The sequence below is a fragment of the Choloepus didactylus genome, chromosome 2, assembly GCF_015220235.1.
Source record: "Choloepus didactylus isolate mChoDid1 chromosome 2, mChoDid1.pri, whole genome shotgun sequence".
In the NCBI taxonomy this organism is placed as follows: domain Eukaryota; kingdom Metazoa; phylum Chordata; class Mammalia; order Pilosa; family Megalonychidae; genus Choloepus; species Choloepus didactylus.
Genome location: NC_051308.1, coordinates 57,716,198 through 57,822,141, shown reverse-complemented (window position 1 = coordinate 57,822,141; position 105,944 = coordinate 57,716,198). Strand labels below are relative to the sequence as shown.

At 41.8% G+C, this 105,944-nt stretch overlaps 4 protein-coding genes and 2 pseudogenes across 5 annotated transcripts; 1 reads left to right on the top strand and 5 right to left on the bottom strand.

Annotated features, from left to right (window-relative positions):
• Positions 1–22,323: 22,323 nt before the first annotated feature.
• Positions 22,324–29,974, bottom strand: LOC119526134 (tubulin alpha-8 chain). 2 transcript variants are annotated; one of them, XM_037825029.1, is made up of 5 exons: positions 29,878–29,974; positions 28,053–28,275; positions 27,035–27,183; positions 25,093–25,773; positions 22,324–22,710 (listed from the first exon to the last, which is right to left on the bottom strand). In XM_037825029.1, exons 1-5 carry the CDS (start codon positions 29,878–29,880, stop codon positions 22,417–22,419), a joined length of 1,350 nt encoding a protein of 449 aa, XP_037680957.1. In that variant the 5' UTR covers positions 29,881–29,974; the 3' UTR covers positions 22,324–22,416. The 2 variants fall into 2 exon arrangements, with proteins under 2 accessions (XP_037680957.1, XP_037680958.1); XM_037825030.1 differs by lacking the exon at positions 29,878–29,974 and adding an exon at positions 29,262–29,486.
• A 3,032-nt stretch (positions 29,975–33,006) lies between these two features.
• On the bottom strand, positions 33,007–33,323 carry LOC119515901 (annotated as a pseudogene).
• A 7,596-nt stretch (positions 33,324–40,919) lies between these two features.
• On the bottom strand, positions 40,920–52,964 carry RABIF (RAB interacting factor). The gene is made up of 2 exons (XM_037825028.1): positions 52,777–52,964; positions 40,920–42,950 (listed from the first exon to the last, which is right to left on the bottom strand). The coding sequence occupies exons 1-2, from the start codon at positions 52,900–52,902 to the stop codon at positions 42,705–42,707; spliced, it is 372 nt and encodes a 123-aa protein (XP_037680956.1). The 5' UTR covers positions 52,903–52,964; the 3' UTR covers positions 40,920–42,704.
• A 2,262-nt stretch (positions 52,965–55,226) lies between these two features.
• On the bottom strand, positions 55,227–104,371 carry KLHL12 (kelch like family member 12). Its single transcript, XM_037806203.1, is given in 17 exon segments — positions 55,227–56,752; positions 56,937–56,990; positions 56,993–57,053; positions 57,055–57,112; positions 57,901–57,994; positions 58,278–58,355; positions 58,358–58,432; positions 58,885–58,934; positions 58,936–59,053; positions 59,056–59,074; positions 59,880–59,986; positions 79,352–79,466; positions 85,965–86,114; positions 94,942–95,159; positions 96,223–96,376; positions 102,275–102,514; positions 104,210–104,371. Coding segments are annotated over 16 exon segments (1,674 nt in total). The 5' UTR covers positions 102,470–102,514; positions 104,210–104,371; the 3' UTR covers positions 55,227–56,624.
• On the top strand, positions 86,388–86,896 carry LOC119526132 (annotated as a pseudogene).
• On the bottom strand, positions 88,510–91,708 carry LOC119526131 (mitochondrial carrier homolog 1-like). Its single transcript, XM_037825027.1, has one exon. The coding sequence runs from the start codon at positions 90,923–90,925 to the stop codon at positions 89,924–89,926; it is 1,002 nt and encodes a 333-aa protein (XP_037680955.1). The 5' UTR covers positions 90,926–91,708; the 3' UTR covers positions 88,510–89,923.
• Positions 104,372–105,944: the final 1,573 nt, after the last annotated feature.

The window sequence follows — 105,944 nt, the reverse complement described above, 5'->3', positions numbered from 1 at the left end:
GGCAGGGCCTGCTTGGGGTGAGGGGTGGGGAAGAAAGTGCTTAAGCTTGGTTTCTGAAACCCACAGTCTCTGGCTCAGACAGGGTCCACTGAGAATTAAATACATTTCACCTCTTTATGCTGGTGGGGAGCTACAGGATGACAAGAGCCATCTGCTGGACAGGATAGGAAAAGCACAGAGTCTAGAGGCCTCACAGGAAAGCCTGACAACATGATGAATCTCACCCTCAGGGAATCCTGATACTGAATACAACCTCCTCCTGAGACCTGGGCCTGTCTGGTCTGGGAAAATCTGACTGGGGTAATCAAGAAAACCAGATACCTAGACAACAGAAAATTATAGATCACATTAGAAAGAGTGAAGACATGGCCTGGTCAAAGGAACAAACTTGCACTTCAACTGAGATACAGGAATTGAAACAGCTGATTATTAAACAAATCAATTCAAAAATCAAATCAATGAGTTGAAGGAAGATATGGAAAAAGAGATGAAGGATATAAAGAAGACATTGGGCAAACAGAAGGAAGAACTCTAAAGTTTGAAAAAACAATTGGCAGAATTATGGGAATGAAAGGCCCAATAGAAGAGACGAAAAACACAATGGAGACATACAGCAGTGGATTTGAAGAGGCAGAAGAAAGTATCATGAACTGGAGAACAGGACATCTGAAATCCTACACACAAAAGAACAGATAGGGAAAAGAACAGAAAAATATGAGCAGGGTCTCAGGGAACTGAATGACAACATGAAGTGCATAAATGTACGTGTCATGTGTGTCCCAGAAGGAGAAGAGAAGGGAAAAGGGGCAGAAGCAATAATAGAGGAAATAATCAATGAAAATTTCCCATCTGTTATGAAAGACATGAAATTACAGATCCAAGAAGTGCAGCATACCTGAGATGACTGACCCCAAGACACTTAACAATCAGATTATCAAATGTTAAAGACAAAGAGAGAATTCTGAAAGCACCAAGAGTAAAGCAATCCATCACATACAAGGGAAGCTCAATAAGACTATGTGCGGATTTCTCAGTAGAAACCATGGAGGTGAGAAAGCAGTGGTATGGTATATTTAAGATACTGAAAGAGAAAAACTGTGAACCAAGAATTCTATATCCAGCAAATCGGTCCTTCAAAAATGAGGGAGGGAGGCAGGGCAAGATGGTGGCATAGAAAGGAGTGGAAGCTAAGTAGTCCCCCTGGAACAACTACAAAAAACCAGAAACAACTAGTAAATAATCCAGAATAACTGTGGGGGGACAAACGAGACCATCCACTCATCATACACCAACCTGAATTGGGAGGAATGCCTGAGAACACAGCATAAAATCTGTAAGTAAAACCTGCGGATTCAAGTCGCAAGACCCCCTCCCCCATAGCCCAAGCTGCAAAGCCTCATGGTGCCAGAGAGAAGCTCTCTCCCAGCAAGCAAATATAGCTCAGCGGAGCTCCAACTGGGGTTTTAAGTAGCGAGTGTGAACTGCTCACTACAGGTACGCATCCCCCAAAAACAGACAGAGGCTTTGGGTGACGACTGACCTTGGAGAGCCAGAGGGTCACCTTGGACTGGGTCTGAAGGGGACTATCTGTTTCTTTTTCGGCTCAGTGGAGAAAGCCCCAGTCATTTTCAGTTTCCAGGGCTGTGACTCGGGGAAGGGTGGAGACAGCACAAGCAGAGAGACAGACCATTGAAATGCTAATGACCTCCACCTGGGGGGTCTGTCTTCTCTAGGAGGAAAGGGGTGGGGCCCTTTCCATTCAGAACCAGACCCCAGAGCCTGGGGGAACACAGCCACACCTCCTCACACCAGTCAAGAATTATAGGCTAACAGGCGTCACCTGCTGGGCAGAAAAGCACAGTGACTTGAGGCATCACAGGGTGGAGCAATTTTCCAAGAACACACCCTCAGGGAAACCAGATACTGAATATTTCTTCCCTCTGGGACCTGAGCCTGTTCTGGTCTGGGAAAACCTGATTTGGATAAACAAGGAAACCATGCCTACACAACAGAAAGTTACAACCTACACTAAGAAAAACAAAGTTATGGCCCAGTCAAAGGAACAAACGTACACTTCAACTGAGATACAGGAATTTAAACAACTAATGCTAAATCAAATCAAAAAGTTTAGAAAAGATATTGCAAAAGAGATAGAGGCTGTAAAGGAAGCACTGGGCATATATATGGCAGAAATCAAAAGTTCAAAAAAACAACTAGTAGAATCTATGGAAATGAAGGGCACAACACAGGAAATGAAAGACACAATGGAAACATACAACAGCAGATCTCAAGAGGCAGAAGAAAACACTCAGGAACTGGAGAACAAAACACCTGAAAGCCTACACGCAAAGGAGCAGATGGAGAAAAGAATGAAAAAATATGAGCAACGTCTCCGGGAACTCAAGGATGAAACAAAGTACAATGATGTACGTATCATTGGTGTCCCAGAAGGAGAAGAGAAGGGAAAGGGGGCAGAAGCAATAATGGAGGAAATAATTAATGAAAATTTCCCATCTCTTAAGAAAGACATAAAATTACAGATCCAAGAAGCGCAGCGTATTCCAAACAGAAGAGATATGAATAGGCCTACGCCAAGACACTTAATAATCAGATTATCAAATGTCAAAGACAAAGAGAGAATCCTGAAAGCAGCAAGAGAAAAGCAATCCATTACATACAAAGGAAGCTTAATAAGACTGTGTGCGGATCTCTCAGCAGAAACCATGGAGGCAAGAAGGAAGTGGTGTGATATATTTAAGATACTGAAAGAGAAAAACTGCCAACCAAGAATCCTATATCCAGCAAAGCTGTCCTTCAAATATGAGGGAGAGCTCAAAATATTTTATGACAAACAGACAATGAGAGACTTTGTGAACAAGACACCTGCCCTACAGGAAATACTAAAGGGAGCACTACAGGGTGATAGAAGACAGGAGTGCATGGTTTGGAACACAATTTTGGGAGATGGTAGCACAACAATGTAAGTACACTGAACAAAGGTAACTATGAATATGGTTGAGAGAGGAAGGTGGGGAGCATGTGAGACACCACAAGAAAGGAGGAAAGATAAAGACTGGGACTGTGCAACTTGGTGAAATCTAGTGTATTCAACAATTGTGATAAAATGTACAAATATGTTCTTCTATGAGGGAAAACAAGCAAATGTCAACCTTGCAAGGTGTTAAAAATGAGGAGGCATTGGGGGAGGGATGCAATCAGCATAAACTAGAGACTGTAACTAATAGAATCATTGTATTATGCTTCCTTTAATGTAACAAAGGTGATATACCAAGGTAAATGCAGATAAGAGTGGGGGATAGGGGAGGCATGTTGGACATTTGACATTGGTGGTATTGTCTGATTCTTTATTCTACTTTGATTTAAGGTTATTTTTCCTTTGCTGCTTCCTAGCTGTCATTTTTTTTTCCCTCTTTCTTTTGCCTCTCTACCTTCTTTGACTCTCCCTCCTGCCTTGTGGAAGAAACGTAGATGCCCTTATATAGATAGTGGTGAAGGTGGTGAACATATAAATGTATGACCATGCAGAGAACCATTGATTATTTACTTGGGATGGAATGTATGGTGAGTGAACAAAACCATATTAAAAAAAAATGGGTTGATGACAAAACCTCGAGGGCAATATACTGAGTGAAATAAGCCAGACACAGAAGGACAATTATTGCAGGGTCTCACTGATAGGAACTAATTATAATATGTAAACTCATAGACATGAAATATAAGGTACCAAGATATAGGACGAGGCTTAGGAATGGGGAGTGGTTGCTTAGTATGAGCAGAATGTTCAATTAGGATGAACTTTAATGTTTGGAAATGAACAGGGGTGTTGGTAGCAAGACGTGAGAATAACTAACAGTGCCGAATGGTGTGTGAATGAGGTGGAAACGGGAAGCTCAGAGTCATATATGTCACCAGAAGGAAAGTTGGAGGTCAAAAGATGGGAATGTATAAAACTGAATCCTATGGTGGGCAATGTCCATGATCAACTGTACAAATACTAGAAATAGCTTCCAGGAACCAGAACAAATGTATGACAATACAATTAGAAGTTAATAATAGAGGGGCTTATAGGGAAGGACTATATATGCTACAGTTAGTAGTATTTCAACATTTTTTCATAAACAGTAACAAATGTACTATATCAATACTATGAGTCAACAATTGAGGAGGGTTGGTTAGGGATGGGGAGGATTAAAGTTTCTTTTCTTTTTTCATCTTTCACTTTATTTCTTGTCTGGAGTAATGAAAAGTTTCTAAAAATTGAACAAAAATTAAGTGTGATGGATGCACAGCTGTATGAGGGTACCCAGGGGCAAGTGATTATACACTTTGGATCTTTGGATAATTGAATGTTATCTGAACAATCTCAATAAAAATGAAAAAAAAAAATGAGGGAGAGTTTAAAATATTTTCAGACAAACAGACACAGAGAGTTTGCAAACAAGATACCTGCTCTACAAGAAATCTAAAGGGAGCACTGCAGGCAGACAGGAAAAGACAGGAGAGAGAGGTTTGGAGAAGAGTGTAGAAATGAAGTCTATCAGTAAGGGTAAAAAGAGAGAGAGAGGAAAAATTAAAAATAAGATGTGACATATAAAATCCAAAAGACAAAGTGGTAGACAGTAGACATGTTGAGTGAAATTAGCCAGAAACAAAAGGACGGATACTGTATGGTCTCACTAATGTGGACTAACATTGCTGAGTGAAATTTGAGTGTTGAGAACACAGGTTATCAGGAGATAGAAAGAGGTTAGAGATTGGGCATTTGCTACTGAAGGAGTACAGAAAGTTCAACAAGATTGTATAGATCCAGAAATGGAATGGATGGCATAATAGTGTGTGATGGTAACACAATATTATAAGTACTCTGAACAAAGATGAGTGTGAGTATGGTTGAAAAAGTAAGGCTAAGGGCAGGTATAACACCAGAAGGAAAAATAGAAGATAAAGACTGGGATGGTATAATTTAGTGAAGACTAAAGTGGTCAATGATGATGATTAGATGTACAGATGTAAGAATATTTTTAAAATGAGGAAGAACAAATGAACATTTGTTTCAACATTGCAAGGTGTTGAAAATTGGATGGTATAGGGGAAAAAATACAATCAATGCAAACTAGAGTCTATAGTTAACAATAACATTGTAATATGCTTCCATTAATTGTAACAAAGGCAATATACCAAAGCTAAATGTCTGTAAGAGGGAGATATAAGGGAGTGATGTGGGATTCTCAGTGGTGGTGATGTTGTCTGACCTTTTCATTGTATTTTCTTTTTCTCCTATCTTTTGTATTTTTATTTACTTTTTTCTCCTTTCCCTCTTTCTTTGGGGAAGAGATGGCAATGTCCTCATATAGATAGTGGAGGTGAATGCATAACCATATGATTATATAGGGAACCATTGTCTACTTAGGAAGGAATGTATGGTGTGTGAATAAAACCATCTAAATAATAAACAGAGGGATACAAATGCTGGAGAAAATGTGGAGAGAGGGATGTACCTATTCCCTGTTGGTAAGGAAGTAGAATGGTGCAGCTCAGCTGGAGGGCAGTGTGGTGGTTCTGTAGGAAGCTAACTATGGGGTTGCCATATTGTTCTGTAATCCCATTATTGGGTATATACTTGGAAGAACTGAGAGCAGGGACATGAATGGACATTGCACATTGGTGTTTATGGCAGCCATATTCATGATTCACAACAGATGGCTCTGGCCTAAGGGTACATCGACTGATAAATGGAATGGTGAACTGTGGTGCATACATATAATGGAATACCAAGTGGCAGCAAGAAGAAATGAAGTTGTGAGGTATGCACCTAGGTGAATGGACCTTGAGGACGGTATGTTGAGTGAAATAAGCCAGAATCAAAAAGACAAACATTATAACGCCTCACTAATATGGACGAACTTTAATACGCAAACTCTGAGAATTAAATCTGAGAGCATAGGTTATCAGGGGAAGTCTTCTGGTAAAGGTTCCTAAATTGTAAGCTCTTACAGTAGTCACATCTATTCATGAGTTGTAATGGTTATCTCTAAATTCTGAGATGCTGAGCTGTTTGTGTATAACCTGATCAGTCCCTGTAACTTTGGGTATCTGTGTGACACCTGAGACTCAGAGCCAGGGTTAAGCAGCTATGAATGTCAGCATTACTCCATACAGCAAATGTTAAAAAAGCTGAAAAAGAGATCAGACTTCAATTAGAGATACGAATGAAATGGACTTGATTAGAACTAAGGTAAACCAGACTAAAGGGAAAGGATGATATTGACTGTATTTTAAAACCTCAACTTGTGTGTGAGATCAAAGGAAGATGTTTATTTGGTGCAAAATCTATACTTTCTGTAGCATGCTATATAATTTAACTTGAGTGGTCAGTTTATTCAAACACCGTAATTACATGGAACTTTGAATAGGGCGCAAGAGCTGGTTGGTTTGTACAGGTTAGCGTGAAACCCCAATACATACCAGAGTAATTTGGGCAGAGAGTGAGGAGTATTGGCACAGCCCCCTTGAGGGCCTGGGGAAAAATGTGGAAACATTAAACTTCCCCACCTGGGGAATTACTGATATTTCACAAGCATTGGGGACTACCGTTGTAGTAGGCCAAGTCCTCGATCTTGGGGCTTGCCCTTATGAAGCTTGTTACTACAAAGCAGAGGCTAAGCCTACTTATAATGGTGCCTAAGTCACCCCCAGAGAGCCTTTGTTGCTCAGATGTGGCCTCTCTCTCTAAGCCACCTCAGCAGGTGATCTCACTGCCCTCCCCCTACATGGGAGCTGACTCCCAGGGGTGTAAATCTCCCTGGCAACGTGGGACATGACTTGCGGGGATGAGCCTGGACCTGGCATCGTGGGATTGAGAAAGCCTTCTGGACTAAAAGGAGGAAGAGAAATTAAATAAAATAAAGTTTCAGTGGCTGAGCAACTTGGGAACTTACTTCAAGCCCTGGACCTCAGTTTTCTCATCAGGCATTCCCCTCAATGTCATGGCTCCCTGATACCTCCATGCATTGCCACACACTCTTGGCCCTGCCTCCAACCTCCCCACTCCTTTTCTACTGATCAATCCTTGCCACTTCAGATCCAGGTCAGCGGCCCCTCCTCTGAGCTCCCAGGGAACTTTAAATTGGATTTGCCTGGAGAGAGTTCCATTTTACCTCCGAAACTCATTGCCCAGTGGATGTTTGTTGAATGACTGAATAACCTCTGGCTTTTGTATATCACTTTGGTTCATAAGGTTCACAGGAATTCACTTTCTGATTTAATGCTCAGAAGCACACTGCAAAGGAGATCGCTGTTTTAGAGATTAAAAAAGAAAAAAACAAAAAAAAATCTGAAAGCGTGCTCACATGGAGCCTGCACAGTCACACAGGATGGCCACAACCTGGGTGCTGCCTGACACCAGGCTCCCGTGGGCATTGCGGGAAGGTTCCTGCCACTACTGTGAGGCTTCTGAGAAACCTTGCTGAGTTACCGTGAAGCTGTCAGCAGCACCCACCACTGCTAGATCATCCTTCTCATCAGTCCCAGCCCTCTAGACCCACTGAACTAGAGACCCACTAACCCAGCAAGTCCCCAGACCTACCCTTCTGAGGATGTGGCTTCCCTTCACTCAGGGGAAGATGTTTCCAGGTCTCAGCTGGTGCGAGGGTTGTTGTCCTTCCTTGACCTTGGTCAGTCGGTGGGGACACAGTTGGGAGGGCAGTGAGGGGAAGTGGCAGGCAACGTGGGTGCCATGGGAGCACCTGCCCCCATCCCACCTCCCTTCCGCAGTCCCCAGGCCGCTATCTTCCTCACTCACTTCTTTTCCTCACTCTAGGCCTGCCACATCATTCCTATAAAGCAGTACTTTCTGTTCTCCTGAATTGCCTTTTGGAGGCATTTGTGTCTCTCAGTAGCCGGGTTCCTGCTGAGGATGGTATTGGCCAGGTGGGACAAGTTCTGGCTGCCTGGGGAGTGGAGGGGAAGCCCACACTGCTGATGGGCACTTGTTCCGGTTTGCTAATGCTGCCTGAATGCAAAACACCACAAAAGGATTGGTTTTTATAAAAGGGGGTTTATTTGGCTACACAGTTACAGTCTTCAGGCCATAAAGTGTCCAAGGTAACACATCAACCATCGGGTACCTTCATTGGAGGATGGCCGATGGCGTCCGGAAAACCTGTTAGCTGGCTGGCATCTACTCCGGAGTTCTGATTTCACACTGGCTTTCTCCCAGGATGTTCCTCTCTAGGCATCAGCTCCTCAAAAATGTCACTCTCAGTTGCTCTTGGGGCATTTGTCTTCTCTTAGCTTCTCTGGAGCAAAAGTCTGCTTTCAAAGGCCGTCTCCAAAATGTCTGTGTAAACTGCAGTTCCTCTCCCAGCTCCAGTGCATTCTTCAAAATGTCCCTCTTGGTTGTAGCAAGCTTGCTCCTTCTGTCTGAGCTTATATTGTGCTCTAGTAAACTAATCAAGGCCCATGCTGAATGGGTGGGGCCACACCTCCATGGAAATTATCCAATGAAAGATCTCACCCACAGTTGAGTGATCACATATCCAATCAAAAGTCTCCAACCCAATCAACACCAATATGTTTCCTGCCCACACAAGACTGCATCAAAGATAATGGCATTTTGGGGGACATAATAACATCCAAACCAAAACAGCACTACAATTAAGATGCACTCTCTCCGCCTCCTCTCCCTCTGAACCATGACCCTGCACTGCATCAATCTTTTTTTTTTCCCCAGGCTTTTCATTCATTCAAACCTCAGAGTTCCTACTTGAGTGCTAAGAGCTGTCAGATGAGGGTCTCAGTGTAAATGTCACCTCCTCCATGATGCCCTTGAGGCTCTCCCCAGGAGTAAGTAAACCTGAATTCCATTAGGGTAGAACTGTTACCAGGTTTGAATATCAGCTTTTACTAAGCTGACAGACCTTGAAATGTTATTTAACATCTCTGAGCCAGTTTCCCCAGCTGTAAACAGGGATTCCATTTACCACCAAGGACTGGCATGAGAGTTAAATGAAATCATGGCATAAAGCAGATGGTAGATACTCAGGGTATATCCGCTCACCTCTCCTCTTCTCTCCAGGAGATGGAGGTGCCTAGCATTCAGTTTTTGTCCTGCATGGTACCCCCACCTCCACCCCAGATGACCCCAGGCTTCAGCCCATTCCAAGGTCCCCTGTTCCTTTGAAAATGTGTCTGAGGTTGCTTCCTGCTAACACACCCTCAGGGGCTCCAGGGCAACTGCACTCAGGGCTTTGGGCTGCCCCAGGAGCCCTATCCACAGGGTCTGGGCTCCTTCCCTCCTTCCTTGGGAGCTTCAGGCAGGCCGAGGCAGGTTAAGACATTACCATAGTGTTGCCAGCCCTGCCCCAGGAGGGTGCGAAGGGGCAGATTTTCCCACTGCAAGGCTTCAGGATATGATTCTCCCCTTTCAGGTTGGGTTGCTTTAGGAGCCCTGGGCATCCAAGGAGCAATACTGTCATTAAGAAGGCTATGAGACAGGACAGAGAGAAAAACTGAGGCTCCCTACCCTTCATGCAGGCATCATCCTCACCTCTGCCTCAGTTCACTCGGGCATGGGTGGCAGCTAGGTTGTACGGGAGGAGCTAGGGGTGGGCACGGATATGGGCTAGACATGTAAACTCATGATCTCTGTGATTCCAAGTGTTCTCATTTCTAAAGTGAAGATAATGTCTTCACAGGGTTGCTATGGGAATCAAATGAAATCAATGTGTGAATGCTCAGAACTGTACAACAAGGAATATGTCATATTGGTTCTTGTCATTACCTAGTTCAAGGTCCTTTGATGGCTTTCCTGTAGCTCTTGAGGTAAAAAGCCAACATTTTGAACACAGCCTACTAGCCACCTCACCAACCCTATACCCACCATCTTAGCCACATGTTTTGTGTTGCTCTGTCAGGGGACCTGGGCTCATCCTTAACCTGGGACTTTTGCACGTGCTGTTTCCTGGCCTGGACCATTCTCTGCTCCTGTCCTCTTCCATCTTGCTAACTACTCCTTCTGTGCCAAGGAAATTTCTTCAGAGAAGCCAGCCCTGACCACCCACACAAAGCCTCCTGTTACTTGCTCCTTTTTGCACAACTCTCACTAGAGTTTACCTAACTTTAAGATCTGTAAACCCCTCCGGAATGTACACTTCTTGGGAATAAGAAACTGTGCATGCCTATTTTGTTCGCCAGTGTATCCCCAAGGCCTAGTAGAGTACACTAGGCGTTTTATTACTTGGTGAAAGAAAAAACAACTGGGTCAGAGGCAGCTTCACCCCTAGTCTCATCAACTCTCCCCGAGACTGAAGTCTGCAGCAACTACCATGATCCTCTCTCCCAAGCCAAAAATACCAGTTCAGCTCTAGTCTTGGAGGCATCTACCAGAACAAGAGGGCTGTTCTGACTTTCCCCCTACTCCTCCCTGTCAAAACTTGAAATTCCAGTTACTTGCGTCTTCCTTCTGAACTCCCTTTTATAATGCCAAAACCCGACCTGTTTGGCATGTCACCTCAGCTTCAGGCTTAGGGCTCTTGTGTAGATTATCCACCTGTCAGCAGGCCTCAGGGACTGCCCCCATCCTCCCTGTTAACCAAGGAGCAAACTGTCATGGCAAACTGGCTCGAGGTCAGTTCCACCTGTGCCCTGTCCTAGCTGTTAGACCTCGGACGATCAATTTCTGCACCAGCTTCACCTGTAAAACAGGGATACTATTTCACAAAATGGTTGATATCGTGAGGTGCACAAACTACTCGGTGCCAGACCCTGTGCCAAGCACTTCACCTATCTTAATCCATACAGCTCAATGAGACAGACTCTATGTATCACATTTTACATTTGAGGTAACTGAAGCAGAGGTTAAGCACATGGCCCTCACACCACTAAGCTGTTTGAGGGTAATCTCCCTCCAGTGCCCCTGGTAACTTAATGTCAGCTGCAGAAGAGGTGCTAAGTGCAGGTTATTTAGATTCAAATTTAAGTTATTGAAGGCAGCTGAGGAGTTTCAAGTGACTGATAATGTTTGAGACAGGGACATAAAAATATAAGGGATTCCCATTCTCCCTTTTTTTTGAGGTGCGGGACACTGATTACGTGCTTCAACTTGGCGGGCCTGGGCTGGGGGACCTGATCAGCCCCTGGGGAGGGTGGTGGGCACGGGCGACAGCGCCCTCCGCAGCCCCCCGGGCCTGGGAAAGTGAGGCCGGAGGCAGGCCCCATTTCCTCACCCAAAATACCACTGTTAGGGGAGGCTTGCCGGAGGGAACCGCCTTTTCCCCACCCCCTTATCTTGCCGGGACACTCCCCGTTGCCAGTGCAACTCCCATCACCACCAGTGCGCATACATTGTTGCCAGACACCGTTACCGGAGCAACTCTCGCCCCTTTTCAATCAACCTCCGCGCCCTCTCAGAACCAATCCAAGCCTTTAACCTCTACAGCTACCCCGCCCTCTAAACGCCCGATATAAGCTTGTACTCTCCCCTAATAAACTCTCTTGGCTTCTTCACCCTAAAAGAACCGTGTCCCGCCTGTTCCTTTCTCGCCGCCCTCCATACTTTGCACGCCTACGCCGGGGACCGGGCCCAGTCCCCCGCCTCGCCCTCGCCTCCGGGAAAGAGCCCCCGCCGCCGGTACCCTCCAAGCAATCCTGAGAGCCTAGGATTTGGTAACCGGCCGCCACCTCCCCCCCCCAAACGAATCAACTGCGACCGCAACTGGCGCCCAACGTGGGGCCCCTGGAATTAAAAGTCCTCTCCACGCAGCGGTCCAGTAAAACCACCCGCTCGCCCGGACGCCTCTCCAGCTCCCCTTCTCCTCGCCTGCAAAGTAAGGGCCGCCTCTCCCTCGCCGCTCCACGTCCGGAGCCGCCTCTCCCACGCCGCTCCGCGCCCGGGCCGCTCTTCCTTTCCCGCGTTAACCTAACTCTTACCCCCGACTACCTTTCGTCTTCTCTTCCTATGTCCCCCCATTCCTCCTAACACTCTTCCTCCAGTAGCTTTCCCTCTTCCCCTCCATTACTTTGCTGTGGTCCTTTGTGTCTTTGTTTCTTTGTTTCGCGCGGTGTGCCTCTTTGCGACCGCCCCCCCCCCAAACTGCTCTCGCTACTAGAGGCTCCTGCCTTCTATTCTCGCCGTCTCCTTCGGCCTCGCGACCACGGTTTACCTCATTTTCTTTACTCAATAATCAACCCCCCCTTTTTCTTTTCTCACTCCGCTATGGGTAATCGTCTATCTGCACGCCAAGCACCCCAAGTTCGTGCTCTGGCTGGTCTCCTAGACACACATCGCTGTAAGGTGTCTGTCCGGCAGCTGCAAGTATACTGGGACCTCCTGCTGCCCTTTAACCCATGGCTCACCACTTGCCATCTTTGGGACCCTGTTACTTATGATCGCCTTATTGATCGGGTCACCAACGCCATGGAACATGAGAGCAAGCGCTTCCCTCCCGGCTTGCTCCCCACCTTAATAACCGTCCGCTCCTGCCTTCAAGGCTCCCTCCCCCCTGATCGAGGCCCCATTAAATCCAAGGAGGCCCTATCAACCCAGTCAACAGATTCAAACAGCAATACTAATGTAGACCACGATTCGGACACAGAGTCCTTAGTCGAGCAGATTAACAACGCGCTCGAAGTGACTCCCAAAAAACAAAATAACACTAAGCCTCGCCAAGATGGCGAACTTCCTCCTCCTCCTTCTTCTTCCATCGAGGGGAGGAAGTGCTCCGGCGATGACGTCAGCCCTAAGCTGGGCCGGAAACCGCATGCGCTTTACCCCGCCCTTTCACAGGACGGGGCTAGTCCACCATCTTATGCCTTAGCCACTCCCACCGCGCCGCCGTCTCGCGACGCTTGGGGCCTCCCACTTCCGCCTCCCCCTCCGGCGAGCTCCCCCTCGGAGCCGCTACCGGCAGCTGCCGCCGCTCCTCCCACCCTGCCGACTAACAACCCCTGGCTGCCTTCTACACCTCAAGGCAACCCTTGGGGCAACGCTCCCCCTACCCCCACTCCCGCGCCAAGCCCTCTGCAAGCGCGTCCTCCTTTCTCTCGTGCTTTTCGCTGCTTTCCTCTTAACCTTACCCCCACACCACAGAAACCGTATGACTGGTATCCCATTGACTCTGATACTATTAAGCAGCTTCGCAGGGCCGTCAAGGAGGACGGCTTAGGTAACCCATACGCTTCCCAAATACTGCAGGATCTCGGCATGGACTTTTGCATCCCCCAAGACTGGGCCTCGCTTGCCCGTTCCATTCTTAACCCCGGCCAGTTTGTTGATTGGCGTGCTCACTTCCAGGCGGAAGCAGCTAAGCAAAGTGAGCAAGACGCAGCCACTGGAGTCTATCATCACCCCGAAGCCTATCTAGGCACGGGAGCGTTTCTAAATGCGTCTGCTTATATTAATGTCCCTGCCACCTTCTGGACTATCCTCAGAGGCATCGCCTTACGCGCGTTTGCCAACTGCTCTGCCCGTCGACCTGACAACTTTACCAAGCTCCTCCAGGAGCCAAACGAACCTTTCGCCACCTTCGTATCCAGGGTCGAAGAAACCTGCGCTAGAAAAGTTAGCAACCCCCAAGCCCAACTAGCTCTCACCCGGGAACTCATTCTAGAAGGGGCTAACCCCCCCGTAAGCAAGCCATTCTCCCCTTGCGGGAAAAAAGTCTAAATGACTGGGTTCTCGCCTGCAGCGCCTTTGACCCAGCTGCCGCGTCCCTAGCCCAGGCTGTCTCTGGCGCTGTCACTGCCGCCTTAGCCGCCACCACTGGTTGTTTTAAGTGCGGGCAGAGCGGTCATTTTGCCCGGGAGTGCCCCAATGCGGAGGTCAACCGCCCGCCTTTCAGGCAACGCAATGGGCGCCCCCCTCCCACTCCCTGCCCACGCTGCCAGCGTGGCTATCACTGGGCGCGCGATTGCAAGAGCAGCCCCAGAGATATTAGCAAGGATAGCTTAAAAAACCTCTGCTATCCCTGGTGCCCTGACGGCAGTCAGCGCCAAGGCACTGAGCAAGCTTTAAACTCCAAGCGGGGCAAGCCTCAGCCCCGCCCCTAAGAGGCAGCGTGCCGGCCGGTTCTAATAAAACTAATCACTTCACCGGCAGCAAAACGCTTCTCTGGACAGTCCCTATCACTCCAGAGAAGCCTACTCGTAAGTTAAGAATAGGGGGGCAATGGTACACGGGCACGCTCGATTCAGGGGCAGAAGTCTCTTGCATGCCCGCTCAGTATGCCACCATGTGCATGGTTCTCGATGGTCCCTCGGTAGTGGGAGCCACTGGTACCTCCACCTCTCTTCAGGCCATAGGGCCCATTAAGTGGGAGGATGAAGAGGGCCACTCAGGCACCTTCCGCCCGTTATTTCTACGCACCATAGACCAAATTTTATGGGGCCGGGACATCCTCGCCGCCTCTGGGGCAGTGCTTACCACGCAGCCCCCCCAATAATGTGCGCCACTGCTCGTTTAACACCTCCAGCGCCCGTTCCTCTGCAGTGGGATACTGAGGAACCTATATGGGTGGAGCAGTGGCCCCTTCCCACGCACAAATTAGTTGCACTCCAAGCCCTTGTATACCTTACCTTAAAGTGGGCCCCTACAGGGTGCAAACTCCCTACAGTTAACTGGCTTGGCCAAGAAAGCGAGGGATCCTGCACACATCTTAATCTTACAGTGCAACTCCCCACTGATCCCTCCTGGTTACTCGGTCGAACTTGGGGCTTCAGAATCTATAAGGACGGAACCGACCCAGGATCACTTATTCTCATAAAAAAAGAGGCTGCAAACCAACCAGGCCAAAATACTGCATTAAGAACACCCTCTGGCATAGGTCCCAAAGAAGTCATTAACCCCCTTTTTCCTCAGCCCTCCAGCCGCACTTCAAGTACAAGCAGCGCATCCGGAAACCGCACCTCAGCTACAAACAGCGCATCGCCAACCCCACCACCCCAACCTTTTCTACCCCCCTCTCATTACTCCTCTCCCCTCTTCAGCCTTATCCAAGCAACCTTCACCTCACTAAATGTCTCCTATCCCAATCTTACCTCCTCTTGTTGGCTTTGCCTCTCCACTTCCTCCCCCCTGTATGAGCCAGTTGCCTCCAACCTCTCCTTTTCAGAAAACACAGAGGACAGCCCCTCGGAATGCAATTGGAATACCTCTGCCGTCCCCCTAACCTTTCATTCAGTCTCCTTTACAGGAAAGTGCATCCGCCCTCGCTCAAGTAACTCTCCCAACCTCACAGCTTGCGCCGACTACTCATCTCCCAGCAGCTCTGCAAAATTTCTCATCCCTCATAACTCCTCCCAATGGCTCTGCTCCTCTACAGGGCTTACCCCCTGCCTTAACGTGCAAACCCTCAATACAACTAATGAAACTTGCCTCCTAATTGTCCTCATCCCTAGGGTCCTATACCATAGCGAGGAAGACTTCTTCCTCCGCCTGGAAACAACTGCAGCTTCTGCCCCACTGCAAAAGCGAGAGCCCATCACCGTCCTCACGATTGCCTCCCTCCTAGGTCTTGCAGGCGCTGGCACCGGAATCGCTGCATTAGCCAGTCAAGGCTCCGCCCTAACTCACCTCCGGGCGGCTGTTGACGAGGACATTCGTCACCTACAAGACGCTATTTCCCATCTTAAAAATTCTGTCAATTCCCTCTCTGAGGTAGTGCTCCAAAACCGCCGAGGTCTCGACCTTCTCCTCCTCAAAAAAGGAGGCCTTTGCGCCGCCCTAGGAGAAGAGTGCTGTGTATATGCCAATTCCACAGGTCTCGCCGAAGACAGCCTAAAAAAGGTCCGAGAGAGACTGGAACAACGCAAAAGAGACCGTGAAGCCACCAGCTATTGGTCCCACATCTTTACCCCCCTCCTCCCTTACCTCCTCCCTCTCCTCGGCCCCCTACTAATGATTATTCTAGCTCTCACCTTAGGACCCTGCATTATCCGCAGAATTGTCCAGCTTGTAAGGAAACAAACGGATGCTATTTTTTCCTCGTTCGTGCAAGTCCAATACCAGCGACTCGCCACCTCTGACGCTCCCTACTCCGAGATGACAACCAACCCTCCGCGACCTCACCGCCACCGGTCAACCCGCCGACCGCGAGGCCCTTCTCGATCGCCTGAACATCGCACCAACCTCGAGCTCCAGCTTCTCTGAACCTCCAACTTTAAACCCCCCACCCTCGTCCATCCCGCAAGCAGCAAGGCCCCTGTCGAGCGCCCGGGCGCCACACCAACGCCGAACTCCAGCCTCGCTGAGCCACCGTCAACCCCTTTTTCCCCTCCCCGGCCTCCCCCTTCCCTCATCCCTTAGCGGGCCTCTCCGGTAAGCTTCTTCCTTTAATTAGAAAAGAAGGGGGAAATGCGGGACACTGATTACGTGCTTCAACTTGGCGGGCCTGGGCTGGGGGACCTGATCAGCCCCTGGGGAGGGTGGTGGGCACGGGCGACAGTGCCCTCCGCAGCCCCCCGGGCCTGGGAAAGTGAGGCCGGAGGCAGGCCCCATTTCCTCACCCAAAATACCACTGTTAGGGGAGGCTTGCCGGAGGGAACCGCCTTTTCCCCACCCCCTTATCTTGCCGGGACACTCCCCGTTGCCAGTGCAACTCCCATCACCACCAGTGCGCATACATTGTTGCCAGACACCGTTACCGGAGCAACTCTCGCCCCTTTTCAATCAACCTCCGCGCCCTCTCAGAACCAATCCAAGCCTTTAACCTCTACAGCTACCCCGCCCTCTAAACGCCCGATATAAGCTTGTACTCTCCCCTAATAAACTCTCTTGGCTTCTTCACCCTAAAAGAACCGTGTCCCGCCTGTTCCTTTCTCGCCGCCCTCCATACTTTGCACGCCTACGCCGGGGACCGGGCCCAGTCCCCCGCCTCGCCCTCGCCTCCGGGAAAGAGCCCCCGCCGCCGGTACCCTCCAAGCAATCCTGAGAGCCTAGGATTTGGTAACCGGCCGCCACCTCCCCCCCCAAACGAATCAACTGCGACCGCATTGAAGAATGAACTTCCACTTCTTTCTTGGAGACTGTATGTATGTTGGAAGTGATAGGGATGGTGGGACAAGAAACACAATTGCCAAGTCTTCAAGACGTACAAGGAACTTGAAACACAGTGAACTCTATTTCAAATTCCTTAACTTCAGGAAGTTAGGGAACAATATTCTTTTTTTGTCTGTTTATTTAAACTACATTGTATGTGGGCCAGGAGTGTCAGTTGAGGGACATTTTTTTTTAAAGTAAGCACCAACACAATTTCATTACACTCTTTCCTCAAATATCTGAGGCCCCTAGAGAGATCTTCCCCTAGAGATTTTTTTTAAAAGACCAAGTTTTAAGACCCCACCCTAAGCCAGTTATATAGCAGCTCTAGGGTAGAGCCCCAGGGATCAATTTGTTAAAATCTCCCCATGTGACACTAAAATGCCGGCAGCCCTAGAACAGTGGCTCTCAGTGTAGTCCCAGACCAGAATCTCCAGCATTACCTGGGAACCAGTTAGAAATACAAATTATTGGGCCCTGCCCTAGACCTACTGAATCAAATTCCAGGGCTGAGTCGAGCAATCTGTGTTTAGGAGCCCTCCAGGTGATTTTGATGCAGGATAAATAATGCTCATGGAGGCACTAAGTTTTAAAGCTGAAAACAATCAAAAAGGACATCTAAGTCTGACATTTTGTACCTTAGGAAACAGAGGAAGAGTTAAACAGTTTCCCCAGTGTCATCCATCACTTTCTTGGAAGAGTCAGACTTAGAACCTAGATGCCTTCCCATCTCTAGTTCTCCCCGTTGTCCTGCCACTCTTGGGCAGCCTTGTGGTAGGCTGTCTGCAGAGACAGCCACCAACAATTCCTCCTACCCCATACAGACTTGTCGCCCTTTCCATTACAGAGGAACTTGATTTCCCCTATCATTGAATGTGGGCCTTAGGGCCTAGGGCTTCAGAGGCTTCGCAGCTTCAATATTAGCCGCTATGGAGAGAAAGGCCCTGGAGGATGACAGACTGAGAATGGGTGGCCCAGCCCTCCCCCAGCCATCTCGGCGCCCCCAGTGGAAGCATCAGATGTGGGAGGGAAGTCGTCTTGGATCTTCCAGCCCCAGCCATCACCACCAAGTTCTGCCCAAATTACAGACACATGAGAGAATAAATGGTTGCTGTTTTAGATAACTAAGTTTTGGAGTAGTTTGTTATACAGAAATAGATAACTGAGCTGAGCCTGAAACACAGGGCCTTCATAATCAATGCTTGTTTTTTCTTCTGTTAGAAGCATTTCTGCCGGAGCCCAATGCCTGCCTATCACTCAGATAAAATATTTGGGTCTCATGGCTGGCTGAGTGGCTGGGAATTAGGACAAAGTTCTGCTTGTACATAATGAATGGCACCCTCTGACCTACCTAAAAGCTTCTGAGAGAGCAGGCGAGCAGCTGAGGCGCTCACTGTGGCAGAGGAGGGAGCAGCCGGGCACTGAGCGGTGCTTTGTGTGGGTGGGCTTGCGGCCAGCGATTGGATGCACAGAGCCGATTGTGTGGGCTCGAGAACATGGGGACCCAGGGGGTGAGAGGAGGAATACAAGTGGTGAGAGGCCTCGGCGGAGGGGAAAATTGGAATAATTAACCGTTGTGAACAAGAGGTCTTCAAAAGAGATTAATTTTGGGGAAAGGAAGCGCTACAGGGAAGCACAAAGAAGTGATTACTTAGAATAAGAACAGACGATTATATGGAGGACAATGATACAGAATAAAGTGCTTGGATCGATACATAAAGTTCCCCCCACCCATAGTGGGTTAAGGTAATAATACTGATAACATGCTACAATATGGTAATAATATAAGGGAACAATGATGTTGATCACAGCTAATATTTAATGAACACTTTACTGTGAGCAAGGTGCTGTTCTAAGCAATATATATTTAATCCTCGCAACCAACCCTGTGAGGTAGGCACTTTTGTTCTATTTTCATATTATAGAGAGGCCCAGTATCACGACAAGGGCACACAGTTACAAAGTTGCATAGCTGGGGTTCAAATCCTGGCAATCTGGCTTCAGCCTCTGGGCTCTTAACTATTAGCTATGCTGCCCTGTACTTTTTAAACCCAGCAAAATGAGTTTCATACCTTAGCATAGCAGTTAGATATGCTTTTGCTTGGGACTAATAGAATCTACTCAAAGGGCCCGGCCATCTGGGGCCGAGGTCGGGGTCAGCATCTGCAGCCTCTACCTTAGTAGTTGGTGCACAGAATCCTGTATGGGTCTTGCCCTGTGCATTTCGGGCTGCCTGAAAGCAGCCCCTCCCAGAAGAGGCAAGCTCCAACTCCAAGGAGCCTGCCCCGGGCAGGGAGTCTGTTCAGACTTGATGGGCAAGAACAAGGCTCCTGACGGGCAAGATTAGCGAGAAGGAGTGGTGGTATGTGTGAGGGGAAGTGCCTCTCACTTCAGTTTCTTTCTAGTTACCTGAGTGTCCAAAGAGTCACAAGTTGTGTGCTTAACTGAGATCTAGTCCAAGTCCCTCAACTTATAGAGGGGAGTCCAGAGAAGAGAATTACTGGGCAATGTCTCCACCCATTCCCCGAGTGAAAGAGGTGGGTCATGTTGCATCATCTTTCTTCCAAAGGATGGGGTACTGGGGAGGGAAGAGTGGGAGGGAAGGAAGCACATGCTTGCCGCCACCAATCAACCAGGGAATCCTATAGATCCAAGAGTCCTGCCAGGTACTGAGCGGATGTTCAAGTGCACGGTTGGGCCAGCACCAAAAGCCCCCTTGCTGCTCCTCAGGGCAGTGAGAATGCCACAGGAAGTGGCCCAAGAGGCACAAGACTCCTTGTCACCAACTTTGTTTCTAACTTTGTTCCTTCTCTCCCTAGGTAATAAGAATGAGCCAGCCTCATGGTGAAGTGGGAAGTATGGTGCCAGGGACACGGAGAACCACTTACATTTACAACCTTCCCTTGGACCTTAATTTGCTTGGACATCTGTGGGCTTAGATGGTCACCATCTTCCCCCGACCATAACCTAGCACTCCAGCTCCTATCTTCCTGCCTCACACCTGTTCTTGGAACCCAGCTCAATACCTCAGTATGCACTAGGGGAACAGCACTGTTAGATGTGACTAAAGCACAGACCCTGTTCTCAAACGGCTCCCATAGAAAGAGTTTTCTTCTCTCTTTACCATGAACCTTTTGTTTGGTCAGCCTGACCTCACTGAATTTTCACCTGTTCCTACCACTCTGCCTTGTATCTTAAGTCTCAGCATCAGAAAGTCAATTCTGAGATATTATGAATCAAAAAGTAGTTCTGAGATATTATGCTGTTGCCTCTGTCTTGTTCCTTCCTGGTCCACCAGTCAACTCCTATTCAGGCTTCAAAATTCATTTAGTCTTACCCCCACTGAGACTGTCTGCCTAGCTTTTGGAGCTTATTTAAATTTCTATTCATATTTGCCACATTATATTGTGATTTGTTTACACATTTCTCCTTCTGACTTTGTTTCTTCCCTTCTAAGCCTAGACTCGAAATGGCAGGTAGGGTTCATGCCCATATAATGAGGACCCCTTGGAAGTTGAGGATTATAGGGCCCCAGAAAGGCTCAGAAGGAGGTTGGGTAATGTATACTGTTCGATGGAACTATTTTGTAGCCTTCCCTCTCATTTACACTAATTCCCCTCAGCCTTCTTTCCAGAAACACTAGAAGAATAACTATCTCACCCCTACTCCACTCCCCCCTCCCCCAAGCACTCCAGTGCTATGTTCAGTGGATACAGGCTGTAACCAAGGAACGGAGCCAACTCCCCATGGGGCTGCTGGGTCAGTTACAAATGGCAGGCAGATGGTGCCTGTTGGAAGTCACCTAGGTTTAGACCTTGCTGTGGCCAGGACGAGTCTGCCACCAGCTCCAGTACCATCATCTATGAGAAGATCCCAGCCCAGGCAGGACAGTGCTTATTCTGTGCTCCTGCTTAGTAGACTACTTTTGAAGACTCCAAGTGACTCTGGCTTCAGACCAGAACTCTCCAGGCAAGAATTTCTCTTCTTCAACCCCACCCATTTCAAGGGCCCCATAGTTTGAAAGGAATCCAGGCAAGGCTCTCCAACGGGACCCAGGAGCTTGGATCCATCTGGGCCTTGGGGGCTGGGAGCAGGATTTGAATTCAAGCACAGCTTTACTGAAGATCCTGCTTGTTTCAAAAGTACTAAGAGGGGGATGGGAGGTAGGAGAAGAGAGCTGACTTACATTCCATTCTAGTCTGGAGCTAGGAAAGGAGGTAATGGTGGCTGCCAGCATATCGGAACTAATTATCTTACTCCCCTGCTTGTAACTGGCCCACCCTATCTTGTATCTAATCAGAGGAGAGGGCTCTGGAAGGACGCATAGTCAGACGCCCAGCCCTCCTTGCCTGGGGCACCAGTGGGGGAGGGGTGGTGTCTCTACATAGTGGGTTGAACTAACAGACAGGAAATGCTAACAGTGAGTTTAGTGCCCAGGAAAAGAAAAAGTAAGGGAAGGAGAGAAAAGACAATTTCAGCTTAACAGTTTCTAGGTAAAGGCACCAGCAGGGCAGACACACTTGCTGAGCACAGAAAGATCCAGATCCCTTTATGGGTCCTGGGCAGGCTTTTTCTAGCCTCTTTCCCTTCCTTCTACATCCCAACTCCACCTCGAATTCCAGCCCTTTGATTACTAGAGGAAACAGGAGGTTAAGACCATCAGGGACAGCTTTGGGGAAAAAGATTCTAAAGTAGAGAGAAGTCACCAGCTAGAACAAGGGAGACTTGAGTTGCTAAAATGGAAGAAGGGGCGCACGGATAAGACACATGCAATGCCAGAGCTGGGCCATTAGGGAATTAAGACATCAGGGCAGAGCCCTAAATGGTAAGACGGCTGCTCCAGATTGGCTACTGAGTTGAACCTCTAGTGCCTTCTCTTCGCCATGTGGTAGGAGGATGGGTAAAAATGCTTGATTCCTTCCAGGTTGAAGAAGTGAGACAGACTTGTGTCCCAGAAGCTTGGTACAGATAAGCCTTTAGCAGCTTTCACTAGAATTTCTAGAAGGTTTACCTTCCCTGTGGTGGGCTGTGGCTAAAGGATGTACCATGTGAACACAAAGTGCCAGAGCCCAGGTCCTGAGCCTGCGAATATTTGTCAGGATGGCCTGCTCACCCAGCAAGATGGTAGTGGCCATCCTCCTGGCTGGAATCTCCAGGGGCAGAGGCCACCCTGCCCCTTAATCTGCAGGATGCAAAAGGAAGTTGGAGAGGCTAAAAAACACCCACTGCCTGGGCAGAATGGAACACACAGAATTCTGTATCACTTGAGACATCGACTGTATTTATAGGGGGTTGGGGAAAACAGTGGAATATGAGATACAAAACTGGGGAGATAGATGGGGTGCTGCACGTACCAGGACCCCCTAGAACTCCTCACTCTCATCCTCGCCACCCACCGACTCTGAGCCCACTTCTTCATAATCCTTCTCCAGAGCGGCCAGGTCCTCTCGTGCCTCAGAGAACTCCCCTTCCTCCATGCCCTCACCCACATACCAATGCACGAAGGCCCTCTTGGCATACATCAGGTCAAACTTATGGTCAAGGCGGGCCCAGGCCTCGGCGATGGCTGTGGTGTTGCTTAGCATGCAGACTGCCCGCTGCACTTTGGCCAGGTCCCCCCCAGGCACCACTGTGGGGGGCTGGTAGTTGATGCCAACCTAAGAAGAAACCGGAAATAGTATTAGGGTCTAGTTCCATGTTCCCTGGAAAGGGTCTGTATAAGGATTCCCACAACTGGGGAAGGGAAAGTCATCTTGTGTTTGGCATTTGCTAATCTGTAAGAAATATGGGGATAGAGGACAAATACACCAATTATTGGAGACTGAATCATGCCCCTCCACAAAAGGCATGTTCAGGTCCCCAACCTTGGTCCTATGGGTGTGAACCATCTGTAAAAAGGACCTTTGAAGATGTTATTAGCTAAGGGTGTGCCCAAACTGAAAGACAGTGGGCCTTAATCCAGTATGGCTGAAGTCCTTATAAGCAAAGGAAATTGGGCACGAAAGGAGAAGCCACAGGGAGCAGCCAGAAGCTAGAAGTCAACAGAACCCGGAGGAGAAAGGAGGAGATGCTGCCATGTGCATTGCCAAGTGATGGCAAAGCCAAGGAACCCCAGGGATTGTCAGCCAGAAGATCCTGACCCTGGGAGGAAGAAAGCCTTCTAGCCTCTGAACCTTGAGCCAAAAAATTCCTGTTAAGCCAGCCTTTTGTACGGTATTTGTTTTAGCAGCTGGGAAACAAAAACACCACCACAAGGGAACAGACAAATCCAGAACCTGGGACATTCTAAGAGACAAGACTAATCCCTTCAAAAAGTCACAACTGGTCAGTCCTATTTGGAAATACGGTGTTTGAAGATGTGATAAGTTAAAATGAGGCCCAACTGGATTAGGCAGGTATTAGCTAATCCAATATGACTAGTGTTCTTATAAAGAGGAGGAAATTTGGACATGGGAAAGACAGACAAGAAGCAAGAACACCATTTGGAGAAGGAGGCAGAGAACAAAGTGCTGCATCTACAAGCCAAAGGATACCAAGGATTGGTGGCTGCCAGAATCTATGACGAGATGAGAAAGGATTCTCCCCTACAGGTTTCAGAGGGAGCCTGGCCCTGCTGACACCTTGGTTTCAGACTTCCAGCCTCCAGAACTGAGACAATAAATTTGTTTAAAAAAAAAAAAAAGTCATTATCAAGAAAAAGGAGAGACTCTTATACATTAAAAGACTTCAGTAGATCCTTGATTTTGAAGAGCTGACTATAAAAAACATTTGTGGCACCAGGGAAAGTTTGAATACAGAATATTTTTATTTGGCGGAGAATTAATATTGTTAGGTATAAAAATGTATTTGTACATTATATAAGAGATGCCTTCGTGGTGCACTTCAACATTCAGATGTCAGAAGTATAATAGCTCTAAGTGTGTTTAAATGGAATAGTAAAATAAATAAATAAATAAAGCAAATATAGTAGAGAGATGTTAAATCTAGGTAGTGGAGATACGGGTGTTAATTGTACAGTACTAGTCTTCCTACTTTCCGGTGGTTTAGATAATTAATAGTTTAAAAATATGAAACTTTTTGTGAAGATCTCCAATTGAATCCAAACTTCACCTACTCTAAACATTGGTCTATTTAGCATATATAAATACATTTCATATTCATTTTTTTTTTTTAAAGGCCATTCAGCTCCCTTAGAAATGCCTCTAGGGACAGCAACCTTACTACTTCCTAAAGGCACCCTGTTCTTCTTGTGAATAGCTACAGTTCTCCCTAATATGGAGATGGAAACACAGTCTGCTTCCCAGATACCCTACCCCTGTCATTTCTAGTTCTCAGCTACAGAATGAGACCAGCAAGCAGTTATTATCTTTACAACCACAGAGGAGTTCCTGCCGCCCCTTCCTCTGGGTCACTCATCCACAGCAGGGTAACAGGGCCGGAAAGCTGTATATATTTTCTAAATGCCACAGCTGCTACCTCTAATCTCTCTCGATTCTTAGACTGGAACAAAACCCATAAAACTTAAACTAGGTCATATGCCCAGTGCCCTCTGGGAATGTGAGCTGATAAAAGGGTGGGGTATAGACCAGTTCTTCTTTACTTTGAGACGAAGGAAGTGCCTTCATAGACACAGATCACAGGAAGCCTTCTGATCCAAATGCTTTCCCATTATCTGAATGGTAGGCCCTTCTAGGCTTCCCTTCTGAACAGGAACCATATTAGGTGGCTGTGTCCCCAGCACACAGGAACAAGCTAAATACGTCAGATCCTTTCCCCCAATTTGACTGGCAAGCCTGGGGGATGCCTATTTGCCCAGTTAAGTTACACAAAACTGACACTTTTCTTGACTTAAGAGCTCAAAGGCCTGGTTCTGGATAAGTTGAGATCTACCAACTTAAAAACAGCCTCTAGAGCTGTTCTTTGCCCCTATTCTTTTCATCCCCAGCCCATTTGTTCTTTATGCCTTCAGCTCTATGGGAATCTCCCTTCTCAGCAGGTACACAGGCCACATGCAAGTCCCTCTTTTACCCCCAACTTGCCTTGAAACCCGTGGGACACCAGTCCACAAACTGGATTGTGCGCTTGGATTTGATGGTGGCGATGGCAGCATTCACATCCTTGGGTACCACTTCTCCACGGTAGAGCATGCAGCAGGCCATGTACTTGCCATGGCGGGGGTCACACTTGACCATCTGATTTGAGGGTTCAAAGCAGGCATTGGTGATTTCCGCCACTGAGAGCTGCTCATGGTAGGCCTTCTCGGCCGAGATAATGGGCGAATAGGTCACCAGGGGAAAGCGGATGCGGGGGTAGGGCACCAGGTTGGTCTGGAACTCAGTGAGATCCACGTTGAGGGCCCCGTCAAAGCGCAGGGAGGCGGTGATGGAGGACACAATCTGGCCAATGAGCCGGTTGAGGTTGGTGTAGGTGGGGCGCTCAATGTCCAGGTTACGGCGACAGATATCATAGATGGCCTCATTGTCTACCATGAAGGCACAATCTGAGTGCTCCAGAGTGGTGTGGGTGGTCAATATTGAGTTGTAGGGCTCCACCACTGCTGTGGACACCTGGGGGGCTGGGTAGATGGCAAACTCCAACTTGGACTTCTTGCCATAGTCAACAGAAAGCCGCTCCATCAGCAGGGAGGTGAAGCCTGAGCCAGTGCCACCCCCAAAGCTATGGAAGATTAGGAAGCCCTGAAGCCCGGTGCACTGGTCTGTCTGGGATAGAAGACAAACACTGTTAAGCATGCAGATGGCATATTGCCTGCCTCCACTTCTTCTCCTGATGGAATCCTTTTCTGCCTAGAAAGCTGTGACATAATACTATTGTTTTCACTTCTGTATTTAAAAGAAAAAACAAACAAACCAAAAAACCCCAATACACTTAAGTATGGTTTATATTTAAATGTATGAATTCTGTTGCGTGTACAGTTTGGTGATTTTGATGTGTATGAATCTTTGTAACCACCAAATCAATCAAGATACAGGAATTTTCATCACCCGCAGAAAGTCCCCTCATGCTTCTTTGCTTCACCTCTGTAGAAGGGAGAAAAGAATACCTACAAGGGGCTAGGAATTCTTGGGAGACAGATGACCTAGAAAGGCAGGTGGTATGTGTACAGTGGTAGGAGGAAGGGGACGAGGGTAAGGTGGACCACAGGATTTGTAGCCAGAGAGATGGGCCCCCTCAGCTTTGTTGCTTTTGCCTCCTAGTCTGGGGGTGGGTAGTAGCTCGTTGAGCATGCGGATTCCCAGGCCCCACCTGAGCTAGAGCCCAAGAACCTGCAGGTTTAACAAGTTAACAAGTACCCTAGGTAATTCTGATGTAGCTGTTCCTTGGATCAGAAAATCAGTAATCTATATCAAACATATGGGCAAAAGCAACAAATTTTCACTTTTTAAGAAAGTCTAACCTAGGGGGTGCTTTATTTCCATTCTTGAGGTGGGGAGCACAAATCCCATTCCTCAGGTCATTCCAGGCTCCTCAGAATCTCTATTGAGCAGCAGAAAATATGTCTAGATGACAGAACCAAAGTCCTGGCTCCTTGGTGGCCTCATCCTGGTTCTCAGTGCCTCAAGCAACGGACGGGGTAACCAGAGGAAGTGGTTAAAAGCTAAGCAGCTGGAAAGTTCTGCCTAGGAGTGTAAGAACAGCCAGCCAGGCTGCAAGGCAGCTTCCTCCTACATACTGGGGCTAGAGATGGATCCTAGTTCAAAGAAGGTCTGGCTCAGACAATCAGGCCTGGCAAAGTGAGGAACAAACAAGCAGGGCAGAAGCCTCAGAGTAGACACACTCGGGATTGAGTGGGTTGTTCAGGCCTCTACCTCTAGGTCCACACCCAGGACACACAGCTCCCTCTAGGGGAAGCAGTACTGAGGGACAGGCTAGAGGAAAGAAGGATGAGGACGTCAATGGCAGCAGCCACAGGCCCATGGGTGGGTTCCCTTTCTTCCCTCTGGGGCACGTGGTCCTGCTCACCAGCTTTCGGATTCGCTCCAGCACCAGATCGATGATCTCCTTCCCCACAGTGTAGTGGCCACGGGCATAGTTGTTGGCAGCATCTTCCTTGCCAGATATCAGCTGCTCGGGGTGGAAGAGCTGCCTATAAATGCCAGTTCTTACCCCATCTTGAGGGGAAGAAAGAGGGCAAAGGTAAGGGAGGCTCCTCAAGAGAACAGGCACCTGAACCTTTGCTGCCAAGCACCCCCAGGTGGAACTGACAACAGAGTGATGGGCCCGGGGCATTCTGGAGGCCCACTTCTGGGCCTGGGGGGAGAAAGCCAGGGGGTGCCCTCAACTGTCCCTCCCCTCCAATCTCAGCCACTTTATTCTGCTTGGTGGAGGGATCAGAGAAGTGTTCAAGGGAATCTCACTTGACTTTTGATTGGGGTATAAGAATGCAGACTAATGAAGAAAATCCAGCTCACAGTTTAACATCTGTGGTGTCTTTAGGAAGATGAGAGAGGGGGTAAAATTTTCAGGAGGAAATTGAGGAGATTCAGATGCAGAAGGAAGGAGAAAAGCCCCTGGGAGCCAGCAACAGCCTTGTTCACAATGGCCCACATCCTATTAGGGGGCCTATTTCAGCTAAAGCTGAGCAGGGGCCAGTATAAATGTCTCAGCTCTTGGTTCCTTAGGCAATGTTATCCTCAGAGTCTGGGGGAAGGGAAAAGGATGTTTAAACTTTCTGCTATTATATCCACTCCCTTTCTGCAGCCTTTATTCTCACTCTGACCCTGAGTCAAACATCTGGCAGTTTCTGGGCAGAACTGTTTGACTGATCTCCCTCCCTGAGCACAGGAAGCCCCCAGGACCCCTCTGAAGACAGAGTCTAGACAAAAGCAGCAGATTTCAGTGTTGTTCTTGGCAGGAGGTTGCCTGCATTCCAAATGTCTTTCTCCTAAGCAGAACTTCCCACTGACTTTGGAGCTGACAAAAAAAGAAAAACAAAACCATCATGGGCTGGGAGAGGAGCACCCCCCACAGCCCCACTCACCTATGACAGCAGGCTCCAGGTCCACAAAGACTGCCCGGGGCACATGCTTGCCAGCCCCTGTCTCTCTGAAGAAGGTGTTGAAGGAGTCATCACCACTTCCCAGAGTCTTGTCGCTGGGCATGGTGCCATTGGGCTGGATGCCGTGCTCCAGGCAGTAGAGTTCCCAACAGGCGTTGCCCATCTGCACCCCGGCCTGGCCCACATGAATGGAGATACACTCACGCTGGGGGGGGGGGGGGTGCAGAGCAAAGTGACATACTGTGAGAGGTGTGGGGAGGAAGGTGGGGATGTGAAAAAGCCCCCCCCCACCCCCCGGAGCAACCCTTACCTTTCCTCCCTGGAGGCGGAAGCCTCGAAGTCTGCTACCTAGTCTGAAACCCCCCAAAAAACTGGGGTCTCTTTCCAGGACTTCCCACACTTTAAACTAAACTACCTCTAGGCCCTCATTTTCTTTTCATTTACTCAGGGTTTAAGAACAAAGATGATGAAGCCTAGGTCTTCTGGTGTAGGAAGTAGAGAGAATCATAAACCAAGTAGCCAAATCTCCCCCCAACCCTTGGCTGGCTGGGGCAGCTTGGAAAAGCTCAGAGTCCTGTATTCTGAGTCAGGCCTACCAGGAGCTCCTCAGCTCAAGCTCTGGGGACCATGGCAGAGGCTCTCTGCCTCCTACACATTCTGAAGAGGCAGCACACTCCTAGTTCAGATCCTCAGATTCACTGAGGCAGTGGCGCTACAGTTTGAGCCATCCTGAATGCTCACCCACCATCCCCTTTCTGGGGGACATGTACCTACTGCAGGACAGACAGGTTGCTAAAAGCAGTGTCGCTCCAGGGTCAGAGCAGAAGCCAGAAGGCCCAAATCACTTTTGCATTTCTGTGGAGGATAGACTCTCCGGCCTTCTGATCCTTCACCCCAGCCCACAATTAGAGGATCGGTTTGAAAGGGCTGCACACATCCCAGATGCACAGGAGGTGTTCTAGGAGGCCAGCTGGCAATACCTAGCCATCTTAGGAACTACCCTCTAAGACAGCTTTAGAGCGTTTAAAAGGGCTCAGAGCGGATGCAGGGATCAAGATAGGGCATGGGGGCTTGTGTGCCCATCTCAAATCCTTAGGCACCAAAAGAGGAGAAAATTGGAACACAGGACATTCTTTCCCTGTCTCCAGGAGCTTACTGAAAGCCCGAGGCCAAAGGTCGTGGACCTCTCACCTCAGGGCTGGAGCCCGGCCTCCAAGAACGAGTTCTGAACTAGAGAAACCTGTTGGAGCTTCCTAACCATCCCAGGTCCAGCGTCCAGCGCTGGAGTGTGATCTCAGAGGGAGGCGGGAGTCCGGCTCGAGGCGGGTGCCTCTTTGTCCCGGACCGCAGCGGAAGAAAGATGGGGCGGGTCCTAGGTCTCCTGCAGATTCCGGGGCGCGCTCCACAGCCGGGCCGAGACTGCCGCCCCGAGCTTGCGCGCAGCGCAGGTATGACCCGCCCCCCTCCACGTTCTCGCTGCGCCGGCCCCCGTTATACCTCTCACTCATCTCCGCAGTCCCGGAGTGCTACTGAAGCGCTCCGAGTTTTTCTATGCCGCACTCTGCCCCTTGGAGGAGGGGCGTAGGAAAGCAGAGCTTGGACTCTCCAGGTATCCTTAGCCCACCTCACAGCCCACCCTCACCATGAACTCCCCCAAACACCCGCGCCCCGCGCAGCCCGCCCACACCCTAAACAGCCCCGGCGCCCCCTTCCCGCTCAGCCTGCCCTTACCTTGGGCTCCCCGGGCACCCTCTCCCCGCGCAGTACCCCCTCACCCCTGACTCGGGTGACCCCAGCTCCCTCTCACCATGGTTACTCCGCTGGTGAAGTCTACAGAGGGCCGTCGACTGCAGACGCGCTACGAGTCTCCAGTAACACCAGGAATCCCAGCGCCGGCCTGCTAGTGGGTTCCTATATATCCGCGCCGAGCCGCCGGCCGTGCCTCACGCCGGGACTCCCATTGGGTCGCGGCGGGAGAGGGGCCGCCCCTCCGCGCCTCTCACTGGGCGGGGCCCCCACCGAGGCTCTTCCCCTCTCTCTGCTATTGGGCGGACACTTACGAAATGTCCCCGCCGGAGCCGGGTATTGGACGGTTTGTAAAGCCAAAGGGAGGGAAAGTCTCGGGTCGGAGTCCTTCGGCTCAGCTCGACTCTCTTCTCCGACTATGCAATTGTCCTGGGTCTGAGAGGGTCACGCTTTGGGAACACTTTCATTTCGTTTTTATTTTAGATCTTTACATGAGTAAAACGGCGGACTGGTTCGAAAAGTGCCTAAGCCTTGGAGAGTGGTGCAGATTCAGCTCAGCAGCCATTGGAGAAGGAAAAATGTGCTGATAAGAATCAGGTGCTGGGTACTTCAAAGGCAGGATAAAATGCAGCTGAATGGGGGTGGGCAGATAGGTGTGGGAGAGCAATGCAGGTGCAGGTAATAGCACAGATTCCCGAACCTGAAAAGCATGGGAATTTGTGGGACGAAAATGGAAAAACCGGGTGCGGCCTTGAATGCTAGACTGAAAAGTTTGCACCTAGTTCTATTGGCTATAGGGTGCGTTGAGGGTTTTTGAGTGGAGGGGTGAAGTGATCAAAGCAGCATTTTAAGTAATACATAGATGTTACTTGTATATTATTTGTTCCAGTGGTGGTTTCATATTATTCCATGCTGAAGGTCATACATACATTTTTCCCTCCCAGGCTGTTTGTTAGCTACCTTAGGTTTCACTACTAAATACATAAGAGTAACAGATTAGCTCCTTTCCTAGTTTAGGAAGGTTAATTGACATTTATTTTTATTAAAGGGCTGCACATCCCATCCCACAATGATTACCCTTAATATTTGTACAGCACATTTCAGAGGAACCCAAAGCGTCCTTGTCTTCCATTCATTCTTCCTAGTGGAAAGGTGACTGCACCCAGTTTATGTAGTCAGGCTTGGGGTTGTGAATTCTTGCCCCCAGGAAAATCTACAATTACAAAGACTCTCAGCTGATAGAGCCCTGGAAGACTCAAAGTTACTGTTTCACAGGCCAGTGAGACATCAGAGCAGTTGCCTCCTGGATTCCTGCACCCATTTTCCACAAATCTCCACCTATATCATTCTAAACTGTCCTGAAATATTTTTTTAAGGTAAATGCTTGTTCAAGTGACTCAGGCAGATTTAAGTTCAGGGAGCAAAAGTTAACTTAAACTCTAAAAAGTCTTCTTTTGTCTCAACCCCTGGAATTTTAAAAGGCTGCCTGCTCTAAAGTGGGGTGCCTCTGGTCAGGGGATGAGGTGAGAATGTTTGGGGGTGAACAATCAAGTAAGTGTTTTGAAAATCAATGAATATATAAACCTAAGGCATGGTTATTCATAGCCTGCCACTACCACACAAGCAACACAACTCAAATGCAGCATCCTACTGAAGGATGGGCATATCAATGGTTATACACTCCAAAAAGCATCAACTTAATACAATCACCTATCTCTTCCCTGCCTTGTCTTGTTAGGCATTCAGTCTACATGCTGACAGAGTCCACCAGTTAAAAATATTCTACTATTCCTCTACTGAAGAGAGTTTACTCTGACTCAGGAATTCTAAGTTTATTTGAGACAGTGACATCCTCAGTGTTATTTTTGGAAATTACATAAACCTCCCATGACAATATGTTTCTTTATGTCACACTAAATAAAACCAGTCCTTTTATAAAGCATTTGTATTTATTTTCTATTATCTATACTGCTTCCAAGTATAGATTTTTATTTCTAGTTTTTCCTCCTCCTTTTCTCCATATTACCCACTGATCTCAAACTCAGTGCCATTGCAGATACTGCATTTTTTCAAATCTCTTCAGGAATTGCAAATATTCCAAAATTCACAGGGAAAGGTCCTGGATCAGCTCCAGTTTTCAAATACTCTAAAGGGTCCTTTCTGTAGGTGTACTCACTCCCATCCTTCCCTACCACATAGCAGTGAAATGACACTGTAAATTGAAACAACAGCCACATTCAGTTTGGGCAAGGGAGGGTCAAAAGAAGATGAAGAGGCTCGTGAAAACAAGAATATCCTGCTCATCAAGTGGTGAAGAATCAAGGTAAACAACCAGGCCATGCTTCAGTATTTATTCTTTTTTTTTTTTTTTAGAAATATGAAACTCATTAGTTTATTGTATACAAGAGCTGTCTTTTTGTTCTTACACATTCATATTTTTATCAGAACTTGTTCTTTGCAGATGGGACAAGTTGAAGTTAATCACTTAACATGAGGGCTAAAGCTTTCCCATTGACATTTGTGAGCTTTTTAAGATTATCTTTGCCCTGGTGTATAATCTAATAGTAGCTCTTCCCTATTTCTTAGGCCTATTTGGTCAGGATTTAGCTTCTGAGGTTCGGATCAACATATGAACAAGCTGATATAAGTCAGGTAACCCTGGATCATATATACTCCAAAGAATTCTAAATTCTTCTATGAATAACTACGGCTCTGAGTTCTGTCTTTAACCATGAGTTAAAGGTGGTAGGGTTCAGAATGCCACAATCTGTGGAGAGCCTACTATTAAAAGGCATATATCTACCTTTCTTTTCTTCCACATCTTCCAAGTAAAAGAGTAAATGAGAACGGTGGTTAGTAGATTCAGCATAATTAGACAAAGGAGGATAAAGAGAAGGGGCTGAAATCACAGTTGGGGTAGTCAGTTTATCTACAGTCCTACAGCCTTCACTTGTTATCTTGACTTCTGGTTTCCTAAGGGTGTTTTTGTTTTTGTTTTGGCTTTTGTAAGGAGTTTTTAAAATTATTAGACAAACTTATTTGACACGTTAAATTAGGCTAAGAAAAATATATGTAAAGGCATAAGAAGAATCATAGTCTCATAGTACTTCAACATGCATAGTGGTCAAAAGTAATAAATGTGGAATGGATCCCAGGATTTAATGGCAATAACACCCTGTACAAATAAATTTCAGGCTTCTAACTTCACTGAATCCAGTACTGAACATGTGTCTTTATTTTTCTCAGCTTCTTCCAAGTCTTTTTCAGTTTCTGATAACTATAGATCAGTGTATGCAGCTTCTAACCTGCTCTGGCAATTTGGGATCATCATCTGGGACCCTTGTAAGATCTCTGCCTGCTTTTTAATGGCATAATTTTCACCACCTTCAGCTCTTACTTTTTCAACCTTTTCTTCTTGTTGTTTGGCTTCTTTTTCATGCATCACTTTCTCTTTGACCTCACCATACCGTTTTTGATCTTGATCTTGCTGATGTGAGGATCTGCCATAGTCTCCATAGACCTTTGGGCACCATGAGAGAACAGAGAGCACAAAGGGCTCAGCAGGTACCTGTTGCCTGGTCTTCTCACTGCCTCCAGGGACCATTGGGATTTTCTTTGAGATCACACTCTAACACCAAAACTTTTTGGAGGAAAGACCGATGGCATCCAGGGTTCCTCTGTCACATGGGAAGACACATGACAATGTCTGCTGGTCCTCCTTCTCCTTCGTTCTGGTTTCAAAATGACTTTCTCTTGGGGTATTTTCTCTCTTAGCTTCTCTCTCAGTATTTATTCTTGAGCCAGAGCTAAGACTGTACAGGCAGTACTGGCTTTCAACTGACCGAAATTACTTACAAATGATGGTCACCTTAATATAGTTGCCCAAAGCAAGTGCCTTCCTGAGCTCACTTTCCCTGTTGTCTTAGCTTGAAATTTACCTCCTCTGACTGGGGTAACTGCTCCCTGGACTGGAACTCCCAGTTTCTACCCAATCCCGACTTCACATCTCACATCAGGGCCCCAGGGCAAACGGGGGAAGGGATAATGTATAAACTCATGGGAGTTTGCTTGCTCTCTTCTTCCTTCCTTGGGGCAGTGAGTGTCCTAGTCCAAGTTCTATCTCCTCACTCGTTACCCCACTGCTCCCATCATAGCTCATCCTGGCTCCTAACCTGAAGTAAACTCTGTCTGGGATCACTGGGCTTGGATTTTGAAGGGCCCCTACTCTAATTGTAGCAGAGGACTTGTTTCTAGAATCCCAAAACTGGAAACATTTGTTATAAAACTATGCTTCTGGTAACATATCCTTTTTGCCTACTCATGTTTAACATTGTTTCTATTTGAGGCAAAATACATTCCAAGTTTCAAACCATCCACTTCAAGCGAAGTTGGTGGACATTTCTGCCACTTAACCCTAATTTCTGTTTTTTAGATACCCATTTCAGAAATTTAATTTTCCAAACAGAAGAAAATCTTGGTTAAATTGAAAGGTTGGCGCTGCTGCAGTTAACACCTTTATTTCCTTAAGACAGCCATGTCACGGCCACACTGATGAACCATCTGCACAATCCAGGACATCTGTTTTTATTGTCTTTGTCAAATGGCAATGAAAAAAGTGTGGTAATAACTAATTTTTAACCCACTATTCCTGCATCAGAAATGTAATTCACTCTAACCCCTAATCCAATTTTCAAAAATCTGCATGAACTACTGTAAATTAGTAATGATATAGCATTTAGCCAAACTTGTTTTAAATTCCCTTAACAAACATTTATTGAACTATTAAAGTGTGGCAGAAGTTGGGCCAGGCACCAAGACTATAATAGCAAACCGGATATTCTTGGTCCTTAAGATCATGAAATTTACATTCCTTAGGGGGTGAGGAAGTAGTTAAGTGTTCAATTTTGAAATGTATATTAAATGGAAATGAAAGGGCATCCAATTTTGAAGGAAAGCTCTGAGGTTTAGGTAACTTGCCTTTGCATAGGACCATTAGTTATAGTCTTTTAAAGACATTTTTTTATTGTGAAAACGACATACATTCAGAAAAGTGCACACACAAAACTCAACACTTTATCATGTAACCACAAATAAGATAAAAAAACAAAACAAAAAACATTACCAGCATTGCAGAAGCCCTCCTCTGCCCTCTCCAAACCATTATACCTTCCTTTATCATAAATTAAGTAAGTGTCCATATGTGTGGGTCTGTTTCTGAGCTATTTTATTCTGTTTCTTTGTCTTGTGACAAATTATACTATCTATCCAGTTGAGAAATTCTCTCATCTTGTTCTTCTCCAAGACTGTCTTAGCTATTCTTGGTCCCCTGAATTTTCATATAACTTTTGGAATAAGTTTATTGAAAATGGTTAGGATTTTGATTGGGATTTTATTGAATCTAAACATCAGTTTGGGGAAAGCTGACACCTTTACCATATTAATCAGGGGTTGACATACTTTTTCTTAAAGGACCAGATCCCAAATATTTTAGGCTTTGTGGACTAAGAGGCAAAATTGAGGCTATTAGGTAAGTACGAATATAATCATTTAAAAATGTAAAAACCATTCTTAGCTCACTAAACCAGGAGGCTTGCTGAATGGATGTGGCCTGTGGGCTGTATATAGTTTACTGACCCCATGAACTTATTTTAATTCCCCTCAATAATATTATACAATATTTTGTATTGAGGTCTTACACATCTGCTATCAGAGTTCTTCCTAGCTCCCAGTTCTCTCATCTATAGTAGTTGTGTCTAATCTGCTGTTAAAACCTGCTGAATTTTTTTTCAAAGTAGTTTTATTCACACACTATACAATCTATCCAAAGTATACAACCAATGGATCTCTGTATTATCACAGTGCTGTGCTTTCATCGCTACAATCAATTTTAGAACCTTTTTCTAGCTCCAAAAAGAAAAACCCCATATCCCTTATACCCTATTAATGACACAGGTTTGGTGTGGTACCTTTGTCACAAATGATGGGAGAACATTAAGATATTACTGTTAACTATAGTCCATAGTTTGCATTAGGTGCATTTTTTCCCCATATACCACCCTATTTAGTTGTGACATACATTTGCTCTAGTTCATGGAAGAACTATCAACCACCTTCATCATCCACCACAGGACTCACTATGTTATACAGTCCCTTATTTCATCCTCTAGCTTTCCTTCTAGTGATATACACAACCCTAAACTTCCCCTTTCATCCACAATCACACACAATTCAGTGCACTTATCCACACACATGACAATGTGCACTATCACCTCTAACCATTTCCAAACATTTACAATCAAACTTATTTTAAAATTCTGCACAAATTAAGCATCAGTTCCCCATTCTCTATTCTCATTCTATCTTCTGGTAACCTGTATTTTATTTATTTATTTATTTATTTATTTATTTATTTATTTTATAATTCAATTTTTTTTCCTCATATACATTTATTATGATCTCACGACAACCCTATGATGCCCATTTTACAGAAAAGGAAATTGAGGCTCAGAAAGTTTAAATGACTTGATGAGAGTTTTTAAGTGTCCTTCTCTTTTATAACACTAAATAGAGCTCTACAGTTGATTCAAATACGCAGCCTATCGTGCATAGAGTGTTGGACTGTCATCTAGTAGCCAGTCCCCTTTTTAAGGATACCTAAACATATCCCATGATGGTTTGCTGTAAAGCAGAACCTCACAGCAGAGTCGATAATGAAGTACCATCTACGTTAGCTTTATGGCCTTGCTGTCTTTTTCTATAGTGCCTACACTTCTGAAGAATTGATTTAGCAAAAGACAAGTGACATTTGTATAGCACTTGATAGTGTTCAGAGGACTTCAAACACGTGAGGTCATTTGATTCACTGGTATGTTGAGTTACAAATGGATTCTCTGCTGTTCAGCCTGTGTTGGTGGGTGTTGTGTGGATCTGTAAACTTCCGTCATGTGCTTTGGGATCTTACTACGACTCTTCTGGAGCAGAGGGACATTTCTCTCTGACGTTCTGATACAATTGCTTTATTCCTCTGAAGATCCCATCATTCCCTGTTGCGGCTAAAATCTTACCCATGGACACCTTCAGATTTCCTTCTCCTTGTTCCTCTTCAAGAAAACGCCTACACGTTTAGGAAAAGGGCTTCTGTAACCTCAGATGGTGAGGAACAGGGGGCCTGGTAGCCCTGGGACTGCCTTCTGCCTTCTCTACATGGTGTCCGCTCGTCTGCATGGCTCCTGGGCACTGTATGGCTTTTCTGAAGTAGAAACTTTCCAGTGAAGTGAGATAGGCACATCCTTCCCAGGTCCTTTTCTGATGTCTCGGCGAGCTTCACAGTTCTTCTCAATTGAATTCAATGATCCTACCAGATCCTACAGGAGGGGATTTGAACCGTAATCTGCACATAAGGCAGCTGGAAGCTCTCAGTTTTGTATATGAGGAAAATGAAGACGTAGAGAGCTGAGTTATTTGTCCAAGGTCACGCAGTTGGTGGAGCTGAAAGCCATCCTGTGTTCTAAATTGTGCCTTGTCACTTCATTTTAGTCACTGCGGGAGACGAGGAAGGGAGAGGGTTGGGAATCTTACGGCAGCCTTCAAAAGATTTTATGCTGTGATCTTGGGCATTCCTCCCAAATCAGTTGGTGTATGGTGAGTGGACAGTCACGTTTGTCCCCCCGCAGTTATTCCAGATTTTTTACTAGTTGCTCCTGATTGTTTATTAGTTGTTCCAGGGGGACTGACTAGCTTCCACCCCTCTCTATGCTGCCGTCTTCTTCCATCTCTCAGACCTATTCATATCAGATGCAGATACTGTGCTAAGAGCATCACAAGCACAGTCTAATCTTCCCAGTTCAGTCATTCATTTATTCCTTCATTCCAAAAATATTTACTGAGTGCCTTCACTGGAGGATAGCAAATAGCATCCGGAAGACCTCTGTTAGCTGGGAAGGCACATGGCTGGCGTCTGCTCCAAAGTTCTGGTTTCAAAAGGGCTTCTCCCAGGACATTCCTCTCTAGCAAGCTTGCTCCTCTTCAAATAACGTCACTCACAGCTGCACTGTATATAATTCAATTTTATTAAGACATATTCACATACCATGCAGTCATACAAAGCGTGCAATCAATTGTTCACAGTACCATTATACAGTTGTGCATCCCTCACTAAAATAAATTTTTGAGCCTTTTCATTACCACACACACAGAAGTAATAAGAATAAAAATTAAAGTGAAAAAGAACAATTAAAGTAAAAAGGAACACTGAGTGCCTTTTTTTTTTCTTGCCCCCATTTTTCTACTCATCCACAAAGGGATGACAAAGGGAAGTGTGATCCACATGGCTTTCCCAATCACATTGTCACCCCTCATAAGCTACATTGTTATACAATCGTCTTCAAGATTCAAGGGTCCTGGGTTGCAATTTGATAGTTTCAAGTATTTACTGCTAGCTATTCCAAGTCATTAGAACCTAAAAAGGGTTGTCTATATTGTGTGTGAGAGTGCCCACCAGAGTGACCTCTCGGCTCTTTTTGGAATCTCTCAGCCAGTGAAACTTATTTCATTTCATTTCACATCCCCCTTTTGGTCAAGATGTTCTCCATCCCATGATGCTGGGTCTAGATTCCTCCCCAGGAGTCATATTCTATGTGGTAACCTGTATTTTAGATATTAACTCCATGAGTTTGCTTATTATATTTAGTTCATATTAGTGAGATCATACCATATTTGTCCTTTTGTGTTTGGCTTATTGCACTCAACATAATGTCCTCCAGGTTCATCCATGTTGTTGCAACAGGACTTCATTCCTTCTTACAGCTGAATAATATTCCATTGTATGTATATACCATGTTTTGTTTATCCATTCATCAGTTGATAGACACTTAGGTTGCTTTCATCTTTTGGCAATTGTGAATAATGCTGCTGTGAACGTTGGTGTGCAAATGTCTGTTCGTGTCCCTGCTTTCAGTTCTTCTGGGTATCTGCTGATTCCTACTATTGGTTATTGGATTTTTAAAATTCTAGAATTCACTTGTTTTTTTTTCTTTTTTTTTTTTTAAATGTCCATATGTCTGCTGAAATTCCCAATCTTGTACATCTCCCTGAATATTGTGAGCAGTAATTTTTAAGTCTGTGTTTGTTAGCTCCAATATCTCCAGCCACTATGAACTTGTTTCTGTTACCTATAGTTTTGCTGGGTTTCTTTTTATCTTGTCTCCTCATATGCCTAGTTACATTTTATGGTATTCAGGACATTACATTAGCAAAATTGTTTGTAGAAATAATTCAAGGCCTAAGAGAAAGACATCTTCCTCTAGAGAGGGCTTTTGTTTGCTTGTGCCAGGGTTTGGGGAAACTACCAGTTTTTTATCACCTTAATCTACAAGGATGAGATCATTGGAAGCTGAGCTACAATCCACTGAGAGAGCCTGGATATTTCCCACTCTGGTTTATCCTCATTCCTGGAATGCAGCCCTTTGGAGCCTCAATCCAAAGTGAGGAGGTTCACCAGGCCCTATCATCCTACTTCTCAGAGGCTGTCAGAAGCACAATCAGCCTCTGAACTGCCTCCTCCAAATCTGGCAAATGCCCCCAGAGGAACAGTGGTGGGTAACACTAAGCTTACCTCCCAGGAACTCCATTTTTTCAGTAGTCTTGGGCCCAGTAATTCTTTTAAGTCATGTTAGCTCTCTGATGCCTTCAAATATTTTGTCCAGTTTTTCTAGTTGCCTTCAGTAGGATGGCCAGTCCAAATGGCCTATCCACCATGACCAGGAGCAGATGTGCTCCATTAACACATTAACACATTTTAACATTGTAGAAAATGTTAAAATCACCCAAGTAGCCTCATATGTGACATGGTAGTAACACACAAAATGACAATACAGCTGAGTTCACCATTGATCCTGTTAAAAGCAATTTTGCTGAAACAACTAAACCTTGGTAAAATCAATTGTTCTCCCTCAAAGGAAAGCAGGTTTCTATACTCAGGGCATCAAGAATGGGTTATCTCCATCTATCTAGGGCAAACAGCAATAAACTGATTCACACGTATTTATCAAGAGCTTATCATGTGTGAGGGGAATGAAGAGATAGGATTCTTATTTTATATCGGATATCATGCGATTTGTTACTTACTTGACAGACCTCAGAATAAACCCTAAGGTTCAGGTTTCAGTTTTCTTCTGATTTTTCAAATTATATATTCTTCCCAAGGACATAAGGGAATCTTAATTTCCATGGTTTAAGTGCCTTTATTTCTTTAGAATAGCAACTCAATGTTTTTGACTTCTGGGGTAGCAATGTTTGGCAATTCTCCAAAAAGAAATACAAATGACCAATAATTATATAAAAATTGCACTAGTAATAAAATAAATGCAAATTAAAACAGTGAGATACTATTTTTCTCCTATGAAACTGATAAAATATTTTTCAATGATAATAAATACCCAGTGTTATTAAGGGTTCAAAGAAATGAGTACCCCTTCACATTGCTAGAGGATGGTGAATTAGCACAGCTATTTTGGAGGAATATGCGTCAACTCAGCAAAGCCTTGAAAATGTACATACCCTGCAATTTACTTATAATAATGACTGCCAAGGAAATAATTAAGAATGTGCATGCAGATTTAACTACATGGTTGCATACTATGTCATTGTTTATAAGAGTAAGAGACTGGTTTAAATAATTATAGTACAGAATAGTGGAATATTAAAAACAGTGGTGTACACAGATGGATATGTACTGACATAAGAAGATGTTCACCCTATTTTGTTATGTGAAAAAAAAATAAACATACAGTATCATGTCATATTTGTTTTAAAGAAACTGTACCTGTTTCCATATATACATAGAAAAATACCAAGAAGGATAGTACTTAAGGCCTCCAGATTGGTCCCATGCTAGATAAGCCCTGAAACGCAGAGGTACCAGTCTCTCCAAGAACATCAACCAGTTTCATTCCTCTATCCCATAAGGTCAACACCCCCTTCCAGCATGAAGAAGTTAAAATGGTCATTGCCCAGATATCCCTGAAGATTGAGAGAATGATCAAATGAGAGGGAGGAGGTATAACAGAAATTAGGATTTAACAAATGACTCATTAAATATTTCTTTTTAGTGTCTAGTGTTTTAGAATAGACAAAAGGAAATACCTGAAGTTGTTGAACTGTAATCCAGTAGCCCTGATCTTTGATAATGACTGTATAACTATATAACAACAACAACAAAAAAGGTAGACACCACATTACTACTGGCAATCTCTGGGTGGTAAGTATGAATGATTTTTAAAAATTTTATGCCCACCTTCACATTTATTTTTCTGTATTGAATGTGTACACCTTCTGTAATTTAAAAAAAAAAAAAAATTAAAGCCTAATTATAAAAAAATGCTTTGCTGAGATTTGACTTGTGATGTAGGGGGCCATATGCCCCTAGAGGCATCTACTTGGTTTTGCTCCTTCTGACCTGAGTGGTTAATTTTCCCAGTTGTTTTTCTAAAAGTGCTATAATAACGAACATCTGACCATTTGTCTGGAAAACACAGTTCTCTGATTTTCTGCTAGAGATCATTCAGGCTTCCTGACTGGAGAAGGAAGCCACTTTTCTAGGGGGGAAGGTTGGTTACAGCACTGTGCCCAAAGTCCTCACTTTAGTGGGGGAGCCCTAATAATGTGTTTCAGGGTGAAGGAAGAAGGAAGCAACCAAAAAAAACAGATGCAAAGGAATGACTGTGGATGGTGAGGTCTCTATTTAGTCCTTATTTCAATTCTAGGCCTCCTGAATCTTAGAGGTAGAGATGTTGGGAGGACCTGAAACCTTGGTGTACAGATTATAAGATGGCGAGTCATTTCAGAATAGAAGGGTTAAACATGTAATCATGCCAACATTAAACTGTAAGCTCAACCTCACAGCTATAGAAATAGAAGAATCTGAATGAAAAGTTTGTATGCTGGATTAGTGTAGAAATTCTGATTCAACCAAAACTCTGTGGAGACCATGCCTGGTAAATTCAGTAAAAGATGGTATCCATTTAGAAAGTTTTTCCTTAGAACCAAAGATGTTACCGGTTCAGAAGAGACAGACCTATAAACTCATGTATAATTTGGCAAAGGCCTGTCCCTCAAATATCCAATACCTTTTACTCTGATTCTAAGAGATCCTGGGAAAACAGCTAGGGCTGAGTTTTTCTTGAGGTGGCTGTCACTAGGGTTGAAAAGAAATAATAAAGAGAAACCTCATCAGGATTTGAAGGGAAGATGGGCTGAGTTCCTTCCTCATTACAATAAAATGTCATGATAAATCTAGAGAAGAGGCTCTCAAACATGGCATTAGAGGTATATTAGAGGTGTGTCCAAAATAATGTGTTTCTGATTAGTGGTTTAAATACCAAAGTTTCTAAGAATTATACCCTTTAAAAGAACAAATTACTGCAGATACAAGGTTAGCCATACTACAAAGTCACTCTCAGACACTTGTATTCATATATGCTTTCTTGAAAGACAGAGAAAAGGGTGGAGTTCCAACTATCAGCACATGAGCATTATCTGTCACGTGTCATTATGGCTAAAAGGTTGACCACTCATCTTCTAGAGCAAGAAACCACGGAGCCCCTGGGTAAAATGGAGCCCAGGCAGAACGCTAGGGATGAGAACAGATTTGTGGAGGTACTCCAGTGTTCCAAAACTGGAAGAAAGGGAGATGAGAAAATGTTGTGACACAAGGCTAATTAAGCAAGACGCATGCGCTTGAGGCTTTAAGGAAGGAGGATTAACCCATTGCACGTGTTAAGTGGACTTGTTGGTACTCAATTTTATATTAGTACAGAAATGGCTAAATGTCAGTTCTTATGGGGAGTAGCTTTTATAGCTGGAGGTAGAGTTGAGGCCCCCTCCCCTCAGTTACTCATGGGAAACCCGTTCCAAGGCCACATAGAAACTGTTCTTGTCATCCAGGCAATGCCAGCCAATTGGTCCAATTTCACAGTCTGCGCAGACCAGAAACTTGATGTTGCCAACGTCCTTGGTGAACCCCACGTTCTCAAAGATGAACATGTCGTCAACCAGCCAGTGTTCCTGGAGGAGATCACCATCAGGATTGCTGCCATCAGCCAGAGCTGGTTTCTTCCTCATGGAGGGAAGGAAAAGCTATAGTGGAAGGGAACATCAAGAAGAGATATCAGAGCTGAACTGGTTCAGTCACATTGTCATGTCCATTCTGCTTACAGTTTTTACTGCTTCCAGCAGCTTCCTGGAATGAATAAAAAGAGAAGGAGCCCTATCATTAAGTTATAGACTAAGATGCTGGGTGGCTCCTCTGGAGCATCTGATCCGTGCTCTGATTCTTAAGAGATATAAAAAAGGAGCTTCCTGGTTGCTGTGGCAACTTGGCTTCACTGCTATCCTTACCATGGCTGACAAGACCCACACGGCCCTAATCTTTCCCAAGATCATTATGCTCCAGCAACACTGGCCTTCTTGCCCTTCATCAAACATGCTAAGTCTGTTTTGTCCTTCAATCCTGGCATGACCAGCTCCTTCTTGGCATTCAGCTCAAATATAACCTCCTCATGAGGTCTTTTCTAACCAAATAATCTGAATTATCTTCCCATACAGCCTACTGTTTTTTATTTTTATACAGCTTTATTGATGCATACTTGATGTATAAGCGGTACACATTTAGAGTGTAAAATCTGATAAATTTTGACATATGTATACACTGGTGAAATTCCCACCACAATCAACATAATGCACATATCCATCACCCCCAAAAGTATCCTCATGTCCCTCCTACTTTATTTTTTAAATATCACTTACCACTCTCTGAAATTACCTTATTAATTTATTGGCTTATGTACCACATGTCTCCCTCCACTAAAATATAAACTTCTGGAAAGCAGGGAGCTGACCTTTCTCATTCATTACTATATCCCCAGTGCCTAATTGTACCTGGTATAGAGTAGGAACTCAAATATTTGTTAAAAGAATGAATATAGGATATTTGGCTTTGGTCTATTCCATCACTGTTATGAATATACTGGATTGGATTTATAAAAAGGACATTAGAAAGGAAAATCTAGTTCTTAAATTTGAATACTATGTCTAAGATGCTTGTACCCTTCAACTTACATGACTTCTCAACAGAAAGCCTCCAGCATACACATTCACAATCTCTAATTTCTTCTACATGCCTGGTTTAAACACTTTTACCTGCCCCAGTCTCCTGAAAAATACAATGCCAGCAAAGCTTATTACCCTCTGCTTCTCGTAATTATGACTGCTGTCAACATACTTATTTCTCACTCCATGATATAATGCAACTCCAAACTAACAAAAGAGGATAGCCTCAGATAGCCTGTTGATGGCTCAGTGTGTTAATATGGTACTAGCAATCAGAATGAAAGGGGGGTGGGGGAGAGAGAAATTAGTTCAAAAAAGTAAATGTTTGGTAGGGATAAAATAGCCTCTCACCAAATTGCAGTTAGGAAGTCCCTCACAGCTGCTATGTGCATTAAACACCCTGGAGATTGCACTTCTGAACCCTAAGCCATACTGCAACCAGGAAAGTATCCCCAATAGGAGGGAGGGAACAATGATCCAGAACATTTCCATTCCCCATCCTCTAAGAACATGGCTTATCAGAACACGTATCTGGCCTTTACCCTTTGCTGTGTCACTTAAGACTTCATCTGAGAAAATTACAAAATATGATAGTCCCTCCACCCGTTAGTTATATTATTTCAGTCACTTTTTACCTCATCTGATGTTTAAATGTATCCCTAATGCTTTGTTTCACCCTAAATGAAAATGGGAACAGGCAGAGACAGACAGTTAGGAATCAAAATCTAGGAACCAGGAAACCTGGATTCCAGTACTAACTGTAACTTTCCGTGAGTCTCAATTTCCCTAAAAATATTGCTAACCTATGCCTTATACTGTAGGTCAGGGGTAATGTAAGGGGAGTGAACTTTAATGAACTAGTAAAGTTACTTAACTAATATTTCAGTGTATCCAACAAAATAAAGAGAAAGTGAAAGACTACTATAAGCATTTGTCCTCAGGAGGTGCCCAATGAAGAGCATCCGCTTTCCTCTCACTGTTCCCATTTATGGTGTAAAACACTCTCTCTTCAGAGTCCCTCATTTGATAAGAGATTTAAGGGTATTACTATTATTAACCATTCAAGGTGTTATACTGGGCTCTGTTCCTCTATTTCTCAACATTCCCATTTTCATTTAGAGCCTGTAAGTCAGGGCCACAAAACTACACATATGTGCATGGACCTTACCTTATTCACTGCAATGCCAAGGACAACTGCTAGGTCAGGGAACACTGGAATTCAAAGGGGCTTTCTGGATAGAATATTAGGGTGGAAATCAAGAAATTAATATCTAATTTGAAGCAGCTAACTCAGTTGGTTGAGGGCCAAACTTGTGAGTTAGATCCCAGACCAGGTGGGTTAACTTTGCTCTGTTCAGGACCCCAGTTAGTACTTCTAATTCTGGACAGTGTCCTCAGAAATCTACACAACAAACAACTGAGTAAGATTCTGTTGATGGCTCATGGAATCCCTTTTGCTTTTTCAAGAACTGTTAACAGTGTCCTTTTTTTTTTGGTCCTTGTCTCCTTCATTTTTTAATTGAGATATATTCACATACCATACAATCATCTACAGTGTATAATCAATTGTTCACAGTACCATCATAAAGTTGTGCATGCATCACAATCAATTTCTAAACATTCATTGCTCCAAAACAAAAAAAAAGATAAAAATAAGAATAAAAATAAAAGTATAAAAGAACACCCAAAACACTTCATCCCCATCCCACCCCATTTTTCATTTAATTTGTCCTCATTTTTCTACTCATCTGGCCATACATTGGATAAAGGGAGTGTGAACCACAAGGTTTTCACAATCGCAAAGTCACACCATGTAAGCTACATAGTTATATAACTGTCTTCAAGAATCAAGGCTACTGGGTTGCAGTTCAACAGTGTCATGTATTTCCTTCTAGCTATTCAATACACTAAAGACTTAAAAGGGGTATCTATATAGTGCATAAGAATACCTTCCAGATGACCTCTTTACTCCATTTGAAGTCTCCCAGCCACTGAAACTTTATTTTGTTTCATTTTGCTTCCACCTTTTGGTCAAGTAGACTTTCTCAGTCCCACAATGCTTGGTCCAGGCTCATCCCTGGGAGTCATGTTCCATGTTGCCAGGGAGATTTACGCCCCTGGGGGTCAGATCCCACATAGGGGATAGGGCACTGGGTTTATCTGCTGAGTGGGCTTAGAGAGAGAAAGGCCACATCTGAGCAACAAAAGAGGTTCTCTGGGGGAGACTCTCAGGCACAATCATTAGCAGGCTTAGCCTCTCCTTTGCAGTAACAAGCTTCATAAGGGCAAGCCCCAACATCAAGGGCTCAGCCTACCAAGTTGGTAGTCCTCAATGCTTGTAACAACATCAGTAATAACCCAGGTGGGAAAGTTTAATATTTCCACATTTTTCCCCAGTTCCTCAGGGGGGGCCCTGCAAATGCATTTTTATTCTCTGCCCAAATTACTTTGGGATGTATCGGGATTTCACACTAACCTGTACAAACCTACCAGATTTCACTTCCTATTCAAAGTTCCATGTCATTATGGTGTTTGAATAAACCAACCATACAAGTTAAATCATTTAGTGTGCGTTAATGGTATCCTTTTAAAAATAAAATATTCTTTTCCACTGTAATTTTCATTTTCATTGTAATTTCATTCATTCTCATTATAGAAAACTTGGTAAACATGCTATATTATAGGTAAGAATAACTGTTACACACACAAGACTTCTGATAACCTTTTTGTAATTATCTCCCTTCTGAGTACTCATGGTGTTTTTAAAACATATCCACAATTTCTTTGACAATCCTTCCATTAAGAGGTGGAGTCCCTGTCCCTCCCCTTGAGCCTAGGCAGGCCATTGTGACCTATCTTCGTGAATATAATGGGGTGGAAGTAGACAAGGTCATGCACCTTTTGCTGGTTCCTCTTGGGTCACTGGCTCTGGGAGCCTTCAGGCACCATGAAAGAAGCTCTACTACCCCGAGGCCACCATGTGGAGGGACCATGTAAACAGACCCACAGAAAAACAGACCCAAACCTGTTCTGGTCCTCAAGTGTTTGAACATTCCTAGTCCATAAACACAGTAAAGAAGGTTTTGAGATGACCACTTAGACTGCCATCATGTGAAAGAACCTGAATGAGAATTGCTGAGCAAGCCCCAGTTAACCTGCAAATTTGTGAGCCAAATAAAAAACTGTTATTGTTTAAGTCACTATTTTGCGGTGATTTTGGTATGCACAAAGGTAACTAGAATAATACTGCCTTACATAGCTGAGATGAATGTCCCACTTTGATTGCTGATTTTTTAATCGAAAGTTGTATTGTGAAAAGTGTAGGTTCACAATTTATTATAAGAAATGGAGAGATCCCACCGACCCTTACCCAGTTTTCCCCAATGGTAACATTTTGTAAAACCATAGTACAAGATCACAACCAGGACACTGACATTGATACAATCTACTGATCTTATTCAGTTCACTTATAATCATTTTGTGTCTATGTGCATTTATCTACGTAATTTTATCACATTACACGTGTATCTACCAATGTAGCAAGCTGGTCAAGATGCTGAACAGTTTCAATGCCACAAAATCACTCATTTTACCCTTTTATAACCACACTCACACCTCCCACCTAGCCCGCCCAGCTCTCCCCACCTGATCCCTATCTTCCAGTAAACACTAATCTGTTCTCCATTTCTAAAATTTCATCATTTCAAAAATGTTATATAAATGGATTCATACATACGTAATCTTTTGGGATTGGCTATTTTCACTCAGCTTAATTCCCTGGAGATTCATCCAAGTTGTTGTGTATTCCAATAGTTCATTCCTTTTTATTGCCGAGTAGTATTCCATGGTATAGATGTTCCACGGTGTGTTTAACCATTCACCTGTTGAAGGACATCTGGGCTGTTTGCAGTTTTGCGCTAGTACAGATAAAGCTGTAATAACTCTTCTTGTTCAGGTTTTTGTGTGAACGTTAAGTTTTCATTTTTCTGGGATAAATGCCACAGAGTGCAATTGCTGGGTCGTATGGTAGTTGTAAGTATAGTTTTCTAAGAAACTGCCCTTCTTACTGCCTTCAGGTCCTCTACTCTCACATCTTATCCAAACACTGCTCTACATTTTCCCTCCCATGGCCTAATCTTTCACTGTCCACTCCCACCACAACTCCTTCACAAAAGAAAACAGACAAAAAACAAAACAAAACACCAAACAACTTCCTCCCACAACATCTCCCTTTTCCTAGATGGAAAACTTTTTGGTGAATGTTTCCTTTTTCTCTTTATCTTCACAGGATACACCATGGCTGCTGCCCATTCTTTTACACTCCCTCCTCATCAAGATCTAGAGATGGGGACCATCTGGCCCCCCAATGCAGCTCCCAGATTACCACTCCTTCATCCTCCTTTGAACAAATCCACTCCTTTAAGGTTCATGCCATCTGGAGACCTCATGGTCATCTGAGGCAGCTCTAGTTGCTCTTCCCTATCCACAGATGACCTGCACCTGGCTCAGTCTTTCTTTTGATTCCATATCCTACCCCCACTGTGGTTAGCTTCTACACCCGTGTGGATGAGCCACCCCCCATAGTTCCTCACCTCCTCTATCCCAATAACCTTAATTCTACCCTAGCCTATTTTATGTACTTACTTACTTATTTATTTATTTAATCATATTCTGTGTTCTGGCCAAATTGAAGCTTTCAACTCTGAACGTACCATACTTTCTCTCAGAACTATGAAATGTCACACTGCTGTTCCCCTTGCCCCTACTCAATTATTAATAATTTTCTCTGCCACAAACTTTAAGTAGGATTTTGAGAAGCAGAATTACTGAGTTCAAGGGAATGAGTATTTTATATGTGAAACCATTTAAATGATGTAAATAGAACAAAAAACACATGCTGTACAAATAGTGGAGTAATGGTGTCCACTAAACACACTGATCCATTCCATCCATGCTAACCCATTATTTACACTGGATTAGTAACTTTTATTCATTGATTTATTTAAATCTAAATATTTATGAAGATCCCTTTTATGTGCAAACTGTAGTTGTAAGATACAGAAGTGGAAAGGATATAGGAACTTATAGTCCAGTGGTATAAACAACAATAATTTCATGAGATTAACTAAGATTATAGACGTGGAAATGCTTTGCAGTCTTTAGGCCAGGGTTTCTCAACTTCAACACTACTAACACTTTGGGCTGGAAAAGTCTTTGCTGTGGAGGGCTGTCCTGTGCATTGTAGGATACTTTGCAGCATCCCTGGCTTTATTCACTAGATGCCAGCAGCAACCCCTCAGTTGCAACAACTAACACTGTCTCCTAACACTGCCAAAATGTCTTCTGGGGAACAAAATTACCCCAAGTCAGGAAACACTGCTTTAGACTAAAGAGCTGTGGAATATAAGATTCAGTAATCACTAGGTCCTGGATAATCTCAATGGGAGGAATGGCAAAGTCTAGTTCTCAAATTGTTCCCATCTGGAAACCACACTAGGTTGCTCCACTGGGTGGAGTAGGAGAGAATGAATGCTATGGGCCACCTCTGACCCTGACTCCTTATACACTCCACATTTCTCCAGATTTCTTTAATGGCCGGGAACACTCCTTTAACATCTTCAGAAATGAGTAACAGTCCTACTGCAATGGCCTTGATGGTGGTTTCTCTGTAACATTTTTGGGTTATGATGACAAAAAAAAGAGCTACCCTCAAAGCTTCAGGGAATTTCAGGAAAGGTGTTTGGTATCCCTGAAGTTTTTTATTGTTTCTTTCTTTCTTTTTTTTTTTTTTCCCCAATTTTAGAATATAACATATTTACACAGAAGTGAAAATTTAACAAATAAAGAGCAAATTTCAAAGAATGTTATGGGTTACAGTACCATAGTTTCAGTTATTTCCTTATTGTGAAATATAGCATATATACAAAAAGGTGATAACTTTCAAATTACAATTTAACAAGTAGCTATATAGTAAATTTCAAAGAATGTTATGTGTTACAGTTCCACCATTTCAATTCTTTCCTTCTAGCTATTCTAATATCCTAGCAAATAAGAAAAAGAAAATTATATAGAGATCCAGTATTCATGATCCTTTGTTAAATTCTATCTTGTCTGTTGCTAGCCCTTCCTCTAATTTAATCATTTCCCAGTTTTCAGGGATGTCTAGGCAGTGACCAGCCTAACTTGTTTATGTTGAAAAGGGGTGTCAACATTATGGGAAAAGGGGATGCAACAGGTTGATGTTCTTGAAGAGGCTGTTGCCTCTGGTTTTTGGGACTAGCTGGCATAGGAGCTCTCTGGAGGATTTAAGTTTCTGAAGAATAAACTTAGTGAGTCTCAGATAGGGATCCAGGTATTCTTTAGGGTTTTCGGGACTACTGTTGACATGGGCTTATCATATTGTGGTCATTTGGCATATCCAGGTGAAGCGTGCATAGGAGTAACCTCCAGGACAACTCTTGACTCTGTTTGAATTCTCTTAGCCACTGAGACCTTATCTTGTTGCCTTTCTTTTCCCCCTTTTGGTCAAAAAGGCATTCTCAATCCCTCGATGCCAGGGCCCCTTAAGTTTTAAACAATTGTTTTATTTGTTCTCTTTAAGTGCAGGGATGTTTTCTTTGTTGTTGTTGTTGTTTGTTTGTTTTAGCTTTTGAAGTACGTGACACATAGCAGGGGGAAGGAATTGTAACTGATTAGAATTTTCCATGGGATTTTAAAAAGTATTTCCTGTCAACATCACATCTTACAAGTCATATTTGTATACTTGCTGAAATTAGTATTTGTTAAAAGGAAGGTGAAAAAAAATTAGAACTGAAATCAGGGGGAGAAGTGGGGTTGGACTGAATTTTGGGGAAAGGAATAGGGTCCTTCCTTCCAACAGTCATTTCTCAAGAAATATGAAATTTCCAGAAATACTGAAGCCAAAGTAAAAACAAACAAAACTCTTATTTTTAAAAAGAGGAAAAATATTAAAACACATAAAAATAATTTCTAGGATCCATTCTAGATGAGAGGTCACATTAGTTGGAAAATATAAAAAGACAGAAATTCAATATGTATAATTTAATTTGCTCACATGATTTTTAGCATGATCAGGTTATAAAAAAATATGTCAAACAAGAATTAAAATTTTTAAAACAAATTCTAAACCCCTTTAAGGAATCTCAATTTCTGTCAGTTTATAAAGGTAGACAAGGGAAAGGAGGATAGGAACTAAAATATATCATCCAGTATGCCAGGCACAGTGCTAAGTGCTTTCACACAAATACTTCCCTAAAATATAGCCTTTGTCTTACAGAATAAGCAAACTGAAACTCATGGAGGCTAGATAACTCTTCCGATATTAATGGATGATGAAGTCAGAATTCAATTTCATGCATGTTTTAATTCCAAGATCCATGCGATTTCTGCAACACCATAATGCCACTATCATAAAACAAATCAAAACTCTACTCCCAATCTTTGGAGCCTAATCAAGAGGACAGGGGCAGCTCCACCATTCTTTAGACTACAGGTCATCAAGACCCTGACTAAACAAGAAAGACAGATACTCTCTTCCTTCATTCATAAAAGGAGCTCTGCTTTTGGAGGGAGAGGTCCTATATGGGACATTACACATAATCTTCTGTTCAACAATATGAAATAATAAAATGATCTGACATTTTTAGAAATGTTCTTGATAGGATATGCACATGATTAATATTAATTATACATTGCACTTTCCTGCGGGTATGTTACTTAAATAAAAAGTTTACCAAAACAAAAAACAAAAAACAAAAAAAAACACGTCAACTTTCTCACTGGGGTGCTGGGGGTACCAGGAGTATTCAAAATCCTAACTTGCACCCTGTGTATACTACTAGTAATGGCCATTCTAGCCCAGTCTCAGCCTCCATTATACTTGATACTGTAATGGTAACATCTCCATCTCCCCTTGTTCGAACCCATAAAAACCCCAAACTCCTTAGACTTCGGGAGACAGGTTTTTGGGCCCATAAGTCATCAGGTTTCTTGTTTCTCATAGCAACAAACTTTTTCTCTTTTTGGAAAAAAAAAAAAAAAATCCTAACTTGAAGGAAAGTCTTCCTTCAAAATTTATTTCCAGGATTTCAGATTTCTATTCCACCTGAAATATGGTTCATCTCGGAAACCCTGGATTCCAGAACTCTAGTATTTAGGTTATGGGAGTTACTTTGTCATATCGCTTACATCAAATTTGTTGTTTCTGGAGCTCCTTTATGGAGCAAATAAGCGCCTGTCGGAAGCGAGAAGGTGAATTAAGGACGGATGGGTGGAGTTTGAAGTGGGACACGAAATCAAGTTACACTCAAGTGCCATTCTGGCAATATCTGACGTGTGGAGGTGAAAGATACAAAAACTCGTAGGCTCAGGCTATTCCTTTCACTTCCACGCAGGGAAACTGAGCCCTAAGTGGGGCGAGTGCAGGACCCGCTCTCCCAGACGCCAGCTCCCCAGCGCTCGCAGCGGCCCAGGGGATGGGCCGGGACCCTGGGGGCGGCACCGAAGAGCTCCCACACCTTCGGGCCTGGAAAGGAGTAGTGGGTTGCCAAAGGCCAGGTAGAAGGGCACAGAGTAAGGTTCTCCGCTGCAAAAGGCTCCTGGGGACCCCGCCTGAAGCCAGCACCCATTGCCCACCGCAGGCAGCCTGAGGCGGAACCTCTCAGTTGGGAGCCGGGAGGGGCGGAGCCTCGAGACTCGAGGGGCGTGGCTTCGAGGTCCCGCGAGGAGGAGTGCAGCTCCGGAAATTGAGAAACGGGAACTAAGTCTCGGACTGCCTCGGCCCCCCAGGAAAAGACAGTGCGGAGTGTAAAGTGCTTCTAGTCTGCCTCCCTACCTGCCGGCGGGAGAAGAGAGCGGTCCCTGGTTGCAGCACCCGGGAGCCACAGCGTTGGCACAACACCGCCTTCCGGTTTCGGCCCTCTGCTGACACTAATTCGTTCAGCTGCTCCCCTGGTTCCATTGCCGCTTCCGCCACAGCCCTTGTTGGCCGCTACCGCGCAGGCGCCGTCTTCTGCTAGCTCTTTCTTAACTGCGCTGGCGCGACTTGGCAGAGGCGGGGCGGGGAGCGGACGACCACTCCCACTGCGCAGGCGTCCGCATCATCCCTCGCTTCACTCTACTGTGCAAGCGCCCTCATTTATTGCCTGACCTGAGTGGCTAGGTGTCGTATGGCTTTGTGACAAGTGTCATCTCTTGGGCTCAGAGGCAAATCCTTTCTCCCCATATCCACCTCGTCACTGGGCTACCCTTAATATTAAGACCTGGCCAAATAAGTCATTAAAGATGACCTTAGCTCTTTAGTTCTCTGGCTATTTGCATTTATTCTCATTAATGAAAGACAATATCGAGTGCAATGTGAAGGGAATCCGGGTCAGATTCCCCCCATCAACAAGTTTTAGCCACTTCAGATTCTTCTATTGGAGTCTACATAGGAGGGCATCTACCTTCTTGGTGTTGGAAAAGGATGTCTGGAAGCTTTGGTTTCAGTTCTGATCATCCTGACCATTTATTTTGTGGCAAAGGATTGTGTTTTAACACTTTAGAAGCTAACTTTATAGTCACAATTTCCTTATGGGGTTAGCACTCATATTCCCAGTGCACAATTAAGGTAAAGATCAGAAAGGTTACTTTCCATGGTCCACAGATTCAGGCCCTACTCTAAAGCCACTGCTCTTAATCATTATACTATACTTTCTCATTCCATTTGATTAGCCATATTTGGATCTCCAGCTTATTAGTTCTATTGTAACAGAACTTGGATTTCCTGAAATGGGCAGATGAAGGAGCATGGGGGAGAACTAAGCCATCTGATTAAGTAATCTCTAATCTACCCACTTACCCCCTCTACACATTTATTCTTCCTCTCTGTCCTTCATTAAATCAATATTTAGTGAGTAACTATGTAATATGCCAGATATTATGCTAAGCCCTGAGGATACAATAGGCACTTTGTATTTGGAAACACAGTCTAAACATGCAGAGAAACCCAAACCCAATGACATGATAAAGCAATAGTCACAGGAACAAATTAAATGGAAGCATGGATTAGGGAATTAGAAAAGGTTTTACCCAGGAATATTTGAATTAGGCATTAAAAGGTGACAAGGATTTTTGTCAGGAAAGCAAGGCTATTTCAGACAGAGGGAATGGATTAATATCTGAACAAGGGTGAGAACAAATTTAGGAATGGTTAGTAGACCTGTGTGGTTGGAGCACATTGTATCTGAAGGTAGAGGGGGGAGTGGTGGGAGGTAAGATCACAAAGGTAGGTTGGACCCAGATCACCATGGGCCTAGTGTTGTGATAAATAACTGGAACTTTATAATTAATGGGCAATGGAAACCTATGGGTTTTTAGGCCAGAAATATCTTTTCAGCAGTTACTGAAAATGTGCTGTATGTGAGGTATTTAATGATCCTATCTGTGCTTTAGAAAGATAACTGATGACAAAATGGAGGACCTAGATTCGAACAGAGGAAAAGACTACAGGTAAGAATATCAGGAGGCTATCACTCCATGAGTTGAGGTGAGAGATAAAGGGCCTGAGCTATCTAGTAGCATGTAAAAGTGTGTAAGATTGGGAAAAGAATGCAAAGGGAGCAATGAGTTTTGACAGGTTGCTTTTTCTGCAGAATTTTTAGTTGTGGCTGTCATATATCAAATGTTTAGGCATTATGGTGTGAAACTCAAAAGGGAAGTCAGCACTAAAGGTAACCTAGGTGTCATCAGTTCTTTACGTAACCACTTCTCTGCCTTCCCTTCAAACTCCCCTGAATCTCTTCCTGAGATATGTTTAATAAGTTTTATCTGCTAAAGAACATGGATAAAAATGTTGGCAGGCTTCTTTGGTGAAAATTACTTCCTTTTTTGGCTCCCCCTTTCCTTTGTTCTGGGAATACCAGGATCTGTAGTTTTGCAGGCCTTCTGCACATCACCTACCATAGATTGAAGCAAACATAAAAAGGACCGGAGTGATCAAAATCCTAAAATTCAAGTGGATACTAATGAATTCAATATTGCCTCTTCTTTCTTCCCCTTGGTTTTCAGGTAACTCAAATGTGAGAGGGGCCAGTGAAAATGGCAAGTTCAGGTAAATATTTTACTGTTAAGAATTGCCATGGTGGTACAATAGCCTCTGCTTACCTGGGTCTGAGAGAGAAAGGTAGCAGAGTTAGCTGGCAGCACACAGAGTGAACAGGTTGATGAGATTTGATCCCTACCCTCGTTTCCCACAAAATGTCTGGCAAAGGCAGTGCTGGTTAGCCACAAACTCTCCTAAAGGCATTTGAGACAGGTGATTTTTAATATTTTCTTAAAAAAATACAAAGGAAATTAACTCTGTACATCAATACAACTCAGGGAAAGGGGAAAAATGGTATTTCAGAGCAAATGGAAAGTGCAATCTTGTTTAGATTTTCATGTTCCTACACTCCCAATACCCATAAAGCAAGAATTTCACTCCATAACACAGAGAAACCTTGGATGATAGCTCTAAAACAGTGATAGCAGAAGTACTGGAATTAATAAAAGAGTTTTGGTTGTCTTTGATTGGTCTCTACTGGGAAGAATAAAATCCACTGGAAGGACAGGTAAGGGAAACTTGGAGGAGGAAAAGGACCAAATGTACCAAACACAGCAGTAAAAACCACTCCTTAGCAGAAGTGTGCCCTTAAGAGAAAGGGGCAGTAATCAGGTAGCTGAACTACTGGGCTGCTACTACCCCACCCCATCCTAAAATAAATAATGTGGAAGTGTAATAGTGTAGCAGTATCTGATTCAACAAAGAAAGACAGTTTCTCAGCCATTCAAGGCAAACCTTGCCATGGCAAATGAGGACTGGCAGGGAGTAAGACGATTGTAAAATCACAGATACTTCCAGTTTATCTCCAGGCATACTGAACCCCCAACGTTTTTGTCATTTTCTCTCTTCCCAACATTTGTTTACTCTGTTATTCTCTTGGACAGTTTCCAGTGCCAAGATGCACCACCTTCTCAACCTTCCAGGTTATACTTCAGTGGTTTCTAGGTTCACTCACATTCCAAGGAGTTCAGTTTAATTTACTCTCTCTACCCTCTGTTCTGATTTACCAACCCAGTCCCCGTAAGCAAGTGTCAGATGAATTTATCGCCAATGATCTCCAAGGTTCTGATAGGGCTTTTCCCCTTTTTCCCTTCAGAATGAAAGTGTATTGTCCCTAGCTACCTATAGACTAGAAAAGATATTTGTTCCTGGAAAAAAGACTTGGGTTTTTCCAAGCTTATTCAAGTTGCTATCCTTCCAATCATCTAGGCTGAATACTGCACACATTTAGTAGGCCATACTCACCTTTGTTCTCTGCAATATATGAGGCCATATATATATATATATATATACACACTCCTAAGGACATGGTAAGTTAGAAATGACAGGACAAAGTGCTCCCCATTGAGGAGGGATGATCATAGTCTCACACCCATTCAATGTGCATTCTGTTTCCTTGAGTGTCTGTTGCCCACCCTTCTAAGGGCCAACTATCAGCGCAAGCAGGAGAATGTCTCAAAAAAGTACAATCAACATTGCACCGGTGCTTGTAATCACCCTGTGCACACAGTAAGAAATAGACATTCTGGAAAGGATCCTTGATTCTCCCCCAAACTGTCCCTTGAACTAGTCACTAGCCCTGGATGGCGATCTATCAGCAGTCACTTCTCTCGGAGAACACACACGCCGGCATCACAGCGCTGGGTTCCCATGGATGTCACTACTTCCCAGCTGTCGATGATAGGGTCATAGCATTCAATGCTACTCAGCAGAGAATTCCCATCATATCTGAGTGTGAAAGAGCAAAGAAGAAATTGAGCTTTCTATTTCTTTCCATACAAGTCCTTCATCAGGTTGCCCTAGGGAGTTCTTTCCCCACCCTTCTCAAATCTTGTCTCCATCCAAAATGAAGAATCGGATCACATAGACTCTTGCCTTGAGTGCACGATGACTCTTGCTTAGTGTCTAACTCCCTGCAATTGCTAGAGTCTCCCCCGAAGCACGTGCCCCTACATAGCATCGTGGGTGGTCATACTAGTGACAGTTGTCCGGAATCTGTGCGAATGTTTATATGCTTCAACAGAAGAAAGTGTGGGCTGTACCATCAAATCCTCCCACCACAAATAAATATGGGTCATCAGAGGGCCTCCTGCCCTGGGGAAAAAGAGAGTATAAAAAAAATAAATGCTAAGCCTAGGATAATAAAACTTATCCATAAACAAAACATGTCACTGATGCCTATGAATTCTAGGGTGTAGAAGAATGCAGACTGGGCCAGAAGACCTAGGATATCTAGTCCAGCCCATTAAGCACTTATGTAAAGCCCTTTGGCTAGGACTTGAATGGAAAAGAAAACTGAAATGGTTCTCTTCTTTACCTTTATTGATTTGGAAACCAACCCCCTCAATTGTAGAAAAAGAAGGGAGTAAAAAAAAAAAGTAGGCACAGAAGTGAAGGCAGGAAAGGAGGAGTTGTGCCTATGGTTGTGATGCAAATTTTACCCACAGAAAGTAAGCTTGATATCACAATGTTTTCTCTTTCCATATATTCTGGCTACTGTATCTAAAAGTTTCTCAAAGTGTCCTGTGAAGGTAAATACTACCTCTTTGTTCCCATAACAATCTATTAAAGACTTTATCAACATTTATTTAATAAGTACTACATGCACTAAATTGTACTAGAGATTAATAGAATAGGGAGGGAATGGGATTAAAAATGAATAAGGCTTTTGTCCTCAAATTTTAATCTAGTTGAAAGTTCATAGTTCACAACAATAGTGACAGGGAGAATGGAATCTGGCTTACACTTTAAGTCTAAAGTGAAGCAGGAAATATAACTTGGATTTATTGATACCCTCGTCCTGTGACTCACTACTATTGCATACGTAAAAATCTGACCGCACTGTCTATTCCTCCCTCCCAGATCTGACGGTCTTACCAGAGCGCTTGGTGCCTTGGTGTAACATTAGTCCAGTGTCCTGTATGTGTCATACTTCTCAACTGATTTAAAATATTTAAGCCATCATATCCTCCTGAAAGACAGAAAGGATGGTAAGTCCCTGTTCTCAGGAGTGCTTTCTCTAATCTTCCAATAACACTTTTGACTTCAGTTCTCTCCGAGTTCCAATAACTTAGGGGAAATCTGACAGTACCCATTTTCTCTTATAAAAAGATAATCCCAGTTTAATGGAAAACATACTGGCCTAGACCAGGGTTTCACTGAAGGAAGTTTAGGACTTAATTCTGGTAAGAAGGGATCCCCATCGGGTCTGCTACCCATAGTTTTCTCCCTCCCAATCCGATCCCGCTGAATACCAAGACAGTAGATCACTCCACTGGCCACCACAAGTCCAGCCCTTCCCGGGCTGTCTGCTATCCCCAGCATGCTCCATGGTCAATGTTTGGATCATATCGTTCCATACTGGTATGACGCCTGCTTCCATCAAAGCCTCCAGATACATAGATCATATCTGTCCAGATGAACAAATCCAGACTATCAGAAATGAGAGATTTCTATAACTCTCTTCCCTACAAATTCCTCTCAGGTCTTCAAATGTCTGGGAGCAAAAATAAAGTTTTTTTTTTGTGGCCGTCATAAGTTTTGTAGATAAGGAAGACAGCACACAGTCAAGACATCTAAAAAAATGGGATAAGAAAGACTTCTCAAATCATTTGAAGACTGACGAGTTTGTAAAACCAGCCAGTGCCAGTTCCCCCCCATCACATGGAACTTATTTCCCAACTTTAGTGAATGTAGATATCAACGAAATTGAACAGCTTTGGAACTCTGTATTTCTGAAAGCAAAAAGTAATATTTGACCATATGAGTCATTCTCACCAATTTTGTGCTCTTGCCAGACACAGGAGAGGGTGAACCTGATCCCCAAAGCAAATGGAATAATGCCCTGGACACCAAGCCTACCTCCTAGGTGGTAGCTCCCAAGGCCTCTTCGGCATTCATAGGGGCCACAGATACCAGACCCCATCCTCATCTGCCGCATATCCTAGACATTCCACTGAAACTGAGCGGAGACGGCCATCATACCCACCAATTACGTAGATCCGGTCATGTAGGGCACTGACCGCTACATGCGTCTCTTTCGAGTGATGCTCTGTGGTTTTAGAGAGAAGAGGTACGAGCATTTAAGTCAGACAAGCCTTGGGCCAACCTAACCTTTGCTATCCTTTCTGTTTTATAAATCCTGACCCCTCTGATTCTTCACCTGTCCCATGACCCTCTTTCAGGCAGTGGTTCACTCAGTAGCCTTCAGCTATCTGCCTACTAATGAATATGCTCTTGCTTGTTTGTGGTGCAGCCTTCTGCACCTTTGCCTCTTTCCAAGGCTTCCAGAGGATTTAATGTCTTTCCATTACCAATTATCTGTCTCTTTCCATTCCATATGGCACTGGGCTAAGAGACTCATACCCTTCCATAATAAGAATAGTTTTCCGCACTTCTAATCAAAGGACCAATTCTAAGTCTCAAAAGCCAGAGGATTGATCAAAAGATTTCCCTGTTTTTCTCAGAAGTATTATTATTGTTTATTCAGCACTGAAATAGAGGCATACTAAGGGAGACAGTTACAAACTTCTGAGTTCAATTGAACAGTAGTTCATTTAACACAATTTAACACCGAGATCAATTTAACCAGCATGACAATGAAACTGCTGGGAGTTATACAAACCAGCCTGGGAAGGTGCCAAAATAGTGGTAGCCAGCTGAGTTTAATTTGACACAGAGCCATTCAAAATGTGAAGTCAAGTCTGTTTATTGAGTACCTACTGAGTGCAAAGCGTGGTTGTAAGGAACACTGTGCTGTTACCAGGCTTTCTATGTTAGGCAGATTAACTATGACCTTGATACAGGGTGTGATGACATTAAGCTGTCTGCCTGCAACTGGTTCCACCATTACTTACTGGCAAAAAGCTCCACTCCTGAGTTTTGGGGTCATACTTCTCTACCACGTCAATGGGGGACTGCTGACTTCCAAAGCCCCCAACTACCAGAAGCACTTCATTGGCTCCTGCGGACAAAGGGAGAAAAAGATCGGTTACTGCATCATTTCCAGCTGAGTAACCCCTCATAAAGAAATATAAGTAAAAACAGCTCTAGGATATCTTATTTTATGTGGCCCAGAGAAGCAACCTTAAATAAGAGGTATATCATAAGGCTACTTTATGAGATTATTTCTTCTTGACACTCTAGTTCTTGAGAACATGAATGTGTGAAAATTTAAATTTCTGGACATGAAAGCCCCAGAAGGCAAAGTCGACATACCACCATACCATTTCAACCTCTCTAGATGACTCTGACTGACCTAATAATTGAGGTGGGAGACTAACAGAATTTTCTGCCCTTCTCTGAAAAACACAAAGTTGGGAATGTTTTTGCAATGGGGACATAACATTCTTTTAACCTTGTCTCCAGAGTTGAGAGTTGAGACTTTAGGAAGCAAGTGACAGATTTAAAAAATCCTCTCTTCTCCATGAGCTTTTACTTTTCCAATTTAGCCAACTACATGACCACATTCCTTGCCAATTCATCAAAACTTCCAAGTGACCACAGACTAGGCCTTAAAAGAGAAAGTTTTTCTCCACAATTTTCCCAAAGAAGCTATTTGGACAGTCTTTATATCCTCCTTTTCCCCTCAAGATCTTACTCTGATAAAACATTCCCTATCTTTTCTCTTTCCAAAGAGCAAATTTCCTATGAGGAAATCTCTTGTGCAACTGCTCTACTAAAACTCATTAAGAGAATGGTTGGCTGGAGCACTTTGGACAATTCAATTTACAGGAGAGCATTTAGGAAAATAAGGCAATCTTATGTGTAACCTGGACTTGTAAGAGCAAATGTAGCACCTTGAAGCTTCTAGGAAACACAAATCCCCTAATGAAGTAACAGATCTGACAATTATCACTGCTAAAATCATTAAGCGAAAAGCTGATATTCTACTTTATAATGGATTGGTAATCAGACATTATGTGTTTCCTGATGTGATACAGTAAGTAATATACTACCACCACCATTTAACCTCAATCTTATTAAGCCCCTCATCTAACCAAAAGTTTACAGGAAATTCAGGGGATATAGGAAACAATAAATGATACCTTGGGGAACAATCAGCAAAATCCAAAATGTGGGAAATTCTATAGGTCAAACAACTTGTTTTCTTCAACAGATAAAAGACAAGGAAAAAGCCAAAGCAGAAGGGGAAATCCAGGGATTTAAAGACTTAGAGAGATAGGAACTTCATGTAATGTGTAGACCTTGTCTGGATCTTGATTTGAACAACTTAACTATTAAAACACAACAAAAGAATTATGGGAAAATTGGGGAAAAGTGAACATGTACCTGATACCTGATGATAATAAGGAATTATAGTTTCTTTAAAAAGATGGATAATGGTATGTTGGATATGTTAAAAAAGGTTCCTTCTCTTTTAGAGCTACATACTGAAGTATATACAGTATGGACAAAATTAGAATCTGTCAGCGATTTGCTTCAAAATAGATCAAACAAGTTAGGCCATGTGTTGATAATTGTTGAAACTGGATGATGGGAATATGGAAGATCATTACACTATTCTGGTTTTACACATACTTGAAAATTTTCTTAATAACACATATACCCACACATAAATGGTGAAGTTTGGCCTCATCTTTTAAGAGGGCATCTAGCTCCTATACTTGCCAAATAGAGTAAATGGACCCTTTTCCAAGGTGAGCCAGGAATAAGTCTCAGCAGTCAGCTCCTTCTAGAAAAGGAAAGCATTTAACCGAAGAGTCTTTTCATATTATACTAATTTCTTGTGTGCATAAAATTCCTTCAAGCTGGGAGAGGTCAGGGCTGTGACTTGTTTCTTCCTTCACAGCACTATTCCCCTACCTATTTACTCCTTTTTTACCCACCTGTACTCTCCCTCTGACTTGAACAGACATGGTAAGAGAGATCCTTCTATCCAAGTACATTTCCTCTTATAGTGAATATGATGCCAGTGGATGTTATTACTATGGATAAGAGAATGAAAATACTCTGCAACTGAATTATTTTCTATACTTGCACATTTTAAAGTTTTCTGTTGATTTCAGTTGTAATTTTGTTGCTTTACTTAATTCCCAGAAAATACACCAGGGTGAGGGAAAACCTTTCTTGATAATATGATTCCATTTAGGCAGCTTTTAAAGGATAGGGGTATAGAAGTGGATAGGAAATTTTTAGATCATGCTACAAAACCCAGAGAACTGGGTTTCGTAGTGCTATACTCCCTGTTGGATAAAAGTTTGTCGGCAAATGTTCTGGCAATTAGTATGTCCACGAAGGAATATGGACGGAGGTGATGGTATGAGTCTCTTGAGGATTTTATGTTTTTAAGTGGCTGGGGGTCTAGACTATTGGTTCCCAAACTTTTTTTCTTGAATGATCTCATTTATTTTCCCGACAGAACCTGTGTTTTGAAAGGCTGTGTATCCAAATGAGTTTGATTAATTTCCCCATTACTGATGGAGTTATATATAACTGTCAATAGAGCTGTTAATAAGTATGAGAGCACCAATGTTTTCATACTGAATGGATATAAATTTAGTCAATCTGATGTCTTTGTTTAGCCTGTGCAGCTTTTTCTAGCACAAAAAGGATTTTCTTTTAGAAAATTTAGGGAAATAACAAGACTAGTATATATCACCATCCCCATATACTATCTTTAAAAAGAAATTTCAGAGTATCTTTCTTGTGATTATTGTATTGTATTGTATCCTGCTGCTTATTATCTCATTTCACCAAGGCATTAACAAAATATTTTAATACATGATTATAATATTCTTAGGCATTTCAGTGGTTCATAACTTTGGGTTTACAAACAATCACATATAATCCTGTGATAAACATCCTGAATATGAAACTTTACCTGGTTACTTTCTTAAAGAAATGGGAGGAACATGCTGCAGTGAAAAAACATGAACTTTTAAAAAGTCCCTTGATATGTATCATAAGATTATTTTCTGAGGTTACACCAATTTATACTCCCACCAATACTGTATTAAAGGTGACAATTCTATTCTCTGAAGCACTGGGTTTTTTTTTTTTTTAATCTTTGAAAATCTGGTAGGTAAAAATGCATTTATTGTTTTAATTATGGTTTTATTACTAGAAAGAACCACTTCTTATAGTTATAGCCCGTTTGATTTCCCCTTTTGTGAATTGTATGTTTCAGTCTTCAGTGTTTCTCTCATGCATTTTTTAAATGTAATTTTATTGAAATATATTCACATATCATACAATCATCTAATTGTTCAACAACTGTTCACAGTTTCATCATACCGTTGTGCAATTTGACACCACAATCAATTTTTTGAACATTTTCATTACTCCCAAAAATAAAAATGAAAATAGGAATAAAAATAAAAGAAAAAGAGAACACTCAAAAAACATCCCAAACCCTCTTCCTCCCATTTACTTAAAAAATTTTTTTTAACTGAAATTATTCACATACCATATAAGCATCCAAAGTGCAAAACATTGTTCACAGTATCATCATATAGTTGTGCATTCATCACCATAATCAATTTTTGAACATTTTCATCACTCCAAACAATAAAATGCAATAAAATAAAAAGTAAAAAAAATCCCCCTCCTCCATATTGTTCATTTACTTTTGTTTCCTTTTTTCTACTCATTTGTCCATACACTGGGTAAAGGGGAGTGTGAGCCATAAGGTTTCACATTCAACACGGTCCACACATTGCATGCATTTTTATGAGATCTGTTCTGGTCTGCTAATGTTTGCCATTATGCAAAAATACCAGAAATGGATTGGCTTTTATAAAGGGGGATTTATTAGGTCACATTAAAGTTCTAAGGCCATAGAGGGAGTCCACAAGCTAAGGCATCAACAAGAGGATACCTTCACTAAAGAATGGCCAGCTGATGGCGTCTGGAACAACTTCTGTCAGCTCTGGGAAGGCACGTGGTGGGCGTCTGCTCGTCCTTTGCTCCTGATGGTGTTTCAAAAATGGCTTTCTCCAAAATGTCTCTGGATGTCTGTCTTGGCTCCTCTCTCTCAACTCCTGTGGATTCTTGTTTCTTTCTTCCAGGGTGTTTCTCTCTAAGCATCTGCGGGTCTTCTCTTAGCTTCTTTGGGGCAAACTTTGGGCTTCATTTCTTAGCTTAGCATCTTCAAAGTCGTCCTTCTGTCTGCATCTTCAGCAAGCTTCTGCGTCAGCTCTTGAGTTCCCTTCAGTAATCAGTGAACCAAACCAGCACAAACTCTATATAAAAATGATTTTAACCCTTTGCTGTGCTCGTAAGCAAATCTATTTTCTAATTTGCCTTAAGATTTTGTACATGTTTATTTGAGGTAGGAGTTTAAATTAAGGTAGAAACTTTTCCTTGGTGACTCATTTCACGTTTTTTATTTGTTTGTTTCACAACTTTTTTGAGATAATTTCAAATTTACAGGGGCAGTTTGCAAAAAATAACACAAACCCCAAAAGAGAACTCCTACATACCAACCTCCAGTTATCCAGATCCACCAACTTTAACATTTTGCCATCTTTGCCATATCTCCCTTCCTTCCTTCCTCTCTTCCTCCCTCCCTCCCTCCCTCCATCCCTCCCTTTCTTTCTACCTACCTACCTACCTATCTACCTACCTACCTACCTACCTACCTACCTACCTACCTACCTATCTTTCTGAACATTTGGGAGCAGGTCGTACACAATCAACTCCTTGAATATGTACATTTCCTAAAAACAAGGGTATTCACATACCTAATCACTTTAAATGCAGTTATCAAGTACAAGAAATTTAACATTGATATAAAGCTTACATCCTATATTCCAATTTTTTCTTATGCCCCAATAAGAGCCTTTTCTCCTCCATTCTTAGATTCCACTCAGCATCATATATTGTATTTAACTGTCACTATCTCTTTAGTTTCTCTTTCTTTTTCTTTTAATTCTTAAAATACATATATAACATAATCTTCCCATCCCAACTGCTCCCAAATATACCATTCAGTGGGGTTAATCACATTCTCAATGGTATAGAACTCTCACCCCCATCCATTACTGGAACTTTCCCTTCACCCCAAACAGAAACCCTACATTCATTTTGTATTAATTCTCCATTGCCTCTGCCCCCTAACCCTGCTAACCTGTACTCTACTTTTTATCTGAGTTTGCCTGTTCTCTGATATTTTCTTTGTGGTTATCATGAGGTTTAAATTTAACATCCTAAATCTATAAAAATCTTATTTGTTTTGATACCAACTTAACTTCAATAGCATACATAAACTATATTCCTATACCCCTCGGTCCCCCCATCTTTATGCAGCGCTTGTCATAAATTACACATTTATACATCATGAGCCCTAAACCAATGATTTATCACTACATTTTATGCCATTTGCTTTCATGATCCTGTAGGAAGTAAAAAGTATAGTTACAAATCAAAAATACAATAGTACTGGTATGTTTATTTGTTTATTTTTACTGGAGATCTTTATTTCTTCATGTGGCTTCAGTCAATTGTCCAGTGTCCTTTCCTTTCCACATGCGGAACTCCCTTCAGCATTTCTTACAGGGCTGGGGTCTAGTGGTGGCAAAGACTCAGCTTTTGTTTATCTAGAAGTATCTTAATCCCTCCCTCATTTTTGAAAGATAGATTTGCCAAATACAGAATTCTTGGTTAGCAGTTTTTGCTTTCAGTGCTTTAAATATGTCTTCCCACTGCCTTCTTGCCTCCACGGTTTCCAATGAGAAATCGGAACTTAATCTTACTGAGATTCCATTGTACGCTGCTTCTGTCTAGCAGCTTTCAGAATCTCTCTTTATCTTTGGTATCCAAACAATCCAGTTTGATTACAACACAGTGTGGGGAGGGTTTATTTGGAATTATCCTATTTGGAGTTCTTTGAACATCTTGGATGTGAATGTTTTATGTCTTTCATTAAATTTGGGAAATTTTAGTAGCCATTATTTCTTTGAATATTCTTTCAGCCCCTTCTCTTTTCTTCTACTTCTGGGACTCCCAAAATGCAATATACTGGTATACTGGTTTGCTAATGATGCTGTAATGCAAAATACCAGAATGGATTGGCTTTTATCAAGGGGGTTTATCTGGTTTAACAAATTTATAGTCCTAAGGCCATAAAAAGTGTCCAAACTAAGGGCATTAACAAGAGATCCCTTCACTAAAGAATGGACAAAGGCATCCAGAACACCTCTGTCAGCTGGGGAGGCACGTGGCTGGCATATGCTGTTCCTGGGTTGGGCTTCAAAATGGAATTCTCCAAAATGTCTCTGGGCTTATCTCTCTTACCTCTTCAGCTCCTGTGCATCTAACTGTCTGGGGGGTCCTCTCTTACTTCCCCGGAGCAAACTCTGGCCTAGCATCTCTTAGCTTAGCATCTCCAACCTTCCTTCTGTCCGCATCGCCAAGTATCAGCTTTCAACAGCCTCCTCCAAAATGTCTCTGTTAGCTCCTCTCCAAAATGTCCCTCCCTTACAGGAATCCAGTGATTTAATTAAGACCTACCCTGAATGGGCGGGGTCCATATCTCCATGGATATAATTTAATCAAAGGTCCTAGCCCACAGTGATTGAGTCACATCTCCTGCCAAACACTCAATCAAAAGATTAATGTCTGCCCTCACAAGATTGCATTTAAGAATATGGCTTTTGGGGGGCATAATATATCCAAACCCACACAACTGGTATGCTTCATGTGTGTCTCAAAGGTTCCTCAAGCTCTGTTCACTATTCTTCATTCTTTCTTCTTTCTGCTCCTTAGACTGGATGGTTTCAATTGTCTTATCTTTAAACTCACTGATTCTTTTGCCCAGCTCCAATCTGCTGCCTGAACCCTCTAGGGAATTTTTAATTTATGTTACTGTGGTCTTTAGCTCCATCCTGGTTTCTTTTAATAATTTCTATCTCTCTATTGATAATCTCTTTCCTGATTTCCTTTAGTTCTTTGCCTTTGCTTTCCTTAGCTCTTTGAGCATATTTAGGACAATTTTTTAAAAGTTTGTTCTGGAATGTTCAGATCAATCCTCCTCATTGATGGTTTCTAATGTTTTCATCTCCCTTTGCCTGGGGCTATTCCTTCCGTGTTCTTTGTATGTTTTGTATCTTTTGTTGAAACCTGGACATTTGATATTTTTTCATGTGTTATGGCTGGAATTTAGACTCTTGAGGAGTCTGCTCTTAAGCTTGCATCCAGCTACTGTTATGACCGATGTCAAGCTTTTCTTGAATGACACGAGCTAACAAAAAAAAAAAAAAGAAAAGAAAAGGCAAAAAAGAAGACACATTTCCGGTTTTTCTAAATTGACCTGTGGGAGTGCTCTTCTTCAGAGCTTATCCATACAACGAGTCTGAAGAATAACTCCAAGCCAAAATGTAGGGGGCCTCCCTGGTCTTTTCCTGAGCATGTCTTTCCCTTGGACATATGTGTGTGGCCCTAGGAATTCTCTCATTTACAAAGATATAAATGCCCCCGTTTCCCTACAAAACAATTCCCTTATTGTCCTGGGCACTGAATTTTATGCCCCACAGCCAGAAATCCCTTGCCTTAGACAACACAATGTGTCTGTCTTACAGAATTTGTAAGAGAACACTTGTGAACTGCCTTTTACATGCAGGGCAAGTTCTGGGATGGAGAGTCCCTCAGGCCACTAACAGACAGACTAGGCCAGACTTACATGCTCCCAGTAAGTGTCAAATGTTACTGTGTCCCTCTGGATCCAGGATCAGAAATCCATGTGAGTGATGGTGGTGGTGGGAAAGGCAGGGATGGGGGGCGGAGGGGCATCATCTAGTGTACCCGAAATCCTAATGGTTTTACGTGGCATTTTTCTTGAATTGATGGCTCACCCTGCCTACTGCAATCCTTAACTGTTGTTTGAAGCTTTGAGAAACATGTTTCTGCCAATTCTTCTTGGTTGTTCCAAGCTTCTGTTAGGGGACAGAACCCTGAAGATTCTCACTCCACCATCTTGATTGGGACAGAGCCTCTTCCATTGCTTTTGTGCCTAGAAAGTGTTTCTCTCAGAGACCGGTTAAATATTACTACCTTTGAGAACTCCTAAGGGTTTGAAATCTTTGGACCTAGGTTGGGGACCATTACTCTAACAATCTGATTAAAGTATAAAATTAAGAGCTAGTGAAAGGGTCAGCCAGAATGATCTTAAAGAAAGCCTTTTTCTTCTTTGCTAATGAGGGGTACTTATGATGAGGAAAGCGTGTCCTAAAATATCTGACAAGAACAGTGTCAAAAAGTACATTAATAAAATTGAGGCATCCTGGCAGTGCCATGGTCATTACTTCTTTGAGGGGGAGAGGAATGTGTGTGCTATTAGGGGACCAGGCAGATAGAAAGCAGGACTGCAAATAACTGGGTCAAGGGCTGTATTTGCATTTATCTTTATTTAGCTCAGAAAAGGGAATAGCTACAAATTAGGAATAGCAATTTCCATTATCTATTCTGTGAGAGAAGAGTGGGTAATGTTAAGAACTAAACACACACTTTACTGACTACCAGGCATGCTATTTTACATTACTATTGAAACCAAGATTTAATTTCCTTATGCTATATGCAGAAGAGTTATTATCCTGGTAGCTGTTTTAGCAACATCTATGAATAGAGATGCGCAGAGGTTACTTACATTTCCTATTATTGTGCTTACCTGTACATCTCTTTTGCCAATCTCCTATCTGTGTATCTATCTTGCCAGTCTGGTACTGGGTTGTTTTTTTCTTATTGATTTATATGTGTTCATTTTATATTAGAAATATTAACCCTAGTCATATACATTGAATATATTTTCTCACAGCCCATTTGACTTTGTTTATATCTTTTGCCATCATTAAAAAAAAATGACGCAGTCAACTAACCTTGAAGATTTCTAGATTTTTCTTAGTTAAAAACGCTCCCACTCAGAAGTTATGCAAATATTTCCTTATAATTTCTTCTAATATTTTCATAGTTTTCCAATTTAGGCTCTGTATATAGTATGAGTCAGGGATCACATTTTGTCATCCTGCAGGAACTAATAGAATAATGCTGTCTACTATACTTTCTCTAAGATGTCCCTTTAAAAAAAATACAGATATCTTTGGTTGGTGGGATTATGGTGATTTTTATTTATTTTTTGCTTATTTGTATTTCCACATTTTCTTCACTGAACTTATGGTACTTATGCCATTAAAAAATGAAGGGAATAAATTACTATTTCACTGAAATCTATCAGTAAACAGCTTAATTTTCAATCAACAACTTAGCATGTATGATTCCCCAGTCAGATAAGAGAAAGAATAGGAAACAGTAAAAACAAAATCCCATCCCATATATACAGAGTAATTTATAAACTACAAAATGCTTTTACACATTTCATCTAGGCTCTTGGGATAGTGAAGCAGGGAGGATACAAAATGGGAAGGAAAAATAACATCTGAGTACTTACTATGTGCCAGCTACAATGTAGCCTTCATATATATATATATGTCATCTCATTTAATCCCCTCAACAACCCAGTAAGATAAGACCTAAATGGCCTCATTTTGGAAGCAGAAGCATAACTCAGATATATTGATACCCTGGTTCAAAAATGGGGCTGGGATTTCAATCTACATCTGTTTGCTAAAATAACAGTTAACATATATAGCACTTATTATGTGCTAAGAACTGTTCTAAGCCTTTTATAGAAATTACTTCATTTAATCCTCATAACAACATTAGAGGAAGGTGCTATTATTATCCTCATTTTACAGATGAGGCAACTGAAGCACGGAGAGGTTAGTTGTCCTGCCCGAGTACATAAACCTAGTAAGTGGTAAACTGGGATCTGTATCCATGCAGTCTGGCTCTAGAGTTTATGCTCCTAAATAACACATGTCACTGCAAAACTCCCTGTATTTTCTACTATATGGGCCTGCCTTTCCCTCCTTTTTTCATTCCAGAATTGAAAAAAACATATAAGGAAGGAAACCAAGATGGTGGCTTAAGCTGCTCTAGAGTACTGCTCCCCAACAGACTCTTTGAACAACTAGCAAAAATTAGCAGAGCCACCTTCTTCAGAACTCCAGAAAACAGTTAAAGGGATGCAGAAACTGGGTGTGCTGAATAAAGAAAATGTAGCTTTAAAAAATGGTAGAAGTTCAGGCATCCTTGCTGGCCCCTCTCCCAGCCCCTCCCCAATGTGGTGTGGAGCCAGCCTTTGCTGCCATTGTGGGTCCCTCACCCTCCAATGCAGGGAACAGAGTAACCCCTATGTGGCCTACTATAGTGCCTGTATGTCTATGCCATTGTACTAGGTGGCAGCCTAAGAGACTGAACCCTGAAACTCGGCTCTGGCTTACCTTCCCAGAAATGCGTGAAGGCAGATGGAGCTAAAACAGTATAAGAAACAATGAAGTCAAAGCAAAGGACTACCTGCTTTAAGTCATAAAACAGAGCATCTGGGATGGGGAGAAAGACTTTTTCATAGGAAGGAGAGGAGGCATTTGAATTACTGTAAATGGGGAAATTCCTAGGGCCAGGAAAAATCACAAGCCAAAGATTTAAAGACTGCCAAAAATGTTTTTTGTATTGCTTTGTTTGTTAGCTCCAGGCACTCCAGGAAGCTATATCACTAGCTAAATACAAACTTAAGAAAGAAACAGTTCAGGGACTAAATCCCAGAGTTAACCCTTTAGAATATTAAAATGTACAGTGTGCAAAAAAAGTCTACAAGAAATACAAAGAAACAGGAATGATGGTACATCCAAAGGAATAATAAAAAAATCTGGAAACCATCAACAAAAAAGACTAGACTTTAGACATATTCAGATAAATACTTTAAAAAAATGATCTTCAATATGCTCAAGGAGATAAAGGAAAACAGAGAAAGAACAAAAGGATATCAGGAAAATGATGAATGAACAACGTGAGACTCTCAACAAAGTGATAGAAAATTTTAAAAGGAACCAACAGAAATACTGGAGTTGAAGACCACAGTAACAGAAATGAAAAAATTCCCAGAGGGTTTCAACAACATATTGGAACTGGCAGAAGAAAGAATCAGCAAACTCAAAGACAAGACAAATGAAATGATTCAGACTGAGAAGCAGAAAGAAAAAATTTTTAAAAAGCAAACACTCCCCCCTATATGGGATCAGACACCCAGGGAAGTGAATCTCCCTGGCAATGTGGAATATGACTCCCGGGGAGGAATGTAGACCTGGCATCGTGGGATGGAGAACATCTTCTTGACCAAAAGGGGGATGTGAAAGGAAATGAAATAAGCTTCAGTGGCAGAGAGATTCCAAAAGGAGCCGAGAGGTCACTCTAGTGGGCACTCTTATGCACAATTTAGACAACCCTTTTTAGGTTCTAAAGAATTGGGGTAGCTGGTGGTGGATACCTGAAACTATCAAACTACAACCCAGAACCATGAATCTCGAAGACAATTGTATAAAAATGTAGCTTATGAGGGGTGACAATGGGATTGGGAAAGCCATGAGGACCACACTCCCCTTTGTCTAGTTTATGGATGGACGAGTAGAAAAATAGGGGAAGGAAACAAACAAACAAACAGACAAAGGCACCCAGTGTTCTTTTGTACTTCAATTGCTCTTTTTCACTTTAATTATTATCCTTGTTATTTTTGTGTGTGTGCTAATGAAGGTGTCAGGGATTGATTTAGGTGATGAATGTACAACTATGTAATGGTACTGTGAACAATCGAATGTACTATTTGTTTTCTATGACTGTGTGGTATGTGAATATATCTCAATAAAATGAAGACTTAAAAAAAAGCAAACAGAGTCTAACGGTCCTGTGGGACATCATCAAGCATACCAATATATGCATTATGAGAGTCCCAGAAGGAGAAGAAAGAGAGAAAGAGGCAGAAGGAACATTCAAAGAAATAATGCAAAAAATCCCCCAATTTAAGGAAAGACATGGCTACGCCCATTCAAGAAACTAACAAATGTCAAACAGGATTAACTTGAAAAGAACCAGGTCCAGACACATAGGAACATTCAAACTGTTGAATTTCAAGGACAAGGACAGAGTTCTGAAAGCTGCAAGAGAGAAGCAACATGTTATGTGTGAGGGAATCCCAATTAGATTGTGTTGATTTATCATCACAAACCATGGAAGCAAGGAGGCAGTGGGACAAAATATTTAAAGTGCTGAGAGAAAACAATTGTCAACCAAGAATTTTATACCTGGAGAGGCTGTCTTTCAAAAATGAGTGAGACAAACATTGAGGACTGGTGGGTTGATGTGCTGAACCCTCTATCACAGGACTTGCCTTTAAGAAGCCTGTTACTGCAAAGGAGAAGCTAGGCCTGCTTATAATTGTGCCTAAGCGTCTCCCCTTGAATCCCTTTTTGTTGCTCAGATGTGGCCCTCTCTCTCTAACTAGCCACCCCGGCAAGTGATCTCACTGCCCTCCGCCCTATGTGGGACCTAACTCCCAGGGGTGTAAATCTCCCTGGCAATGCAGGATATGACTCCCGGGGATGAATGTGGACCAAGCATTGTGGGATTGAGAACATCTTCTTGACCAAAAGGGGGACGCAAAATGAAACGAAATAAAGCTTCAGTGGCTGAGAGAATTCAAATGGAGCAGAGAGGTCACTCTGGTGGGCATTCTTACGCACTACACAGATAACAATTTTTAGGTTTTAATGTATTGGAATAGCTAGAATACCTGAAACTATCAAACCTCAACCCAGTGGCCTTCATTCTTGAAGACGATTGTATGACAGTGTAGCTTACAAGGGGTAAGAGGGCGACTTGGAAGCCCTTGTCGATCGCACTCCTTTTATCCAGTGTATGGATGGATGAGTAGAAAAATGGGGGCAAAAACTAAAGGAAATATAGAGCAGGAGGGGTGGGGGTAAGATTTGGGTGTTCTTTTTCCACTATTTTTTTTTAATTCTTATCACTTTTTCTGGTACAAGAAAAGTGTTAAAAAAATAGATCGGGGTTATCAATGAACAACTGTATGATGGTAATGTGATCAATTGACTGTATATTTTGGATGATTGTATGGTGTGTGACTAAATCTTATTTAAAAAAGTAAATGAACAATGGGGGAGGAAGGAATGGGATGTTTTGGATGATCTTTTTTATTTTGATTTTTATTTTAGTCTTCGGAGTAATGAAAATGTTCAAAGTTTGTGGTAATGATGACACAACTATATGATGAAATTGTGAACAAATGATTGCACACTTTGAATGGATTGTATGTTATGTGATTATATCTCAATAAAATTGCATTAAAAAAAGTGAGTGAGAGATTAAGACATTCCCAAGTAAACAAAAGCAGAGGGATTTTGTCATCACTAAACCTCCTCTACAAGCAATGCTAAAGGGAGTTCTTTAGACTGAAAGGAAAGGACCTCAAACAGTGGATCAAAGCAGCATAAAGAATTAAAGAACTCTGGTAAAGGTAACCATATGAGTACTTACAAATGCCGGTGCTATTGTATTGTATTTTTTGGTATGTAACTCTACTTTTTGCTTCTTATAGGTTTTAAAATGAAAATGCATAAAAAGTAATGATAAATATAGTCTCAGACATATAATAAATAAAGAAAAAATCTGTAACAAATACAGCAAAAAGGTGGGGGCATGGAGGGGTAGAGGAAAAGTTTATGTGTATGGTATTGAAATTAAGCTGATATCAAATCAAACATGATCGTTATAAATTAAGGAGGTTCAATTTTAGCCCCATGATAACCACAAAGACAAGATACAAAAAATATAATATATACATGCAGAATGAAATGAGAAGAGACTCAAAATGGTATGCTACAAAAAAACAAATACATAGGAAAATATATAACAAATACATATGAAACTATGTAACAGAAGAATTGAAGGACAAAAAGGTATTAAGACAAAGAGCAAATAACAAAATAGCAGAACAAAGTCCTGCATTAGCAGTAGTTACTTCAAATATAAATGAATTAACTCTCCAAAAAGGACAGAAATTTGCAGAATGGAAAAGCTGCTTACAAGACACCTTCAATTAAAAAACCCATGTGGGTTATAAGTGAAAGGATGGAAAAAAATATACCAAGCACATAGTGACCAAAGGAGAGCTGGGGTAGCTATACAAATGTCAGATAAAATAGAGAAGTCAAAAACTGTTACAAGGGACAAAGAAGGTCATTATATATTGATAAAGGGGTCAATTCAACAAGAAGATCCAACAATTATAAAAATATATGTGTACCTAATGGCAGAGCCCCAAAATATATGGAGCAAATACTGACAAATTTGAAGGGAAAAATAGACAGTTCTACTTTAGTAACAGGAAACTTCAATAAACCACTTTTAACCATGGATAGAACATTTAGACAGAAGATCAATAAAGGAATTATCACACTGTAAACCAACTAGACCTAACAGACATATAGACCACTTCACCTTACAACAAAATAAACATTCTTCTTGAGTGCATATGGATCATTATCTGGGATAGACCATTCTTAGGTCATAAAACAAGTCTCAATAAATTAAAAAATATTGAAATCATATAATGTATCTTTTCCAAACACAATGGAATGAAGCTAGAAATCAGTAACAGAGGGAGAACTGGAAAATTCACAAATATGTGGAAATTAAACAACACACTCTTAAACAACTAATGGGTCAAAGTAGAAATCACAAGGGAAATTAGGAAATATCTTAAGGCAAATGAAAATGAAATCACAACATGCCAAAGGATATGTTTACAATGCAGCAAAGGCAATGATGAGATGGAAATTTATACCTCTAAATGCTTACATTAAAAAAGTACAGAGAGTTCTCAAATCAGAGACCTAACCTCAAAACTGGATGACCTAGAAAAAGGAGAGCAAATAAACCGAAAGCAAGCAGAAGGAAGGAAATAACAAAGATTAGAATGGAGATAAATGAAGTAGAACCAAAAAAAAAAAAAAACAAAAAAACAAAAAACAAAAAACAAAAAAACAAAGAATCAACAAAACCAAAAGTTGTTTCTTTCTTTCTTTTTTTTTTAAATTCAGTTTTATTGAGATATATTCACATATCATACAATCATCTGTGGAGTACAATCAGCTGTTCACAGTACCATCATATAGTTGTGCATTCATCACCCCAATCTATTTTTTTAACGTTTTCCTTGTACCAGAAAAAGTAAAAATAAGAATAAAAAATAAAAGTAAAAAAAAACAACCAAATCATCCCCCCTCTCACCCTATTTTTCATTTAGGTTTTGTCCCCATTTTTCTACTCATCCATCCATACACTGGATAAAGGAAGAGTAATCCACAAGGCTTTCACAATCACACTGTCAATCCTTGCAAGCTACATTGCTATACAATCGTCTTCAAGAGTTAAGGCTACTGGATTGGAGTTTGATAGTTTCAGGTATTTACTTCTAGCTATTCCAATGCATTAAAACCTAAAAAGGTTATCTATATAGTGCATAAGAATGCCCACGAGAGTGACCTCTCGCAAAAGTTGTTTCTTTGAAAAAAATCAATAAAATTGTCAACCTATAGTTAGAATGAGAAAGAAAAAAGGGAGAGGACACCAATAACTAAAATCAGAATGAAAGGGGAACATTACTAATGACCCCATAGAAATACAAAGGATAATAAGAGGATTTTATGACCAATGGTATGCCAATACATCGGATAACCTAGATGAATGGATAAATTCTGAGAAACACACAAAACTACACTGACTCAAAAAGAAATGGAAGATCACAACAGACCAATAACAATTAAAGAGACAGAATCAGTCATCAAAAACCTCCCAACAAGGCTAAGCCTACCTATAATTATGCCTAAGAGTGACCTCCATAGAAACTCTTTTGTTGTTCAGATGTGGCCTTTCTCTTTCTAAGCCCAGCTCTACAAATAAATTCATTACCCTCCACGCTACGTGGGACATGACTTTCAGGGCAGTGAATCTCCCTGGAGACATGGGATATGACTCCCAGGAATGAGCCTGGCCCTGGCATCATGAGTGCCTTTTTGACCAAAAGGGGGAAAAGAAAGGTAACAAAATAAGGTTTCCGTGTCTAAGAGATTTCAAATAGAGTCGAAAGGCTATCCTGGAGGTACTCTTATGCAAGCTCCAGCTAGATATTAAGGCAGATTTCGACAATTGGGAAAGTACAGTCTCTTCATACAGAAAACTACAAAACATTCCTAAAAGAAATCACAGAAGACTGAAATAAAGGGAAGAAACTTCCGTGTTCATGGATTAGAAGACTAAATATTGTTATATCAATTCTACCCAAAATGATTTACAGATTCAATACAACCCCAGTCAAAATTCCAATTGCCTTCTTTGAAGAAATGCCCACAGTATGCCAAGCCCTAATCAACAGTAGTCCTGAAAATACCTAGGTCCCTATCTGAGACACTATGAAAGTTTCACTCACTAAGTTTACTTTTCAGAAATTTAAATCCTCCAGATATTTCTATGCTAGATAAGTCCCAAATCCCAGAGTCAACAGCCTCTCCAAGAACATCAATCAGATGCATCCCCCTTCCCAATAATGTTGACACCCCTTTTCAGTACGAATAAGTTAGAGTGGTCACTGTCTTGATATCCCTGAAGACTGAGCAAGTAATCAAACATGAGAGAGGGGTAGCAACAGACAAGATATGATTTAACAAAGGATTAAGAATACCTAATCAAATCTATCTACCTATCCACCTATCTATCCACCTGTCTATCTATCTATCTATCTATCTATCTATCTATATGTTTTTTTTAGTTTCTAGGTACTAGAATAGCTAGAAGGAAATAACTGACATGGTGGAACTGTTAACATATAACATGCCTTGAAATTTGCTCTATAGCTACTTGTTAAATTGTACTTTGAAAGGTATCACATTTCTATGTATACGTTATATTTCACAATAAGGAAATAACTGAAATTGTGGAACTGTAACTCGTAACATTCTTTGAAATTTTAATAAACAAATTCAGCAAAGTGGTGAAATGCAAGATCAACAGTCAAAAACTAAGTGTTTCTATACACTAGTGATGAACAATCAAGAAAAAAATTCCATTTACAATAGCAACTAAAAGAATCAAATTTCTAGGAATAAATCTAACCAAGGAAATGGTTTGTATACAGAAAACTACAAAACATTCCTAAAAGAAATCACAGAAGACTGAAATAAAGGGAAGAAACTTCCGTGTTCATGGATTAGAAGACTAAATATTGTTATATCAATTCTACCCAAAATGATTTACAGATTCAATACAACCCCAATCAAAATTCCAACAGCCTTCTTTGAAGAAACAGCAAAGCAAATCATCAAATTTATATGGAAGGGTAAGGGGCCCCAAATAGCCAAAGTCATCTTGAAAAAGAAAACAAAGTTGGAGGATTCAACTTACCCATTTTAAAACTTACTACGAAGCCACCATTATCAAACAGATAGCACTGGCATAAGGACAGACATATAGACCAATGGAATAAAACTGAGAGTTCAGAAATAAACCCTCCCCACAGATTTCAACAATTGGGAAAGTACAGTCTCTTCAACAATTGGTCCTGGGAAAAGTGGATATCCAATATGCAAAAGAATGGCAGGGGACGTTCATCTCACACCATATACAAAATTAACACAAAATGAATCAAAGACCTAAATATAAGAAGCAGAACTATAAAACTCCTAGAAGAAAATGTGTGGAAGCATCTTCAGGATCTTGTGTTAGGTAACACTTTCTTAGACTACACCACAAGCACATGCAACAAAAGAAAAAATAGATGACTAGGACCTCATCAAAATTAAAAACTTCTGTGCATGAAAGGACTTTATTATGAAAATAAAAATACAATCCTATAGAATGTTTGGAAACTATCTGGAAACCACATATCTGCTAAGGGTTTAACATCCAGACTTTATAAAGAAATTGTACAAATCAACAACAAAAAGACAACCCAATTAACATGGGCAAAAGACTTCAATAAACATTTCTCCAAAAAGATATACAAATAGCCAAAAAGCACATGAAAAGATGCACAACACCGTTAGCCATCAGGGAAATGTAAATCAAAAGCACACTGAGATACCATTTCACATCCACTTGAATTGCTACTATTGAAAAATAAAAAAAATAATTAGTGTTGGAGAAGATGTAGAGAAACAGGAACACTTACTTATTATTGGTGGGAATGTGAAAAGGCCCAGCTGCTGTGTAAAACTATCTGGCAGTTCCCTTAGAAAGTTAAGAATAGAATTACCATATATCCTAGCAATCTTGTTTCTAGGTATGTACCCAAACGAATTGAAAGCAAGACTCAAAAAGATTATTTGGTCACCAATGTGCATAGTGGCATTACTCACAATTATCAAAAGGTGGAAGCATCCAAGTGTTCAACAGATTAATGGATAAACAAAATGTGGTATATACATACAATGGAATATTATTCAGCCATAAAAAGAATAAATTTCTGATATATGTGACAACATGCTGAACCTTGAAGACATCATGTTGAGTGAAATAAGGCAGACACAAAGGACAAACATTGTATGTTGTCACTGATATGAAATAATTAGAATAAGCACATTCATAGTCAGAAACTATAATACATGTTACTAGAGGATGCGGCAGGGATAGGAAATAGGGATTTAATGCTTAATTGGTACTGAGTTTCTTTTCAAGTTGATAGAAAAGTTTTGGTAATGGATGGTGGTGATGGCATCATAACATTGTGAATGTATTTAACACCACTGGGGTATATATTTGAATGTGATAAAAGGGGAAATTTTAGGTTGTAGGATGTTACCAGAGTAAAAAAGAAAGGAAAAAAAACCCATAGGACCATACAATACAAACAGTGAACCCTAATGTAAGCTATGGAGTAGAGTTAATAGAATAATTATAATAATATTTTCATAATTTGTAAAAAAGTTGCCACATTAATGCAAAGTATTAACAATAGGAAAAACTTGCGTGTGAGTGGGAGTATATGGGAACTCTGCATTTTATGCATCATTTTTTCTGTTAACCTACAACTTCTCTTATTACACACAGACACAGGGAAGGAAAGAAGGTCAGAGTATAGCACTTATTACATGGCATTCAAAATAATCTCTAATCAGCAGACTATTACACTGTATAACACTTCACAATTTACAAAGTGATTTCATGATATCTCATTTAATTTTCCAAATCGTTATGTGAAATAGACAGGGAAGATATCCTTAGTTCACAGGAAAGAAAGCTCAGAGAAGTAATGTGACTTCCCCAGGATGACACCATTAATAAAAGATCAAAAGTAGGTCTGAAACAAGGTCTTTTCACTTCTTTTACAGTGTTCTTTTCAACTACATTATGCCACCTCCAAGGGGTAGTTGAAAGATATCCCCAGTCTGTCAAGATGCCGGCTTACCTAGACGAGCCCTTGTCCTGGGTCCCTGCATCTGACTCCGCAGTTCAGGCCTCAGGTGAAACTTCTTTGCTTCATCAACCAGGTCCCTGCATTGCAAACTACAGCGGATGAAAGGCTGAAATACAGCGGACAGTAGAGTGAGTCATAGGGGCCTCCACCAATGCTACTAAAAGTATAAATGGCACAGATAAAGAATGAACTTTCTAATATACAAAACCAGTTTCCAAAGCCCTGTGGTTTCAGGAAGGTTGCTGGTAATAACTATGCTGTGGATTTTCAGAAATGATTTTAAAGTTAATTTTATTTTTTGAATAGATAATATATTACATGGTTCGAAAAACCAAATGATATAAAGAAATATATATTGAGAAGTTTTGCTCCTAGCCCTATTCCCATCTACCTTGGCACTTACATTAGTTTGTTTGTACATCCTGCCAGTGATTATACAAATTCAAGGATATAATAACTAATTAAAATTTTAAGGGGAAACTGAAAGTTTTCTGTTATTTCCTGGGATGACAGGGAGAAATCTATCTTGTCCGAAATAATTTCCCCAATGTTCACAGCACTGTCATAATCCCCAAGTTTATTTCTGACAGAGCTCTGTCCTGGATATCTTCTTCCATTTGTCTCCTCAGAGTCACTCAACAGCCTTCTCCACTCTGCTCTCTGGCTCAGAAGACTGCCCTATACAAACTATGTCCACAGTGCCCCCATGCCCTCTGGCTTCTGTTTGGCCTTGGCCATGGGGGAACACTAGTTAAGAGCTCAGAGGGAAGAAGAGGAGTGAAGTCATGGTCTTTATACTCCTGGCTCCCTCACTGCAATGTTTGTTGTATCCCTCAACCAAAGGTCACAGTTCTTTGCAATGCAGCAACTCTACATCACCTACTCTCCTTCCAGGTTCTAGTAACCACTCCTCAACCTTGTCCTTTCAAGCCTAGGGTGGTTAACAGCTTGGTGTACTAGTTCCAGGCTACTTCACTGTCTTTTGTTGTTCCCTTATACTTGCACTTTGTAAACAGCACCTTTATAAATAAACCCTCTTCAAATTATCCCATTTTGAGTATGCCATCTTTTCCCTGTTGGGACCCTGATGGATACATGCTCTAATTACATACCACCTGTTTACCTGACCCAAGAAATTTTCAGTATGGATGGGAAAGGAAAATAGATAATAGTAGTAGCAAATACCTATAGATGCAGTTTTAAAAGCATTTGTTTAATAACCTATTTAATACTGACAACAGTCTATAAGATAGGTACTATTATTATCTTCATTTTACAGACATGAACGATTAAGCATAAATAAATTAAGCAACCTACCTAAAGGTCATATAAGTGGTGAATCTGGGATTCGAGATTCCAGAGACTGGCTCTAGAGTCTGTGCTCCTAAACACTATGTAAAGAACTGGACACAAGGTGTATGTGGATGGGTTGTAAGGAAGAAATTACAAATAGGGGAAAAAGACAATAACCAGTCTGCAACTTTTCTAATGTGAACAACTGAAAAACTGACTTTGCAGTTAACTCCCAGAGACCTGGAACTGAGATAGCAGGAGGAACTCATTCACTGCCCTAGACCCTACCTATATGTTATAAATCAGTGATCCCCCAAAGTATGGTTCAGGTTACACAGGTGGTTTATAAGGTAAAAATCTTGAAAATGTGCCACCAACTTATGTTGGAGAAACATTTTTATAAATAAACTCAAAATGATATGACCAAAGTTAATATTAAAAAGCATCAAATTAAAACCTACACTAAGAAAAACAAAGTTATGGCCCAGTCAAAGGAACAAACGTACACTTCAACTGAGATACAGGAATTTAAATCAGTTCAAAAAGTTTAGAGAACATATTGCAAAAGAGACAGAGGCTGTAAAGGAAGCACTGGACATGTATACGGCAGAAATCAAAAGTTCAAAAAAACAACTAGTAGAATCTATGGAAATGAAAGGCACAACACAAGAGATGAAAGACACAATGGAAACATACAACAGCAGATCTCAAGAGGCAAAAGAAAACACCCAGGAACTGGAGAACAAAACACCTGAAAGCCTACACGAAAAGGAGCAGATGGAGAAAAGAATGAAAAAATCTGAGCAACGTCTCCGGGAACTCAAGGATGAAACGAAGTACAACAATGTACGTATCATTGGTGTCCCAGAGGGAGAAGAGAAGGAAAAGGGGGCAGAAGCAATAATAGAGGAAATAATTAATGAAAATTTCCCATCTCTTATGAAAGACATAAAATTACAGATCCAAGAAGCGCAGCGTACTCCAAACAGAAGAGATATGAATAGGCCTACGCCAAGACACTTAATAATCAGATTATCAAATGCCAAAGACAAAGAGAGAATCCTGAAAGCAGCCAAGAGAAAGCAATCCATGACATACAAAGGAAGCTTCATAAGACTATGTGCGGATCTCTCAGCAGAAACCATGGAGGCAAGAAGGAAGTGGTGTGATATATTTAAGATACTGAAAGAGAAAAACCGCCAACCAAGAATCCTGTATCCAGCAAAGCTGTCCTTCAAATATGAGGGAGATCTCAAAATATTTTCTGACAGACAATGAGAGACTTTGTGAACAAGACACCTGTCCTACAGGAAATACTAAAGGGAGCACTACAGGGTGACAGAAGACAAGAGTGCATGGTTTGGAACACAATTTTGGGAGATGGTAGCACAACAATGTAAGTACACTGAACAAAGGTAACTATGAATACGGTTGAGAGGAAGGTGGGGAGCATGTGAGACACCACAAGAAAGGAGGAAAGATAAAGACTGGGACTGTGTAACTTGGTAAAATCTAGAGTATTCAACAATTGTGATAAAATGTACAAATATGTTCTTTTACAAGGGAGAACAAGGAAATGTCAACCTTGCAAGGTGTTGAAAATGGGGAGGCATTGGGGGAGGGATGCAATCAGCATAAACTAGAGACTGTAACTAATAGAATCATTGTATTATGCTTCCTTTAATGTAACAAAGGTGATATATCAAGGTGAATGTAGATAAGAGGGGGGGATAGGGGAGGCATGTTAGACACTTGACATTGGTGGTATTGTCTGATTCTTTATTCTAATTTGATTTAAGGTTATTTTTCCTTTTGCTGCTTCCTAGCTGTCATTTTTTTTTTCCTCTTTCTTTTGCCTCTTTACCTTCTTTGACTCTCCCTCCTGCCTTGTGGAAGAAATGTAGATGCTCTTATATAGATAGTGGTGAAGGTGGTGAACACATAAATGTATGACCATGCAGAAAACCATCGAGTATTTACTTGGGATGGAATGTATGGTGAGTGAACAAAACCATATTAAAAAAAAATGGGTCGATGACAAAACCTCGAGGGCAATATACCGAGTGAAATAAGCCAGACACATTAGGACAATTATTGCAGGGTCTCACTGAAAGGAACTAATTACAATATGTAAACTCATAGACATGAAATATAAGGTACCAGGAGATAGGACGAGGCTTAAGAATGGGGAGTGGTTGCTTAGTATGAGCAGAGTGTTCAATTAGGATGAACTTAAATGTTTGGAAAGGAACAGGGGTGTTGGTAGCAAGACGTGAGAATAACTAACAGCGCTGAATGGTGTGTGAATGAGGTGGAAAGGGGAAGCTCAGAGTCATATATGTCACCAGAAGGAAAGTTGGAGGTCAAAAGATGGAAATGTATAAAACTGAATCCTATGGTGGGCAATGTCCATGATCAACTGTACAAATACTAGAAATCACTTCATGAACCAGAACAAATGTATGACGATACAATTAGAAGTTAATAATAGAGGGGCATATAGGAAAGAACTATATACCTATTACAAACTATATACTACAGTTAGTAGTATTTCACCATTTTTTCATAAACAGTAACAAATGTACTATACCAATACTAGGAGTCAAAAATTGAGGGGGGTTGGTTAGGGATAGGGGAGGATTACAGTTTCCTTTTCTTTTTTTCTTTTTTCATCTTTCACTTTATTTCTTGTCTGGAGTAATGAAAAGTTTCTAAAAATTGAACAAAAATTAAGTGTGATGGATGCACAGCTGTATGAGGGTACCCAGGGGCAAGTGATTGTACACTTTGGATCTTTGGATAATTGTATGGTATCTGAACAATCTCAATAAAAATGAAAAATAAATGAAAATAGGGAGGGGTGAAGGAGGAAGAAAAAAAAAAAAAACATATTGAAAAAAAAAATGGGTTGATGACAAAACCTCGAGGGCAATATACTGAGTGAAATAAGCCAGACACATTAGGACAATTATTACAGGGTCTCACTGACAGGAACTAATTATAATATGTAAACTCATAGACATGAAATATAAGGTACCAGGAGATAGGACGAGGCTTAAGAATGGGGAGTGGTTGCTTAATACGAAGAGAATGTTGAATTAGGATGAACTCAAATGTTTGGAAATGAACAGGGGTGTTGGTAGCAAGACGTGAGAATAACTAACAGCGCCGAATGGTGTGTGAATGAGGTGGAAAGGGGAAGCTCGGAGTCATATATGTCACCAGAAGGAAAGTTGGAGGTCAAAAGATGGGAATGTATAAAACTGAATCCTATGGTGGACAATGTCCATGATCAACTGTACAAATACTAGAAATCACTTCCATGAACCAGAACAAATGTATGACAATACAATTAGAAGTTAATAATAGAGGGGCATATAGGGAAGAACTATATACCTATTACAAACTATATACTACAGTTAGTAGTATTTCAACATTTTTTCATAAACAGTAACAAATGTACTATATCAATACTACAAGTCAACAATTGAGGGGGGTTGGTTAGGGATAGTGGAGGATTAGAGTTTCCTTTTATTTTTTTTCCTTTTTCATCTTTCACTTTATTTCTTGTCTGGAGTAATGAAAAGTTTCTAAAAATTGAACAAAAATTAAGTGTGATGGATGCACAGCTTTATGAGGGTACCCAGGGGCAAGTGATTGTACACTTTGGATCTTTGGATAATTGTATGGTATCTGAACAATCTCAATACAAATGGAAAAAAAAAATAAATAAATAAATTCAGGTGGGGGAAAAAAAAAAAGCATCAAAATGCTTTCATGCTGATTTCACCAGAGATTAAAAGTAAAGAGGCCTGCTAAGCAAAGCATTTTTGCCCTGGTTTTCAAGGCAATCTGGAGCAATTTATGTTTAACAGAGAAGGGAACAAAGTTTATCATCTCATGTAGGTTATGTAAAACACTTAGAGGCATGTAAAAAAAAATTAAACCACAGATTTTCATCTGTGTCAGAAGCTGGCTTGCCAATCAATCAACCTAGAAATATGCCTAGGGACTACCAAGTACAATCCTCTCTGGCACTCCTGGAGAGACTAATCAGGAAATTCTGTGCCTACATTTTTTTTTTTTTTTTTAAATTCAGTTTTATTGAAATATATTCACATACTATACAATCATCCATGGTGGTGTACAATCAGCTGTTCACAGTACGATCATATAGTTATGCATTCATCACCACAATCTGTTTCTGAACATTTTCCTTACGCCAGAAAGAATCAGAATAAGAATAAAAAATAAAAGTAAAAAAAGAACACCCAAACCATTCCCCCCATCCCACCCTATTTGTCATTTAGTTTTTATCCCCATTTTTCTTTTTCTTTTTTTTTTTTTAATCTTCATTTTATTGAGATATATTCACATACCACACAGTCATACAAAACAAATCGTACTTTCGATTGTTTACAGTACCATTACATAGTGGTACATTCATCACCCAAATCAATCCCTGGCACCTTCATTAGCACACACACAAAAATAACAAGAATAATAATTAGAGTGAAAAAGAGCAACTGAAGTAAAAAAGAACACTGGGTACCTTTGTCTGTTTGTTTCCTTCCCCTATTTTTCTACTCATCTATCCATAAACTAGACAAAGTGGAGTGTGGTCCTTATGGCTTTCCCAATCCCATTGTCACCCCTCATAAGCTACATTTTTATACAACTGTCTTCGAGATTCATGGGTTCTGGGTTGTAGTTTGATAGTTTCAGGTATCCACCACCAGCTACCCCAATTCTTTAGAACCTAAAAAGGGTTGTCTAAAGTGTGCATAAGAGTGCCCACCAGAGTGACCTCTCAGCTCGTTTTGGAATCTCTCTGCCACTGAAGCTTATTTCATTTCCTTTCACATCCCCCTTTTGGTCAAGAAGATGTTCTCCGTCCCACGATGCCGGGTCTACATTCCTCCCCGGGAGTCATATTCTACGTTGCCAGGGAGATTCACTCCCCTGGGTGTCTGATCCCACGTAGGGGGGAGGGCAGTGATTTCACCTTTCAAGTTGGCTTAGCCAGAGAGAGAGGGCCACATCTGAGCAACAAAGAGGCATTCAGGAGGAGACTCTTAGGCACAAATATAGGGAGGCCTAGCCTCTCCTTTGCAGCAACCGTCTTCCCAAGGGTAAAACTTATGGTAGAGGGCTCAACCCATCAAACCACCAGTCCTCTATGTCTGTGGTCATGTTAGCAACCATGGAGGTGGGTTAGTGTGCCTACATTTTAACAATCAATTTTGAATACACAATACTGAGCTACAAGAGATTTCAAGGTGTTGGATCGTTTGTGTCTTACATGTCTTACCTCAGCATCTATTACATCCGTGATGTACCTGGGTGTCAGCAGGGGCATTCGGACATACTGTAGCAGGTCAGGCAAGGATTTTTCTCGCTCCTTTTTGGCATGCTTCACCCAGTTGATGACAGCCTCAAAGACTGGCTCTTCAGAATCTACCTGTAAATTTATAATTATACATCATGGCTCTAAGTTTTCCAAATTAGAGCACACATTCTCAAAAAGTAACCAGGCTTACTTTCTCCTTTCCATGCCCCAATCTCCATCACCATTGTTTGCCATCTTCCAGAAATGGCTAGGCTCTAGGGAAAATGATCTTTTCACACATGGTTAGCTTAATCCAGGAAAAGAATAGTCAACTTGGGTAAAAATGGTTGCTAAGAGAGACCATCAAAGCCACAGAGTAGGGGCACTGCTCGCATGGGTGCACTCATGATGGAGAATGCACCGGAGCCCTATCCCTGACAAATTGTGGATGACTGTGGTGGGTCCTTTATGATGGGTACCTTGGTGGCGGTGTCTTTCAAGCTATCAAAGCTTTTCACAATTCCCCAGTGGGAGTAAACCATAGACTACAGGGGAATTTCACAACTATCAAAACCAGAGCATCACAGTTGGGAGGTAGCTTTGCAGTTTGGGGAAGTCTGTTTTCCATGATTGACTGCAGTATGGCTCAAGTCAGAAGGAAAGAAGATTCCTGGAACTCCACCACAAGTGGTGCCTTAATAGGAGTCATACTAGCAGCAAGAAATGGACCAGTGGCCATGGTTGGGTTAGCTCGTGGCAGTCTCCTAGCTTTTATCAAAGGAGCTGGTATCTTGTTGACAAGATTTGCTTCTATGCAGTTTCCTAATGGTCCTCAGTTTGCTGAAGACCCCTCCCAGTTGCCTTCAACTCAGGTACCATCTTCACCTTTTGGAGACTACCGACAATATCAATAGGACTGGTGCTGGCCGTTTATTTAACAGAATGAGTTGTATTTCAAGAAGGATTTCAGAAGACCAAGTTACAGTCTATTTTAAAACCATCGGTGGGACAACTATGGCCAAACAGGCTATAAAGAGACATTTAGCACTTTTTTCCTATTTAAAGGAACAGGGTGGGGGAGAGCAGTTTAAAATATAATAATGGAGAAAGAGATTAAGTGAGAGGAAGGGGTAACAACAAACAAGGTAAGTTTTAACAAAGGTCTATGAATACTGAAACTTTATGTAACTAAATATATATATTTGGATGCTGGGGTATTGGAATGGCTGGAGGAGGGTAGATGACATGGTGGAAATCTGGCCTATAGCATCCTTTGGGATTTGCTCTATGGCTGCTGACTGAATTGTGCCTTGAGGGTCTTCACCTTTCAGTGTATGCCTTGTGTTGCACAGCGGGGAGGGGACTGGGACTGTGGAACTGTAATCCATGGCAGTTTTTGAGATTGCCGATATAGCTGCTTGTTGAGCTGTGCTTTGAGAACTGATAGCTTTCTCTATGTATATTGTATTTTACAATAATGGAAGAGGCTGGAGTTGTGGAGCTGTGACCCATGACATTCTACATTCTATGCGGTTTGTTCTCTGGCTGCTTGTGGAATCGTACTTTGAAAGTTATCACTGTTTGATTTAAATATTATTTAGATTTGTAATCTAAAGAGATGTCTGCTATCATAAAAAGGAAATCCAATAAGTGCTTAGAAGATGAAAGACCAAAGGACCAATAACAGGGAAACATGACTCATTTCCTTGGGGACTTCTCTGCCTGGTTTTGTGTATTCTGCTATTCAAACAGAACTTGCTCTTTCTTTTAAGGTAAGTTGTAGAGTTCTACTGTTTCATCCTTGAATCTTACCAATAATACAAACTCCATTCAAAACTGCATGTTTTATAGTTAATACTCACTTGAAGGGAACTTTGTGTGAGAAGAATTAAGCACTCAACATGGATCATTCCACAGCAAATAGTGAAAGGGGAATGATAATCTGATAAGAACAGATAAGTTATGGAGTATAAACTTAATGTTATGGGAATGCTCAGGAATGACTATGGCTTGCTAATTCCTGGAGGGTATGGTAGGAAAAAGTTCACAGAAATGTAGTTATTTTAGGTCATTTGTTTTTCTTATTCCTTTGTCGGGTTATAGTTTGTTAATTTTCTTGGGGTATGGTAGGAACATGTTGGAAGCAATGTAGTTATTTTAGGTTATTTGTTTTTTCTTATTCCTATGCTTTGGTTTTGTTTGAGATGTTTTTTTTTCATGTTTGTTTTCTAATTTTTTGATAAAGTTAAAAAAAACAATGAGTGTTTAAAAAAAGTAAATGAACAATGGGAAGAGGGGAATGAATGTTTTGGATGCTCTTTTTTAATTTTAATTTTATTTTTTGGAGTAATGAAAATGTTCAAAGACTGTGGTGATGAATGCACAACTATATGAAGATACTATGAACAACTGATTGTACACTTTGAAGGAGTGTATGTTATGTGAATATATCTCAGTAAAATAGCATTTTAAAAGAAAACAAACATGGATCATTCCAGAGAAAAGTACTTTACTGATTAAAGGATATGGTAAAAAATATTTATCCTTTACTTTGAAAGTAAAATATGTTATGTCTTGATTCTCAGTATGTTGACTACAAAGCTACTACCTTTAGGGCTACTGTGCCTTGATTCCTGATCACCAGAAATAACTTGCTTCCAACATACCCAATTCTATATGAGAAAAATTCAAAAAGAGTACAGTTGTCACTGGAAAAGTTTGGTATTTTTTGTGTGGTTGAAAATAAAATAAACGTTGTTTTTAATGTGTTCAAAAAAAAGTCAGAGTGGACTTCATTTCAGAATTTTTCCCATTCTGGACTTTTTTTCTGGTCATTTCTGAAACTCTAGGGGAGAAATTTGTAGTCCTATTCAAAATTAGCTCTTGAAATAATGTTTATTCTAAGTGTGGTCTAATCATCTCCAGGCTCTTGATTTCTAATCCCTCCACTCAAGCCTGCGAAGTAAGAGATTCTCCTACATCATCATATGGAATGTTGCAGTTTTCAAAGCACTGTCAATTACCATTTGAGAAACTACTATGTATTAGGGCACTATGCTATTTGATATGACATGTAATAAATTATTTGGGATACTAAGGTCTAAGCTTTTTTTTCCAAATCACCACCAATACATTTATTTGAGGGGAAAAGGGTCAAGTCTTATGAATTTTTTAGTAAGACTAAAGACACTGATCAGCGAAATTTCTGGATATTCATGACTGCATAGGTAACCAGGTCTCACACATGTATGGTCATCACTGAACAGATGGGCATTAGATGAAGGGGACACATTCTGAGCACTTAACATGATTTCCTGTTCCAAAGAAGATGCTGCCTTCATATCAGAAAAGTAGTGTTGAGAACAATGAAGGCAGAACCTGGCAACAGCCTCCTAGCACAGGCCTAGAAATGACAGTAGCCTCATGAAAGAGGATCACGCCCTATTTACACAGCAGGAGTGAAGCTCCCAGCTGAACTGCAAGATGAGAGCTGGGGCTGACTCGAGGGGTGTGAGGAGGGGTGGGATCTCACGCTATCAGCCTTTCCTCATCGACCTGGGCCTCCACAAGCAGTTCTCCAGCCCTCTACAAAAGGCAGGCATGGCAAATCTGGGAAGTAAGGGAATTCTGCTCCAATTCCTCAAGGCCACCATCCCATCCCCCCTCCACCGGGCATAGCCCCATCCCCAGCCCTGACCCCACAACTGGACACATGGCAAATATGGAAACTGAAGCCTGGCTGGGCTAGGGCACATCTAGGTGTTGCTGGGTTAGAGTCATCTTGTCTTGCAGGTCTCCAAGGTGATCAGGTCTCACCCATGTGGCCAGGCTGAGACAGCGTGTTTTTTGTGATTCAGGTTATTCAAGGGCAAAGCAGGATCCTGATGACATGCAAAGCCGGGTGGAGCCAAGAAGAGCTGGCCCTGCATGCTCAGGTACTTCTAACAGTGGATCCAGGACTTGAACACTGGGGAGTAAGGGGGAAGCCCAGCCTGCAGCCCACAGTTGTTCATAGCCATGAGATCACCGACCAGCAGGAAAGGATAGGTCAGTGTGCTTACTGCAATCCCAATCACAAATCTGGTGTAGCTCTGGATGGCCAGGGCCTGGCTGAGGCTGTCATCTACCAGGTAGGCATTGATGAAGTGGGCCAGCAGGTTACAGCCCCATAAGAAAACCACATCTCCCAGGAGGTAAGGGATTAAGCCAACAAAGAATCCCAGCAGCCCCTCCTCTTTGAAAATCTTCCCAATGGAGCTCACCATGCAGCTGTACTTGGCCTCCCTGCCCACAAACTGGACCATGCAGCACATTGAGATCACATGCAGGGGGTGGGCCAGCATGCAGGACACACACTGCATCATCATCTTGTAGGAGGTCTCCTTCACTTTCTTCAGAGAAGTCTTCATGTCATCTTTGTTGGACACCTGTTCGATCTCATCGGGAGGGAAAACCTTCTTCATGCTGCCCCGGGTCACAGTGGACAGGGTGATGGACATCAGCCAGGGGCTCAGGCCACGGAACAGTCCTATCTTCCCATCCACCTGCACGATGTACTTGGCGTAGGTGAAGAAGCTCGGCAGATAGAGGACCTTCTTCTCCAGCACATTGGTCCCAATGGTGGGGAGCATCAGCTCATGCCCCACCTGGATGAGCAGCTTCACGTAAAGCAGCGGGTGGCTGAGCCCCGTCACGCCCGCACCCAGCGCCACAAAAAGCGCCTCGGTGGTCCGTGCGTTGTCCCCGGAGCCCAGGCCTCCGGACGTGCCGTCCATCCTGCGGGCCGAGGGCTGCGCCGCAGGCCGAGGGTGGCGCGGATGGGTGCGCGGGGGGCGGATCGCGAGCCCGGGCCTCGACCCCCGCCGCCGCGCCGCCGCGAACTCCTGCTCCCATTCCCGCCATCCCCGCGGAACCCAGGGCGACGGTCTAAGTTTTCTAAGCATTCATATGACAAACTAGATAGATGAGAGGCACCCTAAAAAGCATCATACCACCAGAAGGATATTAGGTGTAAAAACACTTAGGACCTCCCAGAGACTGACATTTGTCTTATGTTCCTTCCACCAGCCCCATGGAGCTTATTTATCTGTTCTGAGAGATACCTTTCAGATACTTCTCAGGTTGACTACAGAAGAAACCACCCATGAACTTTTTTCAAAAACTGTGGTTCTCTGGAAATACAGAAAATATTTCAGAAAGTTCATTCATTTGACGGATTTACTAAACAACTGCTAAGTGCCAGGCACTGTGCTGGAAGTTTGTTATATGATAGGGAACAAATTAGATATGATCCCTGCTCTTAATGAACAAGTGGGGAGATAATTGTTAAATTGGAAAAAATCAACAACCCAGTTTGCCATTATAAACTATACATAGGAAAGGTATAGGGGTTATGAGACAGAAAACCCAACATTTCTAATTTAGATTTACTGGTCAGGGAAGAGCCTCCCTGAAGAAACAATAAATTTAAATCTGAAGGATGAGTAGCAGTTAATCAGGGTAAGAGAATACTCCAAGTCAAAAAGAAGAACACATGCAAAGACCTTAGAGCTGTGTTGTCCACCACAGTAGCTACTAGCCACACGTGGCTATTTACATTTAAATTAATTAAAAGTTTAAATTTAAAATCCACATTTCAAGTATTCAACAGCCATATGTGCTGCTGGCAATCGAACTGGACAGCACAGATATAGATCGTTTCTATCTTTACAGAATGTTCTATTGGACAGCACTGCCCTAGAGCAAAAAACAAGTAACTTAAGGAAATGATGGAAGGCTATTGTAGGAGAATGAATGGAGGGAGAAGATAAAGACGACGCCAGACAGATAAGCAAGGACCAGTTCACAGAGGGCACTGGAAGACTGGAGTTTACTTAAAAGTAACTAGCAATGGTTAAAAGTTTTCAAGCAGAGCAGTGATATGATCATATTGATGTTTTGTAAAGACTACACTGGCTGCCATGGGTGGAACAGTTTGGAAGGGTCAAGAGCTGGGAGGTCAGTTAGGAGTTTGCTCTCGTACACAAGGCAAAAGGTGACGGTACTTAGACTACAATTATGACAGTGATGATAGGAAAAAGTAGATGCAATGGAGAAATATTTGGGAGATCAAACTAACCCAGCCCTACTAATGGATTTGATGCAGGAGAGGGCGCAGAAAACGTCCATGATTTTCTTTAATATTTGTTAAAGACAAGAATATTAGTCTGATAGTTCCAAGCAGCTGCATGCTAGATTCTGACACTTCATAGGTTTAAATTAGACACATCAATTTAAAAATGGAGTTTCTCAATCATGAACAGAGATCCCAGATTTAATGAAGCCAGAATAAACTGAAATTGCAGAGGAAAAGCTAAACTGGGAGGAAAAAAACCCAACATTAATTCCTCATTATGGAAAAAAAAGAAATCTTCTCCATAATAAAGTTTCATGGAGAACTCTCCTACATATCAGGCACTGGCATTCTTATTCAATGCTCAAAACAATCCTACGTACTAAGTACTAATATTATCTGAATTTTATAGAAGTGGATACTGTAGACTGGTTGTTAGGTAATTTATTCAATGTCACACAGCCCAGATTCACACTCCAGACTAACTCTAAAGCCCACATTGTTTCAACCAATACGTATACTATTTGCCATTGTTTTAAGTACTACTGTTTTAAATAATAAGAGAAAGCTTTAGTTAGCAATGCAATGTCAGACATCTGGTTGCTATTTTTGGCTGGAATAGGAACGGAAAAAAATGTGTCATTTGTTGCCTTTTTAGAAAAAAGGCAAAGGTCAGTCTTGACAGACGCTTAAGGAAGACTATACAAGAGTTCTCAGTTTTGTTTTGTTTTTTTTTGGTTTTCCATCTAGTTTTATTCCAAAGTCTATACAGTTCTAAAATAAATTACTTCTGTGACTGCTTCCTCATTTGGCCAATCGGAAACAAACTGACTAGGTGACTAGCTCATAGTTTAGTGACTAAGAGAATAGGCTCTGGAGCCAGATTGTCTAGATTTGAATTTTGGTTCCATTAATTACTAGCAGTGGTACAGTGCTTAACCTCCAAGTCTCTTTCCTCCTCTGAAAAATGGAGACAACTGTGAGAATTAAGTAAGATAACCTCCATAAAATAACAAGAACGGTGACATTCATATGTAAGCTCCAGGGACAGGGATTTTGGTCTGTTTTGTTCATAATTGTTATCACCAGCACCTGGAACAGTTCTGGGTGCACAGTAAGTGCTCAATAAATATTTGATAAATAAACCAATAGTAAATGCTGAGTAAATATCAGTTATTTAATTCTTATATGCAGGGACTTCAAGTTTGTAGGCCCATTTTATTCACTATATTTTCTAATATACAGAAAAGTCAAAAAAAAATTAAGATATTCTAATGAATTGCCAGTTTCCAAGTCTGAAGAATGTGTACTTAGGACAATGCATGGCATTTCAGGGCAAGGATATAATGTCCCCTACTTTGAGGGTGAAAACAAAGACTTTAGCAAATACTTGGCTCAGAAGCATTTGTAACCATGGCTTCTTTGGGTTGATACAAAACATTAAGTGAAACTGGAAAATAATTCTTCTTTGGTTGAAACAATGCCACTGATGTACCCTAACTACTTCCCTCAGAAAAGTCACTACAGAAAGATGTAAAGAAAAAGTCAGATAAAATTTCCTAAGAAATATATTTAAGTTTTAAATATATTAAAACCTGTTATTATATTACATAAAAATCCTAGTTTTTACAAAACAAATTATTTGAGTTTAGGAAAGAGTATATTTATAGGATTTCTTTAAATAGCAAATTCCTCCTAGAAGACTTAGAATATTAATCAAACTTTGTTTCCAATATATCTCATTTGAATTGGGGTATACCTGTAGAGGTACCACTAACTCCTAGGAATCCACTTATTTAAAAATCATTTTTTATCATTACCTGGTGGGGGGGGGGTTCTTAACCTTTTTAGAGAATGGAATTTCTTTCAACTGGGGGAAATAAAACCCTACTTTTATCCTACTGCTTGGCTCTGCTAAATATTTTCTAGAAGGTACTAACTAAAAAAAAACTGGCTCACTATTCACTAGAGATTAATACCACAGGTTTCAAAGATATCTAATAGTCCTGTATTGAACTTTTCACTCCAATTCTCAAACTACAGACTTATATGCAATCAAACTTCTGCTAAACTACTGGTTTTGTGACTTAGAATTAGGAATAACTGAGATTCTTCTTGCTGAGTTAAGTCAACTAAAGGCTTGCTTGGTTACAGGTAGTTTTCCTTCCGCTAAATAAGGTACTAATCCTTTAAAATCCAGTTCACAGGTCCTTTCCTCCTAACCCCCAGCCCCTCGCAAGACACTACATGGCATCTGCGTATGGCATATCCTCACCTCCGAATGCCTGTCCCTTCCTTTTCAACCCACTCTGGAGCAAAAGTTTATTATTCTTTCTTCTGTATAATCTTCTTACTTTGTATAGGCTCCTATTACTCTCATCATACTCTATTATAATACTTTTTTTTATATGTCTGTCTCTACTACTATAATGAGAATTCTCTGATATCAGGAACTGTGCCTTTCTCACTTTTGGATCCCTAGTACCTGTCATATTGATTACTACATGGTTGATATTCTCAATAAGTGTTAGTAAAGTGAGTGAACAAGTAACAGAGAAGTAATCCATAGAAATCTACTTTCACTTCCAATTTCTGCTTAAGCCCACACTGTTGAACAGTGATTCTCAACCACTGGGATTACATTTTTCATTGAGGAAAGTGGTAAACTCCCTCTTTGTAAATATGCAAGTAAATTCAGCATGCAATATCAGGGAATTCATGAAAACTTTGAAGTCACTTGGAGACTTGATTAAGAAGCCCTGCTACAGAAACACAGTAACCATCTTGCTTTGCAAATTTTGCAACGGCCAGTCTTGTAGAAACCATACCACCAAGCCAAATCTGTACCTGAATTTCATCACACTTGATTAGCTTTTCCACCTCTCCTTGACTTAGAAGAATGAATTCTTCATGCTGTACCACTTCAGGAAAATGCTTCTGGCTAAAGACCTCAGCTGCTTGCATCAGGTCAACACAGTTGTGAGTTTCAGCAAAATCTCTGATACCCAGGCAATTGGAAGGGTCCAACTGACTTTCTAAGAACTCACAGCAGGCTTGCTTCACACCTAGGACAAATGCAGACAGTGAATACTTCAGGATATTTGCCAGGTGTTCAATTGGTCTTATTCTTGGATTGCAATATCTTCTCTATACAGTATCAGAGGAAGCCTGCTTAACACCTAAGAATCAGATTAGAAATTTTATGCTTAAGGAATTCAAATCCTGTTTCTGTCTTATGTGCTGTGTAACTTCAGCAAGACCTTCTCACTTATTTCTGTTCATCTTTAAAATGAGTATAGTGTGATCAATTGCTCTCAGGAACACTGGCACAACTACACAGAAATGCTTATGAAACTCTTGGAAATCAAGCTAAAAAATTACTAATTCAGCATAATGTACCTAATTTCAACTCTACATTAAAACTTACCAAAAGACTCCATGAAGGAAAATAGGAGGTATTAATAACAATCTCATATTTTTCTAATTGAAAAGTTTAGAATATAAACAATTTCATAACCATGCATTAAGGTAAGAGTTTCACACTGTTTAATCATGTAATAAAACTGAAAATGTTTCAATCATGTATATATAAAAAGTGAAACGAATAGAAATAAAATTAGCAGTTATCAAAGACAGACACTGGAACTGGAAGGGGGAGACCATCTCTAATCCTATGAAAATTTTAGACTCTCATTTTGAGCACCACTTTTAATTTTATTTATTTTTGAACAGAACAAAAGGATTTAGCATGAAAGACCCCTTAGCCACCCTATCCAACCAACCACCTAGCTTCCTTTCCTGCAGGTAATGAGCAGTATCAATTTCTTGTGTTTCCTTCCAGGACTATGTATGTGTAAGAGAATCCATATACTATCTTCCCCTCCATTTTTTAGAAAACACAAAAGGTGTAAATGTGCTCTTGTAAAGAGGCAAATTATCATATTTGGAAGTTCCCTTACATACCTAATGACATCCTATCTTTTATTGCTCAAAGAGATAAAAGTCAGGGGCAAGAAACATGAGTGCCCAGTCTGCTTCCATAATTTTCATGATTAAGTTTACATTATTAATTTTAAACATTTAGAGAGCTACTTTGGCACGAACAATAGCAACTTCTATTGTCTATACCTTTCAGCTGAAGCAAACAGGCTGCAGGGAGCAGTTCTTGTACATTCTCCACTGTCACATGTACTGTTTCTGTGTATACAAAGTCCAACAGGATTTCCATGGTAGAGGCAGTCAAACCTTGGATATCAACGTAAGGTTTCCCCTTTTCTGAAAGCTGAAAATTCAGAGGTTATGAAATAATAGTAGTTAGAATTCCAAATGATAAAGGCAGAATCTGACATCAAAGAGCTTGAAAGGATGTTAATGATATTCATTGAATACACATCTGAGAAAAAATTATGGTATCTTTTGTTTGACTTGTTTAAAGAAAACGTGGCACATATTTTTAGCTTTTCAAGTGAGGGGATGGTTAACTATACCTCAGGAGTACACAGTGGGGTGACAGCTTCCCAGAGTATTAATTTTACCAGTAACTACTGCTTTCATATTAAAACAAAGGTGGATTATTAAGAAAAGAATGCAAAATCTCCATGAACATACCACTAGAGTACATGAACTTTCAAGATGAAACATAAAATCTCAAAGAAATTTTGTGCTTGTAGAAAACCCTCTGTGGGTTATACCTCAGACTCTTCAGGAGACCAAGTCCCTTTTATCAGTCCTTAGAATACATTTATTATTAATGGTAAAAAGGAACATGCAGGTTATCCGAAGGGGCCTTCTGCTGTAACACTGAATACCAGTGCACTGCTTGATGCTTTTCAAAATAATGGGTTGACTCTATTTGGGGAGTACTGAATTGTTTGGGGATATATTTAATCTAAAATATATTCTTGCAATTATAAGTATCGCTGAGATCGATGATCATAGAGAATGATTTAGCTAAGGGTGGAAATCTTCAATTTTATAGGACTGTAATCTGAAAACCGATTACCTTATGAAAATTTTACCACATCTTAACCTTAGAAGTCCATATTACTCACAAAAAAGTACACATCCACTATGAAGTAAATGGCTATATCACCCTTGATTCCTGCAGCATAATCAAAAAGCATTCTCGACCAAGATCAAGAACAAAATTAATTCCTAACTTTGAAATAAGCCACTATGGTCTAGTATCTAGAATATGTAAAGAACTCTTAAAATCTGACAACAAAAAGACAAATCATTCAATTAAAAAATGGGCAAAGGATTTGAACAGTTATCCAAAGATATGCAAATGGTCAACAAGCTCATGAAAAGATGCTCAACATCATTCTTCATTAGGGAAATGCAAATCAAGACCACAATGAGGTACCACTTCACTAACATGGCTAAAATTTAAAAAATGGAAAATAAGTGTTGGAGAGGATGAAGGGAAATAGGAACCCTTATACAATGCTGGTGAGACTACAAAATAGGGTTCAGCTGCTATGGAAAAGTTTGGTAGTTCCTAAAAATAGTTAAACTGAATTAGCATATGACCCAGCAATTCCACTCTAGATATACTCCAAAAGAATTGACAACTGTAACTCAAACAAACATATGTTCATAGCAGCACTGTTCACAACAGGTAAAAGGTGGAAACAACTCAAATGTCCATCAATGGATAAAAGGATAAACAAATTGTGGTATATTCATACAACGGAATAATATTCAGCCATAAAAAGGAATGAAGTTCTTGATACACGCTATGGCATGGATGAACCTTGAAGACATACTAACTGAAAGAAGCCAGACACAAAAGGATAAATATTGTATGATGTCATTTATAGGAAATAATTAGAATATGCAAATTCAGTTAGAAATTAGAATACAGTTTACCAGGGCAGGGGTAGGGGTGGGAATTGGGGAATTAATTCTTAATTAATAGAGTTTATGTTTGATATGTAAGATGAGTTTTGGAGACAGAGGGGGTAGTTGCACACATTGTGAATGCACTAAATACCACTGAATTGTTCACTTCAAAATGGCTAATTTTATGTTATATAAATTTCAACTCAATTTAAAAAAGTTACTAGCACATTATTTTGGAAAAACCTATTTTGTTTTATTAACATTCAACACAGTACAAGTATTTATAAACAATTATTGTCCTATCACATTAACTATATTCATTACTAATGATACTGGAATATAAGAATATATTTTTCTTAGAAGTTTCTCATTCAATAACTAAACTATTTACATTGGCCTGGAAATGGGTGCATTATGTAATAAGTAAGAGCAATTACAATAAAATTCCACATTTATATTTTCCTTTGCAATTTTTCAAACTGCTTCTCATTTACTTTTTTTTTTTTTTTTTTTAACTTTCATTCAGTAAATATTTATTGAGTGCCTTCAATGTGCCAGGCAGTGTCTTAGGTACTGGGTAGTCAGCTGGGAACAAAGACTAGTGTGATTCCTGCCTTCCTGGGGCTCACATTCTAGTGGGGAGACGGGTAAGAGACAAGTTAAATGGGGTGGGGCTTGAGGAACCCATTGTGAGAAGGATAAGTGGGAGACCCTTAGCAATCAAGCTAGAAAATGACAAAGGGGACCTAATTTAGCCAAGAAGCCTTCTCCAAGTAGGTAATATTTAGGCTGAGACCTAAGGGATATGAAGGAATGAGCTATGAAAAGGGAACAACATTTCAGATGGTGGGAAGAGAGTATGCAGAGTCTTTGAGGCAGCAATTATTTTATTCATTACCGTATCCCAAATGCTTGGCACATAGTGGGTTTTCAATAATTAATGAATTAAAGATGAAATAAGGTGTGTGTGTGCATGTGTGTATATGTGTGTGATGTGATCTAGTTTGTATTTTAAGAACAAAACTAGAGAATGCATCAGAGAAACCACTGGTATAATCAGTAAAGAGAATGTTGGAATGGTTGAAGAAATGTTTGGTCCACTCATTGGTTGGTTGTTGACTGGTTGGATGGTTGGATGGTTGAGTGGTTCCTTGGTGGATTGGTTGACTGTTTCCTTAGTTGGTTGATGAGTTGGTTGACTTGTTCCTTGGTTGGTTGGTTGACTAGTTCATTGGTTGGTTGGTTGGATGGATGGTTGACTAGTTCACTGGTTTGTTGATAGTTGGTTGCCTGGTTCATTGGCTCCTTGACTGGTTTGTTAGTTTGTTGACTGGTTTGAGGATTCATTGATTGGTTGTTGACTGGTTGGCTGTTTTACTGATGAATGGGCCGGGAAATTACACAGCAGTTATGGGAAATACGCCAGAGCTACAAGTATCAACACGAACAACTCTCACAAGTGTTGATAAAGCACAAAAAGCCTGAGGCGAAAGTATTTAGGATTCAGAGCAGGCAACCAAAACCACTCTAGACATTTTAAGCAGAAAGAGATTCAAGATGGGGTTGGTGGAGACCCTCTGGACTAACGAGTGAGGGCTTTTTCCCTCAAGCTACCATCAGGAGCTCATGAACAGAGAAGATGTAGGAGGTTCAGCCCATTCCACTAAGACATGTTGCCAAATGATTTCCAGCTCCGTCTGGTTCAGGCACCGGTCCCTTCACCCGTGTGTAATGAGTCCAGCCTCTTTCTGCCGTTCGGACTGCCGTCTCAGTTGTCAGCAAGACCTGATAGGGTCCTTCCCAGATCGGTTGAAGTTTGGATTCTTTCCACGACCGGATCAGAACCCAGCTGCCAGGCTGATGTCGATGGGCAGCAAATTCAAGAGGCGGGGTCTGAGCCAGCAGTCCACGGTGCCTTGGTCCGTGCACGGAGTTGCCTGGTCAAACAGAGGCAAGCCCTTTCTCCCTTTTCTCATCCACAACCGGCAGATCCAAGCGTCTGGTCTCGGGCCCTTTAGCTGCCGGAGATGGGCCCCCAATGGCGGAGTCCGAGACCGCTCAATCAGCGGGGCGCGCCTTCCCTTTGTCCACCTCGGGGGTCCCCCTCCGAAGCTTTGGATCCCGGACGAGCCCCCAAGTTGTCGGAAATAAAGCGGTACCTGTAAGGGAATAAACGCTCTCTCGGTTCTGGAGGAGAAAAGAATTTATTTACGATCTTGCAAGATGGGGCGTCCAGCCAAACACGCGGGAGGCTGGCGCCTCATTTACTTTTATTTGATTTTCACAGCAACCTGGTATGGTAGTTAGATTTGATATTATAGCCATTTAAGAGATAAAAGAGTTAATGTTCAAAAAAATTGTATAATTTGACCAAGGCCACTTAACTAGGTAGAGACAGACAAAACTCAGGTTCTTTGCTTCAGTCCTGTGATCTTTCATTGGATCACATTTGAGAAGTATTTCAGGGCTGGATGAGAACTCTGAAACCACCTATTTCAATCATTTTATTTTATTGACCAACCAGTGAGTTAGATGGTTGCCTGGTTCACACAGAACTGCTGAGAGCTGGGCCAAGAATCCAGGTTTCTGGACTCTCTCCTTCACACCAATCACTCAAAAATAAAGACCAAACCACCTGGCAGTTTCTTGCCTCATGTCAGTTTTTAAAGAGTTACTATAAAACGATGGCTGAGGAGAAAAAAGAATTATGTTATAGAACCCCATACTAATTTCTAAATGTGTAGAAAAAAAGGTGAAAACAGACTAATTTTCTTCATGTAGACAAAGAACAGGAGGCACAATATATAATTAGCAGTAAGCAGTCCTAGTTCATTAGTATTTCATGCTCAGCAGTTGCTGGGTGACACTCTCCTAACCCAGTAAAATGCCAACTACTTCTGACGCTTTTGGGCAGACACTGTGGAGGACATTCTAGGATATGGATCTGTAATGTCATATTACACAAGATGATTTTAAAATTAGCCTAGATCAGCTGGAATGACCTGTTGGGTTTCCATGTTTTTCCCATCATCCACATGACAGAGCAGTGGCTCATAGCATTATAAACAAACTATTTTGGTTTTCAAATCAGATTACAGAATATAACAGTCCTTATTTCAATAGCTGAGGAGGCACAGTAGTTAAAAACTGTTGGGGTTTCAGAGTCAGAAAATTAAGAATTAAATCCTACCTCTACAAGCCATGTGACTTTGGGCAAGTCATTTAATATCTAAAACTGTTCCTTCATTGGTAAAATGGAATAGAAACACACACATCAAAGGTGAGTGACATATGCATAACAATCATCTAACACAGTACCTAGCTAGGTACCACTTTTCCTGTTCAGATCCAGCAGCAACATTCTAGGTGATGGGACTAATTAAAGAAAATACTGGTGGCTAATAAATTTTTAAAAAAGGTATTATGATGAACTATTTTAGGCACACACACACACATACACACACACACACAGATAAATGATATAATAAACACTGGTGTACCCACAACTCAGCTTAAGAAATCAAGACAATTTATTTAAATTTCTTTGTAAGACCAGATTTGGGATCTTGAAAAACAAAAAAATTTTCCTCTGTTCAACTTTCTAAGAGGACCTCACAATATATTCAGCAGCCTTATTCTACATTTCATTTTTTGCCAGGTGATGATGAAAAAGACTTTCTTAATGCTTTGGGGGCTCTACCTTTTTTCTTGTCAAGCCAACCGTTCCCTGATTCCTTTGTTAGCTGCTTATACTCCAGAGCCAGTAATTCCCCAACGTACAACCTCTCTATCTGTACAGCCATTCATTAAATCCTCTTCTTCCCCTCATTTAAAATTACCCTAAAAGCTACACTGGTAGGATGGATACTGATTTCTGCACCTATTGTTAGGACATGGGAAATAAAGGATGGAATCCTACTCCTCTTCTTTCCTTCCCTCCCCCCTATGCCCCCCAGGGTACCTTTCCTTTTAAAATATGAAACTTTAGAAGGAGGAAAATAGAAAAGCAAATTTAAAAAACACGAAGTAAAATTCAATAGCTAACATTTGAGTGCTTTACTACTGCTAGACATTGTTCTAAGTACTTTATATATAATTTCTCATAGTCTTTGTAATAACCCTGTGTTTTTGTGTATTATTATGATCTCAATTTTAGAGATAAGGAAACTAAGGCACAGTCAGTTTAAGTGGCAGATCTTAACAAGAGCCTATCTATTTAACCCCCATACTACTGAAATTCACTATTATATCAAACTTCTCTTTTATTCAGTGAAAAGAGGTAACTACAAAGTCACATGTGTGAGTTTCATTTGAGAGGAGGTAACTTACTACTTACCTCACTAGTGAACATGGCACAGAAGTAATCACTACAGGCAGCCAGCACAATCCGATGGGCAGGGAAGTCTTTTTGTTCCACTCTCAATGTCACATCACAGAGGGTATTGCTCTTCCTGAGGGAATTCATTGAATTGAGGATGGATTTAGCATGAGTATTTGTCATTATGTCTTTGGGGGCCATAATGTCTCCCATTAAGCAATACGGAGAAAGAGGAAAAGGAATCCTTGGGTCCTGCAACTAAGAGAAAAAAACCAATGAGCATATTTGAAGGACTGGAGGAAACTGAATATATTCTACTAGCTTTAAAAATTCCAGAACTCAGATGAGGTTTCTCAGGCCCAAACATCCACAAGTAGAGTGTATTTTTCCTCCTTGCCTCACCAGTACAATCTAGCTATGAACTATCCCAAGTAAAAGTGGTTACTCCTTCCTCTGAATTCCTATATTGAGTGTCCCTACCACTTGACATTTATTATAATCAATACTAAACTGTATTGTAAGTAGAAACTATGTATGTTCCACATATTTTCACAAGGTTATTGTCTCAAATGATGAAATGATAAGTTCTTTAAAAGGTGGGATATATCACTACTAACTTATACCCATCAGTAGATGATAAGTACTTAGAGGATGGGGATCCTGTCTTAGAAATCTTTCTGGCTTAGCAGGAGCACAATAAGTGTTTGTTAAATGAATGTAAGAAAAAAATTTGTGTGTTCAACTTGGAGCAAGAAAGATCAGTCAGTGAAAATGATTTTTTTCCAAAGAGGTATGCAAAGAATGATTTATGATAACCTCTGGATATTATCTAGACTTCTTCTCAAAATAAAACTTCAAATGAGGACCCAGAGCCTGTATGAATAATGGAAACCAGGCAAGCTACCTATGGACTTCCACTTGATTAAGCTATAGAAGCTTTTCAAGAGAAGGGTTTTCCTACTCTGTTATTAGTAAATGCCCATTAACATTAACAAATCAATAACTGTAGTAATTCTCCTTTATGCAAACAAAGAGCCTTATTAGGATTACAAACCTATCAAAACACTACTAACTTTACTGCTATGGCTTGTCACTTTCAAAGTTCACTTTACGTATCAATGAGATGAACTCATAAATAAATTATACATAAAAATCAATTTAAGGAGTACTTTCTTGATTGTTGACAAGCTTTAGTCACACTTAAGTGAGCCCCTCACTACAATTCCAAATTACCATCTACTTCTGTTTATAGTTAGCATATTATTCTGCACAGTAGATAATCCCTCTAACAACTCAGCAGTACCCATTTTACAGAAAAGGAAGTGATCTGTTGAAGCACATGATGTTTTTCAAAAGGATTTTCCTTAAATCGACTTAGCTTCAACTCGAGGGTATAAGAAGGATCTGAACAAATGCCCATTTACTGTGAAGATTTTCTGGGGGGTTAACCACAGGGGCTCAGCCTATGACTAGGATTAGAGTTTCAGTGTCAAAACTGACAGAAACCCTAATGCAGCGTGGTCTCTGTACTTGTCCTTCAAGTTGTCATCAGGCAAAGTTTCAGCCACAATCCTCACGCTCAGCTTTCTGAGTGACCTATTCTAGAGCTTCCCTTAAGATGTGAATAGAGGGGTTCAACCATGGAAGATTCGGGGCCGGTGACAAATTCTAGAAAGGCTAAAATTCGAGGTGGGAGAAAAGAGAAGGGAAAGAGCTCTCTTCCTCTGACAACACCAGCAATATGGCTGGCACCGCCAAGTGGAAATATTGGAGGGGCGGTGGGGCGAAATCAAGAGGACAGAGCTCGCTGCCAGGTGCCCCCTAGACTTCCTACTTCCCAAGGCTTCCCTTCCATTCCGCCTTGGAGAGAGACGACGAAGGGGGGGAGGGCCATTACCCGGAGCTGAAAGATGGAAGAAAAGTGCTGACTGCCTCCACCTCCGTGCAACTCACCTCCGCTCCCGGGTCCACCCGGCCGCGCCGGGCCCGTCCCCCGCCCGTGAGGGTGGGGTGGGGCGTGGGGCTAGCAGGCGGCTCAGGGAGAGCCGAACCGCCGCCGCCGCCGCCGCCCCAACCCGGAGGCTCTGGAGCCGTCACCGTGGTCGTCGCCGTTCTCTTCACAGCGACCGCGCGACGTGATGACGTAACGCAGAGCGACATGGCCCTCCTCCCTCCTCGGGGTCTGCGTCACGTGAGCTGGCTGCTTCACGTGACCTGAATCTACCCAGGTGCCTAGCTTCTGTGCACTTAGTAAAAGCGGGAAAGGAAAAAGGTGGGGCTGGGTGGGATCCAACTGGGAAGGCGAGGTACAGCTCTCCAGCTTGGTGATTGGCTTAGGCTGAGCCCCTTCTCCCCACGGCTCACGAGGCAGACTAGATTGAGAGGATTCCAAAGATTTGTAAGGTAAGGTTCTGATTGCAGGGAATATGTTTTACCTGCCAGGTATTCAGGAACCCTCTCACATCGAGAAAAGCCATGGAGGATTCAAATTTCTTCAGGTCCATTCTCCACAACGGCCTTTTCGGGCCGACCTCAGCTGTGGTGAGACACCTCTGAGCCCTGCGATTCACAGACTTTAACATTCTCTGCATCATAATGGGGTATTCCTCACCCCTGAAGTGATTCTGCTTTGCTTCCTCCACCCCAGGACATTAATTGGAAGGCATTTGTGGTCACTGAAAAGTTGGACCCTGCCCACTCCCTACTTCATACAATGAGGTGTTCAATAAGTATTGGTTATCTCTCAGATCCACCTTCTCTGATCCTGTCTACTACTGAAAAATAAGCACACGCTAGGCTTCAGCAAGTCTTACAGATCTCCGTTATTTCCTTATCTAGAAAATGGGTGGAGCTGGATCAGATGTGTTCCCTAAGTTTCCTTCCAGTTCTATATTGGTGGTTGCAAACCTAAGATGCCTCCAGAGACCAGGCAGTTGACACCTATGAGTGAAGCAGATTAGGTAGGGACAACGATGAACTGTAAAACACAAACCCTCTATAGATGACATAGCACCTCCAGTCGGCTGTTACCACTGTGGAGGACAAACGAAATGTGTTTGTGGACAGGCATGGCCCGCAGGCTACCAGATTGTGACTTTTGCTACAGCTCCTTAAGTTTTATTTTTTAAGTTTAAAATTGTTTTGTACTAAATTTCAAATAGATATCAAAGTTACTACATATATGGAAGAAATAATCACGGTACAAGAAACAACCAGGTAGCCACAATCTAGTTGGAGAAAGAACATAAACTTTATCTGAAATATGCTGTCCCCCTCACCTCTCACCCTGTTCCTTACCCCTTCAGACATAACCATTATTCTGAATTAACATTCCCTCTTTTAAGGTTTTACCATTTGCTTATATCCTTAAACTGTATTTAGTTTCACAATTTCTGAACCTTATATAAATGCAATCATACCATATGTATTCTTCTGTAAGTTGCTTTCCTCTCCAAACTTGAGATTCAACTGTTGGTGTCTCTGTAATTCATTTTCACTGCTAGTGTTTCATAATGTGAACTATAAAAATATTTACTTTTCCAATTAACAGTTTTGGATATGGGTTGTTTCCAACATTTTGCTGCTACAAACAGCTGCAATGAACCTTTTGGTATGAGTACAAGTTTCTCAAGGGCAGGTTTGGATGTATTATGTCCCCCAAAACACCATGTTCTTTGATGCAGTCTTA

Excerpts from the sequence above, each read along its gene's own strand:
- LOC119526134 (XM_037825029.1), bottom strand. Across the intron at positions 27,184-28,052 it reads CCTGGAGCCTGCTGTCATAG|ATGGGGTAAGAACTGGCATT; the intron begins GTGAGTGGGGCT and ends CTTCCCCTCAAG. Across the intron at positions 25,774-27,034 it reads TGGAGCGAATCCGAAAGCTG|ACAGACCAGTGCACCGGGCT; the intron begins GTGAGCAGGACC and ends CTTCTATCCCAG.
- RABIF (XM_037825028.1), bottom strand. The coding sequence starts at position 52,902 with ATGGAACCAGGGGAGCAGCTGAACGAATTAGTGTCAGCAGAGGGCCGA. Across the intron at positions 42,951-52,776 it reads CTCTCTTCTCCCGCCGGCAG|CTTTTCCTTCCCTCCATGAG; the intron begins GTAGGGAGGCAG and ends CTTCCACTATAG.
- LOC119526131 (XM_037825027.1), bottom strand. The coding sequence starts at position 90,925 with ATGCTTAGAAAACTTAGACCGTCGCCCTGGGTTCCGCGGGGATGGCGG.